The sequence below is a fragment of the Macrotis lagotis genome, chromosome X, assembly GCF_037893015.1.
Source record: "Macrotis lagotis isolate mMagLag1 chromosome X, bilby.v1.9.chrom.fasta, whole genome shotgun sequence".
NCBI classification, from domain to species: Eukaryota; Metazoa; Chordata; class Mammalia; order Peramelemorphia; family Peramelidae; genus Macrotis; species Macrotis lagotis.
The window spans coordinates 440,486,624-440,588,451 of NC_133666.1; the positions used below are offsets into that span (position 1 = coordinate 440,486,624).

At 35.5% G+C, this 101,828-nt stretch overlaps 1 protein-coding gene across 1 annotated transcript; it reads right to left on the reverse strand.

Moving 5' to 3' along the window:
* Nucleotides 1–17,115: 17,115 nt before the first annotated feature.
* LOC141499238 (meprin A subunit beta-like) lies at nucleotides 17,116–92,558 on the reverse strand. The gene is made up of 13 exons (XM_074202069.1): nucleotides 92,513–92,558; nucleotides 89,975–90,108; nucleotides 83,997–84,072; nucleotides 78,398–78,515; nucleotides 66,120–66,298; nucleotides 51,411–51,629; nucleotides 49,868–50,020; nucleotides 45,521–45,736; nucleotides 43,240–43,680; nucleotides 41,533–41,718; nucleotides 40,168–40,306; nucleotides 33,471–33,663; nucleotides 17,116–17,172 (listed from the first exon to the last, which is right to left on the reverse strand). Exons 1-13 carry the CDS (start codon nucleotides 92,556–92,558, stop codon nucleotides 17,116–17,118), a joined length of 2,157 nt encoding a protein of 718 aa, XP_074058170.1.
* Between the last annotated feature and the right edge of the window lie 9,270 nt (nucleotides 92,559–101,828).

Below are 101,828 nucleotides of genomic sequence, written 5' to 3' on the forward strand. Positions count from 1 at the left end.
TTAAAGTCTATTTCTTTTTTGTGTAAAAGGAATTAGTCTGAACACAAATTTTGAGTTATGCAGGGTAATTGTTTAGGGTATTGTGGCAGTTATGGATGGGGGTTGATGATAGCAAAAGATTTGGAACTAAGAGAGACCTTGGGGATCATCTAGTCCAACCTTTCATTTTTTAAGATAGAAAAACTAAGGGCTAGCCCCACAAAAAATAAGTTTATTGTGAGCTGTAATTGCTTCATTCTTTGTATTTCTATCTTCATCTACAAACAGAAAGCATCTTGGGAAATGAGATGTCAGTAAAAGTAGGTAGGTGAAGCAGATTATTTCCATTAATAAGGTAAACCAGAAAAGATTTGCATGAACTGATGCTGAATGAAATGAGCAAAATCAGGAGAACATTATACTCACCAACAGTAATATTGTAATATGATCGATTATATTTGATGCAACTCCTCTCAGCAGTTCAGTGACCAAGGACAATCCTGAGAGATCTGTTAAGGAAAATGCCATCTATATCCATAGAAAAAAGCTATGAATTCTGAATATGGTACAAAGTATACTATATATTCACTTTTTTACACTTATTTTATGTTTTTCTTTTCTTCTCATGTCATTTTTTCCCTTCATTCTATTTCTTCCTTCACAGTGATTAATAAAGAAAAAATGTTAAGTATGATTTTAAAGTAAAACATATAATAGATTGCTATCATGGCAGGTTGTGAGATGGGAGAGTGGTAGAAAAGTGTGGAATTCAAAAACTTGCAAAACGGTGACTGTTGAAAACTTTCTTTGCATTTAATTGGAAAATAGATAAATTGATAAATGAATGAATGAAAGAATGAATAAGGGAAAAAACAAGATAAACCAGAGAAGCAGTTAAGCTGCATATTGGATAGAGTGCCAGACTTGGAATCAGGAAGATCTGAGTTCAAATACAGCCCCAGACATGATGGAGAAAAAAAGAAGGAATTCCCTCTTCCTCTTCTCATTTAAGAAAGGAATAATAAGATTTATGTAGGCAATTAACAGAGTATCTTATGGAATTATTGTAAAGAAAATTCATAAGCCTTAAAATAATTTATACTGTAAATGTGAGCTATTGTTCATATTCAATCTAGCATTTATTAATTCCAGATATTCCATAAAATTCATTCATTGTAAAGGATACAAAGCAAAACCTTTTAAATAGTTTGTGCCCTCAAGAAGTTTATATTCTAATATGGGGAAATAACATAAAATTGGAAGGTAACCAATTTAAAGAAGGTTTTATCAGTTGGGTGGTTTGTAAAAAGTTCCATTTGAATTGAGTCTTAAAAAAAACTAAGGGAAGAGATAGTGATGAATAGGGACAATATTCCAACCATGGATGAAGTTCTATATTACTAAGTCATGGAGATGAGAGATGCATCAAGCAGACTAGTATGATTAGATCAGAGTGTGGGAAGCTAGGAAGACACCAGGATATAAAGAGCTTTCAATGCTAAACAAAGGACTTCATACTTGAACAGAAATATAATTGAAAATTGCTGGAGTTCAGGTAGAGCACAGTAATATGGTCAGATCTACACTTTAAGAAAATTACTTTGGTTGATGAATATGAAGAGACTTGAGAATTGAAGAATACTAATTAAGAGTCTACTGCAATAGTCCAGGCTAGAAAGGACAGTCTGAATGAGGGTAGCCATGAGTGTGAGGAACCTGTATACTAGTGATAATGTGAAGGTATAAAAGACAAAATTTGGCAATTGATTCAATATACATATAGTGAGTGAGAGTGAGGAGTCAAAGATGGCACTATGGTTGAGAACCTGAGTAACTAGGAGAATAATCTTAATGTTGGATATTTAGACAGTACTTTACCCAATTTACAAAGCATTTTCAGACACTATTACAGTTGGGTCTCTTAACAACCCCGGGAGGCAGTCACCATAGGAATTAAAAATTCCAAGAAAGATTCAGAGATTAGTTGAATTTTAGCGAATAAGTATAGAGGCAAGAATTGAACTAAGGTCTCCCAGACTCAATGCCTAAAACTCTATTCACTATACAAGTTAAAGAATTCCATTAGAATTCAAGCAAATATCATTATTCTCATTACTAATCATGAAAGGGCATAGCACAAATTACAGTTCAATGGAACCTGCAATGGAAAGAACATTCTATTGGAATCAGAGGATTTGGGCTCTAATCCTGGATCCTCTTCTGCCTATGGAACCTCTCAGAGTGTTGGATACAATGGTCCTTTAGGTCCTTTTTGTCTCTAAAATTATAATCATAAAATTCTATAAATATTCTATGAGCAACATTATGATATAGACAGTAGAACAAACCTTTCACCAATTTACAAGCATCTTTTTTGTAACTGAAGACACTTCACAAAAAAAAAGAGCAAAGTATGCCTGGATATGTTAAACTATCTTCTTAGCAACATTCCATTTTGTCATTACAAATAATACAGAAGCTATCATTCTGACAATTGAGGTTTGCACAGGAATGCACCCAAAGTTGGTCTGGCACCTTTGTAGGCATAGATGATTATTCAGTGACAAGGAGATGTGTTACATCTAAAGGAGAAAAGGGTATATAGATAAAAGTTGATTTTTGCTTTAATAAGCATGGGATCTTAAGTTTTAGAAATATATGCAGAAATTAGACTGAATCAATCAGTCAACAATCACCGGTTAATATTAAGCTTTTAATTTCAAAATCTCTAAGTGGCAGAGATTCAAAGAAAAGACAAAGATATTATGTCCCTGCCCTCGAGGTACATCCATTCTGTAACTAATTACATAAAAGATATCATCAGAGTTAGATAGAAGATAATCTGAAGGATGTGGCAAAAGCAGCAGAATTTCCCATCACTGGAGGTCTTCAAGGGGAGGCTGGATGACCACTTGATAGGGATATTATAGAAGACACAGGCATTCTGGTACAGAAAGACATGGAATGTGTTGCAGGTTTTAGAGTGGAGAAACTGGCATAGTTAAATCTCAGAACTCAGAGGTAATACACTTTACCTATTTTTATTAATCAATCAGAAAGCAACTGTGTCTTAAGCCAGGACCAAGGAACACAAATATAAAATTATAATCATGTAATTAATATAGGACCAGGCAAAATAGATGAAGCTACCACTTTTATTACCTATAGAAATATTTCTCTCTCATAAGAATAGAACAATGCTAAAAGAAGCATGACAAGGGATGTGATCGGCTTTCTTTCTAACAAACACATCAAAGTCAAAATTTTTCCAACACTAAGACCTGGGTCACCTACTATCAAAAGATTTCTGAACTCTTAAACTCCTAAGTCAGAAAGAGCAAAGACTAGAGTATGTTAAAGCCATGGACTTTAAATTATAGATAGTTTTGTCCTTTTTGTTTTACAGATGAGTAAACTGAGATCCAGAGAGAGTGTCCAAGATGCAGTAGAAGATTTGGTGTAGATCTGTAGTTTCATAAGTATACAAGGTTCACAGTCAGTCAATGCCTTATACTGAGATGGATTGAGAACTATTCCAAATTTTGGGGATCCAAAGGTCAAAAAACTACCTATATGGAAAAAAACTATTGGGAAACCTGGAAAGTAATTTGGCAGAAAGTATAGTCCAACAATTCACAGCATATACCAAGACAGAGTCAAAATGGATATATATATTTAGACTTAAAAGGTGATTTTGAATGTAAATTAGGAGAATATGGGAAAATTTTAGCCATCCACCATTTTGTAGAATTATGTTCAATATGATATCACATGTATAACTGATATGATATTTCTTGCCTTTACAATTGATTGCTCTTTACAAGAGGGAAAGAAAGAATATGAAACTCAAAAAAATTTGAATGAATTTTTAAACTAAATTAATAATAAATTTCCTTAAAAGAAAAAGAAAATCATTTGTGATAGGAGAGTCACCTTTTACTGACATAGCTTTCATAGAAGAATATAAACATCTCCTTTATAAAATGACTCATTTGCAGTCTTTGGTGGGTTATATAGCTTCAGGTTCCTCCTAATCAACATCTGCTATATGATGATCCACTAGGGAAAATTGTTGTCTCTCCTACTTTGAAGGGTTTGTCCCCCAAAAGATTTTTCATTATCTTTATTTGAAAAAGCAGTCATTTATGAGTCATTTCAGCAGGGTCGAGTTTTTGTGAGGGTGGAAAAAAACAAGCAATGGTACAATGATATTAGCATGACAAACAAATAAAAGGTGCTTATGACCAAGAATTTCTCTGCCATGCCTGTGGAGCTTATTACCTCAATCTTTTTTTTTCCTGATTCTTGCAAGGTAATAGGGTTAAGTGACTTGCCCAAGGTCACACAGCTAGGTAATTCCTAAGTATCTGAGGTCAGATTTGAACTCAGGTTCTCCTGACTCCAGGGCTATCCACTGTGCCTTCCACTGTGCCACCTAATTGCACCTTACATATGAGTCCTGCTTTGTAGGCTAAGTTGTGGTGTAACTAGAAAGATGTCAAAAATCCTAACCTAAAATTTCTGATCCACTAATCTGCTGTAATTACAGAATTGGAATCACTTTTTTGGAGCTTTCTGGAGATCTTTTCATTTTAAATGCAGTAAAAACATACTGTACCTGCATAGAGTAACATATTGATATAGATTAATTTAATTTATAGAGTTAAATTATCCAGATTAATTCATTGTCATCTCCTTGGAAACAAAGTCGTGAAGAGTTCTGACATCAAGGAAAAAAGAACATGCCAATGAGACTGGGAAAGTAGGGAATCTAAGTCAGTTGGGGGAAATTATAGAGCACTGGGAGAGCTCCAAGGAAAGAGGAGAGATTACTCAGAAAATGAACTTTGTTTAACTTCACAATTCTACTTCCATTTTCCCCAAGATAGTCAAAATTGAAAAATCACAGAGCCCAGCAATTTCTATGGAGTTTATTGAAGAGAACTTATATGATTATTTTTGAGCCAACTAAGAGAGTTAACTGTTTAACTTATGGTTTTATTCTGTCTAGATCTTTTTGTCAAACTGCACGAGGACTTCCCCTATTCCTGTAGCATGATATGCTACAGTTGGTACAGAGGCTTCTCTATTTAGAACCAGAAGGAACCTTAGAAAAGATCCCTTCCAACCCACTCATTAAAGAATGATCAAAGTAAGGTATAGGAAGGTAATATAATTTACTCAGGATCTTATAGAGAATGCTATTTCCATTATGCTATATGTTCCAGTTGCAACATTACCTATTGTAGTTCCTTAGTACCACACAAAATGAGTTGAGAAAATCGCAGAAGAATCAATACTGACTCCATGGAAGATAGTTTCATTTCCTTCCCTATGGCTCTAAAGTTGGCACATTCTACTCAGACCATCAGCTAATCCTTTCATCTTGCCCTGTACTCAAGAGTACAGAAGTAAGTAGCGAAAGCTCATGGGAGGAGCATGGGAAAGCACTGTTTTCTGACAAAATATGACAGCTCAATATCTCTGTGTAATTCTCCAATTTAATTTGAGGAAGAATGATTTCCAAAAAATGATTTCAGAACATTATTTCCAGAAGGACCTGAGTCATGTTCATTTCATGGCTATCTCAGTTTTCTCTCTAAAAGTCACCACCTCCTCCAAAGTCATCTTGTCTACCTAATATCCTTTTTCCCCCCACTCTATTCTCTATCTATCTATCTATCTATCTATCTATCTATATCTATCTACCTATCTTCCTATCTAGCTATCTAGCTATCTTCTTGATGTATATAATTAGAACTTATTTGCATTAGAAATAAAAATTTTGTTTGTTTATACTTCTCAAGATATCTTAGGGTTTGAGGGTTAGAGTTTTTCTTTACTATTTATTTATTCTATATTAATTGTGGCACAACTGTGACAATTAACTCTCTTTTCTCATGTAGGGTATCATTTATGATTTCTTGAAATATAACTTTAAAATCTTGGTTTTGATAAGGCCCATTGGGATACAAATGGAGCCTCTTGATTTTGATTATAAATCTAAATCACTCTGGCTTTCACTAATTGGTCAATAATAGTTTTTAGCCCAAACCTCATTTGCTCATTATTTATGTATAAACAGCAATTGTTTCTGTTCTAGTCAAAATCCTTGAGAATCTTCTCTCCCATATTGATTCTTTTGAGAAAGCAAACTAGATCCTCTTGGGCAGAATCAGAAAAACACTGTACACCCTAACAGCAACATGGGGATGATGATCAACCTTGATGTACTCTCTCATTCCATCAGTGCAATAATCAGGGACAATTCGGGGCTGTCTGCAATGGAGAATATCATCTGTATCCAGAGAAAGAACCGTGGAGTTTGGACAAAGACCAAGGACTATTAACTTTAATTTAGGGGAAAAAAACTGATATCTTATTGTCTGATCTTGCTATCTCTTATACTTTATATTTCTTCCTTAAAGATATGATTTCTCTCATCTCATTCAATTTGGATTATTTGTATACCATGGAAACAATGTAAAGACTGGCAAATTGCCTTCTGTGGGGGGTGGGGGGAGGGAAGTAAGATTAGGGGGGGAAATTGTAAAACTCAAAATAAATAAAATCTTTAAGTACAAAAAAAAAACTAGATCATCTTTTGCCTCAATCTTTATCTATCCTTTAATCATTGACTGGGTGCTGCTTCAAACAAACTAAGACCTAGGAGTTAGCCAGCATTGCCAGGGACCAGTTCCTGGCCTCAACACAATAAAACTTGGGACTATACTCGCTGTACCCTAGGAGTAGAGTTCAACTTTCAAAATGAGTAAAAAAAATCTTAAAGAGTGCTAACCACAGAGAGCTACTATTCAGATAGAGGCAATAAAAATTCCATTTCTAAAGGAGAAATTAGTGATAAATTGCCTACATGTGAAGTTGCAAAGGAGTTTATGAATTGACCTCAAATCCAAAACCTCATGGAAGAACTTTGGTTTACAAAACAAAGAAGAAAGGAAGAAGAAAATGGAAAAAAGAAAAGAGATCCATGCAGAATTATGAAAAATTGACTGAAGAAATCAACTCCTTTAAAAGTAAAAATTGGAGGGTAGTTGTTCTGTGGATAGAGCACCAACCCTGGAGTCAGGAGGAGCTGAGTTCAAATCCAGCCTCAGATATTTAATAATTCCTAGCTGTGTGACTTGGGCAAGTCACTTAACCCCATTGCCTTGCAAAAAAAAAAAAGTAAAAATGACTAACTGGAAAAAGAATATATATAAAACTAAAATTAATCAACTAGAAAAAGAAACACATAAGCTAACTGAAGAAAATAAAATCCTAAAATTTAGAATTGGACAATGGGAAACTAATGAGACACCAAGATTCCATCAAATAAAACCAAAAGACTGGAAAAAATAGAAGAAACTGTAAAACAACTTTTAGGAAAAACAAATGGAAAATAGATCCAGGAAAGATAACTTACAAATTAGTCCAAGCCTTGAACAAAAAAAGAGCCTGGAAAATGTCTTTCAGAAAATTATCATGGAAAATTTCCCTAATATCCTAGAACAAGAAGATAAAAGACACTTCAAAAGAATTCACATATTGCCTCCAGACAGAAATCCCAGAATAAAAACTCCAAGAAATATTGCAACCAAATTCCAGAATTTTCAGCTAAAGGGGAAAATACTGCAAGCAGACAAAAAAAAGAAGAATTTAAATATCAAAGAATCACAATTAGAATTACATTGGACTTATCAGTAAAGGATTGAAGGACCTTAAATATGATATTCCAAAGGGCAAATAACCTTGTATTAAAACCAAGAATTACAACCAATTAAGCATAATTTTTCAGGGGGAAAATATGAATTTTCAATGGAATAGAGGATTTCCAAAATTTTCTGATAAAAAGACCAGAACTGAAAAGAAAGTGTGATCTTCAAATAATACACTCAAGGCATATGTAAAAAGGTAAATGGAAGGGCGGCTAGGTGGCACAGTGGATAGAGCACCAGACCTGGAGTCAGGAGTACCTGAGTTCAAATCTGACCTCAGACACTTAATAATTACCTAGCTGTGTGGCCTTGGGCAAGCAACTTAACCCTATTGCCTTGCAAAAAAAAAAAAAAAAAAAGGTAAATGGAAAGGGGGAAAAAATGCTAGTCAAGAACATCAAATTGTATGCATCCCTACAAAAGAAGATAATACTAGTAACTCTTGAGAATTGCATTTCTCTTGGAGAGTTAAAAAGAAACACACTTAGGGAGAGAGTATGGGTATAGGATGTTCAAGAAAGTGTCAATACTTAACTAATGAGAGTTATATAGTGTTGGAGGGATAGTACCTAGAGAATATAGGTATAAATGAGTCATGAAGCAATGTTGATTACCCAAATTGTATTTCTATTGGGACAGGGGAAGGCAGAGTACGTAAGAGTGTCTGTACATAGTTTAATCATGAAGTGATATTACTATACCAAATACTTTAGTTAATAAGGGTTGAAATACCATAGGGACAGAGGAAGAAAGTATTTAGATGGACTGGACATAAATAGATAATGAAGCGATTTTGCTGTACTTGATATTTTAGTTACTAGAAAAAAAGGAATGTACATAGAAGGGAAGGGTATGAATGATTTATGAAATGGTTTTGCTTTCCATGATTCTTTAACTCATATGGATTGTATGTCCATAGAGGATATTTTAAATTTAAAAAGTGATATAAATTTATTATAATTTGATGCTATTTATAGTTCTTTAGAAGTGTATTTCTAATGGGACAGAAGAGAGGGAATGTACTTAGGCAGTTACTATGAGGCAATATTGCTTATCAATCAATCAACCCTTGAGAAAGGTATTTCTATCAAGACATAAAAGGAGTATATTTTTGAAAGAGGGGGTTATAGATATAAGAACGGGTTAAAATAATAAAGAAATATAAAAAAAGGATTGTACTAGGAGAAGGCTAAGCATTAGAGGATACATAATACCACATGAGGAGACACAAAGACCTATGACACACTCTATCTCCCCAAAAATAAGCCGTAGCATGATTTTTCCAGGTGCAAGTAATATAAACCCTACCCCCCCAAAATAATTCTCAATTAAGATCATCAGGCAGACAGACACATTTAGGATCCCTATATGCAATTCTCAAGAGTTACTAGTATTACTTTTTCTTATAGGGATGCATACAATTTAATATTCTTGACTAGCATTTTTCCCCTTTCCATTTATCTTTTTACACATGCCTTGAGTCTATTATTTGAAGATCACACTTTCTTTTCAGTTTTGGTCTTTTTATCAGAAAATTTAGGAAATCCTCTATTCCATGTCCATACTGTCTTCCATCCTAGACTGCCCTATAAATCTCTCCAAAAAGAGATACCTGCCAGCTTCTATCCTTGCCACCTGTTTCTCATTTTATCAGTGAATTTTTTGTCCCATTTTCAATGAATTTCCTCATAAAATGAGCCACAGGCAGTAAGAGCAGGGTTAGAACAAATGGCTTCAAAAAATGTGGCAGCCATTTTGGTGATGTGGAAACTGAGGCCTACAGAGTTTTTGACCATTTACTTGGTCAATAAATGACAGCAATGAAATTAAACGTCTGGTTTTCTGTTCCTACATCCTGCAACACGAATTAATATGTTATGATGATGTCTTCTGTTATAGACTAGATTAGAGCTTTTCTTTGCCTTAAATAATATCTGCACTTTTACTGGAAAAAATGTTTTGGCTTGCCCCTAATTGTATGATGTTATTGGCCTTCTCTTTTTTGGTAATTTTCTCTCCTCTTTAGTCCCATTCTTCATTATTGTTCTTGATCCCATTGAACCCACCAACCTTAACTCTAAGAAGAAGTTTCAGAACATTTAACTACTGTAATCTGGATCAGCATATGTGGAATCTCTTGTTTTAACATTCATAAAATAATCTGCAAATTTTGTGAAACTTATGGGCACACTTCAATTTCAAAATGGTGATCAAATAAATTCATTATTTTGCTATGCTTTGACTTCTAATGAATTTAAAAATATCTTTCTGTAGTTCAACTATAAAATGATGAATAAATCTGAGCTGTGAAGAATAGGTATGACTCATCTTCCTTTGGACCACTGTGTGAATGTTCACCACTGTATGAATGTTCCCTGAGGCTTAAGGCTGGACTATTTGTCTCTCCTATACTCTTTCCTTTGGTGACCTTTTCAGGTCCCACACTTCTAATTAATACTTCTGTTCAGATGACACTTCCTAGGTACACACATACACACATACAAGTACACGTACATGAATATACAACTAAGATTTTATATACATACATGCATAATATAAATATTTATGCAGATATTCATCCCTAACATTTGAATATGCTATTGACACCTCAACCTCAACATAACCAACCAATATATCTTGAATTTCACTTCTATTAATCAATCATAGGATTACAGGATCATAGAATCATGAATCTAGAGTTAGAAGGGACCTCCATCAAGTTAAATTTCCTCATTTGTAAAATGAAAAAACTATGGGTCCCAAAGAGGTTACTTTACTTACCCAAGGACATAATGGTAACAAGCAAAAAAAGGTAAGACTTGAATACAGGGTCTGTAACTCCATACTCAGTGATTTTAAGTTCTTATTATATGCCAGATATTGCATTATGTGACAGGGATACAAAGACAAGCTCTCATGGAGCTTCCATTGAGCGAAACATGGGTAAAACAGGAACACTTAATTTTACAAATTATAAAATAACTATAAGCTCATTTCAAGAGAGAAACTCTGTAGTGATTAGAAGGATCAGGAAAAGTCTCATGTAAGACATATTTCTTGAACTGTGCATTAAAGGGGATTAGGGATTCTCAGGGGTAAATGTGGAGGAGAGTTTACCAACTCAAGAGACAGTCTATGCAGAGTCATAAAAGGGAAATTATAAACATCTTGGATTGGGAACACCTAACAGGCACTGGAGATTGCTTGAAGGGAAGAAATAGTTAAGTCTAGAAAAGTAGACTGGAACAAGGTTGTAAAGAGCTTTGAATGCCAAACAGAAGAGTTTGCGTTTGAAACTAGAAGTAATAGGGATCCCCTGGCAGGTGCTGAAAGGATGGTGATAAGGTCAGGCCTGAACTTCAGGAATATTGTTTTGGCAACTTCATGAAAGATAGACTAGGTTTACCATGTTGCCTTTAAACTTTTCCTTCTCCAAATTTCCTTTGTCTTTTTTTTTCAAGGCCACCACCATCCCTTTCAATCACTGGTTTTATGACCTTGGAATTTTCTTAAACTTTGATTGCCTCATATCTACTCAGTATTTACATTTTTTTGAGACTGACTTTCTTTTCTCATATAGACACTACCCTACTTCAAGCACCCATCTCCTTAATAGAAATAAAGAGCATTTACATAGAACTTTAAGGGTTGCATTACACTTTACAAATGTTTTTTGATTTAATCCTGAAAACAACTATGGGAGATAGGTGTTCTTGTTACCATTTTACAGATAAGGAAACTGAGATAAAGGCTAGCTAGTTCTTGTTCTTCAATTTAGAAGACCAAAATGACATCACTATGCTTGAGACAAATTATATTGTTTCTGACTGTGATGATGAGAACAATACAAGCTCAGAATGATCTACCACAGGTTGGGCACAAATAGTCCATTTGTACACCTGGGGTGGTTACTCTAAACTTACATATGTCATGTTTCTTTTTAACAGCTTCAATTCTGCTTTTCTCAGATGAGTGCACACCATGTGTCTCCCATGCTATTTCTGAGGTCAGATTTGAATCCAGGTCTTCTTGGCTCCAAGTTCAAGGATCTAGCTATCCAATGTATCACAGTTGACACCTTTCAGTTGGACTCTTCCAAAGGCCTCCTAATTAATCCTCTTGCCTTCATTTTCTTCCCCCTTCAATACATCTTTAGAAAAGCTTTCAATACATATTGTTCTCACAAAAACTGACCAGGTACCAATGCCACTTGCCTTTCTAAAAATTCTCTTCTAGGTTAAATTAAAAATTCTAAACATTTAAAGTCCTTCACAACATGACTCTTGCTTTTTCCAATCTTGTTTCAGATTATTCCCTTTTAAGAAATCTTTAAAATGTCCCTAGTTGTACTTTGTATTCAATGATGGCATGACTTGCTCATTATGTTTATTATGGTGATGATGCCAGGGAATTGGGCAGTGGGGGTCCCAAAGAGCTCAAAGATAAGGATTCTAATGAAGAACTCACAATTGGTCCTGGAGGTACAAAAAAACTCAGATGCTTTATTACACAAGCTGTAAAGTTCATAACAGGTCTTGCAAAGTTCAAGCAGTTTTACAGATTAAACTTCTTCTGGAGAGACAGTAAGTTACTTAAGGACAGGCTAAAAATAAAGGTCTAGGCAAGAAAGCCTAAGGGGAAAGAAAGAAAACAGCTGAAGAAATAGCAAAGTGAGTGAATTCAGTCCAGAAGGGAAAGTGGGCCAAATTTTATTATCTTGCCCACTTCCTGTGCATGGAAAAATTAGGGGAAAGTGTTTTAAAGGGGAGCTCCACCTGCTCTCATGACTGGGGTCAGAGACCCACTTTGAAAGACTGAGAGGCAAGAAACCAGAGGAGGGGTAGAGAGATGAGCCAAGGTTGCTCATATTTTGGCAAATTTCTATTTAACAATGACGTTACATTGAACAACTGGAAGGAATCTGCATCTGAGTGGGCCCATGCTGCAGAGGAAGCTCTCAAAAAACAGGTACAAATAATATTTTCTTAATATTAAATACTAGACAGATAATTCTTCAACAGTGAGAACAATGCTGTGGGTTGTAGTGACATCCTTCTCACTGACTTTTCCAGAGCTATTTCACCCCATGGCCTGATTTGATAGAAAACAGAACTTCTGGTGATATGTAGATATTGTGAGAGTCCATGACCTTTGGAATTTGGTTTCCCTCTATTATTAGCAAGGCACCATGGTGCTCCAGTATCTTTGGGCTGCAACAGAATAAATGTTTAGAGGGTTTTGTAGATTAAAATTTAGGAGGATGGATGTAGAAAACAAAGAGGGACTCTTTGAGAGGTGGATAGAATAAGGAAAATGAAAGTAAGGCGAAGGGATGAGGTAATAGAGTTAGGGGGAAAAGAGAGTCTGAGAAGGATAATAGAAAGTAAAAATGGATGGAGGGAAATTCACTAAAAGTAAGTATAGTTTTGAATGTCAATGGAATGGACTCATCCACAAAATGGAAACAGAAAACAGAAAGGATTAAGAATCAGGACCCAACAATATGCTGTTTAAAAGAAATACATTTAAGAATGGGAGATACATACAGAATTAAAGTGGTTTGGAATAGACTTTATTATGCTTTAGCTGATGCAAAAAAAAAGCAAGTGTAGCAATCATGATCTCAAACAGGATGATCTCATGCTATTCTCCTGCTAAAATAGATTTAATTAAAAGAGCTAAACAGTAACTATATTTTAATAAAAGATACCATAGACTATGAAGTAATATCAATTTTAAATCTATATTTACAATATACTATAGAACCTAATTTTTTTTAAAAAAAGAAAAGTTAAATGAATTACAGAGGGAGATGGTAGAACTACAATAGTTGAAAATTTTAATCTTCCCTTCTCAGTATTCGACAAATCTAACTAAAATAAACAACAAAGAAGGGAATAGAATAGATATCTGGAGAGAATTGAATGGGAATAGAAAGAATACACCTTTTTTTCCTCAATGCTTCATGGTACCTTTACAAAAATTGATCTGTATCTTTTTCAGATCAGAATGCAATAAAAATTATATTTAATAAGGGACAACAGAAACACAGATTAAAAACAAACTGGAGATTAAACAATGTATTTTTAAAAAATGATATTAAAGAATAAATTGTAGAAATAATAATTGTATTAAAAAGAATGACAATTAGACAACATATCAAAACCTATGGGATACAACAAAATCAGTAATCAGAAGAAAATTTATTATCTCTTAATGTTTACATCAATAAAAGAGATAAAGAATTGATCAATGAATTGGGTGAAAATAACTAGAAAAAAACAACCTAAAAATCCCTAAAAATATTACATTGGAAATCCTAAAAGTTAAAGGTGAGAGTAAGAAAAGTACACATAAAAAACCCATTGAATTAATAAATAAAACTAGGAGTTGATTTAGTGAAAAAAACAACTAAAATATAAGAAAACCAAATGATTAGTATTAAAAATGAAAAGGGAAAATATATAATTAATGAAAATGAAATTAGCAATTATAAGGAAATTTTTACTCAATTGTATAGAATCAGCTTTCCTGGACAATAGTTCTGTCCAAATTTGCTAGGGACAAACAGACTAAGAGGAGTGTCTTTCTGAAATCCTTTGCTAGGACATCCTCTGTTACCCTCCTACAAATATCCTTGGGAAGATTCTGAAGATCACCTGGCAGGAGAAAATATCAGACACTAAGGTTCTTTCTCAAGTTAAACTGTCAGGCATTCCAATATTACTACAGAGAGTGCAACTACAATGGACTGGGCACATTGCTAGAATGCCAGAAGTACACTTTGCCAAAAAGACTATTCTATGGAGAACTCACACAGGAGAAGTGTTCACAAGGGGGTAAGAATATGTGATACCAGGAAACCCTGAAGATCTCATTGAAGAACTCTGGAATTGATTTGCAGCATGGGATGCACTGGCACAGGACCACCCAGCATGCCGTGCCCTCATCAAGAAGGGTGCTGTGCACTATAAGGCAGAATTGAAGCATCTCAAATGAAATGTGACACGTAAGTTTATAGTACTCATCCCAGATGTTCCCATGGACTATTTGTGCCAGATCTGTGGTAGAGCATTACAAACTTATATCAGTCTGACCAGCCATAGTCAGACACACAGCAATTTGTCTCCTAGTGATATCATTTTGGTCTTCTTCTAAAGGACAAGAACCAACCAACCTATAAATATCTCCCCTCATCTACATCTTTCACTAATATGTTGTTACTGCTGAAGACTTCATCATATGGCACTATGATGTCTCTCCCAAGGGGTCAAATTTGTGTGCAATGTACATGTGGGATACCAGAGCTAGTCTAATTTCCCCTTAAAGTTCATGTTCCACATAAAAGATCTCAGGACTTATTCTTCTTACATATATTTTGCTTGTAATTGTCTAAGTGCCTAGTTCATTGCTCAGTTAAAAGTATGTCCCATAAATGACAAAAAAGGGTTCCTTCTTTTATATTTGTATCCCTAGCACTTACTACCTGATATTTAATAAACAATAGCTGCATGTTGAATTCAATTTAATTTAATTTTCTAACAAAGAGCAAAGATCAAGTGACCTGTTTGGGATGTCTAGAGTGTCAATTACCTGGGTACCCAGTTGGACTGGGTACCAGTAAGTTTTGGTAACATCCTATTTTTTTAGGTCTAAAACATCAATATTCACTATCCTACTGTCTGGATAGACTTGTAACTGGAGATATGAACTTAAGTTTGTTAAGTTATATCTGACTCTTCGTGACATTGATGCAATTTTTTCGGCAAAGATACGGGAGTGATTTGACATTTCCTTTTCCAGTGGGCTAAACCAAACTCACCAAGTGACTTGTCCAGGGTCACAAACCTAGAAAGGGTCTAAGGCCATATTTCAACTCAGGTCTATTTGATTCCAGTTCCAGTGCTCTATCTACTGTACCATGTAACTGCTGAGTCTAAGTTGGCCTTCAAGTAATTGCCACAAAGGTAATGTAAGCTGGTTAGACTGGAAATTAATAGAATATGTCTAAATATAATATAATGTGACTAAACTCAGGTAATGTTCTCACTCTCCAATAATTCCAAAAAGAATCTTTTTCTTTTACAATATTGTATTTATGGTTTTATCTGCCCTTTTGCTCTATCATCCTTCTTTTAAAAAATGTTTATTTGCATTTCTTTAGAGCAATATTTAATATGACTATATATTTCTATATTCTACATTTATATTTAATATGTATTGTTATCAAATTGTTCTATATTTTATATTTAATATGACTATAATAATGCTTCATATGATCATAATTTTGATTTCTTTACCCAAAAACTGCCTATTCCTATCAATTGATGAATATATTTATTTTTATAAATTTTACTCAGTTCCCCATATATCTGAAAAATAAGACCTTTAACAGAGAAATTTGCTGTAAAAATTTTAATTATCTCAATGACTTATGGTATCATTTAACAAAATGTTGTTTCCCTAATTCTCTCTTTTAATTCATTCTATTTTTTATTTTGTTTTGTTTGAGATCATAATTGTTACTTCTCCAATTTTTTTAACCTCTGCTGAAATAGATTCTGTTCCAGTCCCTTATTTTAATTGTATGTGTATCTTTCTGTTTGAAATGTATCTTTTATAAACAACATATTGATGGATGCTGGTTTCTAATTCATTCTGCTATCTGCTTCCATTCACATTCACTTGTGAAAAGTATTCTGTACACCCTCCAATCTGATTTTGTCTATTTATCCTTCTCTTTTTCTTTTTACCCTGTTCCTCCTTACAAGTTTGTTTTACTTCTAACCCTTGCCTCTTTTAATCCACCCTCCCATTTATCATCATCCATTCTTTAATCCCCTTCCCCTCCTATTTGTTAAGATAGATTTCTATACTCAGCTGTGTATATGTGTTACTGTGTGGATTCAATCCTCTTTGAATCAAATCAGATAAGAATGATCAAGTATTGTCTATACCCCACCATTTTCCCCTTCACTGTAAAATGTCTTCTTTATGTGCCTTTTTTTATGTAAGATGATTGTTCTCATTCCTCCTCTCCCTTCCCCCTTCTCTCAGTACATTCCTCTAGATCATCTCTATCTTGTTTTAAAATTGGAAAGTACTAAGAATTGTTATTGAAATGTGTATAAAATTGGAAGTTAGTTTCATTTTTGTTTACATTTTTAATTTCATGGGTGTCATTTATCAAAAAACCCCTGGAATAAAACAAATCTATGTCTAGGGCTCATAGGAAAAATAAGGCAGCGATTTCTGCCTAAGCAAATAAGAAAATCACTTCAAAACACTGGCCCAAAATAGTTAGAATTGAGAATATGGGGGAGAAAGTATTGGAGATAAGTCATTTGTGCAGGTGGTACCAACAGAGGCAGTTTGACCTTAGGCACAGTTGTCACAGAAAAAGGTGTGACCCATACCTTTACCTCTTCCCAAAGCCTTCACCACCAGCGACTTCTTCACCTCCTAACACAACCCACTAGGTTGGGAAATGTAATGGTTAGAAGTAAAACAAACTTGTGAGGAGGAACAGTGTAAAAAGAAAAAGAGAAGGATAAATTTGGAGGACTAAATTTGGAGGATCATTTCCATTTTTACTTTGCCTTCTGGTTCTAAGATCTTGGCAATATTTTTATTAAAAAAAATATGTTTAGACTCTTCTTTCAGTCATGGTGCTGAGGTAAATTGCTGATTTCCTAATTTTTTTCTCCTTGATCTCTTTCCCAGATAAGTTATTTTTGCTAGGATATATCTTATACTTTCTTTATATTTTTAGCTTTTAAATTTTATTTTAATATTTATTGTTGTCTCATGAAATCATTGGTTTCTATTTGATCCATTCTAATTTTGAAAGAGTTTATTGCTTTGGAAAGGTTTTTAATTCTAAGAACAAGGTATTAAGTCCTTTTTACCATAGTTCTCATTGATTTTCCAATTTTTCCTCCAAGTATCCTCATTTCGATTGTGGAAACATTTTTATCTCTTTTTTTTTTGAAAAAAAATCTTTTATGTCTTTCAGGAATTATAGTTGAATTTGTGCCCAAACTTTGTTTTTCCGTGAGTCTTTTCTGGTAGACATGTTGAAGTCGTTTTCTTCTTCTACATTTGTCTTGAGCTTCCTTGTCACTATAATAGCTCATTCCATGGTATTTTTTGGTTCGCCCATTCTTCTAGCTTCCTTCCTGACTTTAGATTTGATGTCAGGGTTGGGATCAATCATATTTCTGAAGGGAAGGTCTAGACTGATACTGTAGCTGCTTTCTTGTGACACTGAAAATTGTGTTATTCCAGAATCTCAAGGACAGGATAAAAGCATGCATATTTTCAGTGGTTTGATCTAGAGTAATCCTGAATGTTGCCCATCTGTTCTAACTCTGCAATTCCTAACCTGGAATTGGGTGTATGCAAACTTAGACTGCTAGACTCTTCTCCTATGGGGCAGCAACAAAGTTCTGTTGGCTGAAAGTGATAGAATTATAAGCTTCTCTTTCGACTAGATTTTCTGTCTTTGTTATTCTTCTTTAGATTGCTCTAGATGCTAGAAGTGAAATCTTACTTTGAGCATGAAGTTCCCCTTGCTAAGTCTTGCTACTTTCTGAACTTTCGCTTTTCTCCATAACCTGCCTAGGGTATCCCAATCAGAAAACTCCAGCAATTAAGCAGGACTCCTCATTCTGTCCTGGATCTTCAATTCAGAACTAAGTAGAGTGACAATGCTTCCATATGGCACCTGTCATCAACACGGTGACCTAGTATGGTTTTGGTGGAGTCTTGGCATCTACTGGATGCTTTCTTGCTTTCATAAATAGTCTCCTTAAGGTGCCAAAATGTTCCACAAACAGTTGTTATTGCTGTGTTTCCCTCCATCCTATTCCTCTCCATCCCCATTTATTCTATTCTGTCTCTCCTTTCAGTCTCCCATGTCTACATACCAATCTATCTTTCTATGTCAAACTGTACTAGACAACTTGCTCCTGTGACTTTTTCTGGATTTTGCTATCAGGATTCAGTCTGGCACTTTTTCTAGAGCTATTTAGAGGAGAGGATAGGGGAGGGGAGTCACCATATTCTATTATTGAAGGAGAAAATATTAGAGAAATATTTTTCTAGCCTTTCTTATAATGTTGAGGGACTATTGTCTGTGTTAGTCAAGTACTTCCTGTGGGTCTCAGATTCCCTCTCCAGTGTTCAATTTAACCCTTTTCTCAAATGTAAATTCACCAAAATAATAGAAAGCAACCTCAGCCCTTCCATTCCCCCTACCCCCCCTTAGACTTCCAACATGGATGTTATGTCCAAGTGGGTCACTCCTTGATCCCTTCTCCCTGTCTCCTCCCTGCATAGGAAGTAAGCTAGAATCCCTATAAAGATTTTATTGGGGGCAGCTAGGTGGCGCAGTGGATAGAGCACCGGCCCTGGAGTCAGGAATACTTGAGTTCAAATCCAGCTTCAGACACTTAATAATTACCTAGTTTTGTGCAAGCCACTTAACCCTTTTGCCTTGCAAAAAAAAAAAAAAAAAAAAACCTAAAAAAAATAAAATAAAAAATAAAATAAAAAAGTAAAGATTTGACCAATCCCCTCCCCTAGGCTGGATCCACATGGATCTAAACCCAGTCATGTCTTATGGCTTTTTCCTTTCCCCTTCCACTTTTCCCTCTCTTATATGTCTTAGCTGTTAGCTTTTGTGAAATTTTTAGTAACCTGGAAACCCCTTGTACTAACTGTGAATTGAAGTCGAAGCCTTTCTGACCTCCCTGAATTAGAATTAGTGAGTTCTTCATAAAAATGACCTCACATAAATTGATCTTTGAGACCCCTTTCCTGAAGCCTGTTTTCTCTATCTTCGCTAGAACTCCTCCATCATCTTGGTTTCTATGTCTTCACTATCATTCCTCCATCTTGGTTTCTCCAGCTTCACTATCATTCCATCTTGGTTTCACCTTCCAGAGTAATTTTCTTTAGTGCATCCCAGAAGCCATTATGAATATGAAGGAATTTAGTTTAACATCACTATCAAGTCTTACTGATTAATTTATTAGAAAAATATTTATTTACTATGTGTCACACACTGTAATTAGTGCTGGGGATACAAAGAAAGTCAAAAACATGGTTGTTGCTCTCAAGAAGTTCACATTCTATTGGGGTAGATAACATAAGATCAACTATACAAGATACATAATATAGATAAAAATAATTTCATTGATAGGGATGAGGAAAAGCCACTTGAATAAAGTGGGATTTAAGTTGAATTTTAAAGGATTCTAAGGAAAGCTAATGGCAGAGGTAAGAAGGAAAATCATTCCCAACATTGAGGACAGTCAGAACAAAAAGCAATAGGTCACTGTGGCTAGATCAAGTATGTAGAGTAGAACAAAGTATAGCAAGACTGAAAAAGGACAAAGGAGTTAAGTCGTGAAGAGCTTTAAAAACCAAATATAACCAGCCCTGGAGTCAGGAGGACCTGAGTTCAAATTCAGTCTCAGATACTTAGTAATTGCTTAGCTGTGTGACCTAAATAAAATTGGGAGAAAATGAGTCATTTCACTTGCATTTATATAGAAGATTTATAAAATAATAATTCTACACTTAGAAGGCAGTTATAGAATAACCTGAGCATTTTTTTTCATTCTTTCAAGTTTTTTAAATTTTGCTTTCTTTTTTCACACTATTGCAATAGTGATGTTGTAAAAATAAACATAACTTTCCCACAAAGAAAGAGAAATCTCGAGAAAAATAAAGTGAGAGAAAAAAATGTGCATCATTATGGATTCAGATATCATCAACTCTGTCTTTGGGATGGAGATCATTCTTTATCATAAGTTCATTAAAGAAATTGCTTCATTATTTTTTCCCACAGTTGTTATTGCTAACTGTGTTTCCCTCCATCCCATTCCTCTCCATCCCCATTTATTCTATTCTGTCTCTCCTTTCATCCTGTCCTTCCTCAGAAGTGTGTTGTAACTGACTACCCTCTCCCATGATCTTCACTCTCTTCTATCATCACTCCCCCTCCCCCTGTCCCCTTTCTCCCATTCCTTTCCTTACCTATTTCTATCTAAGGAAAGATAGATTTCTAAACCCAATTGAGTGTGAATGTTATTTCCTCTCTGAACCACTTCCAAAAAGAATGAAAACTCATATATTCCCTCTCACTTTCCTCATCCCCACCTTCCACTCCATTACAAAAATTTTTTCTTGCCTCTTTTATATAAAATAACTTAATCTGTTCTACCTCTCCTTTCTTTTTCTCCTTTCTTGCCCAGTAATTCCACCTTTATAATATATCATATCTTCATATTCAGCTCCTTCCTGTGCCTTGTCTATATCTACTCCTTCTAACTGCCCTAATAAATGAGAAGGTCATAAGAGTTAATAGTACCATCTTCCCATGTAGGAACACATGCAGTTCAACATCATTAAATCCCTCATAATTTGCCTTTCCTGCCCATCTTCTCTATGCTTCACCTGAGTCCTATATCTAAAGATTAAATTTTCTGTTTAGCTCTGGTAATTTCAACAGAAAAGTTTGAAAGTTCCCTATTTCATTGAATGTCCTTTTCCTGAAAGAATATGTCCAATTTTTCTGGGTAGTTGATTCTCAGTTGTAATCCAAGCTCCTTTGCCTTCAAGAATCATATTTCCCACCCTATGAGCCCTTATTGTAGATGCTGCTAAATCCTGTGTAATCCTGACTGTAGCACTATGATATTTGAATTGTTTCTTTCTGACTGCTTATAATATTTTCTCCTTGATTTGGGAGCTGGAATTTGCTATAATATTTCTGGGAGTTTTTATTTTTGGATCTCTTTTAGAAGGTATTCAGTGAATTCCCTTAATTTCTATTTTGTCCTCTACTAATATATCAGGGCAATTTTCTTAGAGAATTTCTTGAAAAATGAAGTCTATGCTCTTTTCCTGGTCATGACTTTTAGGCACTGGTCTGATTATTATATAAATTACATGGATGTGCCCAGCCCCATCATAATAACCATCTTTTCCCTCCAAATAACAAATAGCTGTGGCTTATGCTCACAACTCCTGTCTTTGTCATAGGTAATGAGGAGACATTGTTGGATTTTGCAGAGGGGGGGTGAAATGGTCAAACCTGTGTCTTGGGTATTATCCCTTTTGCTTCCCCCTCCCCTTACCTCATCCCTCAGACTCTGGAATCTTCTGGCCCTAAATAAGAAATCTATCTTCTACCCTTCTTGCTTGGATGCATGGGAATAGTTTTTTCCGGTTTTTTCCATCTTTGATGGCATCACCTATAAAGGCATGAAGCTGAATCATTTATCACCTGGCAGCATTACACCCTACATCCAAAGCATTCCATTTCTGCAGCAAGTACAAGGTGTCAATGGCATTGTAGTTGTATGATAGGACTTAGACCACAATGACATCAACAAGCAATTATTTACTCTCTATTTAGTGCAAAATATTGTGCTAAGTTGATATCAAAATTAGATAATAAATAAACCTGCCCCATAGAACTTACGATCTAATGAAGGAACATAGCATCATCAGAGATGGCTAGAAAAACCAATGAGTACATATTAATTGCATTAGAGTTGTGTAAAGAAAGGGCTCTGGGGAGTCTGAGAGACAAACTCACAAATGATTGTGGTGAAGGAAGATAATTTAAAGCAAAAACCTGGCTCACAAAACTCCTAAGTGCAGACTGAATCAGATTAAAATTTAATTGGGAAATATTTAACAAAATAAATAAAAACACGATAAAACAGAAGGTGTTAATGTGGTTTTCTAAATTATCCTGTAGCCCAAAGACATCCTTTAAAACAGCTTTAATGGCTCCCATTTCTCTTTGGTTTTAACACCACTATTCTAAGGAATGGGTGGAATTTCAATAGGTAAAAATGAGAAGAAAATATATGCTACACTTAGCAAATAGCTTAAGCAAAGTCCTAGAGACAAGTATGTATATTTAGAGAGGACAGACAGACATTCTCAATTTGGATGTTATGTTAATGCATAAAAATATGAAATGTCTGGCAAGGTATGGTGATGCTGGATGGTTGGGCTTGGTTGTCAAGCACAGAAGTATAAATCATATTTAGGATAAAAGAAAAAAATTTTCCAAAGAGAAGTGGCAAAACCATATTGATACCACAATGATAAGAAAAATTCTACAAGAAATGGTTGTAAAGGATGAATTGGGAGAAAAGGGAAGCTGGAAAGAATATATTGTCATAGTATAATTAGGTGGTTTTAAAGGCTTTTTCTCATGTCTGGACATGGGGAATAGAGAGAAGAGATTTTGCAGAAATGTATACAAGGGCACTTACTGATTGGGTATGAAACAGCAAGAGTACAATAATGTCATTCTGGAAGTAAAGAAACAGACTCCCCAAGAGTACTCGCCAAAGGTTATAATAGTAATGTAATAGAAACAGGATTCAAACCAAGATCCTGACAACAAAACCAGCACTTTATTGTTCTGCCCAGTTTCAAATTCTCAGCCAGAGAAATCAACCACCTATAGCCAAAGGAGGAATAAGGAATGATTCCAAATGACATAGTGGTTAGAGTTGTGGGGAGTTGACATTCCCTTCACCTCAAGGGTTAACAGCTTGATTTGAAATTTATAAAGGGCTGCAGAGTCCTGTGATGGACAGGAAGTTCCTTTATGAACAGCCTGTGTGACCTTTTTCAAACACATCAATACAAACTGAAATGAGTCAGAAATTGAATGACTTTAGAAGAAAAAAATCCTTTGACAGTATTTTCAATTTTGACAGCTGGCATGTTTTTCAGAAAGGAAAAAAGTAATTATATGTTACAAAAAGAAAATTGTCGTTTCTCACAACTAAAATTTGTTTCTGGATGAATCCATTATGAGGAGTCAAAGCATTTTTCAAGTATTTTTCCAATTGTCATTTCTGTTATCTGTTACTGGTTCCAAAATTGGTTTGAGATTAGGAAGCCTGTAAAGGGGAAGAAAAACAAATTTTAATATATTACATGAATGTGAAAGCTATTAATTAAATGAATCCCAATAAAAGTCTATCTTATAAATTAAGTCCCCATCAATGACTTTCCGGAATCATTCAATGGTGACATTCAATCATAGCCACTGCCTCAGAGATTCACCAAATTCAAATGACTGAGTTCATGGGACATATCTTTTTGTTCTTGTTGTTTATAAAAGAAAGATTTTATTTATTTTGAATTTTACAATTTTCCCCCCTAATCTTGCTTCCCTCCTCCCATTCCCCACAGAAGGCAGTCTGTTAGTCTTTACATTGTTTCATGGAACATTTCTCAATTTTTATAAGCAAAGAAATACACTAAGCACTACAGATACAAAAGGAGAGAGAGGAGAGAGAGAGAGAGAGAGAGAGAGAGAGAGAGAGAGAGAGAGAGAGAGAGAGAGAGAATAAGAAATATTAAGAACTCTAGGAAAATTTAAGTCAGGAAATACCATCCAAATGGTTAATCTGGCCAATTGGATTCACTTTATAGAGATACTAAAATGTTAGAATAGGCAAAACTTTTTGCAGATCATTTTAAGACCCAACATAATTATCTCCTCCCTCCTGCCCTCCATTAACAGTGGAATGGCTATGAAAGTTTATTCATTGAGCAAAAGTTAAGATGCTTAAAGGAAAGATGAGGATAGATATTTAGCATTTGGCAGGAATTGCCCTGGATCTTGGTTTTTTACCACCACCACCACCCATTAAGAATTCCCCAGAATCTCCCTCATAAACAGGTTTTAATGTCCTGGTCCAGTTTCTGCATTAGAATAAGGATATTAGTGCTTTCAAGATTATTATAAGAGAAAACCCTTGTAAACCTTAATGCACCACAAGAATTTAGGTGATTCTTTACTTTCCTCATTTAAAAAAATCACTTTCTCTTTCCCCCTCTTTCTTCACCTCATCAATATAATAGAAGCAATACCATCATCTTCCTAAAAGGGTGATTTTAGAGATCAAAATGATATGTCATATCCTACCTTAAAGAGTTATAGTAAATCAAGTCAACAAGTATTCATTAACCACGTAACTATTAGGTGCCAAGCAATGAACTCTCAGGGAATTAATGGAGGAAAACAGTAGGCAAACTACTATGTATAAATAATACAAATCCAAGATAAATTGATCGTGATCTCTGAAGGAACATACTAGCATTAAAGGGAATTGAGAAAGGTTTTCTATTAAAAGTAGAATTTTAGTTTAAACTTGAAGGAAGCTAATCACCAGAGACTGAAGTGAAGAAACAGAACTCCAGATAAAAGTAACAATCATTGAAAATGCAGAGTTTGGAGATGGACTTAGTATCTTGCATGAAGAATAGCAAAGAGACTAGGCATTAATTCCTGACTACTGGAGAGGAGGATGGGGAGTGAGGTGTAATAAATTAGGAAAGATCATAAGGGGATTGGGTTATAAAGAGATTTAGAAACCAAAGGATTTTATATTTGTTCTGGGAGGTAATAGGGAATCACTGGAAGGTGTTGAATAGTTAAGAGAGAGGGCATTGTCAGACTTGCTGTTTAGGGAGATCGATTTGACAGGGGTCTGGAGTGGAGAGAGAGTAGATGCAGAGAGACTAATCAAGAGTCCAGGTGAGAGGTGAGGAGGTCCTACTCTAGGGTGATGGCAGTGTTAGGGGAGAGTAGGGGTCATATAGAAGAGATATTATAAAGGTAGAATTGTAACAGGACTTAGCAGCAGAATGTAAATGGAAAGAGAAATGTGAGAAGTTTAGGATGGCCCAAGGTTGTGATCCTTGGGATCATAGGTACAATGGTGATATCATCAACAGAAACAGGAAAGTTAAGAAAATGGAAAGTCCTGGGGAAAAGATAATGAGTTCAGTTTATACATGTGATGGCAAGGGTGGTGGTGATGATGATGATGATGATGATGATGATGATGATGATGATGATGATGATTTTGATGGTCTGCTTTAATTGTGTAGACTTTAGCTTTTCCGTGTTTAAAATAATATTCTCGCTTTTATTGAGAAATGCCTTGATTACATTCAACCCTAAAAAATGCCAACCTTAGCTGATGGAAGAAGTTTCATGACATTTATTTACTCATTGCATCCAGTGTCAGCAAATGTAAAATCTCTTGCCATCAGGTTTAACATCCATAAAATAATTTGTACTCTGCAAAACTTTCAGGTACATGTTATCTCCAAAATGATAAACATTTATTTTTCTATGCTTTAGTTTGTATTGAGCTTAAAATATCTTTCTGCCCTAACTTTAGATTAATCAACTATAAAATGGAGTCTGTATTCATCTTCTTTTTAGCCGCTGTGTGAGCATCCCATGAAGATCAGAGTTTGGCTTTCATTCTCTCTCTACATTCTTTCCTTTGGTGACTTCTTTAGTTTTCATATGTTCCAGATGGTTGGTTGGTTCTTTTCTTTCATTATCAAAGAAGACCAAATGACATCAATATGTTTGAGACAAATTACAGTGTGTGTGACTGTGACTGATCAGTCCAATACAAACTTGGAATGCTCAGCCACAGGTAGGGCACAAATAGTACATGTGAACACATGAGGTGGGTAATCTAAACTTACATGTGGCATGTTTCCTTTGAACTGCTTCAATTCTGCCCTTCTCATAGAGCACAACACCCTCACTGAGGAGGGCACACCATGCTGGACAGTCCTGTGCCAGTATCTCCCATGCTGTACAATCAATTCCAAAGATCTTAAGAGAGAACTTCAGAGTGTCCTGGTATCACTTCGGCTTGTGAGCAGCTGTTCTGTGTGAGTTCTCCATAGAAAAGTCTTTTTGACAGGCATATTTCTGGCATTATACCAATATGCCCAGCCCAATCAAGTTGCACTCTCTGTAGTAATGTTGGAATGCTTGACAGTTTAACTTGAGAAAGCACATTAGTGTCTGGTATCTTTTCCTGCCAGATGATCAGCAGAATTTTTCTAAGACAATTAAATGGAAGCAATTCAGTTTCCTGATACAGAGGCACTCCAGGTTTCACAGGCATATAGCAATGAGGTCTCCACAATGGCTCTGTAGACCTTCAATTTGGTAGTTAGTCTAATATCTCTTCTCTCCCATACTTTCTTTCACAACCTTCCAAATATTGAGCCAGCTCTGGCAACATGTGTCTTAAACTCATTGTCAGTGTGTACTGCCTTGGAAAAGACACTGCCAAGGTAAATTATTTGTCCACGGTACTCAAAACATCTCCATTTGGTGTAATTGATGTTTCCACATATGGATGGTGTGGTGCTGGTTGATGGAGCACCTGTGTTTTCTTGATGCTAATCGTTAGACCAAAATTAGCACAAGCAACAGAGAATTACTTTGTTGTATCTCAGCTTCAGAGTCTGCAATGAGTGCATAATCATCTATAAATAGAAGATCAAGCACCATCAATCCCTCTACTTTGGTCTTGACTTTTCAAATTGAAGAATTTGCCATTGGTGTGGTAAACTGACTTTAATGCCATGTTCCCTCAGTGAAGGTGTTTGGTAACATGGTTAAAAATATCGTGCTAAAAAGCATAGGAGCAGAACACAAACTTGTATCACTCTATTGGTGACTGGGAATTTTCAAGAGCATATTCCACTATCCAGAACCTGGGCATGCTTGCCATCATGAGATTGACATACAATACTGATGAAATTCTCCAGGCAACTAAATTTTGACATAATTTTCCATAAACCCTCATGACTGATGGTATCAAAGGCCTTGGTCAAATGTACACATGTTGCATACAAATATCTGTTCTGGTCCTGGCACGTTTCCTGTAATTGTTGAGCAGGAAGCAGCATATCAACTATTCTTCAAGCTTTTCTGAAGTTACTCTGTCTCTCAGGGAGGTAACCATCTTCCAAGTAAAAGATCAGCAGTTTGAAAAGGTCTCTGGCAAGAATCTTACCAGCAGTGACTGAAAGAGAAATATCCCAGTGATGGTCACAGGACAGTCTTTATAGAGATGGACTATGGAGGCATCTTTGAATTCTTGGAGGATAACCTCTTAACCTAGGAAATTTCAGTCAGTTTTTGGATGAGTGAGCAATGAATGCCTCCCATCTTGTAGATCTCAGCTGGAATAGAAATCAGCACCAGGTGCTTTGCCACTTGAAAGGAGCTTAAAGGCATTCAAAAAAACCTCTTTTTCAGTTGGAACTTCAACTAGGGACTGATTAACTTTAAAGAGGTGCATGGTCAGTGACTTCTGCATTGATTGTTGATAATCTGTTAAGAAGACTATGGAAGTGTTGAGAGCATCTCTCTAAGATCATGTCCCTAACATTAACCAATGTGGATCAACTGAGTAGTTGAAATGTTCCATAGGTCTTTGGCCCATAAATAGTATTTGGGGCATCAAAAAAGAATTTTACCTTGTTACTGTCTGCATAAAATTGAATTTCATATACCTTCTTACTGAGCCAAGAGTCCTGTATCTCTCTAAGCTTCACTTACACTTTACTTTTGATGGAATTAAATGCTGCCTTCTTAGAAATGAAAAAACTATCCTGTTGGTAAACCCTGTGGAGTTTTCATTTTTCATTTAACAGCTTCTGTATTTCCCCATCATTTTCATCAAACCAGTCTTGATGTTTGCAAGTATTCTGACCCAGATAAGCAAATGTTCTGTACACCAGAACTCTGAAAGTTGTTCACTCTTTTTGTGTTCCACTGTTGCCAACTGTATGTTGGCTCAGTTTTTCCCTCCAAGTTAGCAACAAACTTGGGTGACCTTGGGGTCACCACTTTGGTTGAATATGTATATTTAACTTAGAGAGGATGAATCTGTAATCAGCACAGACTCTAGCACTCTGCACCACACATTGCCTTTGTCACTCTTGCATCCTTTCTGTCTCTTCTCCTTATAATTACATAGTTGATTAGATGCCAGTGTTTGCTATGAGGGTGCATCCAAGAAGTTTTATTGCATTTAGGTAAATGGAAGATAGATTTTGTGATGAAAAGGTCATGAGATGCACAAGTCTTCAGTAGTAAACTTGCTATCCCTCTCAGGGACTCCCTGTCATCTCTGTAATCTGAGGCTACTGTAGCATTATAGTCACCAGAAATTATGAGGTTTTTCTCTTTTGGTGCATTGATGATAAAGGTCTCTAGGTCTTCCTAAATTTTTTTAACTTCATCAATGTTTGTCATGATAGAAGCATTAGAATTGATGATGGTGGCATTGCTTTTTTCCTAGAAGTGGCAATCTCATTGTCATGAGCCTGTCATTCACTCCTTTTTGTAGGCATTCAAGAATGTTGACTAGATTAGTTTTGATTGCTTCACAATGCTCCCCTTCACTGTGGCCACTCCAGTCCAGCTCTGACTTCAGTAAACTGGCTTTCATTTGCCTGTCTTGTGTTACTCGGGGCTACTATTTGGATAAAATACCATAGTATCACATGGCATCATATCCAAATAGCAAATAGCAGATATATATAAAATCTATACCCTTAATCTCTCTCAAAGTCTCATGTTACCAACAAGTTCACCTGGACATCCAGTTGGCATCTCGGACTCAATATGACCAATCATATTTCAAATTCCATTTCTATCAACTAATCAAAGGATAACCAAATCATGGATCAAGAGACAGAAGGGAATTCAGAAGTCATATACTCAAATTCCTTCATTCTAGAGATGAAGAAACTATAGCACAGGGAAATTTCTTGGCTTGTCATTGCCATGCTGGTAGCAAGATCAGACATGAATTTTGAACCCAAGACTTCTGATTTCACATGTATTGATCTTTAAGCTCCTATTATGTGCCACGTACTCTTCTAGGTGTCAGGGGAAAAAATAATAAAAATGAGACAGTCTTTGACCTCTAGCAGTTTATATTCTAACATAGGCAAAACATAGACACTTAATTGTACAAGATATAAAATAAATATAAGCTAATTTTAAGAGGGAAAATTCTAGCAACTAGAGTGATTAGAAAAGCCCTCTGATGGAAAGTTGCAGTTGAACTGAGCATTAAAGGAATTGAGAGATTCTAAGAGGGAAAGAAAGCATTCCCATATATGTAACATGATTGATTATGCACATACAAACTATCAGATTGCATGCTATCTTGAGGAGGCAGGAGGGAAGAGAAAGGGGGGAGAATTTGGAACTCTAAATCTTACAAAATGAATATCAAAAACTATTGTTACAAGTAATTGGCAATGGGAAGTCGGGAAGGGTCGAGAAAGAATAATACTAAGTTATTATTTTTTTTTAGGTTTTTGCAAGGCAAATGGGATTAAGTGGCTTGCCCAAGGCCACACAGCTAGGTAATTATTAAGTGTCTGAGGTCGTATTTGAACTCAGATACTCCTGACTCCAGGGCCGGTGCTCTATCCACTGCATCACCTAGCTGCCCCAAGAATAATACTAAGTTTAAAAAAAAGAATAAAAAAGAGTTTTCCAGGTATGAGAGTCAGTCTATGCAAAGGCAAGAGATGGGGAGATAGGAGACTACCTCCACATCAACTTATCTTTTTTTTGTCTTTTTTTTTGTTTGTTTTTATAGGTTTTTGCTAGGCATTGGGGTTAAGTGGCTTGCCCAAGGCCACACAGCTAGGTAATTAAGTGTCTGAGGCTGTATTTGAACTCCGGTACTCCTGACTCCAGGGCCAGTGCTCCATCCACTACGCCACCTAGCCGCCCCACTACATCAACTTATGAATAGTTGAATTCCTCCTCCTTTGCATGACCACCAAACTAATATAAGTCCTCGCCTTCTTAATGATAATGCCTAGCATCTATAACAAATTTAAAAGTTTGCATGGAACTTTGTAAATATTATCTCATTTAATTCTTGCAACAACCTTGGGAATTATATGCAATTGTTCCCATTTTACTGATAAGGAAAATGAGGCAGACAAAGGTAAGTGATTTTACCAGAGTCATACAACTAGTAAGTATCTAAGGCCATTTTTGAATTCAACTTTTCCTGATTCAGGTCCAGGCCTCTATCTACAGCATCATTTAGTCACCTTTCACCTGAACTCTTGCCAAGACCTGCTAATTAATCTCCTTGCCTTCATTTCCTTCCTTCAATTCATCCTCCCCACAGCTTTGAATTCATAAGGCTATCATAGAAACTGATATGTCATGCTTCCCTTCACCTAAAAATTTTCAGTGGATCCCAGTTGTTTTGAGGGTAAAAGTCAAAATGCCAGGCATTTAAAGTCCTTCATATTTGAGAGAAATGTACGAATTGTAAAAAACCAAACAGACTTCATCTTATAAAACAGCTACTATTTTGAGACCTAAGTTTCAAATTCCTGTAAATTCCACCTGTTTCCTGATTGTAGGAATTGAATTACATCCTGTTTCACATATGGGAAAGTCTTGCTCTCCTCCTAAAAGTAGCTCATCCCCCTCCTAACTCAGAAAGTCTTTAATCTTTCCTCCAATTAAAAATTAGATTATTTAATATTGCATTCTAGTTTGTATGCATTCTAGTTAATGCATAAAAATCTGTCTCCCCCTATATTCAGCATCCAGTACCATCCAAGGGAAACTGGTTCCAATTTGCTATAAAACTGACATGCTTTGCTTAATAAATCAATATGCTTAGAAGCTCAAGCTTTTATGTTTCCCCATTTATTTCAGACTTCACATACTGTACAATCTGGCTTCTGTCTATAATTCCAGTCTAATTTTAGATTTTTCCATTAATAAAATCTGATCAGCTAAACTGATCTCTTAAAACTCTTTTCATACATGATTCAAGTATGATATTTGATCTGCTCCTTCTGCAACTGTGCAAAGTTGTTCCCTATGTATTTGGCACATTCCTTATATACTTCTCTCTAATAGAATTCCCCGTTTAAAGAAAAAGACAACTAAACTGCAGGGCATTTACTGATTCCCTCCATTATTCATTCTCTCTCTCTCTCTCTCTCTCTCTCCCCTCCTAGTTGGTATAAATCTCAATAAATCAATTACTTCTTAAGTATCTTAATTATCTTCTGTGTTGAAGGTACCACACTAGATATTGTGGATACAAAGAAAATCTGGGGCCATTTCCAATCATCCTGAACTACTGAACCCAGATGACTCTGGAGAAGAAAGTGAAACTGGTGACTTTGCACAACTCTCCCTCACTTAAAACAATTCATTTGCATGTCATGGCATCACCTTCCTGACAAGGAAAAGAGGGAATCCATTGGAATATATTAAAAGCTGAGGCTACATCATTTAGGAAAATCACTTGGAAGCTATTTGGAGAATGAATTGTAGTGAGGAGAGGCTTGAGGTAACACCAAATAGGAGACTATTATAATAGACCAGGGAGAAATGATGGCAACTTGAACTCTGGAAGAATAAAGGAAAGCATAAATACAAGAGATCTTGTGAAAATAGTGTGTTCAACTATGCTGGCAGTGGAGAGAAAGTGAGGCATCAAGCATGATTCTAATGATAAAAATTTGAGTGACTTGAAATTTGCTAATTTTGTGGGGCCAATCAGAAAGATCTCTGCTTGGCCCTTAAATCTGCTTGCTATAAACCCTGCATTTAGGTATCTTCTCCAGTGGAACAAGGTTCAAAGTCTCCTCAACATGGACTGGGCTAACAAGAAAGACAGTAAACTCGGCTGTTTAAAAGTGAAAGCCACCTCAAGCTAGGTCAATAGGCCCAAGGAGATTAAGCAAATCATCCAAGGTCACACAGGTGGTAGAAACCAGAGGCAGGATTTGAATGGAGCTAGGTCCTCTCATGCCAGTGCTCTTTCCCCTGAACCACACTGCCTCCCAGTTCTTAATCATCATTATCATTTACTTTTTCAAAGAAAGTTTGAGTGAGCAGACAGGAGGTTAGAGAGAAGAGATCTAAAGAAGTCCATGCTCTCTCTCACTCTTTGTGGTGACATTATCTCTTCTATAAACTGAATGGGATGGAGTACTAACAGAAGAGGAAGATCATTGGAAATGACCCACCTCCGCATACTGTGGCTTCATTATTATATATGAACTTCTAGGACATCAGATACATTCATATCATTTGTAAATCTAAAACAGAAAACATTCTGAAATCAAATATGCTAATTTGATTTTTAAATTTAATTTTAATTTTAAAAATTAATTTTAAATTTTTTTTAAAATCATGTAACATATGAGGGCCAAACATTGAGAACAGTCTATACTGAACATTTTTAGTAATAGAATGCTAGGTTTGATGTCAGGAAGATCTGTGTTCAGATCTTACCTGTGATACTAGTTATATGTCTTTTATGACCTTAAGAAACAGTTTGATGGTACAGAAGATAGAGCATTGGGTCTAGAGTCAGCAATATCCAAGTTCAAATCCTGCTTTAGACACATCACCAGTGTGACCTTGGGCAAGTCATTTAAACTTTGTCTGGCTCAGTTCCTTCTTGTAAAATTAGAATAAAAATGCCATCTGTAATAATTTCTTTCACATAAAACAAAATTAAGTCCAAGAATCTAGGAGGGATTTCTTGTCATCCTGTTTAGCTATTATGTATAGTACTTTTAGCCACTGTCTTTTTTTAAATAAAGTTTTTATTGATGATTCATTTTTATCATTTTTTGTTATGTCTTTCTGTCCCTCCAGAATTATGCCTATCTTATAATATAGATAATCAATCAAACAAAAGCCAATACTACAATGATCATGGGCAATTTTTGGTCGCCGTAGAATAAGGAGTATATTTCATTATCTTTTCTCTGAGACAAAGATTTGTTATTTATAATAACCTAGAGTAGAATTTACTTTTAGCATTTTAATTCAATTACCCTTTTGTAAACTTATATTTGGTTCCTTTACATACTTACGTTATTTGATATCTTCTTATTTCCCTTTTTACTATATATCTTCATACTAAAGTGGATGGTCAGAAGAATCACTATTAGCATAAAAATAAATACTGCTGTGGTATATAAAACTGTGACCATGGTGATGTGCTTGGTGGAGTCCATCATCTCACATTTTTCTCCCTTGAACCACCAGTCTTTACCTGCGTAACATCTACAAAATGGAAAAAAAAAATGTATTGTAAAAAATTATAGCAAGACATGCTTAAAAAGCTATTTCAATCACATTCATCCTGGTCATTTTCAAACAGGCATCAGTCACTCCAAAAAAAGAAAGACCAGTGGGGGACTTCCAATGCCAAAATGATAGCATGAGGAAGGAATCCTCTGAAACCCTCCAAGATTTCCCTCCAAAGAAATAGAAGAACACCTAATAATTGATCTAGGGGCAGGGAAGCAACTTAGCAGCCTGGAAGAAATGGTCTGTCTCACTGAGGTGAGAGGGGCATGAGGTCCAAGAGTAACAACAACAGCAAGTCTCACAGCAGGGGTACATGTAGCAAGGCTCCAAATCTGGGGCAATGTCCCAGAAAGGCCCTACCTTCCTGCAAACCTAGAAACTTAGGCAAGTGAGTAGTAACTCAGCAAGGTCCCACCTCAGCACCTGCAGCCCCACAGAAGTCACAAGCTAGGCCTTGACCTCATTGCTGACAAGTAATGAAACCTGGCTCTGGGACTGAACAACAACCAGACCAAGGTCTACCAGCAGAGAGACTCTGTTTCCAAAGCAACCCAACAGCAGACCACAAGTTTAATCCCTCATCCAGGGAAGACCAACATGGAGGCCCCACTCCCTATTATTAGACAAAAGGAAAACCTAGCTTCTAGAGAAGGTAAGCATCTAAGCCCTGAAGTCCAGTGGAAGTCAGAAGTAAGACCCAGAGCTCTAGCATAAAAATTTTGAGACAGTACAAGACCAGAGAAAAACACCAAGTCACCAAAAAAAGGTAGAGGAAAAAATGAGTAAAAAGAAAAAAAAGAGCTTGACTAGAGAAAGTACTTTGGTGATAGGGAAGACCAAGGCATAAACTTAGAAGAAGACAATATCAATATGGCTACACATGAAACCTCAAAGAAAATGTACTTTGGTCTCAGCACCAAGGAGAACTCCTGGAAGAGCTTTAAAATGATTTTAAAAAGCAAATTATAAAAACCTAAGAAAAAAATAGAAGAAATGAGAATAATGCAAGAGAATCATGAAAAAAGTGTGAGCAAAGATATACAATAATTTACCAAGGAAAGTAAGTCCCTAAAAAGTAGAATGGAGGGGAAGCTAGGTGGCGCAGTGGAGAAAGCACTGGCCCTGGAGTCAGAAGTACCTGGGTTCAAATCTGGTCTCAGACACTTAATAATTACCTAGCTGTGTGGCCTTGGGCAAGCCACTTAACCCCATTTGCCTTGCAAAAACCTAAAAAAAAGTAGAATGGGAAAGAAAGTATCTCTGATAAAGTCCTCATTTCTCAAATAATTAGAGAAATGAATCATATTTATAAAATATAAATTAAAAATATGTCATTCCCCTATTGATAAATGGTTAAAGCATATGAACCAAAATTTTTCAGTCAAAGAAATCAAAGCTATCTCTAGTCAAACAAAAATGTTCTAAATCACTTTTTATTAGAGCAATGTAAATTAAAATAGTGTTGAGGTACAACACACCTATCAGAGTGATTAATATGACAGAAAACAAAAAAAATGGATGCTGCAAGGGATGTGGGAAAACTGGGGCACTAATAAACCATTGGTAGAGCTTTGAACTGATCCAATCATTCTGGAGAATAATTTGAAATGCTACCCAATGAGCTATAAAGTTGTTATACTCTTTCTTCTAGAAATCCCACTAGTAGCCTCTATTCCAAAAACATCCACAAAAGAGGAAAGGATTTAATTGTACAAAAATATTTATAACAGTTCTTTTTGTGGTGGATAAAAATTGGAAATTTAAAGGATGCCCATCAACTGAAGAATTGTGGTACATGATTATGATGTAATATTATTATATTTTATATGAAATGATAAGCTGGTAATTTCACCAAAACCTGGAAAGATTTACGTGAACTGATGAATAGTAAAGTGAACAGAATCAGAATGTAGTACACAGTTACAGCAATATTGTTCAGTAAATAACTGTGAATTATAGTTATTCTCAGTAACACAATGATTCAAGACAATACCAAAGGATTAATGATGGAGCATACTCCCCACCTACAGAAAAAGAACTGATATTGATTGATTACAGACTGAAGCATGCTATTTTTCACTTTTTTCTTTAATTTTTTTCTTTTATTCAAGTATTCTTGTACAAAATGTGGAATGGCTACTGTGGAAAGGCTACTGGAAAAACACATATTTGTTGAGTTTAATATATTGAATTGTATAATTTCTAACTAGAATATTTGGGAACCTAAGATACATCTATAGGAGAGAGAAAGTCATGTATCATCCCTTCCCTAACTTTGGGAAAGATGCAGCAATTCATTGGTTGCCAGAGCAGCCAATAATACTGAAAATGTTGAATATATCTAAATCTGGAAGATGTCTGCAGGATCCATAGCAGTGACCTGTTATGGAAACCACAAGGATACAGTGAGTCAAGAAGAATGAAATTCCTTTCTGGATGGTATTGGAAAAAATTCCAAGATATGACTGTTGTCTGCAGCACATATCCCAAGCAACATTCCACCCTCCCCAATGCACATATCCATCAGACTGTGTACATGTTGCACAGTTGTAATCTTTCCCTTCAAAGAAGCATAGTTTCATGTATCTGAAAGAACTCATGTGGATAGAATCATAAAATTAAGCTAGAAGAGATTTTGAGATAATCTAGTCCAACCTCCTTATTTCAAAGAAGAGGAAACTAAGGCCCAGTGAACAAAAGTGACCAGTCCAAAGTCACATGACCAACAGGTATCAGAGTCAGAACTTGATATTCCATAGTCTAATTGGTCTTCCTACCCCTCATCTCTTACCCTCCAATACATCCTACACTCCATTGCCAAAGTAATTTTCCTAATTGTAGACTGTGACTCTCATATTTACCCAATTCCACTGGCTTCCTATTGCCTCGAGGACACATTATAATTTCACTGTTTAGTAAAGCCCTACACAATCTGCTCCCACCATATCTTGCCAATTTTATTGGATGATGCTTCCACTTCCTGCCATGTTAGAGTCAATCAAACTCTCTCCTCTCTGTTCCTAATATATATAATGCTTCTTTTCCCACTCCTGGTCTCTCTTCTTCCCTTTGCACTGGCCATCTCTATACCCGGAAATTTCTCCCTCCTATCCTTATCTTACAAAGTTCCCTCTTCCTGTAAGATGCAATTCAGGTACCATCTTCTGCAAAAAACCTTTCCTACTATTCCTAACTATGAGGACCTCCCTGTCAAAAACTTACATTTATTTCTATTGCATATATTTATTCTTATTCACTCTATATTCTTGCCATATATCATTTTAATATAGTTGTTACCTCCCCCCATTAAAATGGAAACTCATTGATAGCAAAGAATGCTTTGTTCTTTGCACTTATATACTCATCACAATGCAGAGTACATAATAGATGCCTAATCAATATGTGTTGACTGATTTATTGATCCTCTACTCTAATAATATATATATATAACCATTTTTCTTTTTAAAGGAAGTATCATCTTTCTATAGCTGATATCTACACCCTGTGTTTTCTTAACATAGGACTGTAACATACTAAAATTCAACAATAATTTGCATTTAAGAAATGACACAGAAGGCCATCATCCTGGAGATGTTGTTGTTGCTTGTCCTTCATTTTTTTTAGGTGTTTTATTTGCAAGGCAAATGGGGTTAAGTGGCTTGCCCAAGGCCACAAAGCTAGGTAATTATTAAGTGTCTGAGTGTCTGAGAATGGATTTGAACCCAGGTACTCCTGACTCCAGGGCCAGTGCTTTATCCACTGCACCACCTAGCTGCCCCATTGTCCTTCATTCTTGAAGAATACCATGACAACAGAAAGGTGATGCCATGACAAGTACATGAATTAGACTGGAGTGAGGGGTGTTATGCAAAGTCACTAGCCTCACTTTCTCCTCTATAACCATCTCCAGATATATATCCGGTGGCCAGATATAAATCAGAACAACTGAGATGACCCTAGATGCTAGGCAATTAGAATTAAGTGTCTTGCCCAAGGTCACAAATCTAGAAAGTGTCAAGTGTTTAAGGCTGGATTTGAATCCAGGTCCCCTTGATTCCAGAGCCAGTGCTCTAACACTGTGCCACCCGGTCCTGATGCATCATCAGGAGAGGAGATGGCCAGAATGAATCTTAGATTTTTGGAAAGGATCAATATAAGAATTTGTTTTGCTTGACTAAGCATATTTATTTCAAGATCTGACTCTTTTTCTTCAATAAATAGTTAGGTGTCAGGGAGATAAAATAAATGCTTATTAATTTTTCAATTTTTAATCTAAGAAATATGTAGATATCATTACAATAGCCACAACATCCATCTTTTGTTCATTACTTTTCAACATGGCTCACCCAATTCCTTTTCTGATGATGCATCTGGGACAGGATGGCCTTCTGTACCACTTTTTGTGCACAAGTTGATAACATGTCACAGTCTACTTATCTCTACTACACATATCTTTGTAACATTTAACAGTTTCTTGTGATTTTTAATCCTTTAGAGATTGCTACATTTTATGATTCATAGTTATATTGTTTCACTGGAAGAATACTGCTGATTTAAAAAAAAAGTTGGGATTTTGGTTTTGAGAACAACTGAGGATTGTTCAAAGTGCATAGAATTTCTAAAAAATATCCCCGGCTATTTGCTTCTTCTTCATAAATTGTAGGGTCAATTTGCTATCCATCTGCAGAGTGTTTCCAAAATAAATGTACTGATAGATCAAATCAGTAACTGTGTATCATAAATCTGGGAACAGTCATTCATTAGCTATATATTTTTCCTGTGTATATTGTTAGATCAAACTCTTTAAAGCTTCATACTCATTTTTATGATGAAGAAATTGAAGTTCAGAGAAGGTGAAAGAAATGGAACTTGAACCAAGGATTTCTGGCTTCTAATTCTATATTCTTTTTATCAAATCATCCTGCATTATTGATTCATCCCTAGCCTTACACTAAAGTTCAATAAGTATGTTTTTTTCATTCTCATAGTTTGAATGGAAATGTTAACCATTTCCCTATATTGTCAAGGCAAAATCTTGACCTTTTTTTGAATTAAAAAAACACATTTTTCATTTCACAGGAATAGATGGATTCAATTGATCAATAAACATTTATTTTACTAGAAACCAAACATTATACCAAGTACAGAGAAAAGTAAAAATATGGTCTCTTCCCTGAAGGAGTTCCCATTCTAGGGAAGGAAATAACATCAATCAACTGCAAACATACAGTGTAAATAGGTGATAATTTTATAAGGAAGGCATTAGCAGTGGGAGGAGCAGAACAGATAGACCAGGAAAAGTTTCTTTCAAAAGATTCAAGAGATTTAAGCTGAGTGTTAAAAGAAATCAGAGAAGCCCAGAGGTAAAAGTAAGGAAATGTATTTCAGAAATTAGGAACCCCAGGAAAAGGCATGGAGGCAGGAAATGGAGGGCAGTACATGAGGATCAGTGTACAGAGTGTGAAGAGTATAAAGTGAAGGAAGACTGGAAAGATTAGGAAGGGGTCTGTATAAAGGACTTAAAAAGAAACTGGGGCGGTTAAGAGGTGCAGTGGATAGAGCATTGGCTCTGGATTCAGGAGGACCGGAGTTCAAATCCAACCTCAGACACTTAATAATTACCTAGCTATGTGACCTTGGGTAAGCCACTTAACCCCATTGCCTTGCAAAAAAATAAAAGCCCTAAAAAATCAAAAACAAAAAAAACAACAACTAAGGATTGTGTATTTGCCACTGGAGGTAATAGGAAGCCATACAGTTTCCTGGGTGGAATGAGGAAGTCAGATCTGAACTTTAGGAAGATTATTTTGGCCACTGACTAAAACATAGACAGAAGATGAAGAAAAGACCATGACCAGGTTATTACAACAGCTCAAGTGTGAGGTGATGAAGGTCTTCATCATGGTGGCAGGATTGTGAGTGAAAGAAAGGGGAAGGAATATGAAAGATGTTCTGAGGGTAGAAACAAAAAGCCTAGCATCAAATTGGCTGTCTGAGGTAAGTTAAGTAAAGAATCAATAATGGCAACATGGAGAAGAGACTAGAGCACCAGTCTTGGAGTCAGGAGGACCCAGGTTCAAATTTGACCCTCAAGCACTAGCTGTGTGACCCTGAACAAGTCTGACTTGTTCTGTCTGTAAGTAAAATAATAATAATATAATTATAATAATTATAATAATAATAATAACAACAATAATAGCATGGTTGGGAGCATAGATGACTGGGAAGAAGGAAAATAAAATGGAAGTGGGGAAGAGAAAAGGGTGTTGGGAAAAGATCATATTTTGAGATGAAACATTTGGCATATCTATCCAGTTCTAAGTCTATGATCATAAGATTCTATAATTGAAGTTTAAAGTGGGAGGAGGGAGACACTACTTTTTATCAACTCTCAAACCCCCTTTTTTTAATTGGAAACATTTCACAAAGAAGCCAAATAAATTAGAGTTTGCATGAGATACCAAGCTGTCTTTTTACCTGCATTCTGCTTTGTCCTTGCGGGTAACACAAATACCATCATTCTGACAGGTGAAGTTTGCACAGGGATTTATGGGAGGTTGGACTAGTGCCTCTGTAGGTCTAAGTGATGGCTCAGTGACAAGAAGGTATGATATATCTAAAGGAGAAAAGAATACACAGATAGAGGTGATGAGGTCTGAAGTTTAAGAATTATGGACTTGGCAGAACACTTAAGAGTCCTGTAGAAAGTAAGGCTGAGTGAATTAGTCAATAATCATTAGTTAATATTAAACACTTACTTTGTACCAGCCTTGATGCTAAGTACCAACGATACAAAAAAAAAGGAAAAAATTACCTGTCCCTACCCTTAAAATATTTTAATATTTAAATGCAAAAAAGATATTAGCAGAGCAGATGAAAGAAAATATGAAGGATGAGTTCCTGGAGGTCTTTCAGAGGAAGTTGGATGATCATATCATAGAAGTCATGGACAATGCAGAAAGACATAGTATATGTTTCATGAAGTTTTGCACTGTGGGATACTAGTAGATCTAAATCTGTATTTGCTCAGTCCTAACACATTTTTAAGAAATCATCTGTGTCTTGAGCACCTACCATGTGCCACATGACACAAAAAACAAAATTAAAACAAGAATTGGTGAAACTATCAATTTTATTGTCTATAGAAACATTTAATCTCCCTCTAGAATAGGAAAATGCTAAGGGATGCATGCCGAGAGATGGAATCTGGTTTTCCTTCTATTAAACATATGAAAGTAAAAATGTCCCAGTATTTTGAATTGGGCCACTTGCTAACAATAAGACCTCTTCTTATCAGATCTTAAGTCAAGAGGATCAAAGAGTAGAGTATGTTAGAGATAGGAACCTTAAGTTAAGACAGTCCCATCACCTTCATTTAACAGGTGAGTTCCAGAAGAGGCTTTCAGGAGTAGTGAGTGTTTTGGTGTAAATCTATAATTTCATCAGCATACAGAACTCACAGTGAGGAAACTCCTTCTATGAATACATATTGACAGCTTTTCTTTATTAGTTTGGGAAGATCCCTGATGCACAATAGGCAAAGGATTTTGGCCAGGATCATATGGCCAATATAAGAAGGAAGTAGAACTTGAACCCAGGTCATCTTGACTCTGATGACAGCTCTCTATCTTCTATGCCACATTGCTTCTTGCAAGATATGCTTAATATGAACTAAATTATGATTTTGATTAATAAAACATGAGAGCAATTTAAATTTAAATATGAACTATATTTTGATGCCTTAATCTTGCACTTGAAAAGAATACAAACTACACAGAAAGTCACCTCTTGCCACATAAAGAAAAATATTCTCAAAAGCAGAGCCACCTTGTATTAACATACCTTCTACTGTCAAAAGGAAGTAAACATTATCTCCTCTGATAAAATCTCTGCTTTGCAGCCATTTGTGCGTTATGTAGGTACTGGTTCCAAATCCCCGACTTCTATAATATAATGTTCCATTAGGGAAAGTTGCTTCCACTCCTACTTTATAAGGCGTGTCCCAAAAATAGACTTCATCATCATTATCTGAAAAAGCAATTCATATTTCTGGGTTATGTCAAGATTAGATTTTGTGAGTTTAGAAAAACACAGACAATGGTATAATAGTGTAAGCATAAAGTTATAAAGCAACTAAATGGTGCTTCTGGCCTATGACTTTCTCTGTTAGATTTCTGGAGTTTGTTATCCCAACTTGAAGTTGGAGGAATACATAGTAAATTGAACTGGCCTGTTGTATAGGCTGAATTAATCATCACTACTGTAGTGCAACTAGAGTGGGATATAATTTGATTTGCCCAGGATCATACAGAGAGCACTATTTCTATCATGCTATATGTTCTGACCTTAATAGGACCTCTTTTATTTACTCAGTACCATTCAAAATGGATTGAGGAAATTAGGAAGGAATCGATTGATTCTATGGAAGACAACTGCATTCCCTTCTGTGTGACTGTAAATATAGGACCTAAATGTACAAATTACATAGATATACATTTACATATGTGTGTGTGTGTATTTAAAGAAGCTCTTTTTGTGATGGCAAAAAATTGGAAATTGAGGTGAAATTTGGGGAACAACTTAGCTAGTTGTGGTACCTGATTGTGATGGAATACTACTGTGTTATAAAAAATAATAAGTAGGATGGTTTCAGATAAGCCCCAGAAGATTTAAATGAACTCAAGCAAAGTGAAGTGAGCAGAACAAAGAGCATATCGAACAGGATAATAGCAATATTGTTCAATGATCAACTGTAAATGACTTAACCATTCTCAGCAATCCAAGAAGATTATGAAGGAATTATGATGAAAATGCTATTCACCTCCAGAAAAAGAACTGACAGAGTCAGAATACAGATTGGAGCATAATTTTTTTTCATTTTTTCTATTTTTCTTGCTTTTTTGCAATATGTTTATTTTGGAAATGTATTTTGCATGATTTTAAATGTATAACTGATATATTTTTTGCCTTCTTGGGAGAGGGAAAGAGAGATGGAGAGAATTCAGAACTCAAAAAATATTTTAGATAAATGTTAAAAATAAATTATATTTTTAATTTTAAAAAGAACATAAAACAATTTTGGCACCTGGAATAAAAAATAATATAAGCAGGGTTTTTTTTCTAATCAAGAACTGAATTATAAAACTATCATATCCAACCCTCAAGTAACTAGGGTAGTTCATTTTCAGCAAGAGTAGGTAGGGTAGTTAAATGACCAAGAATGAAGAATGGGATATAAATCAGAAATTGAGAATAAGTTGGGGGGAGTAATTACCTTTAGAATCAGTCAATACTTCTCATGTGGCCACTCTTCTCAGTTTAGTTTTCTCTGATGGAGCTTTTAGGGCCCATCATTCTTGACACTCACCTCCCTGCAACCATGGCAATGTTACCTACAAGTTCCCCTGCTTTAAAGACTTTGGGATCTTGTACCAAATCTTTTAGTGGTCTCTGATTGATTAGTGGCATTGTTATCCCTTTTTCTCTCTCTTTCCACTTTCCCATGGAAATTAATATATTGTGTTAGCAATAAGGAAAAAAATCCCATACCTAATGTCTTGAATGGATCTGTAGTCACACTCTTCTCATGTGACATGCGTCGACGAATATCAGGATTTTGATCCAATAGTGTCATTGTAGCTTGTTGCCATGCACATGGCCATTGTAATTTTTTATCATTGGCTCCAGAGATCAGGGAGAAATATATCCCCGCACAATTATGAGTACGTACATCTAACGCAACCTGAAAGGCATAGCCTGCAGGAGAATAAAATGGAGGACTATAGATGATTCCCTTTGAGTTAAGGATTTTCTTGAAATTGCTTATCCTCCAGATATGATGAGGGCACCAAGTTTCTGAAAGGTTGATGTCATCAATGGAAATACCACCAGCTGATGGGCCAGTTCCTCGAGTTCCTTCAAACACCACCCTGAATTTGCTGGTGGCTGCCAATGATACATGATAGAGTTGCCAACTCCCAGTGGGTACATCTAGAACAGAAGAAAACCACTTGGGTTTTTAAAATCAGTCAATTTCTGAGTCATGTACTAAGGAATAAGAATAGTTAATAATAGCCTCCAAGACTAAATAAGTCAATAGTGTTCTTATGGCATGATTCTATCGATTCTCCAATTCAAACATTTTATTTCACAGCATATCATAAAAGCTGAAAAAATGCTTAAGCACATTTTTAGTAACATATGAAATTTCCTATACCTTTCCAGGTGTGAAGGACTGAGCAAACAATTATATTCAACTTTTAAGTTTTATATCTGTCCTGTGCACAAGAATATAAGAAACAATAATAATAATAGTTAGAATTTATATAAGGTTTGCAAAAAGCTTTAATTCTCCCAACAATACCAAAGTTTGCTACCTGATTCCCAGTGATAATACACAGAACACTACGAATCCTTATAAAGATTACTTTCTGAAATCTTGAAGCTCTCACCAATATTTTGATATTTGTGGAATTTACCTGGTCCCAGGAAAATGAATTTATTTTTAAGCATTTAGTAAGCATCTATTATTCCCTAATCCCAGATGAAGAAACTGAGGCAGATGGAGCTTAAATTTCTAGCCCAGGGTCAAACAGGTCACAAGTGTCTGAGATTAGATTTGAACTCAGGTCTTTGAAATAATATACTGAATCAAGACAATGGCCCTCCTAGTCTTACACTTACTTCTGATAGTCACATTAAAGATTGTTTTAAAAGAATGTACCAATAGGACCATGGAATTAGAGTTAGAAAGGACTCTATAGAGAACTCACTCATTTTATAGATGACAAAGTTAAAGCTGACAGGAGGTAGATGACGTCCCCTTACTATCAGCTAGGAAATGGCATAATTTGAACCCAGGTCCTCAGATTCCTCATCCATCATCCTTGTTGCTCTACCATGATATTTGTTTATCTCTTGCAGTATGATCTTCAAAGTGTAGTGATAGAAGTAGAACCTTCCTGGATGTCTTTTTATAGCCCCATCATGTCCTAAACATTCCATGTGCTTGTTAATATTTTTTAACCTAAGAACTTTTAGATCTTACTACCTCAAAAATCCTACAGATGTATGCATTCTTTGGGAACAAATTAGGCAAATTTAGTACTAGTTCCCCAGTGTTAATGTACCAATACTTAGAAAAATTACTACATAAAAATTCTTCCTCTAGCAACTCTCTTTAATGTCTTTATATCTGAGGATTTTACCTAACCTATTGACATAGGAAAAGGAGGAGTAAGTCTTTATGAAGCATTTACTATGTGCTTGGGGAAGTAATTATTCTTATCTTCATTTTACAGTTGAAAAAATGAAGTCACGTAGAGGTTAAGAGACTTGCCCAATGGCACTCAGTATCTGAGGTTGGATTTAAACTCATCTCTAGCCTCATTACTTCATCTACCTCTCCATTCTGTGTGTAGAGTGGTAACTAACTCATTAAAAAATTGCAAACTTAGACTGAAGAAGGAAATAACAGGTCCTCTACCATCCCTTTTCTAAATTATTTATTCTAGCTGCAAAATCACCCAATATGGTCATTCAATAAATGCTTCAACTTCTTCAGTGTAATTTAGTTGTTTGCATCCCCTTTTTTATTTCTTCAACTGTCAAAAAAAATTTTCTTTAACTCCTCATAAAACCAATCCTTCCTTGTTAATGTTCTATGACTATCTCCTTTGGATATCATTATACATTATGCCTTCTTGGGAGGGAAAAGAATTATATTATAAAAGAAGAAAGCCTCTGACATGCTGAGGAAAGAGAAGAAAAGAGTTACAAAAGGTCTTAAATAAAAGTCAAGCTTAATTTCCCCAAGAATGAAATCTCATACCTTTTACTTCACCCATCAGGTTAAGAGAGACTTGATGATGACCTGTGAAATATTGCCTGATGTAGATCCTGAGTTTGTCATTTTTGTTACCACTATTGTAGTAAAAGAACTGCAAGCACTGAAACTTTCTCTTGGGATAAAATAATCGACTTTCCAGGATTGCCTTTTCCCCAATGTTCACAGAACTGCTATTGAAGTACATAAAGAAACAGGAACCTGGGAGAAGGCAGAAAAGAGACTTGAGATTTGAAAACTGACCCCAAAAGGGAAATTTTACAGGTAGGTGTACTTAACATTAATACATGAAACCATCATAAGCTCAAGATTTTTTTTTACTTCTTACAATCTACAGAGTCAGCACCTGGAAAAGTAACTGACTGAGTTTATGCTAAACAAAATATTAACCAATTAGTGAATTTATATTTAAAAAACCAATATTTATAATAACAAAACACTACTTTTACACAGCTCCTAACCACATTTAGCAAGGGGGGGAAACTGAGCCATAATACTATTAAAAGGGCCATTATGTCAATATCATATTACATCCTATCAGTCAAATATTTTAATATTGTCTCAGAAAAGGTAAATTCACCTCAGTATCAAGGATTACAGAAATAGTAATTGTGAAGAAAATAGGATCCTGAGTGACACTCTTCCTGAATTCTTGTGCCACACTAGCCAATCATGATGTTGAAAATATTAATAACTGACATTCATTTCATGCTTACTACTAGCTAAGAATTATACAGCTATCTCATGATTCTTAGCAACCCTGGCATGCAAGTGCTCCCAATGCTTTTATTTTACAAATGGAAAAACTGCTGCAAACAGAGATTAAGCAATTTGCTCAGTGTCACAGAGCTAGTAAGCATCTAAGGCCATGCTTGAACTTGTCTTTCAGTCCCCAGGCATAACCTAAGTCCTTTGATTTCCAGTTTGGTGTCCTCCTGCACCATATTGTTTCTCTTGAATTCTACCTTCAGATGCCAGTGCAGTAATGTAAACTGATGGAGGATGTGGGGCTTTTATAAATTATTATTTTATTCCCAGGGATATGTCTGGCTCAGTTTCCCTAATGAACCAACCAGTTCAGAGGAATCCAAATTGCGTGAATCATTTATCTTTTCATAACCTCAGTTTTCTTATTTATAAAAATCCTCAGATTTCTAAAACTGTAAAACTTGGGCTAGAGGTTATCAAAGTTTATCTCTGCTCTAATGTGTCATCACTATAATTCTATTTAATTTGCCTCATGGGACTAGTCAGAGAGTTATTTTCTTCTTAACTAGCTACATAAGAGTTATTTTATAAGGTTTTACTCAGTACTGGCTATGTTCAAAGTAAACACTTAGATGTAATGAAATATGGTCCCTGCCCTCTAGGAGTTCACATTTTATAGAAAATACAATATATTTGTAGAAGGAAAAAAATCTTAACCAATTATCTCTGATTTTAAGTAATAACAATTCCAAAACAAAAGGAAAACAAAAAATCCTTGAAGTCAGAGACTTGCTTCAGTCTTCCCCTGTATTCTTTTACCTTCCTGTTTTCCCCACCACCAGAACACAGGAGCAATTTGTCCCTTCACTTATCAAATTCTCCTTAACTATACAATGATCATTCCTGAGAAGTTTAAGAAAGGTAACTCTGATGGTCCTATCCTTAAACTCCAGACAGTTTATAAAGAAGTGATACTAATAATTTTAGAGTGGAAAGAACATCATCTCAACAGTCAGAGGACATGCATTCAGAACCCACCTCTGACACTGACCCCATGACCTTGAATAAATCACTTATCTCCCTCTAGCACAATTTACTCAACTATAACATGAAAGGATTGAACAAGATGCCTTTGAGACACCCCCCACTAGAGTCCTAGAATTCGGTCTCTTTTAGTGTCTTGATGTGACCATTCAATTTAGTCTAACAAACCTAAGTTTTAGCATCTGATTTTACATGTTTGTTACCAGAATCAGAGATGACAGGTTTGGGACTAGCAATGTGTTATTTTAAGAACACTTTAACCCAACCAAACTGCAGAGAGAAATGTGCAGCAGAATAAATGAAATGTCATTTGCCAAGATTTTTCCCCTTTCTTCAATCACCTGAGATCAAATCTTTTTGTTTCTAATATTTTATTAATTTATTTTTTTCTAACTACATGCAATGGTAGTCTTCAACAATCATTTTTGCAAGGTTTTGAGTTTTACATTTTTCTCCCTCCCTCCCCCTGAAAGAAAGCAATCTAAAATATGTTACACATGTACAATCATGTTAAAAATAGATCCATATTAATCATGTTGTAAAAGAAGAATCAAAGCAAAACAGGAAAAAAAATTACAAAAAAAATAATTCTTAAGACGATTTTTAAAAATTGAAGATAATAAGCTTTGGTCTGATTTAAACTCCACAGTTCCTTCTCTGGATATGAATGGCATTTTCCATCAAAAGTCTTTTAGAATTGTCTTTGATGGGGCAGTTTGGTGACCCAGTGGAGAGAGCACTGGCCCTGGAATCAGGATGACTGTCCTTAGACATTTAATACTTATTTAGCTATGTGACCTTGGGCAAGTCACTTAACCCCATTGCCTTGCAAATACAAAACAAATAAAAAAAAAGAATTGTCTTTGATTATTGTGCTGCTGAAATGAACAAGTCCATCATAGTTGACCATCACTCAATGTTGCTGATGTGTGTACAAATTATTCTGGTTGTGCTCACTTCACTCAACATCAAATCATGCAAGTCTTTCCAAGTTATTTTGAAGTCCCATCCCTCATGATTTCTTATAGAATAATAGTTTTACATCATATTCATTTGTTCAGCCATTCCCCAACTGATGGGCATCCCCTCAGTTTCCAATTTTTTGCCACCATGAAAAGAGCTACTATAAGTATTTTTGTACTTGTAGGTTTTTTACCCATTTTCATGAAGATCAAATTTTTCCAAGAAAAATATAATATACTTATCACATACACAGGCATACACACACACACTCACACACACACACACACACACACACACACACTCACATACATACATACATACACACACAACCACATCTTTTCCTGGGAAATTGCATGCTATGAGGGGCATCCAGGTGATGCAGTGGATAGAGCACCAGCCCTGAAGTCAGGAGTACCTGAGTTCAAATCTGGCCTCAGACACTTAATAATTACCTAGCTATGTAGCCTTGGGCAAGCCACTTTAACCCCAGTGCCTTGCAAAAACTAAAAGAGAAAAAAAAAGAAATTGCATGCTATGTATTTCTCCTCTTGTGCAATGTCTAGTAAAGGGTCTAGTGAAATACCTTGCAGAACTGCAAAGAAAAATCCCTTCTACAATTTATGTTTTCTCAGATAATACCTTCAAATTGGACATGTCGCTTAATGCAAACAGAATTGCCTGACCTAAATGGGTAAACAGGGAAGTAACTGTAAGCATTAAGTTGTCCTGAATATGAAGGGGATTTGAGACTTTGATTCCTTGTCCTCCTCATCCTGTCACCTTTTCTCCTTTCCACTCACTTATCACTAGGAGAACTCCTGAGGAATGGGCACAGTCACAACTATTCACCTCCTCTCACAATCCTCCTACAAACACACACACACACACACACACACACACACACACACACACACACACACACACAAAGCATATACACACAGGAACACAATTGTTGAAGAAATCTCTCCTTAGGTTGAAATTCGAGGATCTGAACTAGAGACCAAAGATCTAGGGCTGTAAGGGACATCTGAGGTCACTGAGGCCAAGCTCTTCATTTAGAAAAAGGAAAATTCAAAGAGATTAAGTGACTTATAGATAGTAAAATAATAGGTAGAATTCAAACCTAGAACCCAATCATACCAAAGTCACTGTCCTTTCCACCTCCCCACTGTCCATAATCAGTAAGCTGTTGCAGTTGCAGGAAGATAAGGGAAGAGACTTTAATCATTTTAATTTGCTATAGCAATAAATCAAATTTCCAATCTGTTCTTAGTATAAGTCTAAAACTAAATAATAAGTCTAATAAAAATGATAGATCTTAGAAATAAGACCCCGTTCTTCCTTTAGACAACATTTAGCTTCTTTCATTAAGCATCAGAAATAAACTTCCTAGATTGGGAATCAAGGAGACCTGGAGCACTTCCTACCTGTGTGACCCTGGACACTTAACCTCTGTGAACATCTATTTCCTTGGCTGTAAAATGAAGAGGTTGAACTAGATGCCCTCTGAAGTTCCTTGCAGCTCTAAATCTGTGATCCTAGGGCATGACTAAGTTGATAAAGACAAATGTTAAGAGGTCTAAGAAATGTATGTAAGAATCAACTCCTGGTACTTACCTATGCACATGTCCAGGTATGTTTGATCAGTGTCAGGTCCACCAGGCACCTGTGAAACCCGCTGCCAGTCACCATTATCTTCTGAGCTTTGAATCATGCCACAGATATTTTCCCGTTCAAAATCACACGAATCCATAAAGGTTAGGGAAGAAGCTACAGAAGACAAAAATCATTGAATAATTCTCTAGTCAATATGGTAAGCTTTTTAGTTCTTTGAATAAGAGAACTGAGGAAGGAAGGCATTGAAGGGAAAATGGAGATGAGCATGTCTTGGGCAATGAGTTGAGTGCCCTGAATAGTTCTGATTAATGCCAGCTCACATAATCAAAATAGAAAAGAAAGCAGCAGTTTAGTACAGCTGCCCTACTTTGAGATGTTTTTAAGGGATATGTTGAGTCAATGTCTATTTCTTTCTATCTTCCTGAAATTACTGAGCTGACTGAGCAATAGTCCAGCTTTTTTCTATCTCTCCTCCTTAGACATTTGCATTTATCATTGTCATCCAAATACTTGCTGTCTGAAAACAGTTCTCAATATGTCAGATATAGGTATTCCTGGTTCTGTAGCAGTCCTTCAGAAACCTGTCTGTATGGTGGATAAATTCTGATGCCAAATTCCCAAGGAAAAATATCAATCCATACCCCACAAAGGATCAGATATGTTCCAATCAAGAAGATATATTTAAAAGAAAAATACTTTTCAGTCTACAATGCAGCCAACAGTATTTAAGGGAGTCAGTGCAGTGTAGAGCAGGAGTGTCCAACCTTTAACTCTTCTGGGCCACATCTTCCAACAAAAAGGTATGGAAGTCAAGATTATGTGTGACCCTTGACAAGTTTTTTTGGGATGATGTGACCCGGAAGAGCCAAAAAGTTGTACTCCTCTGCTATAGAATTTGGGGACTAGCTTGGAAATCAGGACTCTTTATGATAAACTTCTGTTTCTGACACATAAAAACTGAGTTAGTCAGTTAGCCAGTCAACTAGCATTGAATGCTCTAAAGCTAGGCACTGTGCTAAGTACAGGGACACAAAGAAAAGGGGGGGGGGATTCTTATCTCTCATCTAGATAATTCCTTTAGCCTCTCAGTACCCCAAGGCAACACTCCAAAATTATAAATTGTAGAATAAGCATTGAACTACATTGTCAGGGAGAATTTTCTCACTAGGAGTTGATTCCAATAAGCATAGTCCAAGCATAGGTCACAGTTATATGGTGATTTATAATTTATACAAAAATAAATCTCAGAGAATGCTGGTAAAAATATTTCCCCTATTTATAGGGGAGGAAATTGAGGTAATTAGCTTGCTCAAAGTGACATGGACAATTGATGGCAGAACCATGACTTGGTTCTTGGTTTGCTAATTTCAAATCTACTGCCCCAAACTGCCTACTTAAAACATCATGTTGCCACAATGCAGATTCAATTCTAATTGTTCTCTCATTTTTCATTATAACTAAATACAGGGACCAATGAAGGGAAACTTTTCCTGACAGAATAGGAAGAAACAGTCATGGTTACCCTAGAGGACAGGATACTCACAGCAGTTGTAGCGTTGATTCACTCTTTTGACATCAAAAGCACTGAAATCCATTCGTTGCCCAATCACATCCATGAAGTAAGGGTCTTTTGTCACAATTGTTGGGCTTAGTCCCTTTGGATAGGCATTTTTGCTATAGTGTGTCAAGGATGTGTAGTCATAGGGAATATTCAGAGAGTCTATTTTCTTATCACTATAAGACTTGAAATATGCCTCTGTGCCTAAAATAAAAATAATAAACTAAATTATATTAATGATACAAAATAAGCATAAATAAAATTAAATTTTAAAAGCTTCACATTTATGAACTTTAAGTTATCTTATAGCAGATACAAGGTAGTTGGGAATAATGTTGTCTTTCATGAATCTCTTCCATCAATGTGAAGGGCTCCCAGTAAGGAAACTCATCCCACTAGTGCAGATCAGCAATTTAGTTCTAAGTTATGGCCTCAGAGAATTACTTGGGGACATTGAGAGGCTCAATGATTAATCCTTAGTCATAGAACTAGTATGGTTTAGAATTGAATTCAAGTCTTCCTGACTTCCTGGCCTACCCTGTATCCACCAAAACATGTTATATAGTACTATTTAGTGTGACATTTCTGTGTGTGTGGTATGCACATACTTCATACACAATACAACATGAATGTATTTTGCTTGACTACACCTGTTTTCTTATCAAAGTATGAATTTTGTTGGCACTCCTAAAGGACAAGAGCTGTCTTTTGCTTTTCTTTTTTGACAGCCTGAAGTATTGTGGAGACTTAAAAGAAATTCTAAGGGGGAGGTGATATTGATGCAAAAGAAAAAAAGAAAAGAAAGTAAAGAACATTGATTAAACATTTTTTAAATAGTTGAAAATAGAAGAAAATTCAGGAAGGATCACAGACAAAAGAATAGCAGTGCTGTTACTACCACATTAAATATGTTATATACTTGTTAAAAAACAACTTTTACAGGGGAGATTCATAGTTTCATTTCAAACTTCTTTATGTCCTTTGAATATGAAAATTATTATGTTTGCTGGTGACTGTCAAATTCACAATAAAACTTTAAAAATAAAAATAAACTATGTGATATGGATACATTCTGAGACTAAAGAACTGACATTTATATTGTGCTTTACAATTATAGTACACTTTCAGTAAAATATTTCATTTGATGCTTAATGTTCCAGTGGAATACATAGTATAATACACATGTCCTTTTCATGGATGAGGAAACTAAAGCTAAATAAAGTTAAATGACTATTGGAGATCACAAAATTGGAGGATTAGAAGGGATCTCAGTGCCCATCTTCAGTCCATTGACAATTATTCAGCCAGTAAGGGTCAAAAGCTGGAATTCAAACCTAAATGCTTTGAGTTCCAAAACAATGCCCTTTCCATTCTATTCCTACCACTCTCAGGTCATTTTTAGCTCTGAAGTTTTATGATTCCATTATACCCAAAAACTTCCTGTCATGCTTCCAAAATGGATAGATTCCTGGAATTAAGATTAAGAAACCTGGGGCAGCTAGGTGGCGCAGTGGATAGAGCACTGGCCCTTGAGTCAGGAGTACCTGAGTTCAAATCCAGCTTCAGATACTTAATAATTACCTAGCTGTGTGACCTTGGACAAGTCACTTAACCCCATTGCCTTGCAAAAAAAAAGATTAAAAAACCTAGACTTAAGTCCTACCATTGAAATGAACTACTGAAATAATAATGGACAAATAACTTAAATTCTCAGTGCTCCGAAGTAACTCTCTAAGACAATAAGTTCTAGACAAGGTGGTGATCTGCACTAGTAGATTTATTCTACCACAATGTTGAAATCATAGGACCTCCATCTATCCACTCCAAAAAAGTCATATAACTTTATGGAAAACCCAGGAATTTGTTATCATGAGCATATGTTGACTATCATCACACTTCAAGTCTTAAACATCATCTTTTACCTTCTAAAAATGTTACATTGGTCAGGACCAAAAATCACTGAATAGCAGCAAAGCTGTTTAGATACTCAGGAGTAAAGGTGAACTAGACCTTGGAGTGGTAATGCAGAGGTTCATCCTTAAACTCAATATCCATAGTTATTCTTCAGATTTTCTTTCTTGAGCTTCCCTTTCACCATAGTAGATTACTATTTTTCCCACAAATATTAACTCCACAACTATCTGAATAGATCATGATTGACTATAGATAGAAAATTCACCTCTGAAGGGGTAATTCTTTGGTGATTCTTAGCTCATGTGCTCCATAAGTAACTTATACTCATTGCCAAGACCCTACCCAAGAATTATCTAGCTTGAGATGGAGCCAAAATGACAGAGGAGAGGGAGCATTTTAGTCATTTTCTCTCTAACATTCCCAAAAAAACCCTTTAAAATAAGACATCAAATCAAATCCTAGACCAGCAAAATCATCAAAAGGTCAAAATAAAATATTTTTCTAGTTCAAGACAATGCAGGAGAGGTCAGAAGGCCTGTGAAATTGGGGTGGAGAATTATTGGGAATAAAACAACCATCTTGGAAGCAGCAGCAGTAATGACAAAAATAGGAGCAGTCATACCAAGAACTCTTTTCCCCTGGAAATGGTCGGGAAACTGAACATGGCAAGAAAGAGATTACAGTGGACCCATATGTGGGCACTGAGGACAGAAAAAGGAACTATTTGTAAGATCTAAAGCTCATGACACAATTCCAGGACCCAGTTCCAATGCATAGAAGAGGATTTGTGGTTGCAAGGAAGCAGGAGCCCAGGTTCCAGATAGCAGTTACAGAGAAGAAGAGCAGGTGTCTAGGTACCTGGTCACAATTCAGGACAGAGAAGTACCACTAGTGCTTGTTGTCACAAGGGAGGGAATGCCTTTCCTGAGAAAGTTCTAGAAACTAGAAGAAGAGATTAATATCACACTTCTCCTTAGATCACACCATCTTGGAAGTACTGTAAACTTAAAGACCCCAGAACTAGCTGTGAAAACAGAAGGGCAAAAAAAATGCAATAAATAAATTTCAAAGTCAAGTTAAAGGTGGAAAATTGGAAAATAACAACAGCAAAACAATAACAATCAACTATGGAGAAAAGAAATCTTAAGACAGAAACTCTGGAGAATATAATTACATAAAATATAACAATATCTTAAAGTAAGATTCAAATTGGACAAAACTCAGCAAGAATTCATGGAGAGGGGTGGCTACGTGAGGTAATGGATAAAGCACCGGCCGTGGAGTCAGAAGTACCTGGGTTCAAATCCAGTCTCAGACCCTTAATAATTACCTAGCTGTGTGGCCTTGGGCAAACCACTTAACCCCGTTTGCCTTGCAAAAACTTAAAAAAAAAAAAAAAGAATTCATGGAGATACAAAAAAAAAAAGATTTGACTTTTAAAAACAAATGGAGGGTAGCTAGGTGGCGCAGTGGATGGCACAGTGGATAGAGCACTGGCCCTGGAGTCAGGAGTACCTGAGTTCAAATCCAGTCTCAGACACTTAATAATTACCTCGTTGTGTGGCCTTGGGCAAGACACTTAACCCCATTTGCCTTGAAAAAGCCTTAAAACAACAACAACAACAACAACAAAAGGAACTAAATGGTATAGCATCCAAACACTTAGAGGAGAAGTTGAATGAGTTACAGGAAGACCTAGACAGTAAAACTCTACTGGTAGGAGACCTCAATCTCCCGCTCTCAGATTTAGATAAATCTAACCATAAAATAAACAAGAAGGAAGTTAAGGAGGCAAATAGATTGTTGGAAAAACCTAAGCATGATAGTCATTTGGAGAAAATTGAAGGGGTATAGAAAGGAATATACTTTTTTCTGTAGTACATGGCACTTACACAAAAAATGACCATGTACTAGAACATAAAAAGATAATAATCAAATGGAGAAAGGCAGAAATAGTGAATACATCCTTCTCACATCATAATGCAATAAAAATCACACTCAATAATGGGCCAGGGAGAGATAGAACTAAAGCTAATTGAAAATTAAATAATCTCATTTTAAAGAATGAGTGGATCAAACAACAAATTATAGAAATAATTAATGATTTCATCCTAGATAATGGCAATAATTAAACAACATACCAGAACTTATGCGATATATTCAAGGCAGTTGTCAGGGTATATATTATATCTTTAAATGTTTACATGAATAAATTAGAGAAAGAAGAAATCAACAAATTAAACATGCAAGTAAAAAAATAGAGAAAGAACAAATTAAAAACCCCCAATTAAATATCAAATTAGAAATTCTAAAAATTAAAGGAGAAATTAATAAAATCAAAAGCAAGAAAACTATTGAATAAATAAAACTAATAAATAAAGCTCACCATTGGTTTTATGGAAAAAACAAGAAAATTGATAAACTTCTGGTTAATTTGAGTTAAAAAAGACAGAAGAAAATCAAATTGCTAGTATCATAAAAGAAAAAGGTGAACCCACCACCAATGAGAAGGAAATTAAAGTAATAATTTGGAATTATTTTGCCCAACTGTATGCCAATAAAATTTGATAATCTACGTGAAATGGATGAATATTTACAAAAATATGTTATCTAGGTTAAATGAAGAGGAAATTAAATATCTAAATAACCCTACCTCAGAAAAATAAATTCAATAAGCCATCATTGAACTCCCTAAGAAAAAATCTCCAGGGCCAAATGGATACACATGTGAATTCTACCAAACATTTAAGGAGCAATTGGTTCCAATTCTATATAAACTTTTTTGGAAAAATAGGTGAAGGGGCAGCTTGTGGCACAGTGAATAGCACACTGGCCCTGGAGTCAGGATGATCTGAGTTCAAATCCAGCCTCATACACTTAATAATTACTGATCTGAACTTGGGCAAATCACTTAATCCCACTGCCTTGCCAATATAAAAGAAAGAAAAAGAAAAATAGGTGAAGACAGAAATCTAACTCTTTCTATGCCACTGATATGGTGTTGATACCTAAACCAGGGAAGAGTCAAAACAAAGAAAGAAAATTATAGACCTATCTCCCTGATGAATATAGATGTGAAAATCTTAAATAAAACATTAGCAAAATAATTGCAGCAAGTCATCACTAAGGTAATACACTATGACCAAGTAGGATTTATCCCAGGAATGCAGGGTTGGTTCAATATTAGGAAAACTGTTAATATAATTAACTATATCAATAAAAAACCTATCAGAAATCATATGATTTTATCAATACATGCTGGAAAAGTCTGAAAAAAATGCAGCACCCATTCTTACTAAAAACACTAGAATTTGAGGTGACAAAGAATTGGAAATTGGAAATCAAGTGAATGTTCTTCATTTGGGCAATGGCTTAACAAACTGCAGTATATGTTATCATGGAACACTATTGTTCTATTAAAAACCAGGAGGGGTGGGAATTCAGGGAAGCCTGGAAGGATTTGCATGAACTAATGCTGAGTGAGATGAGCAGAACCAGAAGAACATTGTACAACAAAACAGTAACTTGGGGGTGATGGTCAACCATAATGGACTTGCTTGTTCCATCAGTGCAATAATTGGAGATAATTTGGGAATATTTGAGATAGAGAATACCATCTGTATCCAGAGAAAGAATTGTGAAGTTTGAACAAAGACCAAAGACCTTTAATTATTTTTTAAAGTTATCTTATTATGTAATTTTCTCTTATACTTATACTTATCTCTTATACTTATACTTATCTCTTATACTTTATGTTTCTTCCTTAAGGGGATGATTTCTCTCTCATCACATTCAACTTAGATCAATGTATACCGTGGAAACAGTGTAAAGACTAACAGACCGCCTTCTGTGGGAGGTGGGGGGGAGGGAAAAAAATTGGGGGGGGGGGGAATTATAAAATTCAAAATAAATAAAATCTTTTTAAAAAATACTAGAGAGTGAAGGAATAAATGTATTGTTTCTTAGAATAATAAGCAGTATCTATCTGGAACCATCAATGAGCATTATAGTCAATGGGGAGAAGCTAGAGGCATTCCCACTAAGATCAGGGGTGAAACAAGGATGCCCATTATCACCACTACTATTAAATATTGTATTAGAAATGTTAGCTTTAGCGATAAGAGAAGAAAAGGAAATTGAAGGAATTAGGATTGGAAAGGAAGAGACAAAACTCACTCTTTGCAGATGACATGTTGGTATGCCCAGAGAATCCTAAAATATCATATTAAAAAACTACTAGAAACAATTAGCAACTTAAGCAAAATTGCTAGATAAAAATAAACCCTCATAAAACCTCAACATTTCTATATACGACTAGCAAAATACAGCAGAAAGAGCTAGAAAGAGAAATCCCATTCAAAGTAACTTCAGACTATATTAAATACTTGGGAATCTACCTGCCAAGGCAGACTCAGAAACTTAATGGAAAACAATTACAAAATACTTCTCACACAAATAAAATCAGATTTAAATAACTGGGCAAATATCAACTGCTCATGGATAGGCTGAGCTAATATAATAAAAATGACAATTCTACTGAGATTAAACTACTTGTTTAGTGCCCTACCAATAAAAATTCCAAGAATTTACTTTAATGAGTTAAAAAAAATTGTAAGTAAATTCATATGAAGAAATAAAAAGTCAAGAATTTTCAGGAGTTTAATGAAAAAAAGTGCAAAAGAAGGTGGCTTAGATCTAAAGATTATACTATATATTATATATAAAATTATATTATAAAGCATCAGTGATCAAAACTGTCTGGTATTGGCTAAGAAATAGAGTGGTGGATCAGTGTATTATTCTAAATAGACTAGGTGCAATAGTAGGCAAGGATTATAGTAATCTACTGTTTGATAAAGCCAAAGAGTCAGGGCATCTAGGTAGCACAGTGGAGGGGCAGCTAGGTAGCGCAGTGGAGGGGCATCTAAGTAGCGCAGTGGATAGAGCACCAGCCTTGGAGTCAGGAGTACCTGGGTTCAAATCCAACCTCAGACACTTAATAATTACCTAGCTGTGTGGCCTTGGGCAAGCCACTTAACTCCATTTGCCTTGTAAAAAAAAAAACCTAAAAAAAAAGCCAAAGAGTCCAACTATTGGGATAAAAACTCTCTCTTCAATAAAAACTGTAGGGAAAATTGGAAGTTAGTATGGAAGAAACTTGGATTAGACCAACATCTCACACCCTATACCAAGATAAGATCAAAATGGATACAGGATTTAGACATAAAAATATTATAAGCAAACTAGGAGATCAAAGAATAGTTTGCTTGTCAGATCTATGGAAAGAGAAGCAGTTGATGACCAGGGAAGAAATAAAAACATCATTAAAAACAAACTATATAATTTTGATTAAATTAAAAGGCTTTTGGACAGACAAACCACTGTAACCAAGATCAAAAGAAATGTAGCAAATTTGGAAACAATTTTTACAACTAGTATTTCTGACAGAAGGCTCATTTCTAAAATATACAGAGAACTGAGTCAAATTTTCAGAAAAAAAACAAGCCATTCCCCAACTGACAAATGGTCAAAGGATGTACAAAGGCAATTCATAGATGAGGAAATCGAAGCAATCCATAGTCATATGAAAAACTTCTCTAAGAAAAATTCAAATTAAAGCACCTCTGAGGTATCACCTCAAATCTCTCATACTGGCCAATATGACCAGAAAGGACAACAATCAATGTTGGAAGGGATGTGGGAAATCTGAGACACTAATACATTATTGGTGGAGCTGTGAATTCATCCAACCTTTCTAGAGAGCAATTTGGAATTACACCTAAAGGGCAACAAAAATGTGTGTCCCCTTTGATCTAGCAATACCACTACTGGGTCTATACCCTGAAGAGATTATGAAAAAGGGTTAAAAACATAACTTGTACAAAAATATTCATATCAGCCCTGTTTGTGGTAGGAAAGAATTGGAAATGGAGTGACAGTCCATTAACTGGGGAATGGTTTAATAAACTGTGGTGTATATAGATGTGTGTGTGTGTGTGTGTGTGTGTGTGTGTGTGTGATGGAACACTATTGTTCTATTAGAAACTAGGTGGAATGGGAATTCAGGAAAGCCTAGAAGGATTTGCATGAACTGATGCTGAGTGAGATGAGCAGAACCAGAAGAATATTGTATCCCCTAACAGCAACATGGGGTTGTTTATTAACTTTAATAGACTTACTCATTCCATCAGTGCAACAATCAGGGACAATTTTGGGATATCTGTGATGGAGAATGCCATCTGTATCATGAGAAAGAATTGTGGAGTTTTGAACAAAGACCAAAGACTATTACCTTTAATTTTTTTTTTAAAAGTTATCTTATTATGTAATTTTGTTATCTATTATTTTTTCCTCAAGGATTTGATTTCTCTCTCAACACATTCAATTTACAACATTGTATAGCATGGAAATAATGTAAAGACTATCAGACTGCATTTTGTGGGGGGATGGGGGAGGGAAGCAAAATTAGGAGAAAAATTATAAATAAATAAATGAAATAAATGATTGAATGAATGAATGACTAAATTAATTAATTAATTAATTAATGATAAACAAGAAAACAAATAAATGAAACAAGTGGAAAAGGGCACAGCCAGGTGGTGCATCAGACAGAGCACCGGCACTGGAATCAAGAGGACCGAGTTCAAATATGGTCTCAGACACTTGATATTTATTAGTTATGTGACCTTGGACAATCACCTGACCCCATTGCCCACAAAAACAAACAAACAAAAAAATGGCAGAAAAATGGGACAATAAATGAGAGTGAGGGATACCAAGAAAAAAACCCTTTAAAAATAATTGACTGATAAAAGAAGTCCAAAAATCTCACTAAAGAAAATAACTATTTAAAGAATTGAATTGGACAAATGGAAAAAGAAATTTTTTAAAAGCTTCATTGAAGAAAATAATTTCTTAAAAATTAGAATTGGTGGGGGGTGAGGAGGGAGGCAGTTAGGTGGTACAGTGGATAAAGCATTGGCCCTGGAATCAGGAGGATCTGACTTCAAATATGATGTCAGACACTTAATACTGACTTGACTATGTGACCTTGTGCAAATCACAACCCCATTGCCTTAAAAAAAATTTTAAAAAAAAAGAATTAGAATTGGCCAAGTGAATGTCTATGTGCCATCAAAAAGCAATAAAACAAACTAAAAGAATTTAAAAACATCAGAAAAACAACTGAAACTGAAAAATAGAACAAGAAAAGATAATTTAAGAATTATTGGGAGGCAAAAGAATTATTGCCTATCTAAAACTCATGGTCAAAAAAAGAGGCTAGCCATCATATTTCAAGAATTTAAAGAGAAAAAAATCCCCAATATCTAGAACTGTAGGGGAAATAGAAATTAAGTTACATCACTGATCAACTCCTGATTACAGATTCCAAATGAAAACTCTCAGGAATATTATAATTATGATCAAGAGTTCCCAAGTCAAGGAAAATGCACCACAACCAGGAAAAAAAATTGTTCAAATACCATAGAACCAGAGTCAAGATCAGAAAGGATTTAGCGGCTAACCATAATAAAGAAGTGGAAGATTTCAAATATGATCATTGAGAGGCAAAGGAGTTGGGATTACAACTAAGAATAAACTCCCAGAGGAGAAGTAAAAAAATTGGGACTCCTGGTGCACTGTTGGAATTGTGAACTGGTTCCAACCAGTCTGGTGAACAATTCAAAATTACACTCAAACAGCTTTATAATTATGCTTTCATTCTCTTTAACACAGCAATGCCACAATTAGGTATGAATCCCAAAGAGATTAAAGAAGGAAAGAGTCCTATTAAGTACAAAACTATTTATAGTAGCTCTTTTAGTGATAGCAAAGAATTGGAAATTGAGAGGATGTCCATCCCTTGACTAAACAAACTAGTTTATGATTGTGATGGAATTCTATTATACTCTGAGAAATGATAAACAAGATGCTTTCAGAAAAACCTGAGAAGACTTATAAGAACTGATACAAAGTAAGTGAGCAAAACCAAGGGAATGTTGTACAGCAATGGCATTATTGTACAATAATGAAGTGTGAATAACAGCTAGCTTCAGTAATACAATAATCCAGACCAATACCAAAGGACTTATGATGGAGAAGATTATCAAACCCCCAGGAAAGAATTGAAAGAATCTGAATAAAACTCAAAGTATACTTTTTTTTATTTTTGCTTTTGACAGGAGAGGGGGTTGTCTGTTTTCTTTTGCAATATGCTTAATATGAAATATATTTTTACATAAATTCACATGAATATTTGATATCAAATTACTTGCCTTCTCAAGAAAGGGGGAATAATAGAAAGAAAAAAAGACAATTTGGAACTCATAACTTAAAAATGAATGTTAATTTTTACACATGATTGGGAAATGCTAAATGAATTATTTTTTAGAAAACAATAACTTGCCCACCAAAACTTAGTAGAATATCTAGGATAGAAAAATGAATATTTAAAGAAATAAAGGACTTTCAGACCAGAACTGATCAGAAAGACAAATACAAAGTTATAATAAAAATAAGAAAACTCTATTATTCTTTAGCTAAAGTTTTAAAAAAGGTGGGAATACAAAATATGATTTCAGAAAAGAAAAAGCAAAAATAGACCTAATTAAAAGAGATTTTGCTAGCAAATACCATAGACAATGAAGTACTAAACAAATAGGTAACAAATAGCATAGCATGCAATTCTTAAAGGAAAAGTTTAATGAGTTACAGAAGGAGATAGAGTAAAACTATATTAATGGGGAACCTCAACTTTTTCCTCTCAGAACTAGATAAATCTAAGATAAATTTTTAAAAAGTAAAGGAGATGAACAAGATTTTTAAAAAGAAGAATGTTGCAAAGGTATAAAAGGGGATATATTCCTTTTCTCTCAGCTGTATATGGTTCACAAAATCTGACCGTGTATTAAGGTACAGAAATTTCACTAATCTAGAAAAGCAATAATGGTAAATGCAATCTTCTCAGATCATAATGCAATAAAAATTATATTCAATAAAGGACCAAAAACTGGAACATAAATACCTAAAGGATAGGCATGTTTTAATTTGATAAAGATAGATCTAAACAAATGGAGAAGTATTAATTGTTCATTGATAGACAGAGCCAATATAATAAAAATAACAGTTCTACTAAATTAATTTACTTATTCAAAGTCATACATCCAAATTATCAAATAATTTTTATTAGGAAAAAGCAATAACAAAATTCAGAAAAATATCCTTTGACCCAACAATACCAATACTAGGAAAGTGTCCCAAAGATATCAAAAAAAAGGAAAATAGATTTTATGTACAAAAATATTTATAGCAATTCTTCATGTGGTAGCAAAGAATTGGACATTGAGCGGTTGCTATTGATGAATAACTGAACAAGTTAAGGAATATAGTGGAATAATATTATACTATAAGAAATGTTGAGAGAGATGGTTTCAGAAAAACCAGGGAGACTAATATGAACTGATACAAAGTGAAGTGAGGAGAATCAGAGGATTATTTTATTTAGTAACAGCAATATTATTATAATAAACTGCTAAAGCTTCAATTAATTTGTCATTATATATATATATATATATATATATATATATATATATATAATAATACCCAACTACTCCAAAGGAGTCATGATTAAAAAAAATGTTATCCCACCACCAGAGAGGGAATTAATGAACCTTGAGTGCAGATTGAAGCAGAATTTTTTCCATTTTATTTTACTTGATTTCTTTGCATCATACCTAATAAGGAAATATGTTTTACATGATTTCACATGTAATTATGAAAATTCTGTTTGCTTTCTCAGTGGGTAAAAAATGGGCTAAAGGGAAGGAAATTGAAATTTTAAATAAGAATAAATGTTAAAAGTAAAATAAAGAAAAAGAAGGGAAAAAATCACTGATTAACATTAAAAAAAGGAAGAAAAAAATGTTTCTAACTTGAAAGCCAGTGAGCTTGCCAGAACTGACAATTCTTTGGCATAGTGATAAAGAACTCAGAGTGAACACCACATCACAAAGATGCATTGAAGTAAGTCTCTAATAGCACACAAATATATTTAAAATTATCCTCATTTGGAGATGCAATAGATTATTCAAGATCTTAAATGCTTTCAAAAGTATTTTGTTTATTTATTTCAAGTTAAAATGTGAATTTTTTAATTTTTTACTTAAATTTTAAAACTTTATATAAAGATATCATGATACTCATAATACCTATAATAGTCACATTGTATAGGGAAAAGCTTCCACAAAAACAAAACAAGAACCTAATTCACCAGCCTGCAGCTCAAAGTATGCCCTCAATTAGCACTTTATTTAGAGTCTTTGTCCTTGTTCTGGGTCACCCATTGTAACAACTATTTCCAGCAAATTGGGTTAGAAAGAGTGGTAGGATTCAGCCCATTCAGACTAGTTCAGCAGAACTTTATGTTGAGTTCCATGAACCAGTTGTTAAAAATGGCACTTGTAATCAGGATTCTCTCTAAGGTGGGTGCCTGGGCAGTTGCCTAATTTAAAAATCACAAATTTACATTCCTTCCTCTTTTTTAACATTCATCTGTGCAAGTGTTTTTTAAATGCCTATAGCAATTTTCATTCCTTTCAAAAGGTGAAAAAAAATTAACAGAAGTATGTATGTAATTTTTATTGATTCATTTCTTAAAACTCATTATACTCTTGATGAAATGCTACATTTTAGTTCCCTCTTTTTATTGCTTCAATACACAAACATATATAATGTAAAGAAAAAAAGTGCCAAATAAGCTGAAATGTTTCTGTTTTGTGTTATGCCCAAGATTTCCCCAAGATATTATGAGTGCCCAGATCTTCCCTGAATGGTAAAACCAATAGGAAGCTGGGAACTGATAGAAATATAGATTTCAAGAATTATATTATTGCCCATTTTGGAAGCCATGGAGGTAGAAGGAAAAAACAAGTTAGAATAGGTAAAATGAGTTTTGGTCCTACATATGTTCTAATATTGGCTGCTGTGCTGACTTAGCTGCTTTCACTCCAAAAGAAAGATTGCTTACTGTGAGTAACATAACATAATCTAGTTTTGTGTACCTCTTTTATTGTTCTCATTTCATTTGAGTGTTCAATGCATGAAATATTAAATTACCTTTTGTATATCTTTTTGTATACTTAAAACAGTCATTAGGGCAAGAGAACCAGTTGTTAATTTATTTGAATCCTACCAGTGGCTAGAAAGGTAAGAACATTGTCACACATGTATACTCATTATATTATTTATGTAGTTAATATTTACATCTTATGTAGTATAGTTATATTATATATAATATACAGTTATATATATATACAAAATAATATGTATTATACAAAATTTAATGTTATACCAAACATATGTGGAAGGCAATACAGCATGAGGGAAATTGCCATAATGTCATTGTTTGATCAGATATGTAACACTTTACAAATCTATTAAATATTTCAAGACTGAGTTTCCTCATCTATTTACCCAGGTGCTGAAGTGATTTTTTTAAACCTTCATTTTTTCAATGACTTTCAGTTTTTCCTTGTTGAATGGCTACTTCCTGGCTATCTAAAAATGCATTTATATCTCTCCCTCACTTGATCAAATCATGCTCACTAACTCCTTTATCATTAAAAGTATATGTTCCAGGGGAGGCTAGGTGGCATATTGGTTAGGCAGCACCAGTCAGGAGTGCCTGAGTTCAAATCCGGCCTCAGACACTTAATAATTACCTAGCTGTGTGGCTTTGGGCAAGCCACTTAACCCCATTTGCCTTGCAAAAAACCTAAAAAAAAAGTATATGTTCCATCTCCACTTCCTTTCTTCTCACTCTCCTCTCAACTCTCTGCAATCTAGTATTTGATGTCATCATTCAATTAAAATTACTCCCTTTGAAGTTAATTTTCAAATTAATCTTAAATTTAAGAGGTTCTCCCTCTATAGTCATGCTTTTTGACTTCTTCAAAATCTTTGATACTGTTGATCATCCTCTTCCTATTATTCACTTCTCTCTGAGATTTTTGTGGCATTGCTCTCACTTGGTTCTCCTTCTGATTGACTAACTGTTCCTTCTTAGTTTCCTTTGCTAAACTATCCTGCAAATAATGACCATCAACAAGGAGTGTATCCCAGTGGCCTCCCTATTCTCCATCTTTGCTATCTAGCTTGGTGATTGCATCACCTCATATGGGTTCAGTAATCATCTCAAAACAGATTATTTCCATATCTATTTGTTTAGCTTCCTATTATCTCAGGATTAATTATAAAATTCTCTGTTTGGTTTTTAAAGTTCCTAACAATCTGTTTCCTTACTAACTTTACAATCTTCTTATTCTTTTTTTCCCCTCCTTAATCTTGGAAATCCAGTTACAGTGGTCCTGTTGTTCCTTCAACATGACCCTCCATCTCCTGTATTCACACTTTTCCACTGGCTACCCTTTGTGCTTGGAATGCTCATCCTTATTTCAGTCCCTTGGCTTCCCTTACCTGCCTTCAACACTAAACTCAAATCTTACCTTCTATAATTGGCCTTTCCCTTTTGCTAATACCTTTTCCCTAAGAGTACCTTTCATTTGCATCGCACATACCTTGTATGTAAATAGTTGTTTGCATGTTGTCTCGTCCATTAGATAGGTACCATATATTTTCTTTTAATTTTCTTAGTGTTTGGTACAAAATAAGAAAGCTTGTTTACCCACTAATGTCTGAAAAGAGGCAGCCCTCTGTCTCTCTTCCTTCTAGCCCTAAACTCTCTTACAGAAAAAGGAAAGAAAAAAAACAAAGGAATTGTACCTGGAATAATGTTGTTCTCCATTACTGTGATATAGTCATCTCGATCTGAACGGGAATGTTCATGCACAAATCCCAAAGTATGGAGGATCTCATGTTGAACTGAACCTATTTTGTCACAGGTGTAACCTATGGAAATACGTTGTTTGCCTTTGTGTCTATTTCCCACTGGGGAGTGGCACCTAAAAACAAAACATAAAGTGGCAAGATGACTGACATGGTAGCCCAGGCTTTCTCCCCAGATATCTAAACTTCATTTCAAATTACTTCCCATCCCAACCTAAGCCAGGCAGAAAGGCTAACAAATAATAGATCTCTTTGATTCCAGTTTCCTCTCCTCATGCTCCTGCTCCTGCACTTGTAAAGAAATTGACAAACAGTGAAGCAGTGAAAAAAAGGTGGAGTGAAAAAGAGGAACAGAAGCAATAATTCACAATTATTAAAAGTTGAAAAATTGAGAGCTGAAGGAGAAAAATAAGGAAATTCAATTAGTGAAACAAAACATTCTGAAAAGAATTGTTCATGCCAGAATATCAGGGCATGTTCAACTATTGCAGTTTGATTGCAATTGGCTCCTATGGATAATGTCTAGTTATAAGCATGTTCTAGTGCCTATTGAAGAATATAACCTAAAAACAAAGCACAAAGTGGTAAGCTGACTGACATTGAGGTTGGTCAATGGTTAAGGCTCTTGGCTATTATTGTTGAAAAAAGACTAAAAATAGCTTAACTATGTTTGAGACAAAGTTCGGAATGCTCTGCCACAGGCCAGATACAAATACTCCATGTGAAAACAGGGGTACTAACTCTAAACTTATATATGTCATGTTTCCTTTGAGCTGTTTCAATTCTGTCTTCCTCATAGAGCGCAACACCCTCACTGATGAGAGGCCACCATGCTGGGTGGTCCTTTGCCAATGTCTCCCATGCTGTACAATCAATCCCAAAGTTCTTAAGAGAAACCTTCAGTGTGTCCCAGTATTGCTTCTTCTGACCCCCTTGTGAGCACTTCTCCTGTGTGAGTTCTACATGAAATAGTCTGTATGATAAGCATACTTCTGGCATTCTAACAAATGTGCCCAGCACATCATAGCTGCGTTCTCTGAGGTAATGTTAGAAGGCTCAGTAGTTTAGTTCAAGAAGGGACCTCAGTGTCTGGTATCTTCTCCTACCAGATGATCTTCAGAATCTCCTTAAGATAATTTAAATGGAAGGGATTCAGTTTCCTGACATGGTGTTGGTAAGTTGTCCAGATTTCACAGATATACAACAGTGAACACAATGGTTCTGTAGAAATTCAGTTTGATAATTAGTCTAATACTTTTTCTTTCCCATACTTTTTTCCCAGAATTTCCCCCAAAGATTGAGCTAGCTCTGGGAATGCATATGTCAACTTCAATGTCAATGTGTCCTGGAAAGGACACTTCCAAGGTAACAATACTTAAAACTTCTCCATTTCTTGCAATCAATGGTTCCACATATGGATGATGTGGTGCTAGCTGATGGAGCACTTGTGTTTTCTTGGTGTTTATTGTTAGACCAAAATTAACACAAGCAGCAGAGAATCGAGTCATACTCTGTTACACCTCAAAATCAGAGGCTGCATTGGATACACAATCATCTGAAAACAGAAGATCATACACCAACACTTTCTCCACTTTGGTCTTGGCCTTTGTAGCCTTTTCAATTAAAAGAATTTACCATCAGTGTGGTAGCTGACCTTGATGCCGTGTTCATCTTCAGTGAAGTCATTTGATAACATGGTTGAAAATATCATGCTAAAAAGCATGGGAGCAAGAACATATCCTTGTTTCACTCCATTGGTGGCCAAGAAATATCGAGAGCATCATCCACTATCCAGAACTTAAGCATGTACACCATCATGAAACTGATGTACAATATTGATGAACTTCACCAGACAACCAAATTTTAACATAATTTCCCATAAACCCTCATGACTGATGGTATCAAAGACCTTGGTCAGATCCACAAATGTTGTATATAGATCTCTATTCCACTTCTGGCATTTTTCCTGGAGTTGTCAGGCAGCAAACACCATATCAACCATTCTTCAATCCTTTCTGAAGCCACACAGGCTCTCAGGGAGGTGACCATCTTCCAGGTTAAGGGTCAGCCTATTGAGAAAGCCTCTGACAAGAATCTTACCAGGAATGACTAAAAAAGAAACATCCCTGTGATTGTCATAGGACAATCTATTTCCTTTACCCTTATAGAGATGGACAATGGACATATCCTTGAATTCTTGGGGGATAACCTCTTCATGGAAAATTTCAGTCAGTTTTTGGATGAGCAATGGACTCTCCCACCTTGTAGTTCTCAGCTGCATTAGAATCAGCACCTGGTGCTTTGCCACTTGAAAGGAGCCTAAAGGCATTCAAAACCTCTTCTTCAATTGGAAATTCATCTAAGGACTGATTGATTTCAACTTGAAATAAATGGTCAATGACTTCTGCTTTGATTAATGATGGTCTGCTAAGAACACTATAGAAGCGTTCATCCCATCTCTCAAGTGTTCCTATCATTGATCAATGTGGATCCATCAGCACTGAATAGTTGAGATGGCCATAGGTCTTTGACTCATAAATGACCTTCAGGACTTCATAAAAGAACTGCATAAAATTGAATTTCATCTGCCTTCTTATGCCAAGTCCAATATCTCTCTAAGTTTCATTTGTACTTTACTTTTAATGGAATTAAATATTGCCTTCTTAGAAATAAATAAACTATCCTGTTAGAGTTTTCATTTTTTCATTCTGCACATGTTCTGAACCAAATGAACTAATGCAATGCTGTACACCAGATCTCTGAAAGTTAACCACTCTTTTTCTGTTCCACTATTGCCAACTCCGTGTTGGCTGCATTTTCCCTGCAAGTTAACAACAAACTGTTGAGGCTCAGAGTGACACTCTAATCTCTTGACATTATTTTCTCCTAGTAGTCATTTTGCCTTGGGGCCACTGCTCTGGATGAATGTGAATAATTAGCTGGGAGAGGATGTGTCTGTGATCAGTCCAGCACTCTGAACCACACATTGTCTTAGTCACTATCACACCCTATCTGTCTCTTCTCCCTTAAAATCACATAGTCTATTAGATGCCAATTTTTGCATGCTACAACTTCCTAAAGCCATAGGTGAGAGTTAGATGGCTCAGCTGGACATCAAAAGTGGAAAGCAAACCTGGAAAAGACTTGGTAGCCCTCACATCTGAGTTACTAGTCTTCCTTGAATACACGTACTAAGAGGCATGATTACTTACTAAGGTTATGTAATAACAATTAACCCACAAATAGGAGTTCAAAGATGCATTAGCAATATGAACAGAAACCTTAATTCAGGACTAAGCCTAGAGAAACAAGAAAATAGAAGAGATGTACTACTTTAAAAAAAAATATTAGATTTAGAGATATCTCTAAATCTGTACTACAAGTTCCACAACCTGCAAGTAGGGGTTCAAAGGAAAAATGCATTTTTCCATAATGACCACATAAATACCTAGAAAAAACTGAAGCAAGACATGAAAAATGAGATTAAATCTCTGGAGAAATCAATTAAAAGAATAACAAATTGGGCAGCTAGGTGGCATAGTGGATAAAGCACTGGCCTCGGAGTCAGGAGTACCTGGGGTCAAATTCAGTCTCAGATACTTAATAATTACCTAGCTGTGTGGTCTTGGGCAAGCCACTTAACCCCATTTGCCTTGCAAAAAAAAAAAAACCTAAAAAAAAAGAATAACAAATAGCTTAAAAGAGAAAGTAGTGCCATACCAGATCTAAAACTACAATATAAAGAGAAAGTCATCAAATATACAATATACAATATAAAGAGACAGTCATCAAAATTCTTTGGTACCAGCTAAGAAATACAGTGGCTTGCAGAGCCAAGATGGTGACAGGAGAAGAGCCTCTCTTAGGTGCTCTCTTTATATATATAATATTTCAAAACTCATAAAATAATGACCCTAACAAAATTTTTGAGAGACAGAACCCACAGAGGGGTCGAGTCAGGCAGTTCTACAGAACAAGGTAACCTAGAAAATAGTGGAAAGGCTCCGCTCCATGGGGTTAGGGGGCGGCCCACCAGAGGAAAGAACTTCAGCCTCCCAGAGGCAGCCCCAGTGCTCCTGGGAGTCATGGCTCACAGCAGTGTAGGCAATGTCCTGTTCTACACCCTGGTGAGCACCAAGCACAACTTGGGGGACCTCTTGAAGCACAGCACTCAGGGCACTCAGCAAGCAGTGGTGGCCATGGCAACCCAGATCCAGGAAAGGGAAGCAGGTGGAGCCAGTAAGCAGGAGCCCCCAGGCAACTGAGCCTTGAGTGCTCCACCAAAGGTAGGGAAGTGGAGAGAGACCTCTGAAGTCTGTCCTCTGTACCTGGAACAGGACTCTGAGGCTCTGACTACATTCAGATCCTTATCGTAGACTAGACCTCCCATAGAACAGCAGCCCCCCCCCCACCTCAGCCCCATGGCACAGACCAGGAGGGAAGACAGAGCCTCATACACTGAGGTCCTTGTGGAGAGGTGTCCCAATAATACTCAAAAACTCAGAAAGCACCCTAAAACCAGGCAAAGGCTGGGGAAATGAGCAAACAGAGAGAAAAGAGGAACACCATTGAGAAATACATTGTCTATGGTCCCAAGAAGGGTCAAAATACTCAATCTGAACATGAGGAAGCACAAGCTTCTGCATCTAAAGTCTCCAAAAAAAATGGAAATTGGGCTCAGCCTATGACAGAGCTCAAAAAAGATTTTGAAAATCAAGTAAGGGAGATAGAAGAAAAATTGGGAAAAGAAATGAGAGAGATGCAGGAAAAATATGGAAAAGAAGTCAGCAGCTTAGTCAAGGAGATCCAAAAAAAAAAATGCTGAAGAAAATAACATGTTAAAAACCAGCATAGGTCAAATGGATAAAACAGTTCAAAAAGTTATCGAGGAGAAGAATGCTTTAAAAAGCAGAATTGGGGCAGCTGGGTGGCACAGTGGATATAGCACTGGCCCTGGAGTCGGGAGTGCCTGGGTTCAAATTCAGTCTCGGACACTTGATGATTGCCTAGCCGTGTGGCCTTGGGAAAGCCACTTGGCCCATTTGCCTTACCAAAAAAAAAAAAAAAAAAAAACTTAAAAAAAAAAAAAAGCAGAATTGGCCAGCTAGAAAAAGAAATAAGAAAGCTCTCTGAGGAAAACAAATCCTTCAGATCTAGAATGGAGCTAAAGTAAGCTGTTGACTTTACAAGAAGTCAAGACAAAATATTCAAAACCAAAAGAATGAAAAATTAGAAGAAAATGTGAAACATCTCATTGAAAAAAAGCAACTGATTTGGAAAATAGATGCAGGAAAGATAATTTAAAAATTATTGAGATACCTGAAAGTCAGGATCAGGAAAAGAGCCTTGAAATCAGAATTCCTACAAGAAAATTGCCGATATCCTAAAAGCAGAGGGCAAAATAGAAATGGAGAGAATCCATCAATCTCCTCCAGAAAGAGATCCAAAAAAAACAAACCTCAGGAATATTATAGCCAAGTTCCAGAACTCCCTAGTCAAAGAGAAAATATTACAAGCATCCAGAAGGACACAATTCAAATATCATGGAGCTGCAGTCAGGATCACACAGGACTTAGCAGCAACTACATTAAGAGCTCGTAGGGCTTGGAATATAATATTCTGGAAGGCAAAAGAGCTCGGAATGCAACCAAGAATCAACTACCTAACAAAACTGTATGTCCTTGTCCAGGGAAAAAGATGGACTTTCAAAGAACCAGGAGAATTTCAAATGTTCCTGTTAAAATGGCCAGAGCTGAACAGAAAATTAGAACTTCAAATACAGGACTCAGGTGAAGCATAGAGAGTGGAGGAGAAGCATAAAATATGAGAGACATAATGATGGTGAACTGCATATATTCCTTTATAGTAAAATTATACTGATAAGACTCATAAGAAACTTCTCATTTAATATATCAGGTAGAAGAAGTTTATATAAATGAAGCACAGGAGAGAGCTGAATTTGAAGATATAATATATTGTAAAAATGGAGTCAATAACTAAAAGAAAATGTAATGGGAGTAAGAGAAAGGAGAGGTGGAATAGCCTAAGATATTTCATATAAGATTTTTTTATTACAATGAGCTATTGCAATTATATGGAAGGGGAAAGGTTAGGGGGAATGAGGGAATCTTCACTCTCCTCAGAGGTGGCTTGGACAGGAAACATCATATATACTCAATGGGGTATAGGCATCTAGAGTAAGAAGGAGAGAAGGGGGACAGGGGGAAGGGGAGGGAATGTGAGTGATGGAGGAGAGGGTCAACCATGGAAAAGAATGGTTAGATATAATACATTTTTTTCTATAATTCTTGCAATTCTTGCTGGGATTGGATGACCTGTCTGGGACAACAGGGCCAGTTGGTTGTTGGGCCTCAGGGGTGGTATGTGTGCCCTGGAACCTCTTGGCCCCAGGGCTGAACCACTCAGTACATTTAAGAAAAGGGACAGAGTGAAAAGAGAGAGAAAATATAGTGTATGGTAGTGGGGAAGTATGAATGAAGGGAGTTGCAATTAGCAATGGCAGCAGTGGAAAAATATGGAAGTAGCTTTTGTAATGGACTTATCATAAAGAATGTGATCCACCCACGACAGAGCTCATGGTGTTGGAACATGGACTGAAACGCATTTTATTATTATTATTTTTTATTTTGGTTTTTGGTTTTTGCAGATCAATGGAGTTGAGGTGACTTGCCCAGGGTCACACAGCTGGGTGATTGTTGGATGTCAGGCCAGATTTGAACTTGGGTGCTCCTGACTCCAGGGTCGATGATCCATGCACTGTGCCACCTAGCTGCCCCTATTATTATTGTTTTATTTTAATTTTAATTTTCTTCCTCTTTCCATTATTGCTCATGAGGGTCTATATTGGGAGGGGAGGTATTATGTTTACTCTTAAACAAGAATATTTTAATAATGTATAAAAACATCATTTGTATAGAAATAAAAATAAATATAAGAAAAAATAGAGTGGTGGATCCATAGAATAAATCAAGTTCAAAAAAAACAGAAGTAAATGACAATAATGATGTTCTGTGTGATAAACTCAAAGACTCCAGCTTACTGAATAAGAACTCACTATTTGACAAAAACTGCTAGGAAAACTGGAAAAGAATATGGCCTAGACCAACACATTGAACACCTTTTACCAAGATAAAGTTGAAATGGGTATCTGATTTAGATATAAAGGGTGATGCCATAAACCAAATAGGAAAATGAGGAATAGTTTATCTGTCAGATCTATAAAAAATGAAAAGAATTTATGACCAAAGAAGAGATAGAGAACATTATAAAATGCAAAAGGGATTCTTTTGATTACATTATATTAAAAGTGTGCACAACTAAAACCAATGTATCCAAGATTAGAAGGAAAGAAGAAAGTTGAGAAATAACTTTTACAGTCAGTATATGAGCTAAAGACCTCAACTCTAAAGTACATAGAGAGCTAAGTCAAATTCACAAGAGTATAAGTTATCCCCAATTGTTAAATGGTCAAAGAAGATGAACAGAGAGTTTTCAGAAGAAATTGAGATGAAATAGTCACATGAAAAAATGCTCTAAATCCCTATTGATTAGAGAAATGAACATTAAAGCAACTCTGAAGTACCACCTCACAACTATCAACAGAAAAGGAAAAATGAGGAGGCAGAACCAAGAAAGTGGAGTAAAGGGAGGGACTCTCCTGAGTTCTTCCCCAAACCATGCCAAATACCTTTAAATAATGATTCTAACCAAATTCTAAAATGGTAGAACCCACAAAAAGACTGAGTGAAATGATTTTCCAGCCCAAGAGTACTTGGAAGATTGACAAGAAAGGTCATAGTTAGAAAGACCCTGCAGTGAAACCCAGGCAGTGCCAGAACAAACCAGTCCACCAATCCAGGAACAGGAAGTAAGGTAACTGGGTCAGTGACAGCAGTGGTAGTTTCCAGACCTCTCAGTCCAGGGATTACCAAGGATAACTTGGAAGGCCAACAGGAAAACCAGGGTGAGATTGGAGCCTAATCCAGTGTAGACCTCAGCAGCACAGACCTAGAGCCCCAGAGTCACTAAAACAGCAGAGGCAAACTGCTTTCAACCCACAGATGGTGAAGGAGTCTGAAAGAAATTACAGGAGTCTCTTTACTATCACTTAAGCAGTACTCTTTTTATGGTTGTTTTACTCATACTCAGATATGGATCACAGTCTAGAGCCCCAGTCCCAAGAAAAGGAAGAGAAGCACAACAAAACTTATTTCCATGGGAGAACAAGTATCCTCTTCACAGTTCCAGGATAGAAATGAATGCTTGTGGTCATCCACAGACCAGAGTACAGACCAGAGAGTAGTACAAGCCTTTTCTTAGTTCATAAGAGCTTGGAAGAACTAAAAAGTTGCAGGTCCTAGAAGTAGCTCCAAAAAATAACTACAAAAACCCTCAAAAGTTTTGGAATACCCTGGAAGAAGATTCCCACCTTAACAAAGAGTTAAAATCAAATCAGTGGCTAGGGAAATGAGAAAGACACAAAAGGAAAAAAAATCCAACTATAGACAATTACTATAGTCATATGGAAAACCAAAATACATACTCAGAAGAAAATAACAGTGTTAAAGCATCTACATCCAAAGCCTCCAAGAAAAATATGATTTGGATTCAAGTTATGGAAGAACTCAAAAAGTATTTTGAAAATCAAATAAGGGAAGTAGAGGGGAAAATGGGAAGAGAAATGATAGTAATGTGGGGAAAATCATGAAAATTGGGTCAGCAGCTTCCTGAAGGAGATACAAAAAAGATACGGAAGAAAATATCATCTTAAAAACCAGATGGAGTCAAATGGAAAAATAGGTTGAAAAAAGACAATGAGAAGAAGATTGCCTTAAAAAAACAGAATTGGTCAAGTATAAAAAGAGATACAAAATTTTGCTCACTGAAGAAAATAATTTCTTAAAATATAGAATGGGGCAAAGGGAAGTTGATGACTTTGGAGAAATTAATAAACAATAAAACAAAACCAAAAGACTTAAAAATTAGAAGAAAATTTGAAATATCTCACTGGAAAAAAACTGTCCTGGAAAATAGATCCAGGAGAGGTCATTTAAAAATTATTGGACTCTCTGAAAGGCATGACCAAAAAAAAAGAACCTAGACATCATTTTTCAAAAAACTATCAAGGGAGAACTGCCATGATATTCTAGAAGCAAAGGGTAAAATAGAAACTGAAAGAATCTACTTATCATATCCTAAAAGAGATCCCAAAATGAAAACCACTAGGAATATTATAGCCAAATTTAAGAGCTTTCAATGTCAAGGAAAAAATATTGCAAACAGAAAGTATCAATTCAAATATCATGGAGTCACAGTCCAGATAACACAAGATTTAGCAGTTTCTACATTAAGGGATTACAGGGTTTTGAATATGATATTCCAGAAGGCAAAAGAACATGGATCACACCCAAGAATCAGCTACCCAACAAAACTGAATGTAGTCTTTGAAGAGAAAAGATGAAAAAGAAGACTTTCAAACCTTCCTGTTGAAACAATTAGAGCTGAACAGAAAATTTAATCTTCAAATACAAAACTCAAGTGAAGCATAAAAAAAGGTAAACAGGAAAGGCAAACAATAAGGATTTAATGATGGTGAACTGCTTATATTCCAGCATGGGAAGATTATACTGATAACTCATATGAACTTTCTCATTTTTAAGGCAGTTAGAAGGAGTATATCTCGACAACATACAGGTGGAAATTGAAAATTAAAGAGATGATATATAAGAAGATGGAGTTAATGGGTGTATATCCTGGAGAAAAGTAAAAAGGGGAGGTAGACTGGGATAGGTTATTTCACATAAAAGAGACAATAAAAAACTTTTACAGTGGAGTGGAAGAGGGGGGAAGGTGAGGGAGAATGAGTGAGTCTTATTCTCATCAGAATTAGCTCAGAAAATTCTGTAGAGCAATTTGGAACTATGACCAAAGGATTATAAAACTATGCCAACCCTTTGACCTAGCAATGTCAATATTAGCTCTATATTACAGAAAAGATGAAAAAACCAGAAAGAAAAGGATTTATATGCATAAACATTTTTATAGCAGCTCTTTTCTGATGGCAGACCTGGAGATTGAAGGAATGTCCATAAGTGAATGGCTGAACAAATTGTGGTATGTGATTAAGAAGATGATGAATAGATAAAATGCTATCCTGTGTGAAGATGATGAATAGATAAAATGCTATCCTGTTATAAGAAATGATAAACAGAATGCTTTCAGTAAAAAACTTACATGAGAATATGCAATGGTAAATGTACTAAATATAAAGTAATAGTAATATTGTGAGATGATCAGCTGTGAATAACTTACCTTTTCTCAGCTATGCTGTGACAAAACAGAACTCTGAAGGACTAATGATAATGAATATTTCAAAGACAGAACTGATAATGTCTGAATATTTTTTAAGTTTTTTTTTCTACTTTTTTCTTGAGATTTCTCTTTTGGGGGAAGGTTATACTTACTTTTATTTACTATTATCACTATTGTAATAATGATTTTTATGACTACACATTTTTAACTTGTATCAAATAACTTGAATTCTCAATGAGGAGGTTTTACTGGTGGATGTTGAAATTTATTTATGCATGTAACTGGGGAAAAATAAAAGAAAAAGAAAAAAAAATTCTTAATTTTTGTTCAGTATTTTTTTAAACTTCCTAAAGCTATGCTTGGATTTTGCCTCTAAGAAAGAAAAAGAAAAAGGAAAAAATGATCAATGTTGGAAGGGTTGTGGGAAGACTTGGATACTAAGGCATTGTTGGTGGAGTTGTGAACTTACCAAACATTTTGGATCCAGCAATATCACTACTAGATTGGTATCCCAAAAAAAGATCTTAAAAAAGAAGAAAAGACCAACAAAGAACTAGAAATTGAAAGGATGCCCATCAATTGGGGAATGGTTGAACAAGTTTGGTATATGAATGAAAAGGAACATTATTTTTCTATGAGAAATTAGGAGCTCCCTGGTTGAAGAGGAGAGAATAGATACTAACAAATGACAGAGAAAAAAATAAACCTACTCATTTTCTACTTTTATTCCATTTTTTTCTCTCGGGGGTTTAATCTTCTGAATGAAGAGTATCGAACAAAAATAAGTAAAAAGAAGTTAAATCTCAAGATATGTGAGGATATTATGTGACATTACTCAAAATACTGAAAGATTTTGCAGATGTAAGTACTCAACAGCTGGGAGATGACTTTGAGAAGCTTAGGTAAAACAAAAAAGTTGACACTAGAGACAAAACATTGTCTTCCCCTTTTCAAAGAAATAGAGAACAGATGGATAAAACTATAGACTAATGAACTGAACATCAAGACCAACAATGGTTGCAGTTTTAGTATGAATTATTAAATGTGTAGTTTTAGAGAATTTAGGGAAATTGGGATGAACATGGGTCAACACAGGCTTATTACAAGCAAGTAATGCAAAAATAACTTCTTTTTTTTGTTAGAGTATACTATATTTTCTATCTGCATTTCAGAATGGCTTGAAATCTAAGGTCCCCTCTGTCCCTGGGCAGCGTAACCCCTGGTAATCACTCCAAAACCTTTCTCCAGCTTCCTTTTGTGCATTGCCTTCTCCCATTAGATGGTAAATTCTTTGAGGACAAGAACTATTTTTCTTCTTTTTACCCCCAAAACTTATGACAATGTCTAGCACATGTTTATTGGACTACCACTCAGAAGTTAAATGACTTGCCCAGGGTCTCACAACCAGGTACAGGAATTGAATTCAGGTCTTCCTAACTTCATTGTCAGTTCTAAATCCACTCTATCACATTGACTCTTCTGGACAAAATATGGAAAAATACTATTCAATTCAAGAAGCAGTTATTGAATTAGATTGGGGCATGTGGCTAACTATGGATATGTGATATGGAATTGCTTGTATAACAATATCTGAAAATATTGATTAAAGGAATGATGTCAGGTTTCATGAAAGAATGGATTCTAGCTTTGTCATTTTGTATCCTAGTAGTAGGGAAAACTAATAAAAATCCTCAGATCCAGTTTGTTGGATTTTTTTAAAGAAGTTTTGGATCTGCCACCCCCTTTCTTATTCCATGAGCTACTTTTCATACACAGTCAAATGTCTGAACTACCTAAAGATCAGGGCTTGGGGTTAATAACTTCAATTTACAATGTGCTCTCTGTCCTCAGGCAATTCTTAAAATGTCAGACCTTTCTCTTACCCTTCTCCTTTGTAAAACTGAATATAGTTGTATTCTCCATTCCATGGATGAAAGTTGATGCAGGTTTTTAAGCGATACCGCTCAAAGGCTCTCAGGATAACTCCCTTAGCATTAATCTCTGAAGAAAAAGAAGCAAAAACAGTATCTGTTGACCACCAATAGAATCCTGGATTAAGAGTTGGACTTTCCCCCTTTCTAAAACCTGTCTGTCAAAGATCATCAAAGGCCAAATTCATTTTTCTTGGGCTTTCTGAAGCTTTTGACACTGATGACTACCCCCTTCAGATTTTCCTTGACTACTTCTCTAACTTCTTTTCTTTCTCTTTCTCTTGCTCCCTATTCTCATCCTAATCCTTTGACATAGGCATTCCTCAGAGGTCTGTCCTTGATTTTCTTTTCATCTTCTTTGGCAAATTCATTCAATTCATTGACTTCACCTTCTGCCAGTATGAAGATGAGTCCTAAAAATCTTCATCTAGCATATTATGCTTCCAGGCACCATACTAAGTATTTTCAGTATTATTTAATTTTTCTCCTATATGTCGAATTGACCTCAGACATATCCTGTTCATGACACCAGTTGTATGACAGGAGATTTTCTTCTGTTTGAAGGTTCCTGGATTCAGACAGACCAAAGGAATGATGTGGAGCCATGGGGAGAAGAACTATACCATCTTATTGTGTAACCATTGGCAGAGGACAACTACAGGGTCCAAGTCTAAAAATTTCAAGTCCACTAGTCCCAAATCCACTTTTCCATCTACAGGACAGGGAATTTATAAGAGCATAGAACAAAGCTTGGCTTAAGCCAAGTTTGAGGGTTACATAAATCTTAAAAAACATACACATGTTGTGTAACTGTGACTACATTTGAACCCAAACATGGGTTTTACATCTGGTTAAGTTTTAACTGTGATTATAGAAAATTCACATCCAGGCCCATATCATTTGCTTTGCAATTCCTAATTTTCAAATGAAGAAACTGAGGCAAACAGAGGTTAAGTGACTTGACCAAGATTATGCCTGAAGTCAGATTTGGGCTCAGATCTTCCTTACTCAAGGCCCACCTCTCTATCCACTGAACCACCTAACTGACCTAAACATATCTCCAGATTAAACATATCTTTAGCTAAAGATCCTTTATCTCTCTCTACTTAAATATTTCACCTGTACATCATATTCAACATGTCCCAAAATTGGGCTTGTCATCTTCCCTCTAAACCAGTTCCTCTTTCAGTCAAGGGCTCTATCATTCACCATTTTATCCATTTTGTAACCTAGAGGTTATGCTTGACTCTTCCTACGCCTTTACCTCTCAACTCTAATCACTCTGAAAGTCAGTGGTCAATAGTATCTACAGAGCTGGCCACAGAATCAGGACCATCTGAGTTCAAGTCTTGCATTTGATTTGAAATGACTGGGAGACCTTAAGAAAATATCATATAGTATCTCAACTCTCTAAGACAATGAATTGCAAAGAAAGTGTCAACCTGCATTTACAGGAGTCTCATCATCTAGAAATTCTCTTTATTAATTAAATCTCATGTTCAGATCTTAATGCCTATCAATTCTATGCTGTAAATTTCACTTTCAAAACATATCTCAAAACTTTCCTCTACTCTTGGACCATAATAACCTCCCAAAAAAAAAAGGAAAAAACAAGCATTTATTAAGTGACTGATATGTGCCAAACACTAAACTTAGTGCATTACAAATAATATTTCTTTTACTTCTCACAGCAACACTGTGAGTTGGGGCTTTAATTACCCTATTTAAACTTGAGGAAACTGAAGCAGGCAGTGGTTAAATGTGTTTGTATTTGAGATAGAATTTGAAGTCAGGTATTTCTGACTCCAGGTCCAGCTCGCTATTGCCCATAACTATGGTTCCTTATGAAGACTGACCCCATGACAATAACTTTCTAACAGTTCTTAGACTTTCCAACCTCTGCTCTCTCTAATCCATCCTTCCTTCAAAACAGTATTTCTTAGCTTTCAGTTTCCTTACAGACATTGCTCTACCACTCCTTTGCTGTCATTTTCCTGCTTTGAACAAGTGGATCATGTGTTCCTCAAGTAGATTATTAACACCCTGAATTCCAGTACACTTATACCATGGGGCAGCAAAATGTGGATTCTAATTGGATTCAGCTCTGTGACTCTGAGCAAATCTTTTAACCTCTCTGGGCATAAGGTTCATTATCTACAAAAAAGGGTATAATAACACTTCCACTACTTAACTTAATAGGTTGTTGGAGGATCAAATGAAAAAACAAATGTAAATGGCTTCCAAACTATAAAAAGCTATACAAATTTGTCTTATTATTTTAATAGCTTGCTTATTGTTATCCCTGATTCATGTCTGTCCTCCATGTAGTTGCCCATGTGATTTTTCAAAATCCCAAATCTGACCAAGTCACCTCTCTCCATTTGCTGGATTCACAACCTAGTTCTCTTACCTTCTCAAGTCTTAAGATTCTATTAAGATTCAGCCACATTGGTCATCTTGCTGTTCCTCATCATCACTCATTCTCTTTTCCCTATCTCTCTCATGTTCTATACTCCAAACTGTCCCCTAGGACTCCAGGCTGCTCTGTTTTCCCTAAAGACTTACCTTTCAAATCCTATCTTTGTAAGAAGCCTTTCCCTTAACTCCTCCCCCTTAGGCCAGCCATGGTTCCCACTCAGATTATCTTCATTTTTGTAAATGTTATTCTCTCCTTCCATTAAAATGTGAGCTCCTTAGAGACAGAGATAGAGATAGAAAGACCCTTTTTTGGGTCTTTCTTGGAATTTTCCAAGTTTAGTATAAGAACTGTTGTCCTTAATTCTTAGGATCTCTCTCTACTGGTATTTCAAATTAATTCTGTATAGAGCTTGATTGTACATGACTCCCAGAAATCAGAGACAGTAATTTCCATTTCTCAGTATCTTTAGGGTTTAGCACAGAGCTGACTAGGAGTTAAATAAATGTTTATTGACTGGCTGGCTCTTTAGGTAGTACTTATTGACTACTTATTGAATATGCAATGCTGTTTTGACTAGTACTAAATTCTTATTCCTAATTATATCCTTGTACAAAATAGATGCTACAGATACATTTCTTTCCTCAATTAAAAATGCTTAAACATTCCTCAATTGTGACTGATGGCAACAACCCATTCATTATAGCCCTAGAGAATAGGCAACAAAATGAAATAAAGTATAGCCAATGTAGAATGTTGTATATTTGGTTAGACAAGGTCTAGGTAATTATTGCTTTTATTTATGGTTTTTCTAGGAAGGTAGGACCTCACTGTGGGTCATAAGGGAGGAAATTTCACAATTACAATGATATAAAAAAAGTCTTCAATAAAATTTTTTTAAAACTGTAATTGCTCCAATGTAATTGCCTCAAGTAATAAAAGAATAATTTCTCATCTGGTCCTCATATGAATATAATTCAATTCATTCAGATTATATATTAAAGCATTAAAATTTTAAAGATCCTCTGTTTGAGGATTGTATTTACTTTATAGAATTGTATTAAACTCAATAAGCCTCAGGTCTTCAACTATAAAAATGAGCATAATAATATAATCTTTCTCTCCAGTTTGTTATAAAATAAAATGAAAGACTATTTGCAAAGTAAAGGGTAAACCATAAACCACTCTATCAATTTTAGTTATATTATTATTATTATAATTATGATTAAAATTAAAAAGAATCAATTCACTGATCTAAATGACTGAAGATTTGCTGAGAAAGGAAATAACTGGATGGTTATTTATTAAGCAACTGTTGTATGTGGAAAAACTTTTTGAGAGTCAAAGAGATAGAAAATTTTGATAAACCAAGGTCTCTACCCACCTGAAACTTGCAATCCAATGTGGGGGGGAGGGGGAGAAGTTGTAAGATGTAAACTTACTTCAAATCCTTCCAGTAAACCTAATTTGAATCCTTCCAGGTTCTGCTAGTTTATCCATTAAGTCATACTCTCTATAGCCATAGGGCCACAACCTCTTTAAAACCTATTTAGAGATCTTCTGTGTCTGCTAAATGCATCACTTTGAAAGTAATCTGATAATGAGCCAAGATGACTTTTAACAAAGTCTGCTACTATATTCAAATAGAAAACCTTTCCATCTTAATCTACCATTGCTTAAATATAGTAATATAATATTTGAGAATTTAGAGATACCTCCACACTACAAGGAGGAACTAGAGAAAATCTTTACTGAAGAGGCAAATTCAAAGGAGTAGAAAGGCATATGAGAGATACAGATGGCTCTCTGAGCATCTATCATCCATCCACCTCATTGATCTAAGGCTGAAAGGGACCTAAATGATCAAGATGGCCAGTTCTTCTATTTGACATATGAGGAACTGAGAATCATAAAATTTAGGTGACTGACCCTGTACAATTGACTGATATTTGGTGCAGTGCATTGAGTCTGGAATCAGAAAGAGCTGAGTTTAAATTCAGCCTCACATATTGATTAGTTTTACAATCCTAAGCAAGGATTGCAATCCTTGTCTGTCACATCTTCCTCACCTGGAAAGTGAAGATTATAAGTGCAACTACCACTAAGAGTTATTGTGGAGGGCAGCTAGGTGGTGTAGTGGATAATGCATGGGCCCTGGAGTAAGGAGGACCTGAGTTCAAATGTGACCTCAATCACTTAATAATTACCTAACTGTGTGGCCTTGGGCAAGCTACTTAATGCCATTGCCTTGCAAAAACCTAAAAAAAGAGTTATTGAGGGGTGGCTAGGTGGCATAGTGGATAAAGTATCAGCCTTGGAGTCAGGAGTACCTAGGTTCAAATCCGGTCTCAGACACTTAATAATTACCTAGCTGTGTGGCCTTGGGCAAGCTACTTAACCCCATTTGCCTTGTAAAAAAAAATCTAAAAAAAAAAGATTTATTGTGAGGATTAAATGAAATAATATTTCTAAATTAGTTTGGAAACCTTAAAGTGCAACAAACTACTAGTGTTATTAATATTATTGTCCATGGTCACAGAGATAAATAAGTAGCAGTCGAAATTTGAACTCAAATCCTTGGACTTCATTTGGGTTCAGTGTTCCTTCCACTCTCCCTAGTTACAAAGGAAAGTGAGGAAAATTATGATCAATTTTAGAAAGTTCCAATAATAACAATGAGCTGATGGAGTTCCAATAGGCATTTCTGGTATTTGTTTTGAAAAATTAATAATTTTTTAAAATAGAAATAGATTTGTTTCCAAGTTTCTGGGTATTTATATTCAATGTACCTGACTAGTATTCTCAGTTTTCTATTTCATTGATTCTAGATAAAAACTACATACCTAGAAATTATAATAATTAGAGATCTCGAGGCTAGAAAAGACTTTGGCAATCATAACTTTCTTTTATAAAATTGAATAATGGAGTTTTTTTGGTACCTAGCTCCATTTTTCTCCCCAGCTCCATTCTAAAGAGAAAACAAGAAAAAAATTGAAAATAAAGATAAAACTCTTTCTGTCTTCAGCAAAAGGGGGTCTGAATTCAACAATTCTTGTACACTATAGGCTGGTTTTAACAAGGCGAGAGTCTGGAATAGAAATGTCCAAAAATTTCTATCCAAAATGATGTACCTACCAAGATTATCTGAGAGTGTATAAGGGATGTTTTGAGGCCAGAGATTCATATCACCAATAACAGAACTTCTGGTTCTCTGAAAAGGAAAATAAAAACAAGATATGCTAATCCCAAGGATAGGTCACTTCTTCAAGAAGACTCTGTGTTTGTTGCAAGGGAAAAAAGACAATTTAAAGAATTCCAAATACCAGGAGAATAATTTATGCATGTATAAAAACAGTTTCCCAGAAATTCTGTAAGAGATCAGAGGAGAATGATTCACCTGCAGCACTGTTTTTGGTAGCACAATTTAGAAAAGAGACATGCAAAGTTTATATCTAGCAATGGGTGAAATCAAATCACCATTGGCAAAAAAAAAATTATAATGAATGTTCTTGCACACAGTTTAGCTAAATAATTATCTGCAAGGGGAAAATTCTAGCCAAAAATTCATTAATGCAAGCTTCATTGTTTCGGAATTAATGATCACTCAGATATATCTGGGTTAAAGTTTTCCACTGCACTTTTTGAAAATTATATAAAAGAAAGCTATTTATAGTAGTTAAGTAAATAGATGTTTTTCAAAAATGCTTAGGCCCCTAGTGGGCAGAGTCAAGATGGCAGTGTGAAGGCAGGAATTCCCAGAAACTCTTCCCCCCAAAACTCCAAATGATGTAAAATTATGACTCTAACCAAATTCAAGAGCAGCAGAACCCACAGAAAGACTGAGTGAAACAATATTCCAGCCCAAGACAACTTGGCAGATCTGTGGAAAAGGTAGAGGAAAAATTTAGGAGGATTAGGAGAGTGATGCAGGGGAAATCATGAAAACCAAGTCAGCAGCTTGGTGAAGGAAATACAAAAAAACACAGAAGAAAATAACATGTTAAAAATAAGTTTAGGTCAAATGGAGAAAGCCGTACAAAAGGCAGAATTGTCCAGTTGGAAAAGGATATAAAAGAAGATCTCTGAAGGAAATAACTCTTCAAATATAGAATGAAACTAAGGGAAGCTGATGACTTTGTGAGAAATCAAGAAACAATAAAACAAACCAAAAGAATAAAAAATTAAAAGAAAATGTGAAATATCTCTTTGGAAAAACAACTGACTTGGAAAATAGATCCTAGAGAGATCATTTAAAAATTATTGGGCTAGGGTGGGAGCTAGGTTGGCATAGTGAATAGAATATTGGCCCTGGAGTCAGGAGGACTTGAGTTCAGATCCAGTCTCAGATATTTAATAATTACCTAGCTATGTTACCTGGGGCAAGTCACTTAATCGCATTGCCTTGCCAAAGAAAAAATTTGTATTGAACTACCTGAAAGTCATGACCAGGGAAAAAAAAAAAGAAATAATTCAGTGAAATTGCCCTGATATCCTAGAAGCAAAGGGTAAATTAGAAACTGAGGGACTCCACCAGTCACCTCCTGAAAGAGATAAAAAAAACTCCCGTGAATAAAATAGCCAATTCCAGAACTTCCAAATCAAAGAGAAAATATTATAAGAAGCCAGAAAGAAGCAATTCAATTACCATGGTGCTACAGTCAGGATTACACAGGATTTGACAATGTCTACATTAAGGATTCCTAAGACCTGAAATATGATATTCCAGAAGGCAAAAGAGTTTAAATTACAACCAAGAATCAACTACCCAGCAAAACTGAACATCCTCTTTCAGAGGAAAAGATTCGATGAAATAAGGGACTTTCAAATCTTCCTGTTTGTTCAAATGATCAGAACTGAACAGAAAGTTTGATCTTCAAGTACAAGTGAAGCATAGAGAGGTAGATGAGAAGGGTAAATTATGAGGGATATAATGATGTTGAAGTGTGTGTGTGTGTATTCCTGCATGGGAAAAAGATACTGATAGACTCATATGAACATTTTCTTTTATAAGAACAGTTAGAAGGAGAATATATAGACAAGATACAGGAGGAAGATGAATATCAAGCATAATATAAAGATGGAGTCAATGAGTGAAAAAGAAATGTACTTGGAGAAAGGAAAAGGAGAGATAGAATATGCTTAGATATTTCACATAAAAGAGTCAAGAAAAAGCTTTTGCAATGGAATGGAAGGGGGAAAGTGAGAGGGAATGAGTGAGTCTTCATTCTCATCAGAAATGGCTTAAAGAGGAAATAACATACACATTCATTAGGGTATAGAAATCTATCTTACCCTAGAGGAAAAAGGAGAGGAAAGGGACACGGGGAGGAGAAGGGGTTATAGGTCATAGAAGAGAGGAAAGATCAAGGGAGAGGGTAGTCAAATACACTACACTTCTGAGGAAGGACAGGGTGAACTGAGAGAGAGAATAGAATAAATGGGAGTGGGGAAAAATAGAATGGAGGGAAATGAAGTTAACAATAGCAACTATTGGAGAAAAATATTGAAGCAACTTCTGTGCTGGACTTATGATAAAGAATGCAACCCATCCCAGAGTCAGAGTCAATATTTGTCTTTCTTTTTCTTTTTTTAGTTTTTGCAAGGCAAATGGGGTTAAGTGGCTTGCCCAAGGCCACACAGCTTGGTAATTATTAAGTGTCTGAGGCCAGATTTGAACTCAGGTACTCCTGACTCTAGGGCCAGTGCTGTATCCACTGCTCCACCTAGCTGCCCTGAGAGTCAGTAATATATGAACACAAACTGAAGTACACTTTTTTTTTCTCACTTCATTTCTCTTGAGGTCTATACATCTTTTTTTTTGGGGGGGGGGGGGCTTATGTTTACTTTCACAACAAGATTTTTGTAGTAATTTGAAAATAAATAAATCATGAAAAAAATGCTTAAACCCTGATTTAACTGTTCTTATTTTGATTATAAAATGTTCCAATTACTGATGATTATCATTCATATCTGTCCATCACTTGGATCTGGTAGTATCTCTATATTTTATTAGCTTAGATTAGGTTACTATAGACCCTAAACTTCCTGAGAGTAGGAATATTTTTGTTTTTCTTTTTTGTATCCCCAATTCCTAGTATTGTATCTGGAACATACTAGGACTTATGTAAATAATTTTGATTGATAGATTGGTTACTGAAATTAATAAAATATACCCTTTCAAAGTATTTTCATATTTAAATTTTAAAATCAAGTGATTTGAACTGATATTTTCTAATTATCTGAATTGATAAAGTTTTGTCATATAATTAAAACTTTCTAGGATGGAAACCTGGCAAAAATACCAAACTTATACGTAATTTTAATGACTGAGTACCTCAATCCTAGAAAAGAATAAGTAAAAATGTATTTCTCTCTCTCTCTCTCTCTCTCTCTTTTCCTTGTAGAGGTGGAAGGTGAAACATGGTGTACTCAGTCAGACTCAGTTGATATGTTAGTTGTTTACTGACTTATTTTTCCCCCTCTCATTTTTATTCTTTGTTATGAGAATAATTAATCAAGTGATAAACATTAATAAGTGCCCACTCTGTGTCAGGAACCCATTAAATGTTCAGAATACAAAAAAAAGCAAAAATTAGTCCCTACTTTCAAGGATCTTATAATCTAATGAGAGAGACAACATGCAAACAAGGATAGATAGATAGATAGATAGATAGATAGATAGATAGATAGATAGATAGATAGATAGACAGAGGATATACATAGATAAACAGATAGATACATAAGTATTTATAAAACAAGCCATGTACAAGATAAACAGAAATTAACTAAAAGAGGGAAAGTACTGGAATTGATGGATTTGAAAAGGCTCAGAAAGTGGTGTTTTAGTTATGAATTAAAAGAAGTTGGTAAGGTCAGTTTGAAGAAGAAATGGGAAGGTGTCCCAAGTATTTAGGAGGGTCAGAGAAAATACTGGAGCCAAGAGATGGAGGATCTCCTTCATGGAAAAGCCAAGCAGCCAATGTCACTGGATCAAATAGTACATGATGAGAAGTCAGGGGTAAAAAGACCAGAAAGGTAGGAGGGGGTAAGATTATAAAGAGGGTGATATGACTGGAGATTGGAGTAGGTTCAAAAATCATCAGTACCAACATAATAATTAATCGAAGTGATTCTGTTTCAAGGGAGAAAAGAAGTGAACCCAAGACAGAAATCTGAGAGATACCAATGGGATAAGAGGGATAAAAGCTGGAGAAGGATATAGTAAAGGAGAGAAAGAAGGAGTGATTAGATAGGTAGGAGGAAAACCAAGTACAAATAGTATCTCAAAAACCTATGAGAGAGGAGAGGAGAGGAGAGAGGAGAACATCAAGGAGAAGAGTGATCAACTGTGATCAATAGATACTCTGATCCAGGACAATGAAGATTAAGAAAAGGCCATTGAATTTGGTAATTAAGAAATCATTAGTAACACTAGAGAAATAGAATTTTCATTCCAGAGGAATGATAATGTGGGATGCCAGATTGTAAGGGGTTAAGAAGAGAATAAGTATAATGTGGAAATACATTTAATATGAATGCATATTAGTTTGCTTGCCCTCTTGGGAAAAGAGAAGAAAATAAGGAAGGGAGAAAAATTTGGAACTCAAAATCTTATAAAAAAAATTAATGTTGAAAACTATCTTTACATGTATTTCAAAAGAATAAAATACTGTTTTTTTTTTAAAAAGGAAAGAGCCCTCTTTTCTCAGTTCCCCATCTGTAAAATGAACTAGAGAAGGAAATGGCAAACCACATTGTTTGGTCCATCTATTGATATTTACCATATCAGAAATTAAAATCAATAAAAATAACATTTTCATGGAAAATAACTATATCCCTCCCCTCCCCAAAATAGTGACAATGGTCATTTCTTTAATGTCTCACAAGTTAGACAAGACAGAGGACAGCTAGAGTTCTATATCTTCCTCTGCGTTTAATTTATTGTACTATATTGTTTTGGTTGAATTCTATGAAAAAAATCTGTCCTCACAACAGATATGCAGATGGAAAAGGGAAGTAGCTATTAATATTTTAGTATGCAAATAACATCACAGTATTAATATAAAAATAGTTTTGAGTCCATTGATCCTCTGAAAGGGTCCCAAAGAGCAGATATTGAGAACCATTGCCTTAATCTAAACTCTGCATTATTAAAAACCCTGTGATATTTTGCTGAAAAAAAAAGGAAAGGAAAAGGAGGTATCAATTGTAGAAAGCCTTTTTGAATAGGTTAGTTTAAAAAATAAGAAATGCAACATGATAATTAGCAAGGTAAGGGTTTTTCCAGGTGAAATGAGTTCTGTGAATGTTTTTAGGCAGTTGGAACTGAACCGGTAGGGGATGAATAGCTTGTGTGTGTCTGAGGTGGGGTCTGGAAGTAGTTCATGGAAGACTACTAGGTTAAAAAATTGAGAGATTGATGTCTTTGAGGAAGAATGAATATGAATGTTAAAGTTCCCTATTCTAAATGCAAAAGTTGAGGAGTTAAGAAAAATTGTAAACCAGGTATTGAAATCATTGAGGGGAAAAGAAGTTCTCTGGGGATCTTTAAACAACAGCTTACCAGGATTTTGATTGGGTGGTATATTCAAAGATCGTCAGCCTCACAGAAAAAAAGCCTTCTGAGTAATAGAGGAAGGTGACGAATATAGAAGAGAGAGAGTAGGGAAGAAGGAGAATTTCACCTCTCCTCACTCAGTGGTCAAGGAGAATGAGTGAAGAGGCAGGTAGTAGTATTCCAGAAAGGGTGGCCAGCCAGACTGTCAGATTTCAGTTAGAGCTATTAGGTAAAAAAAGAGTAGAAGAATATATTTCTGATGAAGGAAAGTTTGTTGCCTATGATATACCACTCTAAAGAGCACAGTGGAAGGACTGGGAGGAGTTATATTGAAAGTTTTTGGTGGGATAGTTGAGGGAGATTTAAATGAAACTTCTATGATTAGGGGATGTGGAGTGAGGTTTAGATGATGATTTACAGAAGTTCAGAGTCCCTAGGATGTAAAGGGTATAACAGTGTGTGAGAATGTTAATCATTAAGTGGAGGGCACTACTCCTCTATCCTCAAAGAATAAAAAAAAAAAAAATGGGAAGTCTCAATCTGAAAGAAGGGTTACTCTGCTTTGCACTTGAGATTCTCTGGCAACAGGAGGTGAAGATGCTTGTGCACATAAAGATAGAAGTTGTCGCTTTGAGGCTGATGGAAGATGCCTGGCATAGCCAAAATCACGTTTCCTCTGGGAACGTGCTGCTGAACAGCATGAAGACAGAAAGTTCAGGGTATTAGTACATCTGCATTCAGAGGTGGTTAGTTGGAGAGGAGAAAGGGAAAGAAATAAATTTAGAAATGAAAACAATGCAAAACTATTATTCATCAATTTAAAAAATTATAAACCTATCAGATTTAGATCAATGTAGTCTAACTATTCATGGTTAATGGTGATGAGCTGACAGTAAATCACAGTAAAGGAAAAAAATGATGATATTAATATGAGTCAAGTAAAATTTTTCCTGGAATAATTTGCTTATGAAGTCTTGCAAAAATGCATTGATAAGTGATTCCCATTACTTCTGCACCACCTCCAGTGAATAGAGTTAACACCTTCAGAAAGGTAGTATTTTAGTTTGCTTGGGCCAATAGAAACATTGATATCATTGCAGCATGACAACTCACCCCATCAAGATCGATGTCTCCCTCGAAAAGGTTAAGTCCCAGTGCTAAATGATAAGACAAGACTTGACATTAGCAAATGGGGGGGGGGGAGCCTATACCTGATTATGATATTTTTAAAAGAAATGAATCTACTAACCATGATTGATGTCAAATATGTCATTGTTCTTACCACCATCTACATCTATTATTTGAAAAGAAACAAATAAAAAGAGCAAAGTTTAATCATTGATAATATATTTCAGAAATTACTTCAACATGAAACTGTAAGCAATCATACTAGGGTCACAACTGTATACTCTTAAGAATTGACTGACTTTAGGAATAAATCACTATAATTCATAACAAATGACTCTGTGCAAGATGGAAGCCAGATTGGTAAAGTTCCATTGATACAGACAGGCTGTGATGAATTGGAACCAAATTGGAATCATATGCTGAAGGTTGATATGTTCAGCCTTGACTTGTCCATATGTGGCCATTTCAACATAGACTGAAGCTTTTAAAAAATGGCACAGATAAAAGCTTTCAGGTTAGACTTGAATTCCCTTCTGAATTCCTAGAGAATAGAAACAATTAATTGTTCTTATGATTCTATATGAGTACAGGTGAATAGGAGTGGAATGCAATATTTGTTGAATCTAAACTGGCAGAACCCATCTTTCCAACTCTTTCCTCCAAGGGTGAGACTGGATTTAAGTAATAGGCCATTGCACATGTACTATTTAGATGATCATGAAAATCTACTATCAGGATATATGACTTGTCAGTAATTTCCAGGAACAGCATGACATAATGAGCTAGGAGTCAGGCAGACTGAGATTCACTGATAATTGTGTCTCAGAGTACTAACTGTCATGAAATTTGAGAATCTAAACTGAATTTTTACTTGAAAGATTATTTGTCATTAAAAAGAAATAAAAAACCAAAATTTTCACGGGGCACATTAAGCACTAATCCTGGAGTCTTGACTTGATCAAGTCACCCAGAAAAGTAATTTGGAATTATGTAGGAAAAAGTCATGAAAATATCTATACCCTTTTGCTCAGAGACCCCATTGTTAGACATATATCCCAAGGAGATTAAGGAAAAACTGTGTGACTGGACAAGTTTCTTAACCTTCTCAAGCCTCAGTTTTTTCATCGGTAAAATAGTGGTAATAATATCTTCATAATAGGTAAATCTAACATTATCTACCCAATAGTTATTTGGATGGTAGATATTAACACTATTAAATGAGAATATTTAACACATTGCCTGGTATATAGTAGACATTATAAAATTACTTATTCCCTCCTGGTTCCTCCTACTTCACAAGGTTGTTTTGGGGATCACTTATATGAAATGCTTTTTAGACTTTAAATATTATATAAATGTAATGTGCTATTGGTTTTGTTATTGTGGTTGTTGTTCTTGTTATTGTCACCACTCAAAGTTTTGGTCCCAAGCTCCCCAACCCATTCAATCACCATTATATGGTGCCAGTTTAATATAGTTACTGCCAAAGTCCTGGAAGATAGAATGGGGTAAAATATGGAGTGCACTACTGAAGTCAGAAGGACCTGAAGTCAGGAGGACCCAAATTCAAATTCGACTTCAAAATCTTACTAGTTGACTTCATAAACTAAACATACTATTATGACCCTAGGCAAGTCATTTGACTGTTTCCCTCAACTCTTCATCTGTAAAAGGAGCTGGAGAAGGATATGGCAAACCACTCCAGTATCTTTGCCAAAAAAAACCTTAAATGGACTGAAAGTACTGAACAACAATAATATTCAAATATTCAAGAAAGATGATGAGGATTGTAATACATGGATTATTTTCTTATTCATCTAAAAAAAGTTAGACTAGAATTTCATCAATGGATCTTATACTCTGGAATCTCATCATGGCCTGAATAGGACCCTGGGTTCTCAAAGGCTCTATTTATAGGAGAAGCAGTCTATAGGCTAAGGACTATTCTAGCTAAGTTTGGAGAGACCTCTCAACAGAGGCTTGGCCACCAGCTGATGAATTGTGGTTGCCATACTCAATGATGAAGTCAGCCACTTCAGAGTAGAAGTTTTATAATGAATGTACCAGTTGAAGAAGAAGAATAATAACAGCTCATCTGATGTTTTCTTAGCAAAAAATACTGCAGTGATTTACCATTTCCTATGCCAACTTATTTTGTAGATGAGGAAACTAAAGGGACTTAAATTAAGTGACTTGCCCAAAGTGACACAGCTAGTAAGTTTATAAAGCCAAATTTGAATTTAGATCTTCCTAATTCTGAGTGGCTAGGTGACACAGTAGATGAAGCACTGAGCCTGAAATCAGGACGACTTGAATTTAAATTTGGTCTTAGATACTTACTACCTGCGTGACCCTGGACAATTTACTTAATTCTTGCCTAAGTTTCCTCATATGTAAAATAAGCTGGAGAAAGAAATAACAAATAATTCCAGTATCTTTGCCAAGAAAACCCCAAATGGAGTTACGGAGAGTCAGATATAACTGACCAATTGAGCAACTTTCTAACTTCTGTCTGCCACCTAGTGGATCCATATAGCACATTAATTATTTCAAATTCCTTTTTACATTTAATCTCATCTGAGCCTCTCTACAACACTGTGAAGTAGGTGCTATTAACTCCATTTTATATAGAACATTAATTTGGAAATGGTCTTTCACAGGATCACACAATGTAGGAAGTATCTGAATTTCTCTTTTTTTTTAATTTATTTAAGGGGCAATGGGGCTAAGTAACTTGCCCAAGGTCACACAGCTAGGCAATTATTAAGTGTCTGAGGTCGCATTTGAACTCAGGTCCTCCTGACTCCAGGGCCAGCCCTCCATCCACTGCTTCACCTAGCTGCCCCCAGTAGAAAGTATCTGAAACAGGATTCAGGTTTCCTTGAAAAAAGTCAGGTCTTCTTGGCTCCAAATACAATATTGTACCAAATGCACCAGGCAGTTTCCCTACCCAAAGATGAAATGGATCATTGGAAGTAATAAAAATAATACATGTCAATAGATGACTCACCAAAGTTTTCTGGCATTGGCTAAGAAACAAAAAAGAGAAGAAAGTACATTATTGTGATAGATAGTCCTATGTAGTAACAAAGACATTTATTTACTTCCTCACTAATACTGATTCTTTGCCCTCAAGGTACTACTACCTTTCATGAAATTTGAGAATCTAAACTGAATTTTTACTTGAATGATTACTTTTCATTAAACAAACAACAAAAAAATCCTATGAGGCACATTAATGCAACATTGGTGAAGCTCTAATTAGAGCCAGTCATTCAGGAAAGTAATTTGGAATAATATGAAGAAAGCCATGAAAATGTCCATACCCTTTTCACCAGAGATCTCACTCCTAGGTAGGTATAATCCAAGGAAATGAATGAAAAAAGAAAGACCTCCACATAGATACACCAAAATATTTATAACAGTACTTTTTGTAGTACCAAAGAACATAAAACTACCTCAATATCCATAGCTTAGTTAGCCAAATTGCAGTACAGGAATATAATGAAATATTTCTCTGTTCTAAGAAACTATGAATATGAACAATTCCAGAATTGTATAGGAAGATTTCTATGCAGTGAGATAAAGTGAAGTAAACAGAACCAAAAACAATATACAAAATTAATATAACAATGTAATTATAAAGATCAACAACAAAAGCATTTGAAACCAAGTGCTGTAAGATTATAATAACCAATCTTGATTTCAGAGAAATGATATGAAAAGAAATTTTCTCTTCCTAAAGGTGGGGAAAAATCAGTGTGGAATATCTCATAAAAATCAAATTTTTTTCAGATAGTGCTGAATAGCAAATTGCATATGCCTCAGTCTATTTCTTTGGTTCATAAAAAGAAGATAAAAGATAAGAATCATTATCAATTATGGTTGTTTTCAGCAAAAGAAATGAGTTGGTGGTTTCAAGAAAATGCTATAAAATGGTTGCTAATAGCACAAAGCATACCATCGTATTTGACACCAAAAGGGTGTCTATATAGAAAAACATAATCACATAAATACACATATAAAATATATAAAATATATATATATATATTAGTAGTGATATTTAAGACATACTTTAGAAATAACAGATAATTTAAATGAAAAGATGATTTCTTTAATATTTGGCTGCTCTTTTAAATTTCAGCCTTCTTTCCAAGTCTTTGAAATATGATGTAGAATTTTGACTATCCATATGCAACTGCTACAGGATATCTCTAGCCAACAACATCTGATCCTTAAAGCTGATGAGGTATCAGAAAAGAATTCTAAATCTGATGGACTCTTTAGAATTGACAGCCAAATCATTCACATTGAAATTTTTATTCAAGTAATTTGTAAAAATCTATATGTCATCAGTCAATATGAAAAATTTAACTAAAACAAATTTCCCCTTCTTCCATATTACAAAAGTTAGTTTTGAAACACTGAAAAAAAACTTTAAACAACTACACGAAACATTTTTAGTCCTCTTTTCCTCTCCCTTGGATCCCCTTTCTGCTTCCCAGTTCTCTGCAATCAATAAATCTGACCCAGACTGTAAGTTTTCTCTTATTGTCCCAAAAAGAATTCTTTTCATTTACCCTGTCTGATTCACACAAAAGAAAACCAATGACTAAACAAGTTTCAATGGTATCACTACCCCACCACTGAAGGTAATACTATCCTTGGTATTTATTACCTGCTAAATTCCATTCTGTTTTCTTTTGCCTTATTTTCCATATATCTTACAGGGCATATGCCTTTTAATTCCTTACCATGCCAGAGAGCATGTGGAAAACCTCACAGAGAAAGACCCAAGATAAACAACACCAATCCATGTTGCATCCGGAACTAAGTCACAAAAAATGAAATTCCAAATGAGTTTTACTTATATAGAAGCAAACATAATAAACTAGAATCTTTGATCTGTGGGAGGCATCTTGTAGACCAGTCTCTTCCGTGAGTAATTCTCCAAATAAAGAGAGTAAAAGCCATCAAACTGAGTACCTTTCTGAAATTGGCAGTTTATTCCATTTATTTTTCAAGAGGCAAATGTCTGGGAGGAACCAGTAGATTAAATATCTACTTTGTATTTCCTGGTGTAATCAGCAAATAACACTAAAATACATATCTTTTCTTTCATTCAACTACTCATTATAAATTGTTGATCAGTGTAGCAGTAAATAAATGCTTGTTGATTGAATGATTAATGATCAACTGGACGAGGTGGTTAGGTGGTTCAGTGGCTAGAGCACCGACCCTGGAGTCAGGAGTACCTGAATTCAAATCTGGCCTCAGATGCTTAATAATTACCTAGCTGTATGGCCTTGGGCAAGCCGCTTAAATGATCAACTGGATGAAGTGACAGGGGAGATGAACCCACTTGGATTTTGATTGCATCTTTATCTAGAGGCTATTCAGGTTCCAATGGGGATGAAGTAGTTGACTAGAAGTGTTGTGAAGGTCAGTCCCTTCTTTGCACTGGGTTTATATAAAAAGGGTCAATTGAAGAACTGGCTTTTTTCCCTTTTCATGAATATTCAGAGGGAAATAGAAAAGAAACCATCACAAATATCTTGACATAAATTTAGAGTAAAAAGAAAGCTTAGAGACCAGTCTAAAAATCTCATTTTAAAAGTCTGGAAAGAATTTAAGTGACCTATCCAAAGTCCAACAAATAGCAAGTAGCAGAGCTGGGAATCAACCCGAAGTCCACTGATTCCAAATTCTGAAAGGGGACTAAAGTCTCTAGATAGAGGGATAGTTATATAAAAAGAAAAGGGAAAAAGAGATAGAAAATAAAGGTAAGGAATGACCAGATGATTAGAAAACTCACTTGTTGCTTCTGTGCTAGTCTTGTGCCATCTGTTACTCTCTGGGAATTTTCAGAAATAAAACATGCTACAATTTTCTACCCTACATTCTCAAGTTCTAAAAACACATAGTTGGAAGTCTCAAAACTTCATAATACCATGTACATAATAAGTGCTTATGTAGGGGGTTGAGTAGAACCTTCCTGAACAATATGATGGGGTTATAAGGAAAAGAATGTTTGTTTGACTTTGATTTGATATCCCTATGGAAAGTTGAGTTATTCAACTGGGGATGAATTCGCTAGCAAGAGTTATGGCGGGTCAGACCCATTACTTTTCCTTGGACTTGTAAAAAGAGGGGAAAGGTACTGTCATCTTTTTTTTTTTCTACCTTTTGGGGAAGTTGCTCCAAACAAGTGAAAACAAACCCAAAAGCAATCTTGACCCAGGGGTCTGTTAATCTTTCCTTCTCATTTATTCCCAGAGATAGCAATCAAAAATGCTGTAGGAAGTAGCCTCATACATCAAATGACAAGGGTCTGGATCCAATCACTCAGAGTTAGTATCAGAGGTATATTAAAGTTGTGTATGTTAACCACATATCCAAGAAAACCAAGCAGGTAAGAAGTTGAATATCTAAACTCCACCCTCTTTTGAAAAGGAGTGGAGAAGTAGGAAATTCCCTGGTAGTGTCTACTTCCTAGAGAGATGCATGTTCCTGTTTAGTTGAGGAGTAATGATTTGAGAGGATGAGCATCTTAGAAAAAAAAGAAGCTTGAAGTCAAAGTTTTTCTGAGAAAGAAGGAAGAATTCCAGGATGACACCAGTCTTGAACCTGCCTAAGTTAGAACAAATCCATAGCAATATAAATGTGCAGCTAACATTTGTCTTACCACTGCCCATAATCATAGTTGGATCTTGGAACTGGTCCCCTATTGCATGTAATTGCTACCATCTTTTACATCAAAAGACTGGCATATATAAGGTTAAGGGAGCAGAGTGGAAATTAGTTAGTAGTGATGCTGAAAGGACAAGATAATAATATTAACCTTGCATTTATATATTACCTTTAGGTTTGCAAACTACTTTACATGTGTAAATTCACTGGATCCTCACAACAATCTGTGGAGTAGAGAGTGCTATTACCCACATTTTTATGGTGGAGAAAACTGAGGTAAACAGAAGGCAAGTGACTTGCTAGAGATTACACAGCAAGTATTTGAGTCAGAATTTGAACTCAGATCTTCCTGACTTCAATACTCTGTCAATCATGGCTCATACCAAGGCCAGAAAAGATCCTCCAGATCTTTATAAAAATGAAAAAAGAAGCTGACTCTGAAGTTGGCTCTCCTCCCCATGTTTATCAATTTTGGCTTACAACAACTTTTGCCAAATATTTCATCACATATACATGAATACAACCTCTATAGGGACAATCAATCAAAATCCCAAACAAAGAGCACCTCCTTATAATCTCAAATTGAACTGGGAACTCCCAGTTCAGACCCTTCTATAGATCCCTTCTGTATGTATAATATCATTCAGGTTTGGTGGTCATTAATTACTTATTGAATTATAAAATTCAATAATTGCTAATGAATTTCTAGAACTCAAGAACATAGAGAAACCAATAATAGAAGATTTCACTTCTGGATATTCCCATTGCCCAGTTGCCGATGCAAAGGCATTATTGCAGGGTAATTGCTGAGTTTTCTAAATACCTAATCATTCTTTATCTTTATTCCTAATTTCACCTTTTTCCTCCTTGTCTATTATTACCCAATCTTTAACTCAAGGGTTCTGCCCGCTTTGGTAGTCTCCTAAAGTCTGTAGATATCATGATAACATTTTCTAATACTTGAAATAAAATGCATGAAATTCCAGAGGAAATCAATTCTCTTGGAACACAATTATCTTTTAAAAAACAACAAACATGTTAACAGATGCCCCAGGATAAGAATACTTGCTTTAACTCATCTACAACAAATTTTTCTCTTAATTTTGCTGGCCCTTCTCACTGACCCAGGGAAATCTAATTTATTTTCTGGACCTGGAAAAGTAGTAACAGACATCAGGTAGAATGGAAAGAAGACATCCCTAGAATAACAAGAATCACACAAAGAAATGATAAGCTCAGTGATCTTAGAAAAACATGGATAGACTTGTACAAATGAGTGAAATGAGCAGAACCAAGAGAATGTTGTTTACAGTAAGCAATATTATAACACTAGAAGTGTTGTGAAGGTCAGTCCCTTCTTTGCACTGGGTATAAAACAAACTAATTAAAAGGGGTAGGGACTGGATCTGCAATTTCATTTATGTAGGAGGCCTGAGAATGAGGTATCAAGCCAGGTTAAAACCATGTGCAATCTAGAGTTACCTAGAGCAGAAGCTGCAAATATGCCACAAAAAGGAACAGAATTTAGCCAGAACTAGATTAAAATGGAACTGGGAAACAACTATCAAAATAAATAAAAACACAATAAAACATAGATAATGGTATTTTGTAGATTTCTAAGCCAATCTGCAGACCAAAGGGATCTTAATGAATAATTTAGGGGCTCCCATTTCTATCTGAATTTGACACCAGTAGCCTAGAGCTCAGATAGAAGTGACAAGCCATAAAGGTGGCAGGGTTTTACATCCATGACCCTGGGGAGGCTGCTGAGGTAAGCCCCTGACAAAGCTTCTGAAGTTACTTGTCTAGTCTCTGCTCTTATCACCTGATGCTCATCTTTTACCTCCATAAAATGAGCTATAGATAGCAAGAGTAGGGACAGGACAAGTGGCTTCAAAAATGTGTCAGGCATTTGGGAAATGTGGAAACTGAGGCCTAGAGAGTTAAATTGACTTGGCCAAGGGCACATAGGCATCAAATAATAGCAAGGGGATTTGACTTCAGGTTTTCAGTTTCTACCTCCTATATCACAAGTTAATAAGTGCTTTGATAATGACAATGATGATTACAATGATGATGAAGATGTCTTCTTTCATTACCTAGACTAGAGTCATTCTTTGTATTAAATAATATCTGCACTCTTACTGGGAAATGCCCCATTTGTTTGATGTTATTGGTCCTCTCTTTTCTTGTCACCTTCTTCATCTCTTTAGTTCTACTCCTCGACCTTACCTTGATTCCATTTAACCTTATAAATCTTCCTACCTTAGCTTTACAAAGAAATTTCAGGAAATTTATCCACTGGATCCCAGATTAGTTCATGTGAATTCTCTTGTTTTAATATCCACAAAACAATCTGTAAACTCTGTAAAATTTGATCTCCCAATGATAAACCAGTTGATTGACTTCATTATTTTGTTATGCCTTGACTTATGATAAGCTTTAAAATATCCTTCTGTCCTTCAACTGTAAAAAAAAAATGAATATGAAGTCTGATGTCATTGTGTGAGTGTCCCCTGAGGCTCAAGATGGACTTTTTGCTGGCTCACACTTGCTCTCTCTCCTCTTTCCTTTGGTGATTTCTTTGGGTTTCATATGCCTAATTAGCATTTCTGTTCAGGAGACACCTCCTAAATTCACACATACAAACATACTATATATGTAAATCTATATCTGTATATACATATAATTAAGGTTAGATGGCTGTATATGCATTAACAGAGACATAAATATAAAATGTATATTATTTATACATGTATATATATATATATATATATATATGTTTAAAAGCAATATTTCTTCTGAACTAAATTTCCATATTGCCAGCAAGTTTACCTGGATGTCCTGTTGATATCTCCAACTCAACATAATCAATAAATATATCTCAAATTTCATTTCTATCACTCAATCATAGGATCATAGAATCATGGATCTATAGATAAAAAGGATCTCCAAAATCAGTGCTGTGGTGAACTTAATGTCCACAAAAATCTGTATCTGCTGAGGGTTCATTTTCCCCTCCCTCTAGGCCAAAGGAGTTTTCCATATGATTACTGCCATCTTGAGTAACCTCCTTCTCCCTCCCAAAATAGAGAAATAGTTTCTTTTCCAGGAAAACCCAAACCTGTTAGATCTTTCCACTCTGGTCATCCTTAAGCAGTTCAAAGTCATAAGCAGGAAACAGAGAGAGATTCTAACCTCAAGGGAATCAACATTTCTTAGACTAGAATTCTTTCCAAATCTACCCAGAGATAAACAGGGACAAAGAAGTGCCCTTCTGAATGCAAACAGCATTCCCCACCCACTTATCTCTCCTTGTAGCAGTATCTCATCTACACTTTTCACTGGTATTTCTTTATACAAGAAGACTTCCTCTCTTGGAATTATGATATGCCTCACCCAAGGAGACCAATTTGTGTAAAATTTACATATGGGAGACCAGAGGCAAAAAAAAAAAAAATCATACTCCCACTTCATGAGAGTCCTGAGGTCTTTTTCTTACATAAAGTTTGCATTTAATTGCCTAAGTCCTGTTTCATTCTTCAGTTCAAAGGAAGCTCTCTGAAGACAAGGATGGCATACTTTTTTTGCTTTTTTTGTTGTTTTTGTATCCCCTAGTACCTAGTCCTGAGTCTGGAACTGATTAGAAGATTAACAAATATTTATTAAACTCAATTCAATTATTGCTGTTGTCCTTTGTAATCAAAGAAGATGATAACATCAAATGAATGATGGCATGATATGTACATTATGCGGATTATATTAAGGGGAATGTTATGCAAAAGCATCCTCACTGACTTTTCCAGAACACTTATCACTCCATGGTCTGATCTAGGAGGAAAGGACTGTTGCTGATGACCTGAATGCTGGGAGAGTCCTTGGTCTTGGATATGCATCCCTCCTAAGTCAGCAAGGTACCATGGTGTTTCAGTAACACCAGCACTTAACCAATATGGTAATTTTTTGACAACTTCTCTCAGTGGTCTAATCATCAGGAAGGTGATTGAATTATTCTAATTAACTCTGCAACCAAATTCCTCCATCCCCAGTTTTACCCCCACCCCCCCACCCCCAGGAACCCAAAGACTTTGATTTCTTAGAAGTTACCCTATGGTCATGGGAATAATGCCATGGGCATCACTTTTGAATGGCACTATGACAGTATCTCAATGTCTCTGAACCTTTACTTTCAATTTTGAATAATGAAAACATTATTGTTAAATGCTTTTGCTCTATTTCATCTTGCCCCAGCCCCTGCTGTCCTTAATCATGGCCCTAGTTCTGAAAACCAACAAAATTGAACCAGAATTAATTCAATTTGAAAGTAGACATCTGACAAAGATTGAAAGCCAAGAGGACAGTTTGGAAAATCTAGAATCCTGTTCACCCAAAAGAGCTTTGCCAAGGGTTGGACTGAGTCCCAATAAGCTTTGGTAACAACCTGTATTTTGCTAGATCTAAAATCTCCAATTCCCACTCATTTTCTCCAGCTTTAATTGATTTAGAACTATAGGTGCAGCTTAGGTGTACTCAAAGAAATTGTCACAAAGGCAAATATGCCTGTTTGACTGGGAATTAATAAAATTTATTTA

What these genes read in the sequence shown, in the direction of transcription:
- LOC141499238 (XM_074202069.1), bottom strand. Translation starts at nt 92,558, where the DNA reads ATGGCAACCACAATTCATCAGCTGGTGGCCAAGCCTCTGTTGAGAG. An exon ending in TACACTCTCAGATAATCTTG is followed by an intron (nt 78,516 to 83,996) that starts GTAGGTACATCA and finishes CTTTTTCTTCAG; the next exon opens with AGATTAATGCTAAGGGAGTT. An exon ending in AGATCCATTCAAGACATTAG is followed by an intron (nt 41,719 to 43,239) that starts GTATGGGATTTT and finishes TTGCTTTTTCAG; the next exon opens with ATAATGATGATGAAGTCTAT.